The 106,328-nt window shown below is 39.3% G+C and overlaps 1 protein-coding gene across 1 annotated transcript; it reads right to left on the bottom strand.

The window, feature by feature from the left end:
- Window positions 1-26,514: 26,514 nt before the first annotated feature.
- Window positions 26,515-95,780, bottom strand: LOC136876464 (ribosome biogenesis regulatory protein homolog). The gene is made up of 5 exons (XM_067150453.2): window positions 95,531-95,780; window positions 62,592-62,844; window positions 62,271-62,507; window positions 40,166-40,419; window positions 26,515-26,750 (listed from the first exon to the last, which is right to left on the bottom strand). The coding sequence occupies exons 1-5, from the start codon at window positions 95,668-95,670 to the stop codon at window positions 26,570-26,572; spliced, it is 1,065 nt and encodes a 354-aa protein (XP_067006554.1). The 5' UTR covers window positions 95,671-95,780; the 3' UTR covers window positions 26,515-26,569.
- Between the last annotated feature and the right edge of the window lie 10,548 nt (window positions 95,781-106,328).

The raw sequence follows: 106,328 nt of genomic DNA, 5'->3' as shown, positions 1-106,328 counted from the left end.
TCCGGATCAAAAATAATTTAAAAATCATTTTTACTTGAACAGTATTTCTTTAACGGGGTCGATTCTTCTTGAATGTCTTGTCCGCCAAGGATATTCAAGGACAGGAATTGGAAGTAAGTCAGCCGCTGTCTATCAAAGCTACCGTCCCGATATTCGCCTGGAATTGAGAATGGGAAACCGTGGACTCTTCTGAGTTCCTTGACAGATTTGCATGCATTCCCAGATGCTCGGACATAGATCTGAATGACGTAAATGACTGGTTGAAAAATGATTGTAATTCAGGCTACGGCATAATGACAGATGAATAAATGATTGCCTCTTTTTCCTCAGCAGGTAATGACAAGAGTGATGGTGAATTCAAAAATGAAACTGGCGCTCCATCAAAAGAAACTATGACTCATGGAGATGCAACAATGCAGCTGGACAAACTGATGGCCTATTTAGAATCCCAGACTGAAACCACATCGGAAGAACTGATGTTAGTAAAACATCTTCGAATTGCACGCAAACGCTATATAAATGTAAAACAGAAAAGGCTCACACATTATTTTAGTGCATGAAACAGAGCCGTAAATGTATATATATTTTTTTGTACAATTGAAAAAGGTATTACTGTACAGCATATGTTAATATATTACTGTATATAAACATGTACTGTATTTGTTTTTTAGTTTTTCCAGATTATCTGGATTTTCGATAATCCGGATCAGTTCTGGTCCCACTTAATCCGGATAAATGAAGTTCTTGTGTAATTAAAACTAAGAGGACTTTTTCTCTTGGTGAAACTCACAACCTGACTTTTCACCCCATTTACTATCATACCATTGCCCACTGTTCATCTCAGAACGTTGTCAATGTCTTTTTGCAGTTGCTCACAAGTTTGTAACTTACTTATACAGTATAACATCGTCTGCAAAAAGCCAGTTTTTAATTTATTTATTTTTATTATTTTTTTATTTTTACAATTTGCTGTATGATGCACCAACACAGATAGGTATTATGGCAACAATGGGACACAAAAGGGCTAGGAGTGGGAAGGAATCGACCATGGCCTTGTTTAAGTTACGGCCTCAGCATTTGCCTGGTGTGAAAATGCAGGAACCATGGAAAACCATCTTCAGGGCTGCCAAGAGGGGTGTTCGAACCCACTATCTCCCAAATGGAAGCTGACAGGTGCGTAACCCACACCATGCAGCCACTCGCTCATGATTCCAGTTTGTTACTTGTATCATTTATATACATAAGAAAACATAAAAGTCCATACACACAATTCTTTATTAAGGAAACTGACCCTCAACGGGTATGCCATAAGACATAATACTGTAATGTTGTTATACACCATATTTAAGGAGTATAAATGGTTCCTTAAAAGAAGCACGGACCCACGCACAGCCCTGCAGGACTTCCCATATATATCGTTACAAGATCAGATAATGTTTCACCAATTCTTTTCTTCTTAGTTGTATTTTCTAGAAATTTAGCCACCTCTTCAACCACTTTTTTGTCTAGTCTAATAGCCCTGACTTTTGTTAGTAGTCTCCCTTATCAAAAGCCATGGATGTGTCAACAGTGATACAGTCCACTTGATCTGAAACTAAAATATCTGTTATACCTTGCTGGAATACTATAAGTTTACAAGTTGAGCCATTCTTCACCTTGTGGGCTTAACCTTCCAGGGACTTATTTGCCTCTCCAGTCATTAACCTCCTACGCCAGTTATTCTTAATAAATTATTCAGGAAATTAATTTTTGTTTCGATCCTCATCAAGTGTACATAAGACACAGCATAAAAACAACTTCTGAATGTATATTTGTGAAGATTTGCATTAATTTTCCCTAATTTACAGACAAGTCACAAATACAGGATTGTGAACACAATTTATAGATCATTTTTACCCAGTCCCACTGGGTTGCCAACATTCATTCTAAGTATTCATGGTGTTATTATGTACTACCTGTCAAAACACTATTAAGGAACCAAAAAGTTTCTTGTACAAGAAAGCTATGATAACTTTGAGTATTACGGAAGGTGCTTTATAATTTTCTATAAACTTCTGTAAAAATGGATACTTAGCTGACATAATACATTAACCCCACTAACTCAGGTGGCCAGGCTCTGCCTGTCAAAATGCAGAAAAAGGATGTGTTATAGAGGAGAAGCATGTTGTGTTTCAGTCATCAGTCCATAGATTGGTCTGATGCAGCTTTCCACGCCATGCTATCCTGTGTTAACCTTTTCATTTCTACGTAATTACTGCATCCTACATCTGCTCTAATCTGCTTGTCATTTTCATACTTTGGTCTACCCCTATTGTTCTTACTGCCTACAATTCCCTCAAGAACCAAGTGAACTGAACAAGTGTCTTCAGGTGTGTCCTATCATTCTATCTCGTCTTCTCGTCAAATTTAGCTAAATGATTTACTCTCACCAATTCGATTCAGAATCTCTTCATTTGTGATTCAATCTATCCATCTCACATTAAGCATTCTTCTGTAACACCACATTTCCAAAGCTTCTATTCTCTTTCTTTCTGAGCTAGTTATTCATGATTCACCTCCTTACATTGCCACACTCCAGACAAAAGTCTTCAGAAACATGTTCCTAATTCTTATATCAATGTTTGAAGTAAGCAAATTCCTTTTTCTTAAGAAAGTACTTCCTTGCTTGTGCTAGTCTGCATCTTATGTCTTCCTTACTTCTGCCATCGTTAGTTACTTTACTACCCAAGTAACAATATTCACCTACTTGCTCTAAGACCATTTCCTAATCTACTACAGTATTATGTGCATCACCTTTGTTCAACTGCACTCCATTACTTTTGTTTTAGACTTATTTATTTTCATCTTGTAATCCTTTCCCAAGACTCCATCCATAGCATTCAGCAACTTCGAGATCTTCTTGCTTCTTCCATTTTTGGTAATTTTGCTACCAAGATATTTAAATTCTTTAACATTTTCCAGTGTTTTGTTGCCCACCATTATTTTCATACTTGAGTCTGCTTTTTTATCACAGACCATAACTTTCGTCTTTGTCTTACTTATTTTCATGTTGTATTCATTACCTATGACTTCCTCCATTTTTACTATTATTTGTTTGAGATGTTCACTGTCTGCAACTATGGCAATGTCATCTGCAAATCTAATCATATTTATTTGTTCACCCTGTATCCTTATTCCTATATTCGAATCCTCTCAAACCTTATTCATTGCACTCTGGATGTAGGCATTAAAAAGCACAACCTTGTCTTAACTCCTCTCCTTATTTTTGCTTTCTCTTGTTCATTTCCAATTGTAATTACTGCAATTTCATTTTTGTACAAATTTCAAATTATTCTTCTATCTCAATATGGGACTCCTATGTTTTTAAGAATTTCAAACATTTTTATCCAATGTACATTATCAAAAGCCCTTTCAATATCCACAAAGTATAAATCAGTTCTTTTGTCTTTTTTCTAATCTTTTTCCTCAATGCCAGTACAGCTTCTCTTGTACTCTTACCTTTAACAAACCCAAATTGGTCCTCAGTCAGATACTCTTCAATTTCCTTTTCAATTTGTCTTAATATTACGTTGGTGACAATTTTTGAAGCACGAACGACTAAACTGATAGTACAATAATGTTCACAATGTTTTGCTGCCATTTTCTGTGGTATAGGTATCATGACACTTTTTTCAAAGTCAGCAGGTAGTTTTTCTTCCTATACCGAGCTTGACGGCTGCAGTTGCTTAAATGTGGCCAGTATCCAGTATTCGGGAGATTGTGGGTTCAAACCCTACTGTCGGCAGTCCTGAAGATGGTTTTCCGTGGTTTCCCATTTTCACACCAGGCAAATGCTGGGGCTGGACCTTAACTAAAGCCACGGATGCTTCCTTCCCATTCCTAGGCCTTTCCTGTCCCATCATCACCATAAGACATATCTGTGTCAGTGTAACGTAAAACAAATGGCAAAGTTTTCCTTCCGTGTAGATGTTTTGTATAAGTTTAACCAATCTTTCCTTCATATGAGGTGCGCTTTTCTTTAGGATTTCAGCTTTGAGATAATCAATGCTTGGCACCTCATCGTCCTTCAGTCTTTGTAGAGCCAATTCGAATTCCTCTCTCAGTACTCTGAAGCCTAAATTATCTTTCGTTACTTCATCTTCTTCCTCAAGAACTTAATTTTCTTGTAGATTTACATCCTCGTACAGGGTTTCAATGTAGTTTTTCCACCTCTTTGCAATCTTGCTATGATCATCGACAATTACTCCCTCTACATTACTTTTCTTTCCAAAGAAAATCTTTACCATCTGATACGCAGAATCTACATGTCCTTTAATAGTTTTTTCTTCTGCTTTCCTGTTTATAGCATTTTGCAATCTTCTATATTCTTCTTTGTCTTCCTATCGTGTTGAGCTCTTGAGAAACCGTCTTTTATCTATCATATCTAAAATTTCTTTAGTGATCCATTCCTTCCTAGGTGGTATTTCTGTTTTCCCCAAAATTTCATCAGCTGCCTCCGTCAGATCTTTTTTAATTTGAGTCCATGAATCTTCTATAGCATTCTCTATTTCTGCTTTTGTTACCTCATCAGTTTTCTGCTGGTATGCCTCAGCAATATTCTCATCTTTCAATTTACTTATTTGCCAAGATTTGGTATTTTGTTCTTTTAAATTTCAGCCTGCTTTTCATCATAATGAGATTATGATCTGTTTCCACATCAGCACCCGGATAGCTTCTGCTATCTTTTACTTGATTCATAAATCTCTTTTTAACCATTATGTAATCAATATCTATTGATATCACCTGGTGCTTTCCAAGTGTGCCTTCTTCTTTTATGGTGTTTAAACCACGTATTAGTGATTACAAGTTCTTTTTTAGCACAAAATTCTAATCATTTTTCACCTCTTCCATTCCTCCTCCCCAGTTCATATTTTCCTACTATGGTATCTTCCACTTCTTCTCCGACTACAGCATTCATGTCTCCTAGTATGGTAAGGTTTTCTTCACCTTTTACTCTACTAATAGCTTTCCCGATTTCTTCATACACATGTTCTATTTCCTGATCGTCGTGACCAGTTGTTTGCATGTAAACTTGTACTATCATTGTACCTCTTGGTTCTGTTTCTAGTCTAACCAGTATTAATCTTTCACTGAATTGGACATATTCTTTCACTCTTATGCCCATTTCTTTATTTAGGACTATTCCTACTCCTGTTTGACCTGGTTTGTCAGAAGGTCTTCCTGAATGAATTATTCTGATATTGCCACTTCAAGTCTCCTGCATCTGACCACTCTACTTCTGATGCTCCTAAAATGTCAATCTTGAATAGTTTGGGAGATTTCCATGTATTTATTTCTGTTTCTTTTATGTATGCTCTTAACCAGCTTATATTTTTATTTCTCTAACTAAACAGTTAGCATGCAAATAATAGGTTGTCAGAAGTGATGAGCAGTCTGAGATGGGGTCTTGAGATTAGCGCAAGCACCTGTTTCTCACGAGAAGTGTTGAGAGATCTCGAGAGCGTTGTCCCCCATTGTATGGCCATCAGCGTGTCTATAGGTAGACGGAGCTGAATGTTTTTTGTACCGAATATGCGAATAGTCAACCACGGGCCTTCTCCATTCCGTAAATACATGTCAACAAGCGACTAGGCCGTTCATTTCTACCGAGGTCAATTACTGACTCAGCATAACAATTATAAAGGATCCACATTCTGGCATTGTATGCAGCAGTGAGTATACGAATCAGTAGGCTAAGTACAGAAACTGGTGACTACTGTAGGTGTACATCGTTATCACTCATAATTTATCAGATCCCAAATTCAATATCCGTATGACCAATGCTTGTGTTTACAGACATTATGGTGATGAAGGAAATAATTCCTTAAAATGTTATAGAGTATTTGTATCATAATTCGGTACTTTGGTACATGATGCTGCAATGTGTAATTGTGTCTAATTGTACATGATAACTTTAAGGCGATGTCCAAAACGCAACCTAAGTCATCGACATGGGATTATTTTGAAGAAATGTCACATAGTACAGACAGCTGTGTTGTTTGTTCAAAACAAGTAAAATACGTCAGCAGAAATACTTCTGGGATGACCTGGCACTCACAAATGCATATCACTGAAGGAGAATCATCACAGAGAACACCTCTGGCCCGGTCTGCATCACAAGAAGCTACCCTGTCAACCACAATTGCGAAGTATATCCAGGTAGGTGTACATCGTATCTACAGTAATGTACAAATTATACAGTGTTATTCAGCTAAGATGTCCACGTTAAATAACTCTTGAACCATTTAAGATAATGACATTCTGCTTTCACTTTTATTAATGGTATTAAGGGGCTGGTGGCTGATGGGAGTGTACAAAAATAAAGTCTTAAGAGGAAAAAAAAAAAAAAAAAGAAAATCTATGCATTTTATGCAATACACATATTATGGAAGTGGTATATCTGCTAAAAGACAGTATAGAAACTAGATTTGTTTTGCTATTTGTTTAACGTCACACATCAAAGGTTTTTGGCGATGGAAAGATGGGAAAGGGCTAGGACTGGGAAGGTAGTGGCCAGGCTTAATTAAGGTACAACCCCAGCATTTGCCTGGTGTGAAAGTGGGAAAGTGTGGAAAACCTTCAGGGCTGCTGACAGTGGGAGAGAATTATACACATCGAAAAGAGATAGGTAAAATTGAAAACGAACCCGAACTTTACATACTTGCTTAGCTACCAAATAGAAAATGGAAGAAATCAGGCAGAACAGGAAAATTATGTAACACTAGCTGATGAACCCGTGCTTCGCTATGGAATTCTACATTTTATACAGAATTCTAGGTGAATTAGTGTACACGTAAAATTTTTATTAAATTGTATAGGTCCCAGCGTTACCCCAGAAACACGACAGGGAGGTCGCCATAGGTCGTTTCTCATATGAAGACCAGGTTAGGGTGTTTTCATTGTAATGGCACGCCTTCTTGCCTACTGCCAGTCACAATCTAGATTTATTACGGCTGCCATCTTTTCCTTCAATCAAAGTTCTCACAGGAACTCTTTGATATTCCGGATGACACATAGTCTATGTTACCTGGAATAATACTGTATTATCTTCCAAATGGTGAAACAAATGCCAAAATCAGTCCAGTAATTTCTGAGATTACCTGTTACATACAAACAAACTTACAGTCTCTCTCTTTATATATTACCATAGATTTTTGGAGTTACGAAGAATATTTATTTAAACTTTTTTCTGGTAAATCGAATTTAAAGTTTGATGGGACTAACCATTCAGGCAGCTCATTCACTTTTATAGGTCCCAGGCATACGCTTTACTCTGACTTGCTTCACATGTTCTTTCGCTACAGGATCTGCTTAAGAGTGTGATAGTAAAGCACTGAAAAGCATCCTTTTCTGGAATACTGATGAAATTACAATGGAAATGTTTACAAATATTTTTCTAGTAAATCGAATTGCAATTACACTTGCTGACTCCATTATTTAATACCACTAACCATTTAGGCAGGGTATTTACTTTTATGGGTCTCAGGCATACATTTTCCTATGATTTGCTTCACATTGTATTACCCTGCACCACCCCTCAAGATACACTGTATTAGTAAGTTAACCAAAGGTTTCCAGTTGTATGCTTCCAAAAGTGAGCACGGTCCATCGAGTAGTTTTTGCATGAAAGAAACCGAGGATGAAGAATGCACTAACACACAGTGAAACATTTTTGTCTCGAAAACTATTAGAGATACAAAGAAAATTCATACAAACTTTTTTCTGGGAAATCAAATTTCAAGCACACCTGATGCAATCCATTGTCCAATAGGACTAATTGCTTAGGCAGCATATTCAATTTTAAGGATTCCAAGCACGTTTTCCTCTGACTTGCTTCACATTTTCTTTCGTTACATAGCCCACTTAAAAGTTAGCAATGTGATAGTAAGTAGCCTATATGTTAACCAAATGTATGAACTATATGCTTGTCAAATTTGAGCTCCATCGACCATGTCATGTAAATTTTACGTGAAAAACAGACAACATACAAACTTTAAAATTGATTACTGCTGCCATTTTTTCCTTCAATCAAGGTTCTCGCAGGAACTCTTTGATATTCCGGGATGATACATAGTCTATGTTACCCAGAATAATGTCGTCTTTCAAATGGTGAAACAAATGTAGAAGTTCAGGAAATACCTCAGAAGGCTAAGATTGTCCAACTTTTAAAGATACGTTCAAATAACATTTTAACTACTTGTGACATTTTATTGGTTGGGATGTGTTTGAGATCTTCTAATAATTACAAGAGCAGACGAGTAAATTTAGTGCTGCTGCAGTTTGTGTGGTAATAATCAAAGTTATTGCACTTTACAGTTTTCTGTACGATTCTATTTGAGTTAAAGAATCAGTGTGAGCAAGTGAAAAAGTGATTTCTCCTTTTATTTGGCTACTAGCAGAGAGAAACTACTACATTCTGGCATACTCTTCAACTGGATGCGTCATTTTCCAGACTTATAAGCGTCTCCCTACTTGCTCTGAACCGAACAAGCGTAGGCCTGGGCGCTCAATGTGAGGGGCTTGCTCTGCCTCCTACTACTGGTGGGAGATATCCATTTAAACCCCAGACCCACCACATGTGAAATGAAAACAGATCTAAACATCTATTGTCAGAACATGCAAAGCCTAAATAATAAGCTGTCTGAACTTAAGAGAAATTGATGTGATCGGACTTACTGAAACGTGGCTCTCGTGGGCTAGTGACAGTGGACTACCACTCAGCGCTAATTACAGCATATTTTGCTGAGATCATGCTACTCTGGGTGGTGGAATGATGCTAGCAGTAAATAGTGCGTTACCGTGTAAATGAAGGACAGACCTTGAATGGAACTGTGAGTTAGTGTAGGTGGAGTAACTCTTTCTTCGATGCCCTGTACTTTTGGGATGTTATTATAGCCCATAAAACAGCCCATTCTATAACCTTTAACAATGCTTGGACTCAGTCATCACAGCTCTCCCTCACAGTGAAGTAATTTTAATGGGTGACATTAAATTGTCTATAAAGTGGTCTTCTCTATCTACACGACTGTCAACTAACAACTGCAACACATACTTTATAGACAGCCCTATTAATGGCGATTGTTCGCGATGCAGGTCCATCAGTTTGTTGGTGGTCAGTTCCTGGCTATGTTCTTCTACCAACTCTTGAATGTCCACGTCATTCACCTCCAGCCCCATAGTCTTCCCTAAGGATACAATTTCATCAATAATCGGCGGTTCATTGTCACCAACAATCCCCTCAAAATCACGTCCAAGAACACAATCAGGCCACAGCTTTCCACAAGCAGAAGTGAGAGTTCTCTTGGTGATTCCATCCCAGGCTTTATCGATGACCTTCAGGCAGTTCACGCAAACTCTCGGGGGGTAAGGTTTATTTCTTCGGTCACTTCAAAGCATCGCTGAAATAGTTCTTTGGTGTATAGCTCCTTGAAGTTCGAAATGACTTGCTGAACCATAGGCTGGAGTAGTGGAGTAGTGTTGGGAGGAAGGAACTTAACCTTAACGAACTTGAATTCCTCCAGTAGGTCGTCCTCAAGGCCTCAAGGCGTGGAGGATGAGCAGGATGCAAATTTATTGCTGAGCCTTGTGGTGATTTTTCTACCTGGCACACTAGCAAAGTCAACAGTAACTTAGAAGACAAAATACTGTGTAGTCGACATACTCTGTCTTTGTGGCAGCCTCCGCATGGGGGAAGTTGTAATAATAATAATAATAATAATAATAATAATAATATGTCCATAACCAGCAAGACTTTGAGATGCAGATTATTTTCTGAAAGGTATTTCTTCACTACAGGACCAAAGACCTCGTTCATCCATTCAACAAATGAACAGTGGAGGGGAAACCTAGGCACACCCGACGCTCGTATTGCGGAACCTCATTCGCTTATCAAGTTATAATTTATTTTAAATGTTTGCTCGTCTTGCAAAACACTCGTAGACCAAGTTACTCGCATTCCGAGGTTTCACTCTGCTGCACTAACAAATGCCTTTTTAAAATTGGCCCACTCCTCTTCTATATTTTCCACTTCAGTAACTACAATTTGTCGCTTCACTCTCTCCTGAAAATCTTCCTGTACATTTTTCTCTTTCAATTTCCACACTTTTATTTTGCTTTCTCTTATCTCTTTTAGTTTTCCACTTTTCCCAACCATAATTTTGCCACCACAACACTATGGTCCCCATCAAATGCTGCTCCTGGTAAAGCTGTCACATCCACCAACTTCCTGTGATTTGTCCTTTCCACCCGAAAGTAGTCAATTACTGATTTTTTTCCTTCTATCACCCCACCCATATCATGTAATTTTCCAGCTGTTTTTTGTTTGAAACCATGTATTCCCCACTATAAGTCCATTCCTTTTACAGAAGTCCACTAGTTCCTATCCTTCGTGATTCTTTTTCCCATATCCATAGGGTCCAATGACTTCTTCCTTTCCTGGTCTCTCGTTTCTGATGTGTGCATTCAGATCTCCCATAATAACTTCCACACCTGAAATTTATTTTTCTACTTTCTTCAAGAATCCTTCAATATCTTCTTCCCTGTTTCCCGTCTGTGGTGCATACACTTGTATGAAGTGCATCACTTCATTCTCCATCTTTAGTCTAATCTTCATTATTCTGTCAATCACACATTCTACCACTTCAACATACTCCTCCAATTGCTTCAAAATGATAGCCCCACTCCAGTATAATGAGTATCCTTTCCTCAATTTCTTCCTTCCATTTCACTTCACTCAGCCCCATCATTTCCACCTTCTCTTTTTCCATGAAATCTACTAATTCCCCCACCTTTCCTGTCAGGGTCATAAGATTAACTATTGCTATCTTAATGTTGGTTACTGGTTACCCATTTCACACAGTTCCCCCCGTACCCTCAGAATTGCACGTCGATTTAAGCCTTTTCCAGGGGTGATTTCCTAGTACCATACCATATATAGGCTATTATTACGATGGGGTTGCCACTCCCATAGGCATTGTATACCTACTGCCAGGTGTTATTCTAGACCGCTCTACTGGAGTACAGATGCTACAAGTTTCCCTCTTCCACCACCAATGCTGTACTGAAGTCCACCCTTCTCCGCCACTAATGTCGTTTTTCACCCATACCCCAAGCATGGGCCCACCATATTTGTGACCCCTGGAGAGAGGGTGTCCCAGTATTTTAAAGCCCCCAGGAACTGGGCTGCCTGTTGGTCTGCACGTTTTATTGGATATTTCAACCAGCCCTACTGAATTGTGGGGTCCCACTATCCGCCACCTGGGGACGCGCCCTCTAGGGGTTAACAGGCTCCCCCAAGGGTCATGAACGTTTATATTTGTTAATTAGTTTGCTGATATTACAAGTGAAATTTGCTCAGTGTAGTTGTATCTTGTGCTTTATGAATAAATAAATAAACTAACTGCATATAACTGTTATGATTACAATAAAAGAATACTCTCTCCCTATTTGGTGGTCATCCGTGACTGGGAGAGAAGAGTATTCTAGTCATTCATCCGTACATACATAAGTTTGGTAGCTGCTTCTTTTCAATTTTATAACCACATAGGATCGCTTTAGTCAGTCCATTAAAAACGTCTTCGAAGGAATGGTCCGGGCCTTGCGGTCCTCCCAGTAATTTTTCATATGTTCTGATTTTCATGCCCTTCCTGGTGTTGAAAATATTCGTGTTGTCAGTTTCTTTCTCGTGAGTGTGAAGTAGATGTTTGTCCTGGATTTGTGTGTTTAATTTTCTTTTATCTGTGGTGTCTTCTGGTGCAAGGCTCTTTACCTTCAGATCCTCTCTTATTTCTCTGATACATGTGCAGCCTGTTGTGGTATTTTTTGAGTTGAGATTATACTGTACCAGTTCTTTCTGAAGTGTCAAATCCTGCATTCACATTATGTGTCACAGAATTCCAGTCTCCTCCTATGCATAGCATCAGTAATGGATTCCAACTCTTTGTTCAAGACTTTAATGGATACTGTCCGCCGATGTCAATCTTTCTGGAATTTTTTGTTGATGCAGGTTCTGCCAATTCTTCCTTTGATCTTCTGGAGTCTGCTATAGCCAGCTTGTTTGTTCTTATATGGATCGAGATTTTTTGTTCAGGTTATTACTTATCCTATATATCTGAATTGAGTGACAATTTTTACTTATTTCTTTTAACTTATTTCTTTAACTTATTTCTTCAAACATAATTTCTGTCTTTTCAAATTATTATATTAAGGTTAATTTTAGTTGTAAAGTTTTGAAGTCCTAATATCTGTGTTTTAGCTCCATGCTTTAGGTTGTCAGCGAAACCAAGGCAGTTTGTTTTGATTTTCCTGACTATTTTTATTTTTGGGGGGCATTTATTAACTTTTATAGTGCCAGGCGGCCAATATATCGGCCACGTGAACTGTTGCTAAAAATGCTAGGGTCCGATCTGTGGGCCAAGTATTTTTCGCTTGTATCTTCAATTCCTGCTGCCCGATTGCAACAAAAGTAATACCACCAGAAAGATTGAAGCTTACTCCCTGGAAATATTGGTAACATGCAATATCGATATCAATGAAGTTTTATAAAAGCTTTCTTTCTACGCATTGCAAGTTTCGCGCATGGTAGCCCTGCACTCTACCACAGCTTCGTGTCACTTGCTTGTTTTTAACTTTGTTTATTTACCTCCAATAGTGTAAAGATGATTAAAATACTCGATTCATTATAGAGAGTGATTTATTGGTTGACAAGTGTTCATAGTAAATAAGAAGTGCATTTAACCTGCACGTGCATAATTATATAAAAATTTATAATTCTTATTAAGTACCACCAAGGACTGAATAAAAATTAAGTTTTTAAAATTCAAAATAAGCTGAATATTCTCACAAAGGTATCATATTCATGATAAAATACTCTATAAAATTAAAAATTAGGTCAAATTTTGAAATTTAAGTTCTTCAAAAATTTATAAAAAATTTGTACACTTTATTGCAACTATAGTCACATTCACATAATTATTTTCTATTCACCTGTAAGCTATGGAAAAAATAACAGGGATTTACATCCAAAAATGTAAGTAGGAGAGCGTTTTACCTTAGTGTGCGCATTTTCATTAAAATTGTCTTGGCATTCTTAGCGAAACCAATACATCACGGACAGCATTAAAAAATGTTTAAACCATTCCCTCATTACTATTTCTTTTTACAATTTACAATTGGGTTTACGTCGCACCAACAAAGATAGGTCTTACGGCGACGATGGGATAGGAAAGATCTAGGAGTGAGAAGGAAGCAGCCGTGGCCTTAATTAAGGTACAGCATTTGCCTGGTGTGAAAATGGGAAACCACGGAAAACCATCTTCAGGGCTGCCGACAGTGGAGTTCGAACCCACTATCTCCTGGATACAAGCTCACAGCTACGCGGCCCTAACCGCACGGCCATTACTATTTCTAGAGCGCAGCTGAACAGCATGGGTGAGAGTAGTGACGGGCAGTCTGAGACAAGGTCTTGAGATTTCTCGAGACTAATGCAGGCACTATTTCTTGTGAGAAATTTTGAGAGATCTCGAGAGCAGCAGCTTCGGATTGTGTGGTGAGCAGCATGTCGTAGGTGTACAGGTAGACGGAGCTGAATGTTGTTTGTGCTGAATATGCGAATAGCCAACCACAGGCCTTCTCCATTTTGTAAATACGTGTCAATAAGCGAATAGGGCATTCATTTCTACCGAGATCTATTTTGACACAGTATAACATAATTATAAAGGATACGCATTCTGGCATTGTAAGCAGCGGTAAGTACATGAATTAGTAGGCTAAGTACATAAACTGACGACTACTCTAGATACACCTACCTGGATACTAGAGGCATGCATTATTCGAACTCGAGACGAGGCAAGATGCACCTTGCTGCATATGCAACCACCATTACGCACGACTGGAACGTGTAATCTAAAATAACTGAGTTTGCTCCAATGCTTCCAACAGGCAGGTGTACACCGTCATCAGACCCCACATTAAAATCATATGACCACCGCTTGTGTTTACCAATATTTTGGTGACAAAGGAAATAATTCCTTACAATGATGATAAACGGGGTTAAAAGTCAGGTTACGAGTTTCACAAATAGGAAAAGTCCTCTCAGTCTTAATTATTGTGTTGATAGGGTGAAAGTTACTTATGGTGTTCATTGTAAGTACCTTAATATAAGGAGAGATCTTCATTGGGGTAATCACATAAATGTGATTGTAAAAGGGTACACATCTCTGCACATTTATGAAGGTGTTTAGGGGTTGTACTAAAGATGTAAAGGAGAAGGTAGATAAGTCACTGGTAAGACCCCCAACTAGAGTATGGTTCCAGTGTATGAGACCCTCACCAGGATTATTTGATTCAAAAACTGGAAAAAAATCCAAAGAAAAGCAGCTCAATTTGTTCTGGGTGATTTCCGACAAAAGAGTAGCATCACAAAAATGTTGCAAATTTTGGGCTGGGAAGACCTGGGAGAAAGGAGAAGCTGCTCGACTAAGTGGTATGTGAAAGTTTATTTGTTCCACCTTTTCAATACATAAAAAGAATTTAAAAAAGAATTAAAACTGTAGGGACATGTTTCGCTCGTTAATTAAGAGCATCATCAGCCTCTATCTCAAACTGAAAGGTAAATAATTAGGTACCTGATTGTAATTAAATTAAAAATAAATGTGAAGATGATGTTACAAATGGTGAGCGAAATGGTTGACAATAGTTTAAAGATTAAAATATGGATAGTCGTAAAATTTATACACCCTCCTGAAAGTCTTTGTTTAAATATAGCAAATAGGTGTTCTGTGGAGGTTGAGGGTGTAATAGAAAACTAATAGATCCTAAACAGATTGTTTAACACATTAATGAATAAAATGTAGCTGACAATTCCAAATGGTGCATTAATACATTGCTCACTTCAAGTGAGGTCTGTGGAAAATTGCTAAGTTGAAACAAGAAGAGTAGTAGAGAAAATTTATCAGTGTTAAATATTTTAGGATTGAAGTCTGAAACAAAAGGAGAATTGTGTGTTAAAGAAAGGAGAATTTAAAGAGAAAATGAAGTGTGTAGATCGCTTACCTTTTTAGTAATGTTGAAATAGGTTGACTTAAAGAAGAGTTGAAGAGAAAATGTTGTTTGTAATTTCATTTATTTTCAATTGTAATAGTATTAAATGCTTGCTATGGTAGCGATGAAATGACTGATATTTAAGTTGCTAGTGTTGCAGAATGAAGTGAGATTAAACGAGGAGAGGGTTGAAGCAGTGTTAAGTTTATGTGCTGTTGGCTGTGGCGGGTAGTGGGAAAATGAGTTAAAATCTTAGAATAAATTAAAGAGAAACGATAATCAGTATCAAGAGGAATTCATATACAAATGATCTAGTTCAATAGGAAGACTAATTTATCTCCACACTAAAGATCGACTTTAAACTAATCGTTTCTCTTTATTTTATTCTAAGATTTAAACTCATTTTCCTGCTACCTCCCGCAGCCAACAGCACATAAACTTAGCACTGCTTCAACCCTCTCCTCGTTTAATCTCACTTCATTCTGCAACACTAGCAACTTAAATATCAGTCATTTCATCGCTACCATAGCAAGCATTTAATACTATTACAATTGAAAATAAATGAAATTACAAACAACATTTTCTCTTCAACTCTTCTTTAAGTCAACCTATTTCAACATTACTAAAAAGGTAAGCGATCTACACACTTCATTTTCTCTTTAAATTCTCCTTTCTTTAACACACAATTCTCCTTTTGTTTCAGACTTCAATCCTAAAATATTTAACACTGATAAATTTTCTCTACTACTCTTCTTGCTTCAACTTAGCAATTTTCCACAGACCTCACTTGAAGTGAGCAATGTATTAATGCACCATTTGGAATTGTCAGCTACATTTTATTCATTAATGTGTTAAACAATCTGTTTAGGATCTATTAGTTTTCTATTACACCCTCAACCTCCACAGAACACCTATTTGCTATATTTAAACAAAGACTTTCAGGAGGGTGTATAAATTTTACGACTATCCATATTTTAATCTTTAAACTATTGTCAACCATTTCGCTCACCATTTGTAACATCATCTTCACATTTATTTTTAATTTAATTACAATCAGGTACCTAATTATTTACCTTTCAGTTTGAGATAGAGGCTGATGATGCTCTTAATTAACGAGCGAAACATGTCCCTACAGTTTAAATTCTTTTTTAAATTCTTTTTATGTATTGTAAAGGTGGAACAAATAAACTTTCACATACCACTTAGTCGAGCAGCTTCTCCTTTCTCCAAGGTCTTCCCAGCCCAAAATTTGCAACATTTTTGTGATGCTACTCTTTTGTCAGAAATCACCCAGTACAAATTGAGCTGCTTTTCTTTGGATTTTTTTCCAGTTTTTGAATCAAATAATCCTGGTGAGGGTCTCATACACTGGAACCATACTCTAGTTGGGGGTCTTACCAGTGACTTATCTGCCTTCTCCTTTACATCCTTAGTACAACCCCTAAACACTTTCATAAATGTGCAGAGATGTGTACCCTTTTACAATCACATTTATGTGATTACCCCAATGAAGATCTCTCCTTATATTAAGGTACTTAGAATGAACACCATAAGTAACTTTCACCCTATCAATGCAATAATTAAGGCTGAGAGGACTTTTCCTATTTGTGAAACTCGTAACCTGACTTTTAACCCCGTTTATCATCTTTGTAAGGAATTATTTTCTTTGTCACCAAAATATTGGTAAACACAAGCAGTGGTCGTATGATTTTAATGTGGGGTCTGATAACGGTGTACATTGTCTTACAGTTATCACATACTATTAAACACAATTACACATTGCACCGTCATATACCAAAGTACCTAATTATGATGCAATCAGTCACTACTGATCTGCATTTAGAGCAGTCGCCCAGATTCCCTATCTGTTGTTTTCCTAGCCTTTTCTTAAATGTTTGCAAAGAAATTGGAAATTTATTGAATATCTCCCTTTGTAAGTTATTCCAATCCCTGACTCCCCTTCCTATAAACAAATATTTGCCCCAGTTTGTCCTCTTGAATTCTAACTTTATCTTCATATTGTAATCTTTCCTACTTTTAAAGACACCACTCAAACTTATTCGTCTACTAATGTCATTCCATGCCATCTCTCCGCTGACAGCTCGAAACATACCACTTATTGCAGGTTATAAATTTCATTTTTTGTCCATATTGAAGATCTACTTGTGATACAAATTCTTATAATTTTGTTAATTACCACCTATTTAACACAATAAAAACGTAATAAAAACTTACATATTTATTAAGTTGATATGGTACATGTTTCGCTCCTTTTTCGTGAGCATCATCAGCAAATTATTATTTACTTAAGGTTGTATAAGATCATGAATCTATTCTATTGGATCAAGGTTATGCTTGTAAACCTGATTGACAAATCTTATAATATTTTATAAGTCATATAACAATAAAATTATGTCTTAAGTTAAAACATATTTGTCTAAAATCTATCTAAGTCTAACATTTTATTGACAAAACTCATCTGGTGAACATCCTTTAAAATTATTTTTAAAAACTTTTTGATATTTAGCTAATTTGTATTGATTCAATGTTGCTTGGCTTGTATGATTGTCGTTGAAACTTCGTTAACTATATTAACAATTTTCTACAGTTCATAATTGCCTATGTTATGAAGATTTTACTTGTTCTCGATGTTGCTGGAGTAACATTTGCACAAAATGTATTTGCATTAATTTTAAGTTGCCAATACGAGAATAGTGTTCATGAACAAACTTGATGGTGAATAAACACTTTCTAATGTGATGTAGAATTTGAATTGTTCTCGTATGTTCCAAACTGGGCTTGTTTTTTCTTTCTGCTGCATAATTGTCTAGACAATTTCTACATCACATTAGAAAGTGTTTATTCACCAACAAGTTTGTTCATGAACAATATTCTTGTACTGACAACTTAAAATTAATGCAAATACATTTTGTGCAAATGTTACTCCAGCAACATCAAGAACAAGTAAAATCTTCATAACATAGGCAATTATCAACTGTAGAAAATTGTTAATTTAGTTAACGAAGTTTCAACGACAATCATACAAGCCAAGCAACATGGAATCAATACAAATTAGCCAGGTCTCAAAAGGTTTTTAAAACTAATTTTAATGGATGTTCACCAGATGGGTTTTGTCAATAAAATGTTAGACTTAGATAGATTTTAGACAAGTATGTTTTAACTTGTCAATCAGGTTTACAAGCATAACCTTAATCCAATAGAATAGATTCATGATCTTATACAACCGTAAGTAAATAATAATTGGCTGATGATGCTCACAAAAAAGGAGTGAAACATGCACCATATCAAGAACTTACTTAATAAATATGTAAGTTTTTATTACGTTTTTATTGTATTAAATAGGTGGTAATTAACAAAATTATAAGAATTTGTATCACAAGTAGATCTTCAATACGGACAAAAAATGAAATTTATAACCTGCAATAAGTGGTATGTTTCGAGCTGTCAGCGGAGAGATGGCATGGAATGACATTAGTAGACGAATAAGTTTGAGTGGTGTCTTTAAAAGTAGGAAAGATTACAATATGAAGATAAAGTTAGAATTCAAGAGGACAAATTGGGGCAAATATCTGTTTATAGGAAGGGGAGTTAGGGATTGGTATAACTTACAAAGGAAGATATTCAATAAATTTCCAATTTCTTTGCAAACATTTAAGAAAAGGCTAGGAAAACAACAGATAGGGAATCTGGGCGACTGCTCTAAATCCAGATCAGTAGTGACTGATTGCATCATAATTAGGTACTTTGGTATATGACGGTGCAATGTGTAATTGTGTTTAATAGTATGCGCCAACTTTAAGACAATGTCCGAAACGCAACTTACAGTAAGTCGTGGATGTCTGGTTTTTTAAGAAATGCCGCAAAACGCAGCCCCCAGTGTTGTTTGTTCAAAAGAAGTAAAATATGTCGGCAGGAACACTTCTGGGATGATTCATAACTTAAAAACACATAATATCAATGAAGGGGAATCGTCACTGAACACTCCCAGCCCGGCCTGAATCACAAGAAGCTGCCCTGTCGATAACAACTGCAAGGTATCCAGGTAGGTGTACATCCTATCTACAGTTATTAACAAATTATAAGGGTTATTCTGTTAAGGTGTCCACCTGAAATAACTCTTGAACCATTTATGATACCGACATTCTGTTTTCACTTTCATAAATGGTATTAAGGGACTCGCAGTTCCACATGCTGTACTTTCCCAGGCTTTTGGGAAAATTTATCGGCACATACAGTATGTTTCCATACGAGAACTGCTGATGATATACTATCAAACTTACGCTCGCAGTTACTGGGACGTTGCACAGCTCGCAACACAGGAGAATCGGTCTCAAGAGCGATGTCCATCACCCCTGTCAAAAGAACTGGGAGCTAACTTTTGCATTTTAGATTACACGTTCCACTCGTGCATAATGATGGTTGCATAAGCAGAAAAGCACACCTTTTCCCGTCTCAAGTTCGAATAATGCACGCCTCTAGTAACCATGTAGGTGTACATCCTGTCTACAATTGTTTACAAATTATGCAGGGTTAGTCAGTTAAAAAGTCCACCTCAAATACAGTAAGTCGTGAACAATTTAAAATACTGATATTCTGTTTTCACTTTCGTTAGTGGTATTAAGGTGTTCATAGTTGAACATGTAGTACTTTTCTAGGCTTTTGACAAAATTCATTGGCTCAAACATTTCCATATGAGAACGTTATTTAATTGAATAACTGCTTATGATGTACTAACAAGCTTACACTCGTAGTTACTTGAACGTCGCACAGATCACAGCACAAGAGAATCAGTCTCGAGATACTCGCAAAAGTCCCAAGATCTGTGATGAGAGTCTCGAGCGAGAGTGTTGCTCATCACCAGGTGAGAATCCATCACTTTGGAGTAGTCCTGTTCTGATCACTCCCAAACTTCACTTTTGACTTGGAGGTAGTGAGGGTCAATTTTATCACGTTTATTATCTTGGGACGTATTCAGAGGTGTCTTAGAACTTTTTCCTTTAATAAAGGGATATACATATTGTACCGGGATTGACTGTACATCAATTATTTCGTAAATAAAATACGCTATAAAGAATTTATGAAGTATTGGCGTGTGTATTCTTCAAGCGCTCACACGAACAAAGTCTCGCAGAAGCAAGTAGTCAGCCCACACAACACTAGTCATCACCTAGCCAGCGCCGTGTCAAAGACAGGTTGCATCATATGGTCTCGAAACATCCATCCAGAAATTTTTCCATATCCTCAACCAATTGAGGTATTGATTCAGAAACACCGGCATCTTATAGTGCACATTTCAGACGTCTCATGTTAATTTCTCCAAAATCAATCCAGGGATTACAGAGATATTCAAGATTTTATAAAACATTACGTCACAGCTAGATCTATATAAAAGCCCTCCACTCAGGGTACTGTCACAGCAGTTCACACCGGGAAGACGACGATGCTGGTTCACCGCACGATAAGAAGTCAGCTTGCCTAAGTGACATGCCAGTGTGGAACGTAGAATAATTCTGGCGTTATGGAACTTATAGATTTTCTGTAAGTTGAACCTCATCAAGGGATTTATAAATATTGTAGAAGGTGATTCTAAGACTTTTATAACTAACATTTACGTGTGTGTTAGAAGCCATAATAGTGATTTTTTTAAAAGTGAACTTGACTTAAACTTTAACATTACGATGTGAATAACAGAATGTTTAAAGACTTACTTTTCGTACAACAAGTGTTAACCATTCACTTAGACATTATATCAAATGCGATAGTGAAAGTGATATGTTGCTTTTCTTTGAACAGATTTTTCACAGTAATAATAATAATAATCATAATAATTGCTTCGCATAGAATGCAGTAGTTAGGAATGATAATGATTTTTCCTAGTGATTTACACGACACAAGTGCACTCATAGACATTCCTGAAATGAAAGTGAAATTTCAAATTGAACTGTGCTTCTGGTAGCTCGCTACAAACATTCAGTTTCTTTAGAATTATATTATCAGACGTTCTTTTTCTCAACGTGAATAGGAATAAACTGTGTTGTAATGAGTTCCAATGAACAGTGCTAATATTAATTTAGCAAGAAGACTATGCAAGTGATAGAAGTCAAACTTTATTTTTTTATTTTCTTGTGGAAAGCCACCACAAGTTTCACAAGTGCAACCTATTTTTCTAATTTTACGTTTGGGTTCTAAGTTAGAACTGAGTCAATTATCATTCACAAAGTGCTGATTGCTGCTCACAACAGATCGTGGTTCCAGGGTTTAATTGCTGCACACGAGGGATCGTGCGTGTTTCGATGGTTCGGCTGCTGCCTATAAGGGTTCGTGGTTCCATGGTTGGGTCACTGTTCATCAAGGAGGATCTATGGAGACAACTTCACTGTAACAAGCACAATTGTAAGGTGAACCTTATGTGAATAAATTCAGTTTAAAGAATTTGAGCCAGGCTGAGTGGCTCAGACGGTTGAGGCGCTTGCCTTCTGACCCCAACTTGGCAGGTTCGATCCTGGCTCAGTCCGGTGGTATTTGAAGGGGCTCCAATACGTTAGCCTCGTATCGATAGATTTACTGGCACGTAAAAGAACTTCCGCGGAACTAAATCCCGGCATCTCCAAAAACCGTAAAAGTAGTTAGTGGGACTTAAAGCAAATGACATTATTATTAAAGAATTTGTAACTCATAGTTAGGACCTCTGAGCCTCCGTGGCTCAGACGACAGCGCGTCAGCCTCTCACCGCTGGATACCGTGGTTCAAATCTCGGTCACTCCATGTGAGATTTGTGCTGGACAAAGCGGAGGCGGGACAGGTTTTTCTCCAGGTACTCCGGTTTTCCCTGTCATCTTTCATTCCAGCAACACACTCCATTAACATTTCATAGCATCTATCAGTCATTAATTAATCACTTTGGGAGTGGCGACCCCATCGTACTAATAGCCTATATATGATTCATTCATTACATTCCTGACCCGGTCAAAGACTGGAAAACAGGTTGTAGGTTTTCATTTTCATTTCAGTTAGGACTTCTCTCTGTAGCCAGTTCCAGGTCAACAACCAGTGTGCCCTGTGATTGAGATATCTTAACTCTCTGAAATATCTAGTCATGGCTTATTACTAAATAATTTCCTGGTACAATATACTGGGTGGTACAGCTGCCCCTACTTTTTCCAAAAAATATGCAACCAGCTAGGAATTAAATACCTCTCAGTCCTATCTTATGCAAAATCTTACAGAAATTTTGTGTAGTTAGCACGATATAGACTTCTCCTCAAAATGTAAAATCTGTACAAGAGGCAGCAAGTGAGGCCCATCTCAAAAACACTATACAATTTTATGTAGAGCGGAGTCCAATACTTTAGTCATTTTTATGAAATGTTACTGTATTGCACAAACCATAGCCACTCCTATAGGTATCGTTAGAGAACTGTGCACCTCATTGGTCCAAGAGGCCTACTTTTACTAGAAAAGGGCGGTCGTGGTATCGTAGAAAATGTGATAGGTTAGGCTCAATGACAGACGTCAATTCACCACCATTTTGTATAGTCTCATCACATCAAAACTGATGGAAATGAGCTTTTCACAGTATATTTTATAATCTATGGCACGCAAATGCTGTACAGCAAATGTGATAGCTTACGCCATGTAATTACTACTGTTACAGCGTTCAATAAAGGCATAAAACCGTGCCGTAAGGCTGTAACACATCAGTAACTTTTCGAAGCGAGAACTTTCGCTTTTCTCGAGAATACAGAGTTACAGGGGCTGAACTTTCATGCTGGAAGTAGCTGTGCAGAATTACGCATGGTAGCTCTACCTGGTTAGGCTTCTTGGAGCAGAGAGGGTTCAAATACGTCTTGAGTCATGCCTTTTTTTAATTTTAATTTTCTACTCGCCTAGGCATCCTCTACGAAGAATTGATTTTTCTGAAGTCTCACATATTCTTCTAAGGATGTTATAAAAAATATTGCCATGTAAGCACCGAATGTGGATAAATGCATTGTGAATACCACCTGAAATATTCAACGAAATAATAAGTACATACTCTATGCGTACGGGATGGTTGCAGCTATCTGGACTTAAGAGAGTCATGATTATTTAGCACACTGTGGTGTTTGCAGCAAGGTAAACCTGTCTGCACATTTGAGTTCAGAACTTGTAACATACTAGACGAGTTTCAAAGTGATACCCTAGATTGTTCCATTAGTATAGAGTTACGAGACCTATTGTTTGTCGCCTTGAGTGGCTGCATGGTAATAATCGCAGCCAGCGTGTGAAGTGTTCCAGGAATTCAGAGTTTGAATCTATTTACGAGATTTTCAATTTTATTTTCATATTATACTCGTAAAGGCATTCGTAATTCAAGTTTAAGTTCCTCGAGTCTCAAAAGGGTCCGTCTCTGTGGTGTAGTGGTTAGTGCGATTAGCGTGTAATGGGGTCATTTCATACAATCTCCACCATTCGGGCTGCTCCAGTGACATCTGGAAATAATGAAGAAGCTGTTCAAAAATGCAATAGGTACAACCCACATACAAGCTCACGGGCCATTGGAAATGAACTGAACATCAGTCATGTATGTGTACTAAGCGTATTGCGCTGCCATAAATTCCACCCCTACCATCAACAACTACACCAAAAACTTCATGAAGATGACATCCAAAAATGGATAGAATTTTTGCAATGGATATTGCTAAGAGATGAAGTTGATGGAGATTTCTTAACTGACATTCTCTTTAGTGGTGACTTCAGATTTCACAACAATGGAACTGTTAATCTTTACAACTTACATTACTGGAGCATTGAAAATCCTCACTGGATAAGAGGAGTTCGATTTCATGTCCAATGGGGCGTCAGCGTGTGGTGAGGTATAATAGGTGACATGATAATTGGACCATGTTTCTTCAAAAGAAACCTCATGGGACGACGCTATCTACAGTTTCTTTGTGAATACCTCCTGCTCTTACTGGAGGATGTGTCCCTTATGACGAGGTTAAGGACGTGGTTCCATCAGGATGGAGATCCTCACACTGGTCGCTGGCAGTACGGAACCACTTGCATAGGACATATCCTGGACAACGGATTGGACAAGTGGGATCCTATCACATTGCCAGCTAGATCACCTGACCCTACTCCACTAGATTCTTTCCTCTGGGTTATTTAAAGGAAATAGTCTATGAACAGGAGCCAGAGAGCCCGCATCATTTACGGCGGCTCATCACTGAAGCCTGCAGGCAGGTTCCTTCACATACGTTGCAGCAAGCAAGAATGTCTCTCCTCCACCGTGCTCAGATTTGCATTAACGAAGGAGGTGGTCATTTTGAACATTTGCTTCATTAATCGAATGACCATGCACAAGCCCACTGCACCTCTGTCGGTAATAGCTTACTTTACTGCAACAGCTCTTTTAAGAGCTATTTAAAAGCAAACATAGCAGACTACCTGCAATAAGAGAACTGATCATGATTACGATTTGTCTTCAACAACGCGACTCACATGAACATCAACAATGAAATTTAAAAAATTTGTTCTACATTGGACTCGAACCTCTGACTAACAAACACTGGTTTCCTCCTCTAACTTTCAGCACACTCGCCTATCACAAGTTGGCACTGGCCTCTGTCATCATGGCATGTCACATCCCGATAGGCCTGGTGCAGGTCTTTTGATTTGACGTCCGTAGGCGACCTGCGCATCGTGATGAGGATGAAATGATGATGAAGATGGCATATACACTCAGTCCTCGTGCCAAGGAAATTAACCAATTATGGTTAAATTTCCCGACCCTGCTGGGAATCAAACCCGGGACCCCTGTGACCAAAGGCCAGCACGCTAACCACTTAGCAATGGAACCGGACACTGGCCTCTACTACTCCATACTACTTCTAGTCATTCAGCCGTCCTATAAAGGTGGTTTGAAAAGTCCGTGCAAAGTCCGAGAGATGGCACCACCGGCGCATATCGAGGTCATGTTTAGTTAGTAGCATCTCTTGAATGAAAGTTTCAGCCATATTGGTCTATTTCTTCGTGTTTGGCATTCGTGTGAATCAAGGAAGTCGAGTGATTTTCAAGAAATGGACAAAAAAGAATTTCATGTGGTGATTACACATTACTTTATGAAAGACAAAACGCCTCAGGAGACTAAAGAGACGCTTGATAAACTTTATGGTGGCTCTGCACCATCAATTAGAACAGTCTATAAGTGGTTTCAAAATTTTCGAACTGGCCATATGGGCACAAGTGACGCTGAATGTTCTGGACGGCCCGTGGTGGTTATGAATCCAGAAATCATTGATCAAATCCATGAGATGGTGATGGATGACAGAAGAGTTAAGGTACGCGAGATTACTAGTGCTGTGGGCATCTCGACTGAACGGGTACATAATATTTTGCATAAACATTTGGACATGAGAAAGGTATCCGCAAGATGGGTGCCGCAATTGCTCATGCTTGACCAAAAAGGAATCGTGTGAAGTGTTGCAAGGATGGTTTGCAGCTGTTCTAGAAGAATCCGGAGGACTTTAAGCGTTATTTCGTCACTGTGGATGACACATGGATACATTACTACACTCCTGAAACCGAACAACAATCTAAATAATGGGTTACCAAGGGGGAATCTGCACCAAAAAAGGTTAAGACCGTTCCTTCGGCCGGAAAGGTTATGGCGACTGTCTTTCGGGATTCGCAAGGGATAATCCTCATTGACTATCTGGAAAAGGGTAAAAACTATTACAGGTGCATATTATTCATCGTTATTGGACCGTTTGAAAACAGATCTGCAAGAAAAACGCCCGCGATTGGCCCACAAGTCCTTTTCCATCACGACAACGCACCAGCACACACCTCAGCAGTTGTGGTCGCAAAATTAATGGAAAGAGGATACCAACTCGTTTCACATCCCCCCCTATTCTCCAGACTTGCCTCCCTCGGACTCCTATTTGTTCCCCAATTTGAAGAAATGGCTGGCGGGAGAAAGATTTTATTCGAACGAGGAGGTGATTGCAAACACTAACGGATATTTTGCAGACTTGGACAAATCCCATTATTCGGAAGGGATCAACAAAGTAGAACATTGTTGGATGAAATGTATAAGCCTAAAAGGAGACTATGTCGAAAAATAAAAAAGGTTTACCCCAAACACGTAAGTAGTTTTTATTTTGCACGGACTTTTCAAACGCCCCTCGTATTCTCTGTACATGACTTTGCTGCGACACAGAATTTTCATGATTCTTTTCCATTATTCGGTATATTACCATTAATAATTATTTGGTTGATAAGAATAAACTAATTATAGAAAGCATAGTAACAATAGACATTGGTGTGAGTAGCAAAGGTCAATATTTTTAGGTTAGACTATAATATGCGGGTTGCATAAAACCGAGTGAACAGGGGCAGCTGTACCATGCAGTATATAAGAAAGAACGCCTGTGAAATAATCAAACATTTAACCAGATTTATTATGTACAAATTGTAGTACAAAATATTATCTTCTCTTGCGACCACCAGCCTGACTCCGTTTACCCTTTCCGCCTTTAGGCTTTGCACCAGTCCTAATGGTTGTGCCCTTGCCTTTGCCTTTGCCCTTCTTATTAGGGCCACTACGTTTCTTCTTGCCACCACTTCTACTGCGCTGATGTGACTGTTGTTCCTTCTCAGCTGACCTCCTGTAGAAAAATAAATATATAAATTTTTTTTAAAGTCAAAATTATACACAAATTAATCTTGTTACAGAATGCTATTAAAAGCTAAAATGTGAGATTCATATAAGAAGTTAACCAGCTGTTAAATCATTTGAGCAACTCGATATTTCATTATTAGAGGTGTATATCTGAAAGTGTAACTAGTTCTACAGTGCTATTCGCCTAAGTTTTCTTGGGTACTGTGCTCTCTAAGCCTCACTTAAAGGTTTCAGTCAACATTGTACGCAGAGCTAGTGACACTGAAATGTGGAATGTGCTTCGAGTGCCCTGACATCTCCCGGTTTTATAACAAAGGTTTTCAGTTTTCAGTCTTGTCATGTTTGTCATGCTTGTTGAATTTGTAACATATTTGAAATTAAATTTAATATGATAGGGTTGGCAGTAGAGAGAGATGTCTGGGTTAGAGAGTGTGTGGTTGGGTGTTGAAAAAAAAAATGTGAATGGCTGACATAGAGAAGTGCTTGTTTTTTCTTCTGAATAAATAGTAAAAATATATGATTTTAGCGGGGTGTTTTCTGATTTTTAATTGGTGAACCTAACATTTACCGGCGACCGTGACAGGATATCATTAATAAACGAAGACCCCCGTGAAAAAAAAAGATGGAAAACCTCACGAAAGCAAGGACCGTAAAGCGGCGGATATTTACACGAGTATACAACGAGGTTATGTCATCGTTACAAGACGGTGAACCAGACACAGAAGAAATTCAGGTACAACTAGAATCCTTCAAGAAAGGTATGATACTATCGCTAATTTAGATGGCTTGGTATTTCAACAGATGATAGATGATAATTGTGAGGTTGATCAAATAGCAGATGAGGAAGAATCAACTGATGAATATAGACGTAAATTCTTGAGCTGTAGGGCTAAAGCAACAAGATTTTTGAATACCACTGTGCCGGCTTCCTCTACCCAAAGTGTAGTAAATGAAAATATAGCTGAAAGTAAGAAATACAGGCTTCCAAAAATAGAATTGAAGAAGTTTTCTGGGGAAATAATTGACTGGTTATATTTTTGGAGTCAGTTCCGTAAAATACACAAATATGAGGACATGGGGGAGGAAGATAAATTCCAGTACCTCATTCAAGCTATGATAGAAGGTTCTAGAGCGTACGAGTTAGTCACAAGTTTCCCCCTGACTGCCGACAATTATCATAAAGCGATAGACAGTCTTCAAGCTTGATTTGGTAGGGAGGACTTACAGGTAGAAGTTTACGTTCGTGAACTACTGAAGCTAGTTTTAACCAATGCAGTAAATTCTACAGAAAAACCAACACTTAGTAGCTTATATGATAAATTAGAATCACATCTCAGGTCTCTGGAAAGTTTAGGAGTTACTACAGGAAAGTGTACTGCAATGCTTTACCCCTGAATTGAATCATCCTTGCCAGAAGACTTACTAAAGACCTGGCAAAGGAATACTTCTTTCAGATGTGATTCTGTCTCCAAAGATCGTTTGAAACAGCTCATGGCTTTTCTCCAAAGTGAAGTTGTTAGTGAGGAAAGAATTTCATTAGCAATGAAAGGGTTCAACATTAATACATCCCAAGGGCTCAAGATTAAGGGAGGCAAAAAACCAAGGGAAGCTGCTGAACCAAATGTCCCCACCGCTTCTGCCTTGTTATCTACTGATATTTCTAAAAGACAGGAGTGTATATTTTGTCTTAAACCTCATTCAAGTTCAGAATGCATTAAAGCTCAACAAATGACTGTGGAAGAAAGAAGGAAAATCTTGAGTAACAAGCACTGTTGTTTTAATTGTTTAAAGAGAGGTCATCAAAGTAAAGCTTGTAAATCCATTATTAGATGTATTGTTCGTGGTGGGAAGCATGTGGTACTAATGTGTTATAAACTTGGTAACAAAGACAAAGAAAGTGTTTCAAAAAATAATTTTGAGGGAGAAAGAAAGTCGATTAGTGAGGATGCCACTCGTGTAGGTAAGACTATGGCTAACGTCTCTTTTTCTCCTGAGGTATATTTGCAAACTCTGACAGTTGTTGTTATGGGTAAGGGTACACAAAAAACAGTGCGAGCGATCATTGATACTGGGTCTACTAAGTCTTACATTGTGCGTGGCCTAGCTGAACAAATGGGGTACCAGTCAGTCGGAAAGGAAACTCTAATACACTCTTTGTTTGGTGGAGTACGTTCCCAAGAGGTAAAGCATGATTGTTGTAGTGTTGGCTACTGAATGCATGATTCGAAGCAGTGTATCGATTCATTCGAGTGTCCGAGTGAATCGATTCACAGGAACGGCGAGCTCACGGCACACGATTCAGCTTACTCCCAGCGGACAGTGCTGAGTGGCGCACTCACTGGACATTGACGAGGAGCCGAGCTTCCGCTGCAGCGAGACAGTGAATCATGGCACATCGAAAGAATCGTGAACGAGCGCGGCTCAGCGAGACACGATACACACGGCTCCTTATCGGCTCACTGGACACGCGGAGAGCCGAGCTTCCGCTGCAGCGAGACATACAGTGAGCCATGGCACACGGAAAGAATCGTGAACGAGCCGGCTCAGTGAGACACAAGATACGCACGGCTCCTTATCGGCTCACTGCAGCGAGATACAGTGAGCCATACTACACTGAAAGAATCGTATGCTATAATGGACTCTCGAGCTCAGCTCATTTGAAAATAATACCCATTTGCATTCACTGTCCTCTTCTTACAGGGAGGTTTAAATAATAGATGGATTTATTTGCAGTGTTAAAAAGGTAGTCAAAACATAATTCTGAAGTAACTAGTACGTAGGTAGGTTAGTTTATTAGTTTAATGAATCTTAGTATTATGAGTTAATTAACCACCGCTCTTTAAGTGCTAAAGTCTCGTGCGTCGGACGGTCCCGAAAACGGCAAATATATGTGTTAAAAGTGATAAAAGACTAGCTTACATACTTAGGAAGTGCCTGTTGACAACAGAGAAGAAAAGTGACGGAAGAAAAACAACCGAAAATCCCGTAAGTATGCGAAAATCGAGAAGATCAATACTCGTAAAACTGGCGAAATTCTAACCTCAAACATGTAAGTTGCACGCTGGAGCTACATGCCGGTGTGTTGAACAGCGAAACCACTAGATCGCAACGCTGCCAACGCAGGCTGCAGAGAAGACAAATTTCCATCTCTTGTTACAAGTGCGACAAGACTTTCTAGCGCAACACACACGGGAATCTCCCATCTCATGTAACAGATGCAGTTAGACAACCCAGAACGCATAGAGAGGAAACTCTCTCCACCGGCCACAAGTGCAACAAGACGTTCTACCATCGCACAGGGGTGAAGTATTAACTTCTTGCAACAAATGCGACTAGACATTTAGCAGCACACAGAAGAGATACTCCCATCTCATGCTACAAATGCGACAACGTGCAGAAGTCATGGCGGAAGAAATGGAAGTGCAAGCAAAAAGCGCTCTACAAAAACTAAGAAATATAGCTGAAACGGGAGGATATATGAAGAAGGACACCAAAGACAACATTCTGAACGCAGTGAGTACTCTAACAGAATATATCAAAGCAATAGAGGAAAATGTGAAGCCAGGAAATCGCGTGGATATTTTCGAAGCAAATACAACAGTAGAGGTTAGAAAACATCACATTGACTTGGAAGAAGAAGAAGGGGACGAAAACAGCAGCGCGAGACAGGTGGCACCATCTATAGACGCAACAACAGAAACACGAGGGGAAGACAACCAGGCAAAGGCGCCAACAACTGGAGAGAGCAGCAATCCGGATGGTAAAGATATAGAGGGCATAGATCGTTCCCAGAAAACATTCGGGGAAACAAATAACATGAGGACATCTCTCGGCCGCATAAATAAAGGTGCAACTGGGAGTCAGAATAGCACACCATCTGCCGATGACGAGGAAAACCACCAAGGAAGAATACAACACGCAGCAAATCCTACATTTCCAATAACACAAGGCAAGAAACGCAATAACGCTATAGTCAAGCAGACGACAATAAATGTCGAGACAGTAAATGAGAAATTAGAAAGCATAATGGAATTCCTGGAAAACAAGCTAGATCAAATAATTGAGCAAAAAGTTAACCAAAGTCTAAAAAGCAAAATTGCAACAGAAATAAACCACACGGTCAGGACAGCACAAAATGCATTCGATGAAACAAGCACTAGTACACGCGAAGAGAAGAATCAAAAACGCCAGAGAGAGACAATAAGGGAAACGAGAAACAAATGGAATAACATATCGCCCTTAACCAATCAAAGACAAAATGATGACGGTGAACTAGAAGCGGCAGAAAAAATGGCATGGCTGCACGTAGGTCGGCTTAAACAGAGCACCACGCCAACAAATATAAGAAAATTCTTGGAAAGGAATGGCATCATAGGACACACAGAATGTGAAGAACTTCATACACTGGGAGACAGAAAAGCTTTTAAGGTCGGTTTCCCATATATCTATTTGGAAGATGCACAGAGCGCGGATTTCTGGCCACCGGGAATAAAAGTCAGAAGATTTCGCTTTCGGAGATATGATAGGAGACCAGAGGAAGAACGAGGGGTGGAACTCCAGTAAACATCTCACCCAATTGCCAAAGAAGAAGGGACCTTGGTCGAGCACGGAAATAAGTGTATTATTATGGAATGTAGAGGGAATAAGAAACGCAATACCCCACATATCACAGAAGACAATAGATGACACAGATGTTATAATACAGACAGAGACATTCCTCACGGAACCAATGGACTTGCAAGGTTACTATGGTATACACACGCTAGCGACCCCGACGGAAGGAAGACCAGCAGGGGGAGTCACAATCTTCATAAAAGGGAAACTGGGAGATATCAAGCGAATCATCAAGGAGGAAAACATGGTCACAATAATCACATCAGAAATTACGATAATAGGAATTTATATTCAGCCAAATACACCTATAGAAAACATAATGGATAAAATATCTATAGCCATAGAACAAACGAAAGCAGAAAGGAACGTTATAATTGCCGGAGATTTTAACTGCAGGATAGACAAAGAAAATACCAAAACTCGCATCCTTCTTGAGACACTGGAAGAAGAAGGCTTCAAAATAGCGAACAAAAAAGAAACACCAACCTACTTTGCACATAACGGTCATAGTGCCATCGACCTACTATTTTTTAGAGGAGTACAACTACAATTGTGTAAACAAGAAGGCCTATGGAACTCATCGGCAGCACCAATAAGGAAACACATACCTATAATGACACGCCTACGCATGGAAATCCAACAAAAGAGGAAGGAAGCAAAAAGACCAAGTATATATACTAGAAACATCCAGCGGGAAACAGTAGAAGAAAGCGAGGAAAACATCGGGAAAGCTAGAAACCTAATAGAAGAAGAAAGACTAGAAGAAGCCCTAGAAACAGCCACCAAAGTAATAACGAAAGCTATTATAGTAAAGGAAAGAAGACACGCACAAGCTTGGTTTGACCAAGAGTGTTACAAGGAAAGAAAAGCAACTCTAAAGGCCCTGAATGCAGCAAAATTATACAGACGCCCAGAAGACTTAACAGCATATGCAGAGAAAAGGGAAAAATATAAAGAACTAATAAAAAAGAAAAAAGAAGAATATACAGAGAAACAAGGAAGGAAACAAGCCGAGGAAGCAAAATCAGACCCATACATAGCGCTGAAAAAGAAGACGTCAATTGCAACAGGAGAAATTCATATGGAGAAGTGGGAACATCATTTCTCGAACATACTGAATAAGGAAGGGCTGAAGCAAGCATATGACATAGAAACAGCAGAACCCGCGCATGCTGTGGAGCCAATAACAACGTATGAAATTAGGAAAGCAATACAAGGAGGGAGAAACAAGAAATCCGCAGGACCAGACAAAATTTACATGGAACACTTAAAAGATTCACTTGGCGAGATGGAAGAACTGTGGAAAGACCTAATGAACAAATGTATACAGACTGGGAACATACCAGAGGGATGGAACACAGCGACTCTAAAGATATTGTTCAAAGGAAAAGGGAGCAGAACATCACTAGACTCATTTAGAGGAGTAGCACTAGAAAATGCATCCTTTAAAGTTTTCACGAAGATACTAAATGAAAGATTACTGGAAGCCTTCAGTGGGTACATTCCAGAAAGTCAATTCGGTTTTATGAAAGGCAGGAGCACGGTCCAGGCAGTGAAATACCTAATAAATCAGGTAGAAGAAGCCTTAAGACACAAAGGAGGGAAATATCACGCAGTCTTTGTTGATTTCAAGAAGGCATTCGACTCAATCGACAGGCGAAAGCTAATCGAGAAAATGAAATTGACAATCGGCGAGAGAGACCCACTAGTGAGAATAGTTGAAGCATGTCTACGGAGGAACATAATCCGAATAAACAACAACGTAGAAATTTCTGAAGACATAATACAGACGAACGGAGTTATGCAAGGGGATCCCATGAGTCCCACACTTTTCAACATTTATACAGCAGATGTGAACCGCATAGTAGAGGAAGGATCAAAAGCAGAGCTGATCCTATACGCAGATGACATGCTGATCGGAGCGAAAGAAAAGGAGGATGTGCAAAGGGCAGTCCGCAGACTAGAGACCTGGGTGGAGGAAAACAGCCTACAGATAAATGAAGAAAAGACAGTACAAATGACCTTCAGAAAAGGTGGGAAATCAACGCCCAAAGACAACATAACATTACACCAAAAGCCATTACAAAAGGTACGAAATTACAAATATTTGGGAATAACACTACAGACAACGGCGGCGTCCTTTGGTATACATATTCAAGAAAGAACGGCAGCAGCAATCAGAGCCTCATACAGCATCCAAAACATTTCAAACCTTTCAATCAGCACGGCGATGAGACTTTTCAAGACGACAGTAGCGCCAGTGATAACATATGGAATTGAGATCGTGTGGGAAAAGCTGAAGATCGGAGACCTGATGAGAATAGAAAGAATAAAAGCAATGTTCATGAAGAGGATTACCCGAGTCGGAAAGACAGCGCCATCCCGGATGGTATACGAAATGCTGCGGGAGACGTATTTCACAGAAGACATACGATCACAGTTCTACCTACAATCAACGGAAGCAAGCAGGGCACTAGTAAACATCAGGGAAAGGAAGAAAAGTGAAATCGACCTCGACTTCTACGCCTCACCAGCGATGACGGACGATAGATGGACTAGAGAGTGCAACACACAGCGCCACGTGATAACACGACTCTCCATACATGGGTTTCACCACAAGGTATGCGTAAACCAGAAGTTCCATGAGCCAGACGAAGATTGTAAGTGCATTTTGTGTGGACAGAAGTGTAGAAGATATCACATCATAACATGCACGAAAAGAACCAGGACAATTACAGACTATAGCAAAGACTAAAATGTGAAATTTATTTAATGCTCAAACTTGAGTGTACATTTCTCTATTAATTAATTAAAAAAAAAACTTAATTGACATTTGACAATTTTTTTTTTTTTTTTTTTGCTACTTGCTTTACGTCACACCGACACAGATAGGTCTTATGGCGACGATGGGACAGGAAAGGGCTAGGAGTGGGAAGGAAGCGGCTGTGGCCTTAATTCATTTGACAATTAAACTCGACTCTAGCCTGCCCTATGACTGAGTCGTGCTCATGACTACTCAAAAGTACCTGTTTTATATTGGAAAGAACAGCTCAGTATTTTCTCAGTTCATATGTCACATCGTTGCACAAGACTTCAATCATATGTGGACAGACGCAATAACAGTACGTTGAATGAGAAAACCAGCGGGCTACTGTACATCTCGGGTAGCCTATACAAAATGACGATTTAAAAAATCCTCAGCTGATAGAAAAATACATATTTTCAAAAATGACTGAGCGAGTTGTCGTGCGGTTAATATTGCGTGGCTATGCGCTTGCATTCGGGGGATGGTGGGTTCGAATCCCACCGTCGGCAGCCGTTAAGATGGTTTTCCGTAGTTTCCCCATTTTCACACCAGGAAATGCTGGGACTGTACCTTAATTCAGGCCATGGCTGCTACCTTCCTAATCCTAACCTTTCCCACCCTGCGTCGCCGGAAACCTTCGATGTATTAGAGTAACTAGCATTTTTTCTAAGAAAAGAATTCATAGTATGAAGACCAGATGGCAGCTGCGAGCACTGAATGCTGTAGCTGCTGTCTTACCAGCACATACTACACAGATGCAGTAGGAGCGGTGACCAATGAGCCGTGAATCGGATCACTGTATCGATTCAGTAACGTGAACGGAATCAAATGAATGGATTCAATAAAATGAATCGAAAGTCCCATCACTAGATTGTTACAACATAAGTTTAAGAAGATTAGAGGGAAACTATTCCAAGGAACTGCAAGTTTTGAGCCAAGAAATAATTTGTGAAGATGTCCCATATGTTAGGCATGGTACTTGGAGTGATGAGATAAAGGATCTGAAGATTTGTTTAACAGACGTACAAGACCGAGGACCCATACATATTCTACTGGGGGCAGATGTCGCAGGTGAATTGCTTACTGGGAGGACACATCAACTAAAGTGTGGTCTAGTTCTAGTTGAGACTGTTCTAGGGTGGACACTAATGGGAAGAATTATTAATAAACCTAGAAGGGATGCAGCGTCACTGTTGGAGACATCATTGTTTTCAAAACAAACAAAAATTTGTGATCTCTGGGACTTAGAAATTCTTGGAATTACTGATCCTGCAGTAAAGGAATCTACGATCGAGAAGAATGAACGAGTTAGGAAGAATTTCCTTGAGACTGTGAGGCTGAATGAAGACAACAGATATGAAGTGTATCTACCTTGGAGCGAGCAACATCCACCTCTTCTGGACAATAGCGAAATAGCTCAGCGCAGATTGAAGACAGTCACAATGAAACTACAAGCTGAGCAACATTATCGAGGATACGATGGCGTCTTACGAGATTGGATGGAGCAAGGAATTATTGCAATGGTATCCGAAGAAGAGCTGGCGAATGGCGGACACTATTTACCACATCGACCTATCTTGAAAGAGAACAGCACCACCAAGATAAGACCTGTATTTGACGCCTCTGCGAAACAGAGGAACGCTCCTTCTCTAAATGATTGTATTGAAAAAGGACCTAACCTTATAGAGTTGATTCCTAGTTCATTACTGAAGTTCAGAGAAAATGATATTGGAGTCATCCCAGACATAGAAAAGGCATTTCTCCAAATAAGCGTCCATCCTAGAGACCGTGACTTTCTAAGATTTTTTTGGTGGGATAAGGAATGTACAGAAAAGATGAAAATGTTTCGTCATAATAGAGTTGTTTTTGGTCTTGCATGTTCTCCTTTCTTACTGTCGGCAACAATAGAATTCCATTTGAACGAGATGAAGAGAGAAGCAGTTGATAACAATCCCTATTTGGTTCCGACAATAGAAAGGCTGAGAGAATGTTTCTATGTAGATAATTGTACTACAAGTGTTAACAATGAAACTGAGCTCAATTCATTCATGAAAGAGGCAAAAATAATTATGGAGAAGGCATCTTTCAACCTGCGAGGGTGGGAGTATTCTCACAACAAAACAACTGAAAACCTGTCACAAGTGTTGGGACTAGTTTGGAATAAAGAAAACGATACTATTGAGTTGAATCTGGCACATGTCATTGATATCATACCTGATGTAATAACAAAGAGGACAATACTAAGAGCTGCTCATAGAGTATTTGATCCTATTGGTTTTTCATGTCCTGTATCTCTCTGCCCTAAATTAATTCTGCAGGAACTTTGGGCTTCTGAGCTGGACTGGGACACTGAGGTAAATGAATTGACAAAGAAAAGGTTTCTGAAATGGTTGGCAGAATTACCTCTCCTGGCTGAGATTAAGATTCACAGATGTCTGATTGGAAGGCTGCAATCGGTTGAAGACATATCTATACATATATTCTGCGATGCTAGTCAAACCGCATATGCAGCAGTTATATTCTTGCGAGTACAGAGGATTGATAACATGGATCTACGTCTTGTACAAGCAAAGGCACGAGTGGCACCCAAGAAGATCACCATACCACGTCTGGAATTATTAGCAGCTACTATAGGTGTTAGACTTGCCACATCAGTGTTACCATCATTAAGGTCAAAAGAAATTATTGTTTATTATTGGAGTGACTCATCGACAGTGTTATCTTGGATAAAATTAGACGAACCTTGGGGAACTTTCGTATGGAATAGAGTTCAAGAAATCCGAAGATTATCCAGAACTGAACAGTGGCGACATGTTCCTGGAACCATGAATCCAGCTGACCTGGCATCAAGAGGATGTGATCCAAAGCATTTACTGGAACAGAGATGGTGGGAGGGTCCGAAATGGCTGAAACAATCCCCTACTCAATGGCCCTGCTCCGAAGTTACAAGAAACGATGAAGAAGTGTTCGAAGAAAAAAGAAGAAAAGTCAACACTATGACCGCAATAGTAAGTCAAATACGCAAGAGTGGCACCTCGACTATTTCTCGAGTTTTCGGAAAACAGTTCGCATGCTGGGGTGGATCTTGAGATTTCTGCACAATTGTCGACAGCAAAAATTAACTAGGATATACGCAGAACTATCAGTTGAGGAGACGACCAGAGCGGAGAAAATTGTGATGAAGTTCATACAAAAAGAGTGTTTTGTAGATGTAAAGGACGAGAGATTTAGCACACACTGTGTTTTCACTGATGACGAGGGAGTGATGAGACTGAAATAGATAATAGCACGTCGGGATGATTACGCTTTTCGCTGTCCTATTATCCTTCCTGCAAAACATGCTTCAGTTCGTGCTCTCATTAGGGAAAAACACAAAGAGTTATGTCATGCTGGTACACAGATTCTGCTCAGCAGGCTCTGACAGAAATACTGGATCCTCGATGGAAGAAGAACTGTGAAGAGTGCAATCACATCATGTGTTGTCTGCCAAAGATACCATGGAAAACATCTTGAAGCGGAACGGGCTCATCTACCTGTTGACAGAGTGAGAGAGGCTCCGGTTTTTGAGATATCAAGGGTAGACTTTGCAGGACCTTTGATTTTGAGAGGAGGAGAGAAAGCCTAGGTCTGTTTGTTCACGTGTGCTGTTTTTCGTGCGGTCCATATGAGCTTGTGACATCTTTGGCTACCTCAACATTCCTAGAAGCTTTTCGACGCTTTGTATCCAGACGTGGAAGGCCAGTGATAGTCTACAGTGATAATGGGACAAATTTTCATGGCGTCTGTAATGCCTTGGAGACGATTCAGTGGGATAAAATTGTTGAATATAGTTCTGCAAATGAAATTGAATGGAAATTTAATCCTCGCGCTGCACCATGGTGGGGAGGTTGGTGGGAGAGGTTTATTGGTGTTCTCAAACAAATGCTCAGGAAAGTTCTGGGAAATTCGTGCTTGTCGTACCAAGAAATGATGACAGTCTTGTGTGACATCGAAGCTGTGATGAATTCTCGGCCGCTTACCTACCTGTCCAATGATGGGAGTGACCTGATGGCAATAACCCCTGCAATGTTTCTGCAAGAGGTCAAGGAGGTTGGAATGCCCGATATCGACATGATAGAAAATGTAAGATTCGACAAAAGATACAGATATAGACAGAAAATAAAAGAAACTTTAAGGTTGAGATTTAGGAATGAGTATCTTGGACAACTAATTCAGAAGAACCACCCTACAAAAAGTCAGTACAAACCCTTCGTGGATGAAGTAGTACTAGTAGACAATGACAACCCCAAGAGACTGAATTGGCCGTTGGCAAGAGTGATGGAAGTTATCCCTGGCAAAGGTGGTGTTATGAGACTTGTTCATCTGAAGACTGAAAGAGGGGTGCTTGTGAGACCGGTGCAGAAGGTATACCCACTCGAAGTGACATCTGCAGAAGACCACGTCTTCAGACAATTTAAGCTGTGTGAAAAGAAAGAAAGTGACCGAAGGACAATTAAATCATCAACCGATAGCTCCAAACTGAAAACTAGTAGTGGGAGACTGGTGATTAAACCCAAAAGATTTGAGGATTGAGTGATATTTTTTCACAAGTGTTCATTTATTCTATGTGATATTTATCTCAAGTGTTTGTTGTTTTTTTTTTCGTTCCAAAAGAGACAAGAAAGGGGAGAGGTGATCTTGCTGTTTTGATATGTGTATAGTAAATTCAGTTTTGTATTGTAATGTGGATAAATGATGTGTTGAGTTGTTCCCACAACTCAAGGTGGGAGGATGTTGACTTTGTAACATATTTGAAATTAAATTTAATATGATAGGGTTGGCAGTAGAGAGAGATGTCTGGGTTAGAGAGTGTGTGTGTGTGTGGGTGTTGAAAAAAAAATGTGAATGGCTGACATAGAGAAGTGCTTGTTTTTCCTTCTGAATAAATAGTAAAAATATATGATTTCAGTGGGGTGTTTTCTGATTTTTAATTGGTGAACCTAACAATGCTAGTGCGTTGTGTTCTGGTGATAACTGCTGGTTTTCAGTGGTTGAATGTATGGATGCAAGATATTATCAATGACTTACAAAATTTGTGTCAACACCTTAGATATTCAGTAAGAGGTACAAGAAGCCTGGTGGTCAGATTAAAAAAAAAAAAGTTTACAACAGAATGAAGTACAAATATTTCATTTTCAGAAACACGGAATCCAATATTCATCATGTAGCACAGGTTTCCTCATAATTAATTTGCCTTGTATATGTCTAAAATTTTAATTTGTTAGTATTTTTAGGGGCTCTATATTCAACATGAGAAATAAAACATTTTAATTCATAATTACAATACCCTGTGTATGTTTTCGTCACATTACTGCAAATGTTTCAAGAGACCGCAAGGTGCATGCAGGACTGATCCAAACATCTACAGCAATGCACTTCTTTACTTATGGCTCCATTTATTTTCATTTCTCTTTCTCTCCATTTATATATTTATAAAGTATACCTGTTTGTATGAAGGAAGTATTGTTTCGAATGAGCTTCACTTATTGCTTTAGCCACTTGTTCAACTCTTTTGGTTGGCAGAACTGTGGAAATGACTGCCAAAGAGGCACTATTCTTCCTAGATTGTCCCCATTTCCCCATAGAGCCTATGCTCAACAAACCTCACACATACAATATTGTGCTCTACTGCTTTACCCCCCGAGCAAACCTAACTTACAATTCCTAGTCCAAGCTCTTCATCATTCTATGAACCTTTCCATATCAGTTAGGGTTTAAATATTCAATCACTTGGGGAAAAAATCCGAGGAAAGGAGGGATAGTAGGAGAAGGAATATACAGGATTTTGTAATCCGGTCATTGGTTTATTGTTAAAATGTTTTGATTGATATGGTAAATGTTATGTGTGTTGAACACTAGTACAATAGATAAACTGAGGAATGTATAAATTATAAAATAAAGCTCTCATAGATCCTACAAGTAGCTGGAAAGAGAATACTTACGCCTGTTGTTCCTGATATATCTGCTTGTTGACTGCCTTCTCTACATCTATTTTTGGTTTCTTTTTTAAGATACCATCCAATATATCCAAATGAGATTTCTTTTCTTTTTCTGGTGCTAGCATTGGACGCTTCCTCTTCTTAGAATTCGGAAGAAGTGCTCCAATCTTCTTTGCTGGCTTTTCTTTGGGAAGCTGAGCTTGAAACTTTCCTAATGAAGCTGTGGATGCCTTTGAGACAGTAACAGCAGCACCTAACTAATGAAGAAGGGAAAAAAAAAGCCCATCAAAATTAACAATGTAAACAACATACTGTAGGAAGATACCACATACTTTATATTACATACTGGTACACCCCAGTGAACAAGAAGAATTTCAATGAGAGGTGAGCGACTCCTCAACTTTAGGAAGCAACACCATCTTTCAACAAGGTACAAGATGGAAGAAATTTCCAAAAAATATTCAAGAAAAAACTTCACAGTTTACATTTATCAGAAATAAAATGTCCAACCCTAGAACAGACAATGTTAAATCTTGTGGTGGCACCCATATTTGGCAGCTTATACCTGTCTAAATAAAAAAGATACAAAATAAATCTATGAAGTTTCATATATCTATGTAAAACGTATACACTGAGAATTGTCATGACACAAAATTGCATAAATGTTTTGACTTAAAAAATGTACAGTCTGTTCAAAAACTGTAAGTTCTAAATTCAAAACAAAACTTTCGATCATATATAAGACTGGAACATGTCACAAATAAACTGAGATATGGTGTGGATTACTGTACTCCCGTTCTAGTTCGTGAACCACGGACAACACCTGAGGTGGCCTAGTAGGTGGTCCTCAGAGTCGGGATACTAGCTGCAACGGAATGGGAGTGGGTATCTCAGACATATTCTGAATCATGACCCTCCTTGTGCTCAGTCGGCTAGGATTATACACAGTCCACCGGTGGTCTCTAACCTGTTAGAGGAGAGATCCTAACTTGGACTATGTGGGGAGGGAGTAATAATTTATTGAACTCCAGAATATGATTTGGTACATGCATATTACAATGTTAAACATTTACAATTACACTTATTCACTATTTCAATCCATTTCCAGATTGTATTTTGTTTTTCTTTTCAGATTATTTATTTATTTATTTTGTCCTAGATGTTAACCTCGTTATATAGTCTAGGACAAACATGTATCTTACCCTCCCTAAGTTGTATAAGTGCTTAAATTGTCTACCTTTTGACTGCAATGAATAGCTGAAAGAATGACCGAGTGCCTATATTTAATTCACATGCAGTTTAATAGTTAACTTGAGAAAAAATGAACAGCAACTCTACAATACAACACTTTATCTTTTGCTACATTTAAGCCATTAGGTGGGGAGGTCATACATGAGAAATTCCTACAAAGTGGGGAATCATTTTCAGTAAAATATTTCTTTAAAAAAGAAATAGTTTTCACCAACCTACACCTGCTTAAATATTGTATTATGTTAAACTTAGCATAAAATTATACGTGCAGTGTACATTGTTATTTACAATTTAAAATATTTTTCAATTCATCCAGTGTTGGTGCAAAAATTGCATATGTGCCATTTCATATTTACTCAGATTTGGAGTATTAATTTTTGCTTATATTTGTTATGGAGTTATCCGTGGAATGCGGAGGTGAAAGAAGGTGCGGGCTGGAATGGGTCTAACTACAAGTCTGAAAGATGAATTAAAAATTCAATAAAGGTTATATTTTCAACAGACAACAAGATTTAACAAATTTTCACTAGGTGAAATAACAATGAAAAATCAGGTACAATTATAACTTTACAAACGAAAGCACAAGTTAAGGGATCTTTACAAATTCTGGGCTTCGAGCCCCAAGTTTATAATTCCTGAGCCCTCAGCTCACAACCACAAATTACCAAAGGGCAGAAAACCCCTCATTACATGGAGCACTTGCTCCTACCTAGTAATGTCAAGCCTCTTCGAGGCACCTTTCAAAACACCATAAAGAGCTGACCCGCCCTCAATCTTTCAAGCCTATTAAAGGCAATACAATGCTTTACAATCATTTGCCATCGAGGTGCAACTTACAAGAATTAAACAGGGGTATCTCGTACCCAGTCTACAGGGCCTTAAAAGAAAAAGAAAAAGTTAATTAAATGGCCCAAAATACCACTATGAATGGAGGCGTAGCTTGCGCTCCTACATGAAACCTTATAAAACCTAAGGGGCACTAGGCCGATGACACAGGGGCTATTCCCAAACTAGGGAGGTGACTCGTATAAGAAAATTTTAATACATTAAGAGTAGAAAATCGGTTATGAAAATGTAGTCACCTAAACTCAAAATGAAGGGGAGCTCGAGAGGGTAAAGCACTCTCTATCCCCGATTTACAGTTAAAGTAATAAGGAACTTTTACATAAACCGGCACTAAGTTACATTTTTAGAAAGGTAGGTTACATTGAAACGGTTTCGGACCTTCCCCGAGGGCTAAACTGCTGAGCTAGCAAGAAATAAAGATGGTAAAAGGCCATTACCTTGTAGAAGAGCTGCTGGCGGATGAAAGAGGCGCTTCCCGCCTCCTGCTATACTTCCATACACTAAGCTAGATGTTGTACGAGTGGCGGAGAGCCAGGAAAATCAGCAGTTTTTATACTCTCGGGGAAGATTCGAGACCTTTCATGAATGATTAAGACACACCCACAGTCGTTTATTGGGTAGCTTACAGTTACACATCAACATTGGGGAAGAAAGACGCCATTGGCTGAAAATTAATGACAGAAATTTACGATGGGCTAATTTCAAAACTGGCGGAAAGAAAGATTAATACTGCCAACCCACAAATGAAAGAACAACATTTAGTAAAGAACAAACTTATGAATACAAAATATCTTCAAGAAAAGTTCCTTCACTTCGCACCAGGGCGCATGATCATAGTTTTTGGTAGAGACATCTGTGAGAGAATGTCCACACTTCTTGATAATTAGTAAACAAAAACAATTCAAAATTAACACAGTAACATCTTTTGATAAACAGTTGAATTAATTTTGTTTTAAAGTTCAGAGTTTCAGCTGTAGAGGAGTACTTTAAGGCGGAAAATTCAAATGTGCGGCGTATAGATGTACCAACCGGTACAATATTAATTGATCGTTGAAAGGCATAACACACAAAAATGAAAAAAATTATCAAATATTCCAAATAATAGAGGCACATTCACTCAAATATCATGTTTTCCTGAAATAAAATAGAAAAATGTACTCACCACATAGGCCTATAACTTGCCATTGTGGAGGGCAGCGAGTATCCACGAGTTTATTCATAACAATTTTGTCACCACATTATACAAAATTATACTACACTCTTCAACACTAATTATTTACACTCAATAGCTATCACAAATGACTGGAGAAAAAATTGAAAAAGCACTTTCACGATGGTCACTGATAGTCACCGGCACACAGATCGTGCAGCGGTCACTGAGTGTACACTACGAGCTTCTCGAATTCCCCGAGCATAGAATCTGAGACACACTGGCATATTTGCAATGCTCATACTTCAGCTGTACGGTAAAGCCTGAAGCAAGGAGAGGGGCACAAAGCGACATTGCATACTACACAACAATACTGAGTGTCCCGCCGCTGGCCTTTTACTACGCAAACAACGCATCTCTTATTTGCATGCAGTCTTGATTCTGAGGCCGGATTGAAATCTGGAAAATGCCTTCCCGAGAATCGAGTTGACAAGTCAACGGGTGCGGGTCTCACTGATTGAATTGGCAAGGCTGTGTTAGGGGTAGCGGTCACATACTTCTGAAATAGTTTCTGCACAATTTGAATACGAAACTCCAGCCGAGTGAATTTACCGCTGTGTTTCTTGTATATTACGAAAGAATTGACCATTGTTATGTCCAGTAGGTGTCTAAAAATCTTGCGGTAATATTTCTTCATTCTTTTTCTCGCTGTACTCTATGGCACGTTACATTGGTCCCATAAGTCCACCCCTCCCATTGAGTCATTGTACTCAATATGACCGGCTTCTCTTTGGTTTTACCTTTCTTGTTTAGAACAGTACGCATTTCCGCGTCGTGAATGCTACTCAGCATGCACACATCTCTCTTGTCTTCCTACTTCAAGGCCATGAGTTTGTTTTTATAGGCAAAAGCCACCTCCCCTTTTTTCAACTTTTTCCCCATGACGTCCTTGGGAAGTTTTTTTTCTGTTAGATTTGACAGTACTGACAGCGTCTGTCTGGAACTCATTGAACTGATCCAAGAGTTCAGGGCTACTGTACTTATCTAGAGCTACGAGTTATCCCTTATTTAGAAGAGGTTCGGCTAGAGCAAACACAACTTTCGAGGGCTTGGTATACTGACAAACATTTACCCCACAAACCACATTTACTAGCTCAGTTTCCTTGCCCGTGTACCACAGGATATTCCACATATATCCTGTTTTAGCCTCATATAATTTGAAGGATTCCATCCCGAAACAAGCTTTCTTCTTCTTTGGAATGTACATTTTCCACCCCAAGCGACATTTCCAAAGGAGTAAACTTTCGTCAATAGATAGACGATCATCAGGCAAATAGTAAATTATAAATTTTGATACAAGAATGTCTAAAACTGGCTTCACTTTGTAGAATTTTGGGGATACTTGCCGATCGTACGCCTCATTATCGGAGAAATGTAAAATTTCAGAAGAAAGAAGAAACGTTCTTCGGACATGGTCTCGTAAAACACAGGCATAACAAACAATCTATTATGTGAAAAATAACGAGATAGCTTCGGCTTTTGAATTATACCCTGAAGAAAAAAGATCCCAAATAATAGTTTTATTTCTTCCTTGTTAGTAAGAACCCTATCCCTCTCTCTGCTTCTTTTCATTTTAGCTGTTTCTATATTAGCTTGTATTGACTGCTGAGCGTAGAGATTAGTTTGCTCTGCAATAAATTTGCACAGTTCATCATCACTGAAATGTTCAAATATTTCGTCCAGTTCTTTTTTAACACCAATATAGTTGTTCCTTTTATTGGAAATTAAAAATTTTCCAGTTAACTCATTCCTGGTTGCCAGCGTTTTGCCCCAGTGTACTAAGTTGGGCCCATCAATTGGTAAATAGCATACCTACCCAGATGCATGGCTCGTGTATACCGTAGAGGCCACTGCATAGGCTACTTGGAGCCACCGGCAGTAGTGTTGGCTACTGAATGCATGATTCGAAGCAGTGTATCGATTCATTGAAGTGTCCGAGTGAATCGATTCACAGGAAAGGCGAGCTCACGGCACACGATTCAGCTTACTCCCAGCAGACAGTGCTGAGTGGCGCACTCACTGGACGTTGACGGGGAGCCGAGCTTCCGCTGCAGCGAGACAGTGTATCATGGCACATCGAAAGAATCGTGAACGAGCGCGGCTCAGTGAGACACATGATACACACGGCTCCTTCGGCTCACTGGACACGCGGAGAGCCGAGCTTCCGCTGCAGCGAGGCATACAGTGAATCATGGCACATCGAAAGAATCGTGAACGAGCGCGGCTCAGTGAGACACATGATACACACGGCTCCTTATCGGCTCACTGGACACGCGGAGAGCCGAGCTTCCGCTGCAGCGAGACATACAGTGAGACATGCTAGACTGAAAGAATCGTATGCTATAATGGACTCTCGAGCTCAGCTCATTTGAAAAAAATACCCATTTGCATTCACTGTCCTCTTCTTACAGGGAGGTTTAAATAATAGACTGATTTATTTGCAGTGTTAAAAAGGTAGTCACAACATAATTCTGAAGTAGCTAGTAAGTAGGTAGGCTATTAGGTTATACTATTTATTAGTTTAATGAATCTTAGTATTATAACTTAGTTGACATTTGACAATTAAACTCGACTCTAGCCTGCCCTATGACTATGAGCCATGCTCATGACCACTCAAAAGTACCTGTTTTATATTGGGAAGAACGGCTCAGTATTCTCTCAGTTCATATGTCACATCGTTGCACAAGACTTCAATCATATGTGGACAGACGCAATAACAGTATGTTGAATCAGAAAACCAGCGGGCTACTGTACATCTCGAGTAGCCTATACAAAATATGACGATTTAAAAAATCCTCAGCTGATAGAAAAATACTTTAAAAAAAAGGACTGAGCGAGTTGTCGTGCGGTTAATATCGCGTGGCTATGCGTTTGCATTCGGGGGATGGTGGGTTCGAATCCCACCGTCGGCAGCCGTTAAGATGGTTTTCCGTAGTTTCCCCATTTTCACACCAGGAAATGCTGGGACTGTACCTTAATTCAGGTCATGGCTGCTACCTTCCTAATCCTAACCTTTCCCACCCTGCGTCGCCGGAAACCTTCGATGTATTAGAGTAACTAGCATTTTTTCTAAGAAAGGAGTTCATAGTATGAAGACCAGATGGCAGCTGCGAGCACTGAATGCTGTTGCTGCTGTCTTACCAGCACATACTACACAGATGCAGTAGGAGCGGTGACCAATGAGCCGTGAATCGGATCACTGTATCGATTCAGTAACGTAAACGGAATCAAATGAATCGATTCAGTAAAATGAATCGAATGTCCCATCACTAACCGGCAGTACTAATGCACTATGACAGACTTTCGTCTCATTTCCAAAAATTAATGCCTGCCTGGCCATCAGATGATATAGAGGTTGATTCCCATAGGGAACCTGAAATGTTTGTTCCCAATGAGTAAATTTATATTTACGAGTATATACTCTAGTAAATTTAGATATTATATTTATATATAAATATAAATTTACATTTATACATACTCATCCGGAACAAATATTTCAGGTTCCCTATGGGAATCAACCTCTACATCAGATCTTTTTTATTTAAAAGTTCGCCCTGAATTCCACGTTGGTATGTAGCTGGAAATCTGGCTCTCCTACATCCCCTTACATCCCAGTCACTACGCAGAATAGGAGGCAAATCCCTCTCGCTTTCTGACTCGCTACTCTCATCGGAGCTCGAATTCAGCACCTGCCCACGGCATCTAGGCAGCAGGCCTACTCAGACGGAAGCACTCAGGTTTGAAGCATCTAATAGCGGGATAGTTTCACCATTACTATCTAAACTAGAATCACTACAACTACCTTCCTCACCGAGTTCGAGAATATCCAACATCTCGTTAAAATTTGCCTCCTCTGAATCAGCCAGTCCATATATAATATCTTCCCTTTCCCACGTCGATTCCGCTATCTCAAACTTCCTTACCCTCATTCTTAATTTCCTCCAAGTCAAAGTTATTTTGCACCATACACTCCTTGATCTCCCTTAGTTCCGTTTTTACATCAGTCTTCATGTCTTGCAGTTCCTTGTTCTGGTCCATCTATAGATACTTCACAACTTCCTTCAGCTTCTTAATATCCTTCCAAGACAATTCAGGGCCCGGATTCAACTCCACACCACCGATCACCAATAAATGCTGTTAACACAAACTGTATAAAGTTACAATGACTGTTGACATTGTGAATGGATATCACTTTAATCCTACAATGCTACCTCCCCTTAGCACATCTGTATTCGGTCGACACTCCCATTCTTCTGTGTACGCACTCTTGTCACACACTCAGCACTACACGTCCGTTCACCTCGCTGGTTGGATTACAACTGATTGGGCTTATGGAAGAAAGTAGAACTAGCTGAGTCAGCGAAATGATACTTTGGGTAAGGGGAGATAACAAGGAAGAGATAGGAGACTATAAAGTGTACTGATGGCTGTTAAAAAGGGAAGGGCTGAGAGTGGGGTACGGCTGTTCATCAGGAATATTATTGCTCTCAATATAACTTCTGTTAGGCACATAAATGAGCTAATGATGTGGGTAGATTTGGCAGTTGGAGAAATTAGGATGAGTGTATTCACCATGTGAGGGTATAGATGAGGATGAAGTTGATAAGTTTTATGAAGCATTGAGAGACATCGTAGTCTGAGCCAACAGCAGGGATAAGACAGTGCTAATGGGCGATTTCAATGAGAGAGTTGGAAATCGAACTGAAGGATACAAAAGGGTATATGTAAATGTGGGGAAGATATGGAAGCTAATAGGAATGTGAAGCGTTTGCTGGACTTCTGTGCTAGTATGTGTTCAGCAGTTACGAATACATTCTTCAAGCAAAAGGCTATTCACTGCTATACATGGGAGGGTAGGGGTACCATATCCATAATGGAGCATATCTTAACCGACTTCGAATTCAGGAAATCTATTAGGAATGTACGGGTTTTCTGGGGATTTTTCGATGATACAGACCACTATCTGATTGTCGTAAACTAAGTATCTCTAGCCCTAGGACAGAGAAAGTGAAATCTGTCTGCAAACGAATAAGGATAGCAAATCTCCAGGATGAGGAAATTAGACAGAAGTACATGGATATAATTAGCGAGTTTAGAACAGAAGACAGTAAGCAGGATCAGGATATAGAACGAGAATGGGTGGCATACAGGGATGCTGTAGTAGAAACAGCAAGGGAATGCCTAGGAACAACTGTGTGTAAAGATGGGAAAAAGCTAACATCTTGGTGAAATGATGAAGTAAGAGCAGCTTGTAAACATAAAAAGAAGGCTCTTAACAAGAGCTGATGCAGACAAGGAACTGTACGTACATGAAACAGAGTGAAACAAATTGCTGTTGAATCCAGAAAGAAGTCTTCGGAAAATTTTGGTAATAAGCTGGAAAGGCTAGGTCAAGCAGTAAGGAAACCTTTCTGGACAGTAATGAAGAATCTTAGGAAGGGATGGAAAAAGGAAATTAACTGTGTTTTGGGTAATTCAGGTGAACTCATAATAGATCCCAGGGAAACACTGGAGAGGTGGAGGGAATATTTTGAATATCTTCTCAATGTAAAAGGAAATCATCATGGTGGTGTTGCAAACAGTCAAGCTCATGGGGAGGAAGAAAATGATGTTGGTGAAATTATGCTTGAGGAAGTGGAAAGGATAGTAAATAAACTCCATTGTCATAAGGCAGCAGGAATAGATGAAATTAGACCTGAAATGGTGAAGTATAGTGGGAAGGCAGGGATGAAATGGTTTCATAGAGTAATAAGATTAGCATTGGACAGTACCTTCAGATTGGACAAAACCAGTAATTCCACCTATCTATAAGCAAGGGAACGGGAAGGATTGCACTAACTATCGAGGTATCTCATTGATTAGTATACCAGGCAAGGTATTCACTGGCATCTTGGAAGGGAGGGTGCAATAAGTAATTGAGTGGAAGTTGGATGAAAACCAGTGTGGTTTCAGACCACAGAGGAGCTGACAGGATCAAATTTTCAGTATGCGCCAGGTAACTGAAAAATGCTACAAGAGGAATAGCCAGTTGTGTTTACGTTTCATAGATCTAGAGAAAGCATATGACAGGGTACTGAGGAAAAAGATGTTCGCCATACTGGGGGACTATGAAATTAAAGGTAGATTATTAAAATCAATCAAAAGGCATTTATGTTGACAATTGGGCTGCAGTGAGAATTGATGGTAAAATGAATTCTTGGTTCAGGGTACTTACAGGGGTTAGTCAAGGCTGTAATCTTTCACCTTTGTTGTTCATGGTTTACATGGATCATCTGCCGAAAGCTATAAAGTGGCAGGGAGGGATTCAGTTAGGTGGAAATGTAGTAAGCAGTCTGGCCTATGCTGACAACTTGGTTTTAATTGCAGATTGTGCCAAAAGCCTACAGTCTAATATCTTGGGACTTCAAAATAGGTGCAGAGTGTATAGTATGAAAATTAGCCTTTCGAAGACTAAATTGATGTCAATAGGTAAGAAATCCAAGAGAATTGAATGTCAGGTTGGTGATACAAAGCTGAAACAGGCAGATATTTTCAAGTATTTAGGATGTGTGTTCTCTCAGGATGGTAATATAGTGAGTGAGATTGAATCAAGGTGCAGTAAAGCTAGTGAGCTTGCAGCTGTGATAAACAGTATTCTGTAAGAAGGAAGTCAGTTCCCGGATGAAACTATCTTTACTTCGGTATGTTTTCAGACCAACTTTACTTTAGGAAAGCGAAAGCTGGGTGCACTCAAGATATCTTATTCATAAGTTAGATGTTTTTGCAAGTTGCTTTACGTCGCACTGACACAGATAGGTCTTATGGCGATGATGGGACAGGAAAGGGCTAAGAATGGGAAGGAAGCGTCCGTGGCCTTAATTAAGGTACAGCCCCAGCATTTGCTTGGTGTGAAAATGAGAAACCACGGAAAACAATCTTCAGGGCTGCCGACAGTGGTGTTCGAACCCACTATCTCCCGAATACTGGATACTGGCCGCACTTAAGCGACTAAGTTAGAAGGAACAGACATGAAAGTAGCAAGAATGATTGCTGGTACAAAGAGGTGATAACAATGGCAGAAGGGTACTCTGAATGAGGAGATTTAAGGCTAATTTAGGAATGAACTCAATGTAATGTTATTGTTGATCAATTTTATGATCTTTCGATATTGTAGGCCTTCACATTTTTTCTTTTGACTTGGAAATACCACTCTCATGATAGTACAGTAAAATGGAATAAAACATAAATGATCGAAAACTGTATTCTCTGTAACTTTTGTGATGTAGTACTTTCCAATAGGACCAATATCATAGGTATTTAAAAATTAAATTTTAGGCGCATTCCCGTAACTACCATTTCACTCAGAATGAATAAATTAGTTTATAGTTTAGACTGTAGTTTCTTATTCCCCGACTCTACTGTATATACCGATTTTCATTAAATTCTGTTTACCCATTTTCTCATGTCTCAGCATTGATATGGACTTAGCAACAAAAATACAAATTCATGAATGCAGGCGAAATGAAGTTCTTGAGGAGTATGATACAGAAGAGTAGAAGAGAGAAAATAAGGAATGAGAAAATCTGGGAAGAAACTGGAGTGGAAAAACTGAATGACAGAATAGAGAAGAGCTGAATAAGATGGTTTGGGCACATAAAGCGAATGAGTGACGAAAGAATGCCAAGAAAGGTAATGGCAATGCAAATTCAAGGAAGGAGAGTTCGTGGACAACAACGATTGAGATGGAAGGATACAACCCCAATGCAGTATTATAGAAAGAAACCTGGACTGGGACACAGTGTTGGAGGAGGAGTGGTGGAAAGACCGAAGAAAGTGGAGAGGAACCATATTTGCCCCTACCCGGCTACAGCTGGATGAAGGGAAATGATGACGATGATGATGATGATGATGATGATGATAACTTTTGTTATGTAATACTTTTCGATTGTATCAATAACATACGTATTTACAAAATTAAATTTTAGCTACCTTCCTCTAAACTACCATTTTATACCCTAGACCAGGGATGGCGAACCTATGCCACGCGAGCTACTGAGTGACACGCTAACATGATTTTGGTGGCACGCCACATAGACATAATAATGTTTTTATATACGTCTTGTACTACAGACAATGCATATCTTATAGTGTTTCACGTGTAAGAAATAAATACAAAGTATGTTACAAGTGTTTATTTATATATCCACCTATTCAATACAAAGAGATCTTTTTAGAAATTAAATATTAATATAAAATGTTAAGGGACATGTTTCGCCCATATTAAGGGCATCATCAGCCTCAAATTCAAACCTGTATGGTGAAAAATCAGGATCCTGATTGCTCTTACAAGCCATAAAAAGAGGACATCATTATAGGTGTCAGTCTAAACATGCAAAATATTAGAATGTCCTTGGCTAAAATTGCATGTTTAGACTGACATCTATAATGATATCCTCTTTTTATGGCTTGTAAGAGCAATCAGGATCCTGATTTTTCACCATACAGGTTTGAATTTGAGGCTGATGATGCCCTTAATATGGGCGAAACATGTCCCTTAACATTTTATATTAATATTTAATTTCTAAAAAGATCTCTTTGTATTGAATAGGTGGATATATAAATAAACACTTGTAACATACTTTGTATTTACGTACATTTCAATACGGACCTAACATGAGAATTATAACATGTAATAAGAAATAAATATCGAAAATATAATACTTGTTCTATTCGAACGTGCAATATGGCAACACTGCTACACTGATAGGTATGAAATTCAAGTGAGATAAGTGTCGTTTTCTGGTGGTTTTGTATACGGACCTTGCAAACGTTTTCAGTGCCTAAAAAAAACCAGAAAGTTAACAAAGACGGATTTTCAAGAACAGTGGACAAGGGAATTCGGACGGATAGAAAGATGTATTGCCTGCGTTCGAAAACAATTGTATTCTTTACATTTAATGTAAAGCGCCATTTCGAGACTAATCATTCAAATGTTTGTTCGATGCCAAATGAAGAAAGAAAGTTCGTTTCACAAAATATCGAACTTTACACAAAATAAACAAATTATTTTATATCATATTTCCACCCGAGGAATAATATCAGTGTGGCTGTTTTAACTGTCTCACTGCATAGTACAGCATGCATGGGAAACCGCTTTCTGACGGCGAGTTCTTGAAATAAACTGTCTTATTGACGCCCGACACATTATTTGAGAACTTTCCTAACAAACAACAAATAATTAACAGAATTAAAGGAATGCCAGCCAGCTGAACTGCTGTCAAGGATAGAATAATAAGATTGAGTGAAGAAGTTTCGGAGCAACTGAAAAGTAATTTGAATAACTCCCAGATGTATGCAGTATGTTTTGATGAAAGCATGGACGTCACCTTACAAGCGAGGAGAGCTGTTTTTTCGATTTTCATGTGGAGATGTGATGAGGGAGATGTAAGTAAAATTGTTGAGCATACGAACTACGACATGGAAAGATAATGAAGCTAAATGAGGAAGTGAAGTCGATTGGAAATATTCGTATTTTTTATTTTTATATCTAATATTTATTTTCTTACAATTTGTTTTACGTCACACCGACACAGATAGGTCTTATGGTGACGATAGGAAAGGAAAGGCTTACGAGTAGGAAGGAAAGTGTGTTACGAAGTGTGTTACAATGGCAGATTATTATTTATATTTTTACAAATAATATTAGGTACCGGTAACTTAATCCAAAAACTTACATATTTAAAAATGTATTTTTGCAGTATTTGCAAAATACGACCATGGAACATGCAAACAAATGTATTTACAAGATATCTAAAAAGTAAATAAAATAAATCAGTAATAAATAAATGAATAAATAAATAAATATTATTAAATAATTAGAATTTGGAAACGAAATCGCGGATGGGAGGGGGTTGTAGGTTGTATCCATTTCTTAAAGGAAAATAACAAGTGGCACAGTCAAAAGTGGAGAATAATAAACCAGACTTAAAATGGCACACTAGTTGAAAAAGGTTCGCCATCCCTGCCCTAGACTGTAGTACCTTATTCCTAGACTTTATACTGATTCTCATTAAATTCTGTGCACCCATTTTCTCGTGGTTCGGCGTTGATATGGACTTAGCAACAAAAATCAAATTTCATGAATATCTCTTAACCAGTACGGTAAAGTGTACAAGACATAAATTATTGGAAATTTAATTCTATATAACTTTAGTTATGTGGTATTTATCGATAGAACCACTAATAACATACATATCTGAGAAATTTTAGGTCTTCCCCTAAAGTAACATTTCACACAGAGTGAATAAAATTATTTACAGCCTTATTTAATGACTCATTCCCCGACTTCACACACCGATTTTCATTAAATTTTCTTCAGCCATTTTCTCGTGATGCCCATACAACCAAACATACATACCGAGATGAAAGAAAATTAAAAAAGTACATTTCCTTGTTTCTGTGGACACGACCGAAACAAAAATACTACTCTTTTTAAATTCTGAGCAATGTACAGACAAAACTCTTTATTATATATATACAGATGCTGGTAAATTTGAAGAAATCAGTTTTTGATCAATGCATTCTTCCTGTTTTAACATGGTTGAGAGACTTGGACACTAAAGAAGTCCCCTTCTGGAACAAACTTGATCCTCGATATGTTCTCGTCTTTTCTCACCCAGTCTGTATAAAAGGACTGCTCCACCTGGAATTCAGTCTGCTTTCAATTCCGGTGTGGTGGAGGAACCTACACTCGTCACCTGCTTTACAAGCTCTTAACTCCAGACCATCTGGACTTTACCAATGAGATCTTGGGTAAGCAAAGTGTCTTTTTAAGCTGTTTATTTCCGGACTTAGTTCCCACAGCCCTTCAGGGTATATTGTGGAGCATTACTTTGGCTGTATTTATCAATCTCTGTGGCAATGAATTGTTTGCGAGTGTGCAATGTTCATTTACTAAATATTGTTTTTTATATCTAAACTTTGGCGGTGCCAGTCTGCAAGGAACTTTATCATTTGTGAACTAGTCTTCGTATTTTCTACAAACATTTCTAATAAAGTGTCATGCTGGACAATTCCTCCTGTCATGCACCAGGTTCCCGTCTTGTTTCCCTCTTTCAGTTAGGGTTCTGTCTTGTTAGATTATTTCAGTTCTCTGTGTCATAGCTTTATCTTCTTTGTAAGGCAATCTTGTAATTTAAACTTCAAATACTGTGTTTCTGGGTTATATCGGCTTTTTCCAATGTTGTAAATGTGGCTCAAATTCCTCATTGAGAACGCTTGTTGTTGTTGCTCCATTTGATAATTTAGTTGATCTTTTCTTACTCCCTGTTAATCTTTTCTCAAATGCTTGTTAATTCAGGTCCTCTCCCTTCTTTTGCATAATATTGTTACTTCAAGTTTTAAAATATACGTTCTAATATAATGTTGTACTTGAGACTATTTTTTAATTATTTAATATCCTGTACCTACTATGGAGACCTCTGAAATCCCCAGTTGTTTCCCTAATTCATGGTGTATATTATTATCATCAACATTTTATTACATAATCTAACTGCCACCCTGACAGACATATATGTGAACCACCTGAATCCACCAAAATAATATGATTAGATCTTTGGCTGAGGTTTTGGACGACTTTTTCGTTATTATCAAAGAACAGGTACTCAAGCCGGATGTTCTGTAAGACCAGTTAAATAATACAGATAAATATATAAAGTTTACAAATGAATCCAAGGGGAACAAAAGTTTGAATTATTTAGATGTAATAGTAACTAGAAAGAATGAAAACCTTGATTACCAAATCTATAGGAAACTCACACAGATTTAGTAATTAATAGCAATTCTAACCATCTGGAAAAATACAGCATGGTTAATAGGGCAATTAACATACCATTATACAAAAACTAATTCAATACCGGTAAAGTGATGAATATTATACACGGCATTACCAGAAGAAATGGTTACCCCAAAAATTATGTAAATAGGATAAAGAGTAAGATTATGAATAAACCTAAAACTCTCTTCATAAACAAGAAAGATATAACCGTATCAACTTATATCATATGGTCTGACTAAACTATTCACAAAACATAACATTAACGTGTCTATCAGGACTAATAAAAATAAATAAAATCCTGTTCAATTCCAACAGTGTGAATACAAACAGCCACTATAGTAAATCAGGGGGTGTGCCAGGAATGTGATAAACAGTTCGTAGAAAAATCAGGGAGAACGGTGATAGTGCGATTTAAAGAGCATGTCAATGCAAGAAGACATGCCAGATACTCTGCCTTGTGTGAACATATGTATGACAATAACCACCAGTTCACGAATATTGAACGTGACATGGTTCTGCTACACCTGTTACAAAAACATAAACAAATAAATATTCGAGAAATTTTGATATCACAAATTTTGAACAAGGTAAATAGTTTGAACGAATACACGGCAGAGGAAAACCCATTATTCAAATTAGCAATCCAATATCCCAGAAAGAGAAAGAAAGAAAAAAAGGAATATGAGGGGGATGAGGAAGGAGATCAATAGTGAACGGTAAAGAGGACTCCCCTCCAGTGCCACAGACTCCTCCCATTCCACCCCTCTTGACATTCAACCTGCTTGGTCGACAACCCTACAGTCTGCTGACTTAGTTTAAAGTGCAAACACAGTTCTCCAGGGCCTATGTATCCAACGTAAGTCACTTTTAATTTTATGTGTAAAGTTCTTATTTCGTTAAGTCTCAGCAGGACCATCAGATGTTAGCTTCTTTTTTTTCTTTCTCTCTTTTCTTATAAATAATGAGAGTTCAATTTAACCTGGCAGGCTAACCCTTTAACACGACAATATTTCTTTCCATTCAGAAGCGCTCAGCAATGATTACATCAAAAGCAGGCATATACTGTATAGACACTATTATGAACAACAACATGAGACCTATGAAGGAAGATTGGAATATGAAGGACACACAGTAGCCACACCATAACAGTACAGTAGAAGTCTGATATAGCGGGTACGGCATATAACGAGAACTCCGTTATAGCTATTTTCTGTCCCTTCAAAATTCGTATATTAAACTGAGTATCGTCCTTCGGTTACAGCGATAACCCTATCACTGGGGCATCCGTTATTACGAGATTAAGCGCGCGCGATTTTTTCCGTCACCGATATTTATGCACCCTAACGATGATATTGCATGCGATCGATTACCATTGGCATCGTTTCCTCGCTATGTGCACTAGCCTCTCATCGACATTTGAAGGTGATGTCGGAGTCGATTAGCAATATCCGTCGACAGCTGTTCCGTAAAGAAAATTCGAAATGAAAGAGAACATATTTTAGTAATAAATGCGTAAATAACGTGTCCGATAACGGTTGTTAACTCGTTAAAAATTAAGGCTGACTAAACGACCGCTTAATTTTGAGGCTAAATACTGCAATTAAGCAAGAATGGAATACACCTCGAGATATGGCAGAGTGCTTAATTGATTTCAGAGGTTAGTTTATATTTTGTCGCGTCTGGTTAAAGTGTGTTTTCGTCATACATATAGTACGGTTAAGTTAGGATACGTGACGCTGTTTGAATAAGAAAACTGAAACGTTTGCAACAAAATGCGATCGATCATCTTCGGTACAGTATAGTTTTCTCACTTTGTGCATTTGCGAGCTCTCTCGTTGACATTCAAAGGCGATGTTAGAATTGATTAGTAATACCCATCGACTGCTGTTCTCTAAAAAAAATTCGAAATGAAAGAGGATAACACGTTTTCGTAATAAATGCGTAAATAACGTGGCTGATAGCAGTTGTTAACTCGTTAAAAATAAAAACTGAAGTAAACGATATCTTAATTTTAATGTTATATACGGAAATTAAGTAAGAATGTGATACACCTCAAGATATGGCAGAGTACATCACTGATTTCAGAGGATATTTCATATCTTCTCGGGTCTTTTTCGCGAGGAGGTTATTTCACTACATGCATTTCAAATATGTTTTCATGATAGGCTTACATATACGGTTAGTTTAGGTGACGATGTTTGAAGAAGAAAGCTGAGGTGTTTGCCACAGAAATTTCTGGAGTGATATCATATTTCTCCGAATCCAAGACTTTTTCTCAGAATCTCATGCGAAAACTCAAGGGTTGTTTCATTCGCGGCCTAACACTAAGTTAATGGATACGAGTGGCAACTACCGTGGTAACCACGCCGCTTCTTTTCACACGCGCACAGAACTCGTTGACAATAAACGCCCGCCTCTTTACTACATGTCGCTAGCCGCACAACTGGTTGTAGAGAGCCTGTGTGTTTCTCAAATCTGCAGAATGGCATCAAAGCATGCGACCCTTCAAATTCTTAGAAAAGCCATGGCTACTCAGTGGCAGAGTCATAACGTGTCTATTGTACTGGACGCTTAGTAAAATTAAGGTTTATAGACAGCAGGAATATTTTCATGATGGATAGTCGTATTGTAAAGATACGTGGAAAAGGTATTGCCGGCAAATTTTCAACGGGTTCCAGTCGATATTATGATGCCAATTTTAAGTTAATGTTTATTAAACACTCGGAAATGTAGAATAATTGTGCAGCCGCAAGAAAATACGGCATAGGCCTAACCAAAGCCAATATTTGGCGTTAGCGTGAAGACAAAGAGCTAAAAAAATGCGTACTGTACAAAAAAATGCATTCAGTGGTCCGCAACAAGGATGCTTTAAAGAAGTCGAAGATGAAATTGTGAGGTATGTGCATGAAAAACGCAAGGGTGGAACGGCCATACCGTGGCTCAATAAACTCGTTCATTGACTTTCAACGTTCGCGATTAGGCCTATACATCGCTAGCCGCTGAATATGGCCAAACCTGACAAGCGAGACGTGCGTGTAGCGGTAGCCGGGTTTTATCTGACGCTGCGTAAAAGTAACAGTTTTATATACAGCAAGAATAATTTCCTGATGGATCGTTGTATTGTAGAGACGCATGGAATAGGTATTGCCGGAAAATTTTCAACGGGTTCTCTTTGGTATTATCATGCCAATGTTAAGCTAATGGTCCTTAAACCCGTGGAAATAAAGAATAATTGTGGAGCCGCAAAAAAAAAAAAAAAAAAAAAAAAGGCATGAAAGTCAATGTTCGCGTCTAAAAATAGTCTAAAAATGCGTAGGCCTACTGTACAACAAGGCATTCATATGATTTTACAAAGTTCTTTTTGAGCCTCATTTAAATTTTTTGAAGGAAAAAGTGGGGTTCATCTTGGATTCGGAGAAATACGGTACTATATTTTTTTCAGAATGAAATTAAACATACACTTTCACGCAGTATTGGATTACGAAAAATAACAAACAAGTAAGCCGTAGTGTGGATATCATCTGCGGAAACGCAAGTTTTGAAGAAACTGATTGCCGTTTCATACCGATTTTAAAGTGCATGAAGGGTTTTCCGACTTTTATACAAAAATCGGATACAACGACAATCCGTTATAGCGAGTAAATTTTTCGATATTATGAATTCTTGCTATAACGGACTTCTAGTGTATTTAAAAATTGCAAATCAGCATTAATATATATAAACTCTCACACAATATTTATATGATAAAGATATGGCATGAATAAACATTCATGTTAGAACTTTTAATGTATTTTATTGGAGATTGTTTGTGACTAGTTTTACTTTAGTGACCATTTTTAAAAAGGTCTTAAGATATTTTAAGTGATTTTAACGTTTAAGCTGAAGAAGAGAATACTCACATATTCTTGAAACATGTACTTATATATCTTTATGTGTTAGATGTGTTTGACAATAAACCAGGCAGTGTATTGTATTGACAAGGCAGATCCTTAACTAATAAGTGATTTAAGTCAATATGGACCATTATGGTCAAAATTATAGATGCCTAGGAATTCCCGTGCTGTATCTTCTACGGCATCCCTGTATGCCACCTATTCTCTATTTCCTGAACCTGCTTACTGTCCACTGTTTGGAACTTTTCATTAATCATATCCATATACTTCTGTCTACTTTCCTTGTCCTGGAAATTTTCTATTCTTATTCGTCTGCAGACAGATTTCACTTTCTCTATCCTAGGCCTAGAGATACTTAGTTCACTACAGACCAGATAGTAGTCTGTATCATCAAAAATCACAGGTATACTTGCAACATTCCTGACTTGAAAGTTTGTTACGATATAATCTATTATGGATCTAGTGCCCTTACCCTTATGCTTGAAGAATGTATTCTTAACTGCTAAATCCATACTAGCACAGAAGTCCAGTAAAATAATGCTTCCTATTCCTATTAGCTTCCACATTTATCCATCACCTTCTAATCCTCTTAGTTCTATTTCCAAATCTTGCACTAAAATCGCCCATTAGCACTATCTCATCCTTGCTGTTAGGTGACTATTACGTTGCTCAATGCTTCATAAAACTTATCAATTTGCTCCTTATCTGCACCCTCTCATGGTGAATAGACTGAGACAATTCTTGTCCTGATTCCTCCAACTGCCAAATCTACCCACATCATTTGCCCATTTACGTGCCTAAAAGAAACTATGATGCGTGCAATAGTACTCCTGATGAACAGTCGTACCCCAAACTCTGCCCTTCCCTTTTCAAGACCACTTTATACGGTAATCTCCTATCTCTTCCTCGTTATCTCCCCTGACCTAACTCTTCACACGTCAAGAAGCATCCTGTTTGCAGATTCAGTCGGCTCTACTTTCTTCCTTCCATAAGCCCCATTAATAGTGATAGCTCCCCCATCAAAATCCACTTTGTTCGCAAAGTTGTTTCCAAGGAGTTCCTCACCTGACAAATGGAAGGGGGACTCCAATACTCCCACAGGTCCAAGGCTTGCTTAAAATGTCTCCTGAGCTCGGTTAATTCTGTGAAACAGGATGGTACCTACTTACGCAGTCCCAGAGAGGATTTCTCCTCTAACGGGTTAACGGCCACCAGTGGACCACTGTGTAGTCCTATCTTCCGGGTCACCTTTTGAACAGACTAAAGAGGAAGTAATGTCATTGCCTCGTCACACTCACCTTGGTTGCCAAATGAACCGGCACACGATTGCAAGTTGTACTCCAACACTATAGCACAGCACAGCTCATCACGTGTAACTTGAGCACATATGAAAGAATTAATGTATTAACGCATTTGTATTAATGGACTCACATACTGCCACTACTGTTTTAAATGTAATACGAAAGTACCTGCACCCATGTGGTCAAGACATACACTGAATAAGTATGGCAGCTTCTCTTTGGATACACCATTGCCATAACTCTTGCTGACAAAGGTATGAAACACGTACTCCCTTGCCCCTATCCTATCATCCGACAACACTGTAGGCGCAGCCCCTCTCACCAGCGTCTTCTCCTGCCCTATAATCTCTCTTCCGCTTTAGTCTGCTTAAAAGGTGGCCCGGAGAGTTGCTGCCCGAGCACGAGGACGACAACTCAGAACAGGTCCCGGGTGCCCACTCCCATTCCATAACAACTGGCATCTTAATCCTCACCACCAATCACTACGCCACTGAGCCGTTTCCCATGGTTCACGAACTAGGATGTGACTTAAGTCACCCACACCACCCCAATCATCCATTTAAAAAATTCAGTGTCATTAGGAATTAGCAGCCCAAATCTTGAAAAAATGAAAGGGGCCAAGAGATTTTCTAAGTCATCTTGTACTAAAGCATGGATTGCCTAGTGATGTATTCTAGTTCTACTCACACGGAGTTCGTTTCACAAGTTGAGGTTTAAACAGGCAGACAGTTGACTCCTCCAGTTGCCTCTTTTTGTCAGACAGGGGATACGATGGGTGCACTCTATCCCACACAAGCAGAAAGATATACCACAATAAAATTTCAAATGCCAGTTATTGTCAACATACGAGGATCTGTCAATGGATGACCCCAAAAGAGGAACTCCCTCCTGGCCATGTCACAGATTGGGTGAATTGGAGAGTACTGAACAGACTGCGTTCTGGTGTTACGCGGTGCAGGGTAAACCAGAAGAAATGGGGTTTCGAAGTGGACAGTGCCTTGTGTGTATGTGGAGAAGAGCTGACCACAGCCCATTTGCTGCAATGCAGTTCATGCCCATTCAGCTGCACAACAGAAGACCTGGTTAAAGCGAAGCCAAATGCACTTGATGTTGCAAGGTTTTGGGCTCACATAGTTTATTGTGGCTCTTCGCCATTGGAGTATTTATATTATGTTTTATGTTTTTTCCTTATCTTTAATTTTAAACTTATGTATGCTTCTGACACGATATAAATAAATAAATCTGTTAATTGAAACAGTCATGCAGAAATGATACATATCTTGAATAGGAAGTACTTAAGCATTTTGCTTTCCTTTTACTAGCAGCTTGATTCTTTTAATGACAAGGATTAGGGACTTCCATAATATCTGTATAGTATTAGCAGAAATCAGGCCAAGAATGAAAATATAAGAACTGGACTGGCAAACTAGCAGGTTTAATAATAAATTTCAGTAAGGTTCTCAAGTCCGGCCCCGCGGTGTAGGGGGCATCGCGTCCATGTGTCACCCAGCGGCCCCGGGTTCAATTCCCGGCTGGGTCAGGGTTTTTTAATTGTATTCGATTAATATCCCTGGCCTGGGGACTGGATGTTTGTATCGTCCTTAACGGTCCTTTCCTCACATTCAACACTATACTTCCGCAATATCCAAATACACGCAGGTTCATAACGTATGGTGCAAGTAGGGGGCAAAAGATCTTTGTAGGTCAACGCCCCAAACAAATAGCTTCTTTTTTTTTTTTTTTTTTTTTTTTTTTAAGGTTTTCTCAAAGTTATGAAAGAATTAATACCCACCTGTGTAGCATTAAGAAATTCGGCAGAAGGTAGTCCAGCTCTTGGTACTTTAATATTCTTAGAAGATGCAATATTTCTCAACCTTTGGAACTCATTTTTAGCAACCTTTTCCCTTTTTGTATCAGCTTGCTTTTGAAATTGATCTTCCAATGGATCTGCAGTCTTTGGAACTTCTAACAACCAATCCTTCTCCTTTTCTGCCTTAGCACGCTTATAACCATATTTTGGCACCCATTTCTGAAACAATACGAAGATTTTAAATTTAACACGAATGACTTTAAAGGAAACCACATTCAAGCAATTAAACTTTATCCATACAACCTGAAGAATGTCATCCCAAGCCAATTTAGACTTCTTTGACTTTGTTATTCCTTTTTCCTGAGCATATTTTTGCCATTTAGTCAGCTGTTTGGGTCCTGGGACTGGTTGCTCCCTAGGGAGAATGTACTTGGGAGGAGGAATCTTACATACTATGACATCATCCACTCTCTCTGTAGGTAAGTCCCATATCTTATTTAATAAAATCTGGGTGTTATCTCTGGCAAGGCTTTTCAAGTATTCATTTGTAGATGTCCTAAAATAAAGAAAAGAAAATTGTATTAATGATATCATGCAAAGATAATTAAAACTTCCATGCCGGAGCTTTTACAGATGCTTGCATACTATACAGATTGCCTTTTTTTTTAATTTTTTTTATTTATTTAATTTATTACTTAAAATAGGATAAAGATAAAATCATGATTTTTCACATTTATAAAAATTTGCTTTCAGAATATATGGAGGAGTCTGAAGGAATATAAATAACAACAATTCTATAAACAAAGGAAGTATGAAATAATTATTACTACAAGAAATATTTGTATTACATCGTTCCATACAAAACTGTAATTCTGGCCATATTTTAGGTCTAATCTCAATGACATGCTTCCAATGACATTCAATGTCTTTGATTGTGCATATGTCAATGCTATACCACTGATTTATGTATTATACAGAGGAAGTGGATGTGGTGAATGCAGAAGAGGAAGAAGATTATCTGGAACCTGTTCCCACTAATGACCAGTTTCCCAATTCTTCTACATCTACATCACTTTCCGATCCAGAATCACCTAAAAACTCTTCCAGCGTAGCAATAATGTAACTTTCATTCTAGTTATCTTCCATTTTCTTAATACAAAAGTAGACCAATACAACACTAACATCGAACAAGCACCCAAAAACAAGAGAGGTCCAAGCCATTGCATTGTAGCTTCATTTGGTCATGTAGTGGGAAAACTCCTGCAAGAGGTGGTATACTCTAAGACAACTATTCAGAGATAATCTCCAGACTGGCAAAGCCTGAGGACAGCCAAGGTTTCTAGGCTTGGGATTTGGCCACATGACCAAATTACCCATCCCAAGTCTCACTTGAGCTTAGGCTGAATTGTGTTTACTGGACTGAACTTGGACATTGGCTTGCAGCAAGTTATCAACCTTTCAGTGATGACATATTATAAATTTACTTACCTTCTTAACACTCCAGTGGTCGCGCGGATCACAATAGTGATCCAGCCGTTTAGTTTTTTCCACTCCTATTTTTTTTTGTATGATTGTTGACCTTGAGCATCTGTATACCTTCCTTGCGCCCCATCCCCTCTCTGATAACGCAGTAGTCTGCTAACCTTGACTGATGGTTGTTGCGTTACAAAACAATTTATTCTTGTGGGTCACAACTGTGATCCGTGCGACCACTAGCCTGACTTCTTTTGACTTTTTTTTTTTCTTATTACGGTGTCTAATCTCAGTTCAAGTGCATATATCTACTCCGTTTTATGAGTTTATATTAATTATTGGAGTATAAGTACAAAATGGATGCCTTTGAGAATATAAATCGATGGCTGAATGAACCAGACAGTGAGGTACCACAAAAACATGATGGAGAGATTGAGACAAATCACAATGTCCGGTAATTTTTCATGTATTTCTTATAAAATGCAAGCATAATTATATTGTACAGAAAAAAAAGTTCTTTTCGCAATGCATAATCATATTCATTGAATAAATAGCACAGAATAGCCGTATGTCACAATTGTGATCCGCGCGACCACTTACATGACTTTTCCTCGCGCGACCACCGGAGTGTTAAAGACCAAGGATAGGACAGGTGGAAGAATATAAATATTGTGGGACTCTTGTCTCACGGAGTATTAGAGACTTCTAAAGAAAATAAGAGAAAAGATTGGAATGGCAAAAGAAGTTTCCGGAAGCAAATTAAGGTCACTGACTAAATGCAGAATGAGCAGAGGATTAAGGAAATATCTGTTATGTGTGTTGAATGGTTCAGAGGCGTGGACTATTAAGAAAAAAGAGAAATGCAGAGACTAAGCCTTCAAGATGTGGGTATAGAGAAGGATACTTAAAATAAAATGGAGCAAAATTGTTGCAAATAAGGTTCTAGCTCAAATAGGAGAAGAGAGGTGTTTAATAACAACAATGACCAAATGGAAGACGACCTGGATTGGACATAAATGAGGTCATCCAGGAAGGAATTATTGAGGGAAGAAAGAAAGAGGACGAAGGTGGACAGAATTTATAGATTATCTAAAAGAAAGGAGTTAAAAAACATGAAAAGGAAAGTACAGATAGGAAACAATGGAAGATATAGCACACTGGAGCTGCAATTGTGCAGGACACTGATGAAGACAATGACTTTTTAATAAATACAACATTATCAATTTCTCCTATTGGAACATTATTCAAGTATATTTATCATATGGTTGTCACCCACTACTCGTATCCAAGTGTATGTTTTTCACTTGCAATTCATATACAGTCCGTTTTGTGTAAATGACGTTGATGACTCATCAGGCCAATTCTTGCGTAAAACATGTGATCATAGTTGGCACACCTGAGAAGAGGGTGGATGTGGTTGAATTTCAGTTCTAAGACGAGCCTCTGTTTGCAGTCTTCGAGGCTCAGTTTCGACTGCAATACAGCAGTGGATGAGACTGCGCACCAGCAAAGGCGATCTTCAGCAAGTGTGTGCCAATTACTGGGGTCAATGTTTGTGCTCTTCAAGGTACTTTTAAGCTGATCCTTGTAGCGTTTCAGAAGTGCACCATGTGGCCTCCTGCCAGAACTGAGTTCACTGTATAGTATCTGTCGGGGTAGCCTATCGTCATCCATGCGTTGGACATGACCAATCCATCTAGCTGATGACCTATGATGGAAGCTTCTATACCGTTCGTCTGTGCCTTTTCAAGTACTACAACACTGGAGACATAATCATCCCATTTGATATTCATAATGACCCTAAGCTTCTGCTGGTGAAAATGTTCCAATTTCTTGATGTCACAGCAGTAGAGTCCATGTTTCACATCCATACAATAAAGTGGAGACAACGACAGCTTGGTACACCATCAGTTTAGTGGATATATTTAGGTCTTTATTAGAAAAGACTTTGCGGGATAGAAGTACAAAATCATAATTAGCAGCTTGTATTCTATTTTCTACATCCATCTCCGAGGTACGAGATGAGAGAATACTCCCAAGGTAGAGAAAGAAGTCTACTTGTTCCAGAGATGTATCTGAGATGGTAATGTTGAAATCTGGCAAACTAGTTGCTGGAGCAGGTTGTGCTACCTTAGTTTTATGAATGTTGATAGACAGGCCAGAATGCTCATAAGCAGCCTTAAAGCAATCGACTGACAATTGCAAGTCCTCTGGAGAATGAGCTGGAATAGCATTGTCATCTGCATATTGCAGTTCAGTAACCTTGGTGAAATGGGTAAGTCTTTTAGAGCGGAGTCTTGACTCATTAAAAATCCCTCCATCAAGCCTGTAACTAATTTCTACACCTGCACTGTTGCCAGATGTCTCAAAGCATAGCTGTCAAGTACAAGGCAAACACTGTAAGTGCAAGCACACAACCTTGCTTTAGTCCATTAATAATAGGAAATTCTTCTGACATGTTGTTTTGATAGAGAACCGGACAAGTCCAACCAAATTTTCGGGGCAGCCAAATTGCCGTAACACCATCCACATAGCATCTCTAGGCACAGCACTGAAGGCCTATTCCAGGTCATAAAACACCAAGAACAAGGGTTTCTGTCGTTCTCTGCATTTTTCCTGGAAATAACTTGTGCAGATCATGTCAGTGGTACTCCTGGATGTGCGAAACCCACACTGCGATTCAGAGAGTAACTTTTCAGATAGAGTTTGAAGCCGCCTCAACAGGCTCCTATAATACCTATATAAATGGTCCGTTATTGGACATTATACATTTTCCAGCTAACTCATTCCTGGTTGCCAGCGTTTCGCCCCAGTGTGCTAAATTCAGTTAAACAGTTGGTAAATAGCACACCCACCAAGACAAATGGCTAGTGCACACCGTGGAGGCCACTGTATAGCTATTTGGAGCCACCGGCAGTGCCAATGCACTATGAGAGACTTTGTCTCATTACCAAAAATTGATGCCTGCCTGGTCATCAGATGACGTAGATGTTGATTCCCATAGGGAACCTGAAATATTTGTCCCGAATGAGTAAATTTATAATACCAATATAAATGGTCCGTTATTGGACATTATAAATTTATACTCATTCGGGACAAATATTTCAGGTTTCCTATGGGAATCAACATCTATGTCATCTGATGGACAGGCAGGCATCAATTTTTGGCAATGAAACAAAGGGAGGTATGAATAAAAATGATAATATAGTATGTACTCAACTTTTCTGAGTATATGCTCCACTTCATAAGAATAAAGTTCTTGAGAATGTACTTACTAGCTGAGTATATACTCATGTTATGGAAATGGTGTAGTATATACTCACCTTCCTAACAGTCTGAGAGTACATTCTCATATGTGGTATGAATAAAAGGGAGTACCTTCTCAGACTGATGAGTATATACTCACTTTGTTTTGAGTATGGCTGATAGTTGTCACCAGCTTGAGTATATTGTACCATTCTGTTAATTATGAGAATGGATATTTAACGCTGGTAAAATAATGCGCAGCAGGACGCTAACTGCAAAGGCGTGATGCTATACCAAGCGCGGGAACTGAAGGGAATTCCTGAGGTAAGGCGTGGTCATGTGTGACGAAGAAAGAAAGAGAGATGGGATTTTGTCTGGGGAAGAGACCTGCCATCTTAACAGAGATTTTCAGCGGGAACAGACAGGCTCACCACATTACGGAAATTGAGTCGTAATTCCTATATTTTAAGGTTTTACAGGAAAGTAAAAGGATGGAAATCAGTGCCAGAATTTTACGAAGCCATGGGTACATCAAAGTCTATTAATATATAATCGAATAAATAACTACGTGGGAGGCCGACTACCGTGAGAAAATATTTCGAGGCCACATGCCAATCTCAAGTTGTTTCCCGGGACTTCCCAGCGCGTCGCGTGGGTTCCTGGATTCTATAAGAGCAGAGAAAGGTGGAAGGAGGTATGCAGTCCATGATAAGATCGTTGTCCGTGCGCATCGTGTCTCTGCTGATATTCACGCCAGAAACCTTTGTCTAAGACAAAGATTGTGCCTAGTAAGTGTTGTGGCGATAATTTGATTCAGTAGCTTCGAGATTTGTAAAATTCCCGGTAGCAATTTAAGTAAATGACAATATGTAGACTTGTGCAGTGAGACCGCGAGTGTTTAAGTATTTGACGCAAAGAGTGCTACCTGTGTAGACTTTCATTATGAGGCGATGAGAGAGGAGTGGCGATGGGCGAAAGAATACCAATAACAATAAGCTAGGATAGTTGGTATTATTCCGGTCAGATGTAGAAGACTAGATTAGTGGAGCAGGAATAGTAAAGTCAGTTTCGAGATTCCAGATATCCAGGACTGATTCCCATGTCAAAGGGAATAAATAGATCGGGAGGTGGTGTGCCGTGAATAAAATGAGTATTTCATTTTAGTGAAGAGCGGTGAGGTGTGCAGGAGACTGGTGTTACGAACTGCCGTCCACGACCTCAAGAAGACGACCAACGGGCCACCCAGACGGAAGAAGACATCATGAACGTGATACACTGGAAGACTGGACCTAAGGGATCGATCTGGGACAACGCTGCCGCCATGACTGCTTAAGCATTCGCAGTCAACCCGGACGGTGAGGAAGAGGTCTCCAAGATGATAGATAAGTGAACTATAATTAATATATATGTGTAGGGTCGGGGGGTTGTTATGCAGAAATACGGTGATTAATTTGTAAATATAGTAGGGAATATGATTATGGCCCATTAGGCCATTTATTGAGGTATTTTCTTTATATATTTTACGGTAACATCGATTATGCAGTGTTATTCATGCCCTATAGGGTACATTAAAATGGTTCCCAATGGCGTGTGCGAGAGTATCGTGAGGGAGGATAATAATATCGACGGTAACATAGTAAATTGCTTTTAATTGTGTGTGATGAGAGTATTAGATGCAGACGCTACGAATATCCAAGTTAGGATACAAAACGTGGCTGAATGAGAGTGGATTATTAATTACGAGTTTTCTTTGACAAATGAGGAACTAGGACAGAGAAGCTAGAGTTTGGCATTGAATCTGTCCGAATCTTAGCGCATATTTAGCAATGGCGAATATAGGTACAGGAAATTGTTGTCAAATATAATGATAGGTTTTATTGATCTTTGTGAGGATGATTTCTTTCAGATAAACCATTTTTACCAGATTACACCGTTATTTCGGTTAAATTAAACAACGTGTTATTTGCATTTGTTCAAAATTTGTCATTTTTGTGGTTCATATGTGAAGTGACAGAGCATAAGTTGATGGATAGAAATTTAATGAAACTTGGAGTTATGATGTCGTGCGGAGGAAGACCTCAGATTTCTCTCCAGAAGGGTTGGCGTATTCACAGTATAATAAAATGTCGTTGACATTAGAGGAGATAAGCGAGCTATTGAAGGCAGGATTAGAGACATAGATGTCCGAAATCAGGGCGCAGATAGCTGTTGTAAAGTCACAGGTTAATGATGTAAGTGAAAAACAGATGAGTAAAATTGAGGAGCAGAAAGTGGAGTTAGAAACTCAGATAGCTGCGATAAAATCACAGGTTATTGATGTAAGTGAAAAACAGATGATTAAAACTGACGAACAATTAGTAGGGTTAGAAGAACGTACTAACGGTAAATTAGATCGGTTAATGACAGACAATCAGAAGACGCAGACACGGCTCGGGGAATTCGATGAGAAAATAGAAAAGGTGCGCATTTGTTGCCTGGAGAACACAGAGGAAGTGAGGAGGCAGGTGTCAAACATGGAGAAGGAAACAGGAGAACAAATTACCACATTGAAAGAAGTAGTGGGGACGCTAGAGGAAAGGACGCTCAATAATGAAGTTCTGATAGAGAAATGGTTGAAAGCATACGCTGTGGACATAGATGAAATAAAGAGGGAGATAGATGAAACTAGTTCTGGTCTGGTATTGTTGGAAAAGAAGATGGATTCTAAGATAGGAGCAATAAATGAGGAGGCAGCTGACAGGATGGAACGAATTGAAGAAAAGACGAGGGCAAAAATGATTAGTCTTGAAACTCAAGTAGAACAAACCGAGACGCAAATGACCACCAGGATGTCAGGTTTAGAACTTCAAGTAGGTCAAATGAAACAGCAACTAGAACAGAAGAATTCTTACGTGTATGAGGGAGGAAAAGGAGAAAGGGTGCTGATGTCATCAAACGAAATAAAGAGGCCGGTAGAAATTAAGGTAGAGGGCAGGCCCTTAAGTGAGTCAGCGGCGGTTAACGACTCTTTGAATATACAGAAGCCACTGATACGGAGCTCAATGCCGGAGAATGGTAACATCGTTCCCGTGTATAATATAGTGAGGTCAAATGAAGACAAACCTAAGAAGTTTTTAGCGAATGGCGAATGCACTCCCCGCTCGTTTCTCAGGGAGATTGAAGAGTATATGGAAGATTGTCGAATACCTAAGGAGAAAAGACTCAGAACAGTAGAGAAGTTCTTAGGAGGGACTGTGTATCAGTGGATGACTGCCTTCAAAAACCCTTTCCAGTCTTATGAGGAGGCCTTTCTCAGGAGATATTGGAGCCTCTCGGTACAACAGAATTTAAGACTGGAGCTATATGCTAGACGATATGCTAGCACGCTGCCCACGCGCTTTAATGATTTTTTTTATTTCACAGCTAATTAAAATGCGGGAACTAGATCACCCACCTCCAGAGAAAGAAGTTATTACGACCATCATGAAACAGCTACTGGTCGAGGTGCAAAGAATTTTGATCGCCGCCAACGTCAATACGGCTAGTGAGGTTGAAACGACTTTAAGGCAATTGGATCAAACTTCGGTACAGAATCAGCCTCGTATTCGGCATACTGAAGCGATAAATACGCTGGAGGTGATGCCAGAAGAACACCCACAGGGAAGAAATAGCCGACAAGAAATTCAGGACTCGGGTACCCAGACATCAAGATGGATGGATGAGAGAGGAAGGGGATCGAATGGAGGACCCTGGTATAGGAATAACCAGCAAAGATATAGAAATTACAAAGAAAGGAGAGAGGTGTCGCCGGCAGGGCATAACCCCAGACCGCAAGGTAGACAATATCATCCACGGTACGAGGGGAGGAACGTGGCGAGAAAACCTTACTCCAACTGGAACCAAAATCGAAGGCGGGACTACCAACAGCACAGAAATGATTACAGACCTTGTGAGTCGGAACATGAGAGAGAACATAGGCAGTATGTGAACAAGTTAGAGCAAGAACGTAACAATTCAGAGAATTGGAGGAATGCCATCCAGCAGGCGAATCCGATACAGTGTGGTGCACAAAGTCTGGAACTGCAGCAACACATTAACGAGAACAGAGGGTGTAACTTGAACCCTCACGTGCCTGAATATAGCCGAGGGAGTGCGGGAGCTAAAAAAAAAACTACAAGATCCACAAATGGAGATAGCCTAAACCCTGAAGGGGAGAACAGTGAAGAGGGATGGACGACGGTGACAGTAGACAGTTGGGTAATAAGGCCTGAAGACTTATTCGACGACCATATTAAAATTGATGTCAAAACGGTTAAAGAATTACCAGTAATATATGAACGTATACATGGTTTAAAGACACGTATCCTGGTGGACACAGGTGCATCAATTAGCGTTATTTCTCAAGCATTGCTGTCAGAAATAAAGACTAGAGCACGAGTTCCTTCCATTCCTATTGCTAAACTGAAAGTCAGAGGGATCGTACCAGATAAGACGACTGTATGCAAGGAACAAGTCTTAGTGGACATTGCAATAGGCAGGTCGGTCATATCTCACCCATGCGTAGTGCTCACGAAAATGGAGTATAACCTGATCTTAGGAGCAGATTTTCTTCGTGAGCATCAGGCAAATATTGACATGGGTAACAATGTTATTAGATTACACTTAAGTCCGATACCCGAAGAAGTTAAGCTGAATCAGAATGAGGATTACCACCAGGAGGAAAGAATATGGCTAACTGCAGCAGAAGACGGGAACATGGGTGAATACGAGGACAGGCCAGCGTTCGAATTGGAGGATTATAAGGGGATTTTTCAGAAATGTGAGATTATGGTAGCCAACTTAGAGGACAAAGCAGAGAGAGAAAATTTCAAGGCGATAAAACCACAGAAAATCACGGAAGCTAAAATTGGGGAAGAAGACAAGAAGAGGTTACAAGATATCTTGGAGCGGCATGCAACAGTTTTTGGTTCGAAGCCAGGAAGAATCCCTAACTTTCAATACCGTCTGAACGTAACGAATTGGGAACCATATAAGCAGAAACCATATTCCATACAGGAAAAATTCTTTCCCAAGTCAAAAGTATAATAGAGGACATGGAGAGAAACGGCATAATATCAAAGGCGGCCACACCTTTCCTGAACCCCATCTGTACGGTTTGAATAGCCCATGAATACTTCAGCAAACTAACTTGTTTGGGTCTAAAATATAATCGTGCAACTTAGACATCTAGGTTGAATTACGACGTAATGAAACGCTTTCACATGAGCTTGTTATAAATCACATACAAACTTTCACATCTTGATGCTAATTCCATCAGACTACATCATGAACGTAATATTAAGATCAAATTTAAGTGAAATTAGCACGAATTTGGAATGCTTTTCCACATCATTTCACATGTAAAATACGTGTATAGTATTTGTAATTGTATATATTTCTGTATTCATTTCCAATATTTGCATATAAATTTTAAACTGTTTTCGAACTTTAGCATCGCATAAGATTTTAGACTATCACTATTGTCATGTACTACACATATGACAGCCTTGTTTATGTGAAAATTCACAAGCATGTGCAACACATTTTTAACCAATTTGATATTTTGTTAATGATAGGATACTGTAAAGTTTTTAAATGTATTCACTTATGCAACATGTTTTACAATTTTCTAACCAGAAGTCTGGTAGAACTTTGAGGTATTGATATGACTGATGATGCCCCACAAAAGGGGCAAAACATGTCTCAACTATTTCAATGATGTTTAACTATTGAATAGGTTGAAGTTAAAATAAATTTCTTACATTTATTATTTAGTAATCCTGAGTCGACTAAGAAGTAGCTTATGGTCTGTCCAACAGTCATCAATGTTTCTAGCAGTCTTTGTAATCAGAATACCTCTTCTGTTGCGTTGCCTGGTAATGACATAGTCAATGAGATGCCAGTGCTTGGATCGAGAGTCCATCCATGTAGTTTTGAAGCAGTTGGAAAGTCGAAATTGTGTATTTGCGATAAAAAGTTCATCTTCGGCACACAGGCCAAGTAGTAATAGACCATTTAAATTGCGATTCCCAACACCTTGATTTCCCATGACATCTTCCCATAGCCGGTTATCATTACCCACTCTAGCGTTGAAGTCACCAAGCAATAAGATCTTATCTGTTGCAGGTATCTGGGTGAGAATATTATATGGTATCATGAAGTGATGCTCAAGAAACCTGCACAATATATGTCAAATGCACCAAAGCAAACTATATAACTAGCCTAAAATACTGATGAATCAGAAATAAGATGTCTTCCAAATCTTAAAATACAGGCGTGGTTTTAGTAATTAAAAAAAAACTACATAAATGAAAGTACCTGTACATACTATTAAAAATAAACACATTGAGTTGTGTCATTAGTTCATCAAAGATAATGTCCACCTCTGTAGCATAATCTTAGCGCTATTAGCTGCCGTCCTTGGAGGCCTGGGTGTGATTTCTGATACTACCAGAGATTTAAGAATGAGCAGGAGGGCTGGTATGTGGTTAAAATGGTATATGCAGGTCACCTCCATTGGATGTGGTACCTGACAAGAGCTGCAACACCTCAGAACGAGGACACAAATTTACTTTATCAAAGATACTGAATGAGATTTTTCAATTGCTCTTGGTGGATCAGTGGTAGGATGTCCCACTCCTGAACCCAATTTCAATTCCAGCTAAGGTCGCTGATTTTTGAAAGGCGGCAAAAAATATTGGCACTGCACGTTCTTGGCATGTTAAAGATCTCTCTGGTGGGTGGACTCAGTGTCACCCCACAAAATTAGATTAACTCTGCTACTGTATTTGTCCAGTAGAATTCTGCTTTCATTGCTCTGGTAGGCAGGCTGCCTAGATAGCACCACTTGTGAAGGTCTGGAATAATAATTGTATGGTCTCAGCTAGTGCATGCAGGCACTTTAATGCCACTGAGCTTCAGTGCATCAATTTTGCCATTCCATTTTACTCTGCCAGATATGTAAACTGGATCTCAGTTGAGTTTTAATTAATTTGATCAGTTGAAAAACCAAATATGTCACCAAGAGATAATTTTTATGCAAACATCGTGAGACATGGAGTGTCAAATGGACTTTCTTCTACCCTTCAAAAATTTGACTACATGTGCTAGATTTGAACCCATGATCTTAGGATCCTGAGGCCTACAGACTACCATTGATCTGCAAAGGGAGATAAGGAAATAAAGATATTTGTATTCTGAAAATAATTTTGTCTATTTAGGGAGGTATTATTCAGAGATTACAATACAGTAATGTAAATTAAGGTAATTGATAGGAAAGTGTTCCATTGTTACTTTTTGAAACACTTTTAAGTTTGCATGTGAATCAAAATACTGAACACAAAGTATGATACAATTGTTGACCTAAACATGGCATCATGATAGTTAGGCATATAAAACAGAAAATATACATAGGATGAAACAAAGATTGCTTATAATAGTTACAGGTAAACCAAAATAATTTCACACCTTACACATCTACAGGTTTAGGCAACTCATAGTTTAGAAAATGCAACTTAACTATGATTAGCTGCACTAGCCCTGTAGTATATGGGCAGCAAATGTGTGTCTTACCCAGAGGCCTCAGATTTGATTCCTGACCAGGTCCGGGGATTTTTAACTAGATCTGAGGGCTGGTTCAAGGTCCACTTAGCCTAGGTGAGAATAATTGAGTCTGAGCTATTTAACAGTGAGATAGTGGCGCTGGTATAGAAAGCCAAGAGGATTCATTTCACTGTCCAAATCACGGTGTAGTCTGTAGGCTTTCGAGTTGAGCAGCAGTCGCATGATAAGGCTCATCAGATCTGAAACGCTATGGGGTTAGTAATGATTAGTTGTCCTCTGCAATTTCATTCTACATCTTGAACCTAACAGAACTTTCTCCATCAATCTCACCCGTGTTATAATGCACCAGATGTCTCCCAAGCCTCCAGGAAATGAAGCTGAGAGGGGTAATCATTCGCTACTCACCAAGATTTTATTTATTTACTTATCCGAGTACAAAAACACTGCAATACAACTAATAATATTACACTTTGTGAGTACAATATTCAACGGTCTGAATGGTCGTTTATTTTGAAAAGGTCCTGGATATCACATGGTTCATTCAACTTACTGCAAACCAACAGGTGTTTGGGATCCTTTCTCCACATTCACACATTGTACTCCCATTTCTTCACATTACTTTTGCACCGTGTCAAGTTCTCAGTCTATTGAGGATCTTCCAAATCCCATACTGAAGATGACAGCCTGCCAATCTCTTCTCTTTTACTGTCCGAAACCCTCCAGGGGACTTCGTTCTCCAGAGCTCAATTCGATGAGCTTCGGCTGAAGATAGAATTGGTGCCATTGTATGAGGGAAGCTTTACCTCGACTTCAACCTGGATGGGCAAGCGTGAAGCCCAAACATTGGGTGTCCTGAGTCTGTTTCTTCCTTTGTTTCAGCCTCTGCCTCTACCCCTCTTCTTCCATCTCATCTCAAGATGCTACTCCCATTAGTGGAAAGATCTTATTGAAGGAGGTGGTCCTTTTTTTTTTTTTTTTTGCTAGTTGTTTTACGTCGCACCAACACAGATAGGTCTTACGGCGACGATGGGACAGGAAAGGGCTGGGAGTGGGAAGGAAGCATCCGTTGCCTTAATTAAGGTACAGCCCCAGCATTTGCCTGGTGTGAAAATGGGAAACCACGGAAAACCATTTTCAGGGCTGCCGACAGTGGGGTTCGAACCTACTATCTCCCGAATACTAGATACTGGCCGCACTTATACTCCGTACGGCTCTACTTCTAAACTGACGTTTTGGCGGATTTTGGCTCTGTCTGGTGGTTATGCGCTGAAGCATAGACATTCAACCAATCCCAAGCTGTCATTCATATCGATTTATATCGGCAGAGCATGATCTCGAAACCTAGTTGCCAACTCTAATATTTACATTCACCACGTGGTTAACCTATCTCGCTCAGCGTGTGTACTATTCGGTACAGTTCACGATATTTTGCATTTCCCTTCAGTAATTAGTGTGTTTTTCATATTGTTGGAGGGTTCCAGTGACTCTGAGATCAATAGTGTGTTCCCTTTGTAGGCCATAACCTCCTTCCTGTACCAGCCATTAGCGGTGAGTGACGTGTTATTTCCTCATTCTCTTTTATTCTTAATAATAATATATTCCCTTTTAGTGTCAGATGTTGTTAGTGAGTGTAGTTTTTGTGAATTTGTTTTCTATCCATATTCGTTAGTTTTTCTGAGTGCGGTATTACATTTTACGAGGGCTATTTATCGCTGTTGTATTGCATCAGCTGTTCTCGCAGGCGTAGCGCGCTGGCAACAGAGGAAAGGTGATGCTCATTTGTTTTGCAAAACTTCAATTTAGAAGCAAGGCCATGCGGAGTATAAGCAACTGCAGCTATCGAGCTCGGTGGAGGTGGTCTCAGACACCATGTGGCTATGCAGTCTGTCTCATGAAGAGCCATATCAATTTGATTAGTGCGAGAAGAATTCCTTCAGACTGGAGTGGCATACCCTGCAGCAGAGAAACACAAGGCAAGGGCAGATGTTGGAAGGACACTAGGCTGTTCTTGTGAGTTTGCAGATGAGATTGTTCCTGGTGCATACCTTCTGTTTGGTGTCGATACAATGTTGTTTGTAGGTTAGGGAATGGTCCAATTTTAATCCCGGATATCTGGGGTTGTCACACCATTTTAATTTGTATCCTTCCCATGTGATGTTCAGCTTTATTCTTGCCTCCCGTCTGCGCACGTGAAACGCATTTATATATATTTTTAAGGATTAAGTTTCAGGCGGCTGTTGTCATTGTAAACAGGAAGTTCTTCGAGAGCAGATGTCAGCTTGTAATCTACTTCTTCGAACGTCGTTCCCTGAGCAGCAAAAGCCGTCATATCTGTATAGATGAAGGCACTGGTTCCGAGGTTTTGTAGCTGATCATTGGTTTATACTGGTTTATATACTATATATATATTGTGTAATATTGGAGCCTACAAACTACCTTGGCGAAGACCATTTTTTAGTTCTCTATTGGGTCTTTTTGTTCTTTAGGGTGACAAGAAGTCATCTATTCTGCAACAGACACTGAATGAAGTGTGTCAATCAGTAGTCCTTTGTTGTAGTATGCAGCTTCTATGGAAGTTGCATATGATTCACGGTCTTGAACCTCTACATCAGGGCCTCTCAAACGCCCAAAATATCAAGCATGCAAACGAGGCACAGAGACTCCGTGCACTGTGCATCGGTCCGACTCAGCTCAACTCGGATTGACTCGGATGGTGTAGTGTGCTGAATGCGACGAAACGTACGGTGATAGACGGCTTGTTTATCAGTGAAATAGATAAGTGCAAGACAGCAACGTAATAATGGAGCAACATGTTTTGAAAAAAGCAAAGACTTCCAAAAGTCCATTTCAATCGAACTGGGAACTTCAGTATTTTTTTCTCAGCCGTGACTATAAAGCCAAATACTTAATCGGTGGGGCAATAACTACGTTATCATCAAAAAGATATGTTTATTTCATATGCATATGTGAAAGTTATTTTTATATTTTGACCTGTACGAAAACTAGATTGCGTGTGAGTATTTCTGACTGTAATTTAAAGAACACTCTCAGAATTGCTGTCAGCCAATCCCTTGTTCCAGACATTACCAGTATAATTGCAAAGAAATAAGAAAAAGAAGAGCTAGAGAATATAAATTGTGTGCTCAAAACAAAATGAAAGAAGAGATTTTTAACACCGGTAACATTGTCCCATACAACAGAGTGTCTCCACTCACCGCACAAACATTTTGCAGTAAGGGGAGAATCAGCGGGGAACGTGAAGAAGGCGGAGATGGGCTGAACGGGTGAGACAGATGTAGGGGAAAAAGGAGTGGGGATTTGCACTCTGGTCAACCTAGTGAAGTCGTGTCCTCGTGCACTCGCGCATGCACCCTGCGGGGCCCTGCTCTACATGAACTAGTAACTAGATCCCTAAACACTGTGTATGGTTCAAGGTATTCTGACATTGAAAGTTCTTGTAGGATGGGAATTTGCTTTATTAGACGAGAGTAAACTTTCCTCTGTCAAACTCTATTAAGTGGTTCAGCTTTTTCAGGCTTGCTCTACCTACAGATTGAAACAAAGATGTTAACTGTGTCTGCATTCGTTTTAGTAGTTTGGAAAGTTTATCTGAGGTTGTCCATAAAAAAAAATTTTAAAAATTAAAAAAAAAAAGCGTCCTCTAGTAATTTGAAGCCCTTTGAAAGGTCGCTAAGCTTAGATTTAAGTACATGAAATAAAGGCATGTTGGAGCTCTCTAATGTGAGCAGCAAGTTACAACATTTTGAACAATGCTCAACAAGAAAAATAGCTAGATATTTTTTTTTTTACTTTATTTGGGGTCAAAGCTTTAAAATAGTTCACAGCAACACTCATCTTCAATAGTTTCAACAAAGTGTACTAGATCATGAAGATAGTCTCCAAGGTACTCAACACTTTTAAACCATGAGTTCCACCTGGTGATCACATGAATAGAGAAGAGTTACCTTTAGTAGGTTCATTTTCATATTTCTGATTCAAGAATAGAATGTATGCATGCTTTCTCTTCTGTATATTAAGGAAGATGTGTTTTGCCTGTACAACACATTGGTTCAAAGCACTAGGTTCCACAGCCCCACACACTGCCCACCAAATTCAGTTTATGAGCCCAGCACTGCTTGTGTACTAACCCTTCTGAAACTAAAACCCTAATTGCTTTTATATACTTGCCCATGTAACGTGCTGAATCTGAAGTTATAGAAACTACATCTGGTACTGAATTTCAAGTTTGTGAATTACACTCATAATTGTCTGGTAACTTTCACTCCACCTAGAAATAACTTCTGAACTGTACTATTGCCACAACTAAGCACTTATCAGAACCATAAACACACATTGCCCTTTTTAATCAGTCGTTTCATCACAAAGAATTGAAACTCTCATCTTTCACAGCTTCTTTTAATCTTTACTCCTCTTCTTTGATGATTCGACGTACAGAACCTTCCCACAGTCTTCCAGCTGTGGGCAAGTCTTCAGCACCTTAAAAAAATCAATAGGCCTAATATTAGAGGGCTATTTATCATAATTTGAATTAATTAAATGATTTATAATATTAAGTAAATGAGGGATCCAGCATGCATTATCTAGGCCTAAATGTCATTAAACGAGAAAACTAGCATAACCGCACAAAGTTATTAGAAAAATATAACCTCAAATTTCTTCCTCAGAAAAATTGTACAGTATTGCACAAACCTGGTATATATTTCTCCATCCACTCACTCAGCTTTGGATGATCAAATTTTTCCAGTCAAATATTTGCCTCTATAAAAGCTCGAGTTGTAGATAAAATGAATGCGTCTATCGTATTTCGCTCGTTTTGCTGCTAAACTAGTGTCTGCGAGAGCAGCTTACCTTCTGATGCCTGTCGTCGTTAAGCGCCTTTTCCTTGTTCTTATGTGAAACTGTTATTAATGTGTGTAAGGTACGTGTCCTTTCTCTGCCACTCAATTCGCACATTACAGTATTTGCACATCAGTATCATTCTAGTTTTGTCAAACACGTAAAATCCTTCCGATGCAAATAATTTTCCTTGATCAAAAACTGCCAACCATTTTAATAAACTGAGCACAAAATAGGGCATTACACGCACCGATCAGCAGCGATTTTCAACAGGCAAGAGGAAATACACCGTCACGCAATTATGAATACGATAAATTTCTCGCTTCACAGGAAACTGGCAGTTGATTTACGTCGCACCGACACGGATAGGTCTTATGGCAATGATGGGACAGGAAGGGGTTAGGAATGGGAAGGAAGCAGCCGTGGCCTTAATTAAGGTATAGCCCCAGCATTTGCCTGGTGCAAAAAGGGAAACCTCAGAAAACCATCTCCAGGGCTGCCGACAGTGGGGTTCGAACCCACTATCTCCCGAATACTGGATACTGGCCGCACTTAAGCGACAGCAGCTATCGAGCTGAGTTCACAGGAAACCAATTTAGTGATAATCGATGATAATCGATATATCGAAAGGGTATAAAGTCGACTGTGGCATCGATTATCTTTTTCTATTGCCACAACTCGCCTCGAATCTCCATCGTTAACTTCAAATGATGCAATTCCAAATAATTTTGTAAATTATTTCACGATTTTGCTTAAACATAAATAGTTTCGTGTTTTTGAGCCAAATGTGCAAAATTTTGCAAAAGTGTCGAGATTTTGCGCTTTGCAAAAAACAGGTGCCTCTAGCATTAACTCTCGCTATTGGTGTGCAGAAAATCCTAACGGAGTTTATGAAGCTCCTTATTATGTTAGAAAGATTGGTGTTTGGTGTGCTGTTAGTGCAAGACAAATAATTGGGCTTTTTTTTTTTTTTTTTTTTTTTTGAGACAACAGTAAATGCAGAGAGGTACCAAGATGACATTTTGACAGAAGAAAAATCATGTGGGTGGTTTCAACAAGATTCAGCCCCTGCTCATATAGCAGAAGATGACCTTCTTACAATCTCTGAAGTGCTTGCAAACAGAGTGATCAGTGCTGTATTTCCCTCTCGTCCTCCAGATTTAACAGTGTGTAATGTTTACTTGTGGGGAAAACAAAGAAAAAGTGTATCGAAAAAATCCTCACACATTGGAGGAACTGAAAGAAACAATTATGAATGAAATCAGAAACATTACAGTGGCAAAACTCACTCGCGTCAGCCAGAATGTGGTTACCAGATACAATGCCTGTACAACCGAGGAAGGATGACACTTCCAGCATCTTTTATAAGGTTAAGTTTTCATATAAGTTTGTACACACGCTTAAAGCAGGGCGGCCGCGCACAACATAAGTTTGGCTGAGGCAGCAGAGTATCAACTCGTGTGTTCGGTCTGAGTTTAAATGAGATACCCTGTACAGTAATTACCACCATACAGAACGAGATCGGTTGTGTTTTTAGACTCATCAGATACATATATCCAGCAACTAACCATCTATGCATTATTTAAGTCATCACTTAACCACACAGCATATTCTTGTTTCCAGCGTACTTCCATTGTTTCAGTCAATCTCAAAAGCTGATGAAACACATGAAATATGACTGCCAACAGTCATTGGATAGAACAGATTTATAATGTGGTTTACAATATGATACACTGTTACTACAAAACTTACCAAAGATTCTTAGGATTGAGAGGTACAGATATAAGAAAATAATCAGATATGCATTTAGGTCTATCTTGTAGGTGGCAGATTCCCTATTAATTGTTTACCTAGCATTTCCTTAAATTTTTTCGAAGAACTTGGAAATATATCGGACATTTCTTTTGATAAATAATGCCAATCCTTTCCTCGTCTTATAAATGAATACCTGCCCCAATTTTTCCTCTTGAATTCAAACATTACTTCATATTATAACCTTTCCTTTTTTTATAAGCTCTACCCAAGCTCACTCGTCTACTAATGTCATTCCATGCAATCTCTCCACTGACAGATCGTAACATACCACTTATAATTCCAATTTAAATAACTAAACCCAAACCCCATGGTGCAACAGCCCTGAAGGGCCATGGACTACCAAGTGACCGCTGCTCAGCCCGAACGCCTGCAGATTACGAGGTGTCATCTGGTCAGTACGACAAATTCTCCCAACTGATATTCTTGGCTTTCTATACCGGGGCCGCCATCTCACCGTCAGATAGCTCCTCAATTGTAATCACGAACACTAAGTGACCTCAAACCTGCTCACATATCCAGGTAAAATCCCTGACGTGGTCAGGAATCGAACCCGGGGCCTCAGAATAAGAGGCAGACACGCTACCCTTATAACATGGGGCCAGCAATTCCAATTTAAATAAAATTATAAAATTTCCAGCCAGCTCATTCTTGGTTGCCAGCGTTTCAGCCCAGTGTGCTAATTTGAGGTCGTCAGTTAATAACTAGCACACCTACCAAGACGCGTGGCTAGTGCATATAGTAAAGGCCACTGCATAGGCTACTTGGAACCACAAGCATTGCCAATGCACTATGAGAGACTTTGTCTCCATTCTAAAACTGATGCTTTCTAGTATTTCCTTTTTTTTCTTGTTAGTGGCTTTATGTCGCACCGACACAGATAGGTCTTATGGCAACGAGGGTAGTATTTCCTTATATTAACACCTAGGTATTTAAAGTGTTCCCCATGGGGTACTATCGTCCCATCAGCACAGTAGTTAAAACTAAGAGGACTTCTCCTCTTGGCGAAATTTTTAACTTGAGATTTCATCCTGTTTACTATCATACTATTGTCCGCAGTCCATCTCACAACATTGTCTAGGTTCCCCAGCAGTCGCTCACAATCCTGAAACTCATTTACTACTCAATAAAGTATAACATCATCTGTAATTAGCCTTATCTGTGATTCCAGTACTTTACTCATAATTTATATATATGAAAAAATAAAGGTTCAATAATACTACTATGGCCGGACCGCCCTCTTAACCATTACAGGATCAAATAACGTTTCACCCACTCTAATTCCCAGAGTTCTGTTTTCTAGAAATCTAGCCGCCCATTGTTGTGCCTAGCCCAACAGCCCTCATTTTCGTCCGTAGTCTCACGTCATCTAACCCATCAAAAGCCTTGGATAGATCAATAACTAAACAGTCCATTTGACCTCCTGAATCAAAAATATCTGCTATGTCTTTGCTTGAATCATATAAGTAGAGCCTCACTGGAATAACATTTCCTACATGTGAATGTGTCTAATATTATCATCAGATAAAATGCTTTTTCACAGCTCAAAAACAACATAAATCAAGCTGACTGGCCAGTAATAAATTATCTGTCTATCTTTATACCCTTTCCATATTACACTCACATACTGCAACTCTCCATTCATTTGGCATCGCTCCTTCATGCAAGTATTTCAGATATGGCATTATATTCCAACCCATAGCCTTTAATATATCCCCATAAATCTTATCAATCCCAGCTGCTTTTCAACTTTCAACTACTGCATATTTTTTTAATGTCTTTGTTATTATAATATGCAAATTTCAGTAAAAAGACAAACTCGTCTCCTCATCCCGAGGTGGTGCAGCTCTTTTCAGACACACCCCCAATGGAGGTGAAATGCATGTACCATTCCAACCACATACCAGCCCTCCTGCCATTCTTAAATTTCCGGCAGTACTGGGAATCGAACCCGGGCCCCAAGGACGGCAGCTAATAACACTAACTGCTACGCTACGGAGGCGGACGTAAATTTCAGTAATTTGCCAGTATTAGTTGCCTCATCTACCTGGAGTATGTTCAGCAATTCACCACTGAAAACCATTGAGAAGACACTGATGATGAGCTGATTGCTGTGCTGATGCTCTGGGGCCTAACGCTGGAGTACAGACAATTTTTGATGGTGGTAAAGAACACCATCACTGGAGCCATCAAATCGGATCTGGTCAAGCAGAAGTTAGTGAAGAAACAAGCGGACAGAGGAGTCCAAGGGAGAGCAAGTTGCTTTCTACACCAATCAGAATAAGAGGCATCAAGGAGAGCAGCAGAACGAGTACTCATCATCTTCAACACTGAGGTCAGCCAAGGGCAAAGGTAAACGGAAGAAGAAATCAAACTTCCAAGGAAAGCCAGGTGCCACAATTGCGCACCCATCAGTCACATCAAGAGTGATTGCATCAAAGGTGGGATGAAACTGTCAGGTAAAAGTGATCAAGGAAACAGTAGTGCCAGCCAAAGGTCTGTTGTTTGGTAAACAACTCTTCGTTGTGAGGTTGGGAGTGATAAATAGTATATTGATTCTAGGGGGCGACTGCTCATGACTACAAATAGGGACTGTTTCACTGATATTAGATCTGATGTTGTTAGTGATGATATGGTCATTGCTAATAATGAAAAAATGAGTAACAGAGGTTCATAGAGTAGAAATGGGCTTGATACAGGGTAATATGGCTATTGTTTCAAATGTGTGATATGTAGCAGGTCAATCAATAAATTTGCTCTCAGTGAGTAGGTTAGTACAAAGGACTCGTCTGGATGCACGTTGTTTGATGCCAAGACTTTGCAAGTTAAGGGAGCCATTCAAGCCATGGCAAAAGAGGATAATGGAATCTACAGTCTAGATTTAAACCAAAGCAGGTTGGATGACAGTTTCAGCAACAAGGGTGCTGTAGGATTCAGCACAAGGGTTGAAGGGGATAATGCAGAATTGTTAAGGCATAGAAACATGCAAGTATTAAAGGGGCTTGCCAGTGGTCTGGATTACTCCATCAATAAGTTTTTTCAACATCGTGTTCCACATGTCACAGGGAAGTGCTAGGAAGCCATTCCCAATGGCACCAAGAACTGAAAGAGAGAGCAAAAAGCTCAGCTTGGTGCATTCCAATTTTTGTGGGCTGGTAATAGCGGAGAATTGTATATACGCACATTCACTGATGACAGTACTAGAAAGGTCTTTGTGGTCTTTCTCAAAAACAAGGAATCTGAAGTAATCCTGGAATGTTTCAGAATCTTTAAAGTTAGTATAGAGAATAAAACAGAGAATAGGATTCAATGTTTGCGGACAGACAATGGCTGGGCACTGCAAGAGCAGTTCAGATTTTGTGGGATTAAACATGAATTCACAGTGCCATACAATCCCAAGCAAAATGGGCTCGCGGAAAGGGCCAATCGTGTTATCGTAGAAAGGGCCAGGGTTTTGCGATCAGAGTCTAACTTGCCCAAATGCTACTTGGTTGAGGCATGTAGAGCTACTGTGTATCTGAAAAATAGAGCACCAGCTAGAGGAACTGGAAATTCATCATCAGAGGAGAGATGGGCAGGTCATAAGATTGATCTTAGTCATCTGAAAGTGTTTGGTTGTATTGCCTATGCTTACATACCTAAGCAGTGGCGAAACTGGATGCCGCTTCGAAGAGTTAGTAGTTTGTGTTGCGACGAGTCCAAAGGGTATCTGTAATAAACGCAAGGGATGAAGTATTCTTAAAGGACAGGTTAAGGGAAAATGAATCAATAGGAAAAGGTTCAAGAAATGTGGTCATTCTATCTGACTTCTTGTGGGGGAGTGGAAAATTTACCCCTTAGCCCCAGCTGGAAGTCGGGGTGAATGCTGACGTTACAAGTATTGAAATAAGTAGGGCTAACTCAAGCCAGTGGGAGTGAAAGTAGTGATGAAGATTTAGGTTGTAATAGCCAGGAAGCAGAGAGAATAAAACTTGGAGTTGAAAGAAGGTATGTGGCCAAGCAAAAAGTACCAAAGGAATTCTATTCTATTCTCAGCCAAGCTGATCTATTCTTGGCCTCAGTAAATTCAGCCTGCGATCAGTCAGTATCTTTATACAGTGATTCTCAAATAGTTCAAGAAGCTTTGTCTATGAGTGGAGATGACATGTCAGTAGAGTTAGATTTAAATATTACACATTTAGATGTCACTGGAGCCTTCTTGAATGGTTACCTTAACACGTTCAATGCTGAGGGACTGGATCCAGCCCCTAGCGTGCTTCCCGCCAGTGCGCGTAACCTGGATCTGGCCCGCGTTGCCATGCCATTTCTAAGTAGTCAGTATGAGCTCACCTCTTGACAAAGACAGACCATATGTTGTACGCACCTTGAGTAATAGTGGCGTGATATATTTTTGCTCATCATTCGTCACTCACATCTTTTGGTGATTTTTTACAATTGTGGCAGTAGTGGGCCTATATGTTATAACTCTGAATTATATTTAAATTGCTTTTATCGTGAGTGAGTAATGGTTCACAGTCGTGTTGATGTGTCTGATAGTGATGATGAGTTTACGAATGAAGGAAGTGCTGATTCTGAAACGGAAAGTGAGGATGAACCTGAACTCAACCCAACCTGGTCAAATCGAACATTCGGCTTGAAGAATATACGATTTAGGAAAGAAAACATACTACTAGTGCCGATACCGGCAGAAAACAAGCCAATTGACTGGTTTCTATTGTTGCTTGATAACAATATTTTGGAATTTGTTTGCCGTGAGACATACATTTATGCGTTAGAGTTGTTTCGTGGGCCAGGCACAAAGGCGAAATCGCGCATTACTAGATGGAAGGATTACATAAAATCAGCTTCATGGTCCGTATCGCACTTCAATAGATTCACAATTAAGTATTTATTTATTTTCCACCTAGTCGATACAATGATTGCTTAAGGCAATTTTTAATGGTCAAAAGTGGTACATGTTTCGTATATTATCAACATCTTCAGCCACATAACACTGTTTAGATGAAAAATATATAAAATTGACAAAGTAATGCTTTAGAGGACACTTCCTCTGAAGATGTTGATAATATATGAAACATGTACCACTTTTGACCATTAAAAATTGCCTTAAGCAATCATTGTATCGACTAGGTGGAAAATAAATAAATACTTAACTGTGAATCTAGATGGAAGGATGTCGATGTCAATGAACTTACGACATTTTTAGGTTCTGATTCGTACAGGAATATTGTGAATGAACAAACTCCAAGATTATTGGAAAACTCACAGGCTTTTCAACGTTCCTGCATTTCGACAGTATATGAACTGGAATTGTTTTCTACTTATATTACGATGCCTACACTTTTCCCCGGCTAGAACTATCAATGATGCCAAACCCCAGTCATCAGACAGACTGGAAAAGGCGAGACAGATTATTGACATTTTCAACAATAAAATGCCTAGCATTTATTATTCTTCATGAGAACTGTCCACTAATGAAGCTATGATACTTTGGCGGGGTCACTTGATTTTCAAGCAGTATATAAAGGGGAAACGGCCTAAGTATGGCATAAAACTTAATGCTCTAAATGAACCTGAGGGCCTCACTTTCAAATTTATTGTATATGTCGGAGCCAATGACCAGTTGTCTGGGAAAGGACACTCTACAAAAGTGGTCATGTATCTTTTGGAGCAACTTCTGAATAATGGCCATGCCATGTTCATAGACAATTATTATAATAGTTTTGCCCTAGTGTCTAAGCTGCTGTCAGAAAACACATACAGTACAGGAACACTCCGAGCTGACCAGCAGTATATCCCTCCAATTGTGAAGATGGCAATATAACCTAAAGGTGGAACCATCGCTCAGTACGCTGAGGGAATTATGGTGGGCAAATGGAGGAACAAGCAAGTGGTACAATACATTTCCTCGCAATTTGAAAACACAATGGTCACTGTCACAAATAAACGGGGCCAAGAAAAAGAAAAACCTTTGCCAATAGTGCAATATAATGCATACATGAAAGGGACTGATCGGTGTGACCAACTCAAGGTGTACTATCCTTTAGAAAGGAAAACCCTTTGCTGGTACAAAAAGAATTTTGTCCACATCATTCAACTGATGATCATCAATGCTTTCCACTTATACAACATGCACAATACCAGGCTTCGAAATCCAAAAAATGGTTTTATACGACTTTTGCCTACAAATAGTGGAATCACTTCTGCCACCCTGTCAAGCAGAGCTAGTCCGCACTCCTCTAAGAAAGAACTTACACTGGTTGGTGAAAAATGATGAGTGAGGCTCCAAAGGAAGAACCAAACAGAAAAGGAGCAGGGTCTGCTTTAAAGCAGGAAGTAAAAAAACAATCAACATTCGTCTGTTCTGGCTGTCCAGATTTGCTGGGGCTTTGTCCGGTTGGTTGCTTTGACAAGTACCAAAAAGACATAAGTGGACCAAACAGAGGATGGTGGGCAGAGCTGTAAATTATTGTACATAGTGAAAAAACAACATTAATAAAGCTAAATGTGGTTATTACAGTTTTCCAATTTATAACATGTCTTAAACAGTAATTATCGTAATATCTTTCATTATAACATAAGATTTTCAGTGTAGCGCACGGTGCCAAGGTGTGAACTTGTTCCTGACTTGCTGACTACTTTTACAAACATTTTATGAATATAAAGCTGCATTTATCTTGAAAAATTTGAAATAACTGCATTTAAAATGGAAATTAAAAAAATTAATATTCATTAAATAAAATACACACTCGTCGGACCTTGTACTCACACTTACTTGTTACCTGCTTACTTACACATACGTTATTTGAAGGGCGCCAGCTGTCACTCAGTACAGCAATAATAGAATGAGACTCTTGACCATCTCTAGGGTGTGGGGTAATAAGCTTACTTTTGACAACATACCATATCAGTTCTGGGAAAAGGAGATTGGCGTTCGGTTTCCCCATTAATTTTGAGGTTAAGATATTTTACTGTCAATGAAATGAAACTCTGAATTCGTTTGATAGAACAATATATATTCTTTAAATAATATATCAAAAAATAGTGAGTCTTGTTGCGATAAAACAGATGAGAATATGAAATTATGACATTGCAACTGAAAGAAACTAGGCATGAATTTGAATTCTTCTTGACCGGACATTTAACAATTTATACGAAATATTTCCCTCACTGATTCACTTGACTGTACCTTTAACACTTTGAGTGTAATTACGACGTAATCCATTGCTCTGGTGTTTACTGTAGATGTGTCACGCCTAACGTGGTGATACATCCTTGAGACTGCTTCTTCTCCATATCATCTGACTTCTTTGTAAGTCAATATGGTATGACCTCTTGGCAGGTCCAGGGTTGCCCTCTCTGACTCCTTGGTAAGCCTTGCGTCCGCGTCTTCCACTAAGTGACGGACCAACCATTTGGTCTCACTCTCTCAATGACCAATAATGGCTCACTGAGTCTTCACCATCTCTCGTTCACACTGGTTGACTGACCAACTAAGGCCTCTTGATCTAGTAGACTACTTCACTGTACTGCATCCGTATAAGTAATGACTGACGCTACAATGTGCACCCACCTTATATAGACGTTGGTTGACACAACTACGTAATCTCCAGAAATAACAATGACATGCTCCCACCTACGCGACAGATATTACATACAGTGGTGAAATAGCCCCGCGGTGACTGAGTCCGTGCGCGCATTGCTAAATAAATACGATGACGTAGCCATGGCGCGGCGATGACTTGGCAGAATCGCCAACAATATTGCACAATGCACCAACGTCATACCCAATCTCTGATATATACAACAATTCTCACTGTACAGGTATTGAGTGTTATTCTACACATACGTATATATGCATACATCTAAGTACAATCTTGCAAGCAACAGGCAATTGCAAAATCGAATTAAATAAGACTGATAATTACAATAATAGTAACAATATCACAGATAAAATAATAATAATAATAATAATAATAATAATAATAATAATAAAAAAAATACAGATAAAATCATACAATAATAAAAATACAGATATCATCTTGTAACGGGATTTGAACCGTTACAAAGGGGCCGAATCCGACCCACAGACTTAAGACGTATTCAGAAATTTTAATTTAGGCATGTATCATCTTTATAGGCACGTTTGGATTTTTGACAACATTTGGTAAGTTTTATATCATTTTTTCATTTCCACTTTTTGGGGGAGGGAATGTATAATTTACATAGCAGCGAACATGTTAAGGAGACAATTTACATGGAGCATCCTGAGGATTTTATTATTAAAGTCTCTGAAGGTAAAGTATATCATCTACTCAAGGCAATATATGGCTTAAAACAAGCGTCTACATCTTGGTATGATTAGTGCTGCCCCGTATTAAAAGATATAGGCCTCAAGAATCTAAAAACAGAATCATGCATACAGTATGTGTTAAGGGGTCCTACTCTGTGTGTCATAGCTGTTTATGTGGATGATTTTTTGGTGTTCTGAAAAAATGATATAATTGTTAAACAATTAGTTTCATCCTTGGAAAAGCATTTTGAAGTGAAAAATATTGGTGAGGCTAAAAGTGTTTAAAGAAAATATGCTGGAAAACTCAAAGGTAACAGAACGATCAAACAAACAGAGCTAAACGATGGTTCAATGCTGCTTGCTACGAGGGAAGGGTTGCATTAACAAAATACTACTCTCCAACTCCGAGTAAACTCAAGAGTTCACTCTATCTGTTCACAAAAGTAAAGAGTTAACTCTACAAGGTATTCAGAAAATGCATTCAAGTTAACTAAGAGTATAATCTTTTTACTCCGCGAAAACAGGTGGGTAGATTTAACTCAATGTGCGAAGTAATGCATTCATTGGTGGCATCGAAAAATATTAAAATGTGAGTATATTGACATGGCAATGAATTCAAATTATTTTCTAATTGTTGACAAAGAAGGGCGTTATGTATTGAATAAAGGAGATATTTTCGTTTAAAACAGGAAAAAATAGGTACCAATTTCAATAATCGGAGGAAATAACATGATTGAATTTTTATAAGAATACTCATGTTTTGAATGATCAGCTGATTTATTAACCTCAACTTCCTGAATAATACAAAACTTTTTTATTTTTGATGACGTTCTGAATGAGACCATTTAATTATGTGATCAGAAATACCACACAGTGAATTTATAACTCTCACGAAATGGATATGTACGAATCGGGCGCTAAGAGCCAATTACAACCAGAAGTTGCTTTCGTGGGTCTTGCAATGGTCTTCCACGTTCCCCAATTTTGGATTTAGAAAGTTTAGGGCCAATGACTCTGAGTAGATGTTCGAATGCTGATCCCGGGCAATCAGAAATATTGTTTAAATTCAGTTTTGCCGTAGTTGTTAACAACATAATCTACATAGCCAGTTGTCCTAAATGGCTTATTGTACACCAGTGCGGAGCCGATGTATTGATATTCATCATCAGTGTAATCAGATTGTTCCTACCAAGATAAAGAATAACGGATACTGTTTTAAGGCACAACTTGGTGAGTAAAGTAGTAAGAACTCATACAGCATGCTGCTATGAAGAAACTCACTTGGAAATTAGACATTAAATTCCTCGCAAATGAGGAATGCATTAGATGCTCTACATAAAGTGGCCAGATTTCAGACAGAAACAAACGTACAAACATATTCAACACTCAGGATGCTTTACAAGAAAGTGATTAAAGAAGCCAAGGAGGCTTTCCAGGGTTTAACTGAAATTAAATTGATAGAAAGAGCGGAACAAAATCCCTAAGGGTTCTGCAACCAAGGCAACCAAAATTTTCAAGGCACATGACAATGGAAACTTGGACAACACATTTCAGTAAGGTACTACAGGCCAAGGACTGCAGACCATCCAAGAAGAACGACAATAACAATATTGCCAGTACTTGGCTGTTCACAGAAGATGAGGTAGAGGAGGCAATCCAGGAGAGTAAAGTCCACAAGGCTTGTGGTCCAGATAACATATTCAATGAAGACTAGAAACAGAGCATTACAGAGCTCAAAGCAGCTTGGACATCCGTCATGAATCAATGCCTTATAAGAGGATCCATTCCGGACATATGGAGATACACCACACTAAAGGTACTATACAAGGGGAAAGGAAATCACACGGATTCACACGCATACAGAGGCATTGCATCAGAATGCATTCCATTTAAAATACTGTCTAAGCTCCATACAAAAAGACTAACAGAACTTGTGGATCATGTGGTACCGGAAGAGCAATTTGAGTTTCAAAGGGGCAGATCTACTCTACAGGCTGTTCAGTGCTTCCAAAATGACAAACTAGAAACAACAGGGAGACAGAAAGGGAAACTACGTATTGCTTTCATCGATTTCTCAAAGGCCTTTGACTCAGTCAACAGAGCATTACTGACAAACTGGAGCATCTTATCGGAAGTGATAACGCCCTATTTGTTCTGATATAAAATATATTTAGAGAACTACATAGAAATTGACAATTTGACAAGGTCTTTTCCGATAGAACAAACAACAGGACAGCTTCAAGGTAATCCGCTGAGCCCAATCCTGTTCAACGTAGCGACCGGGGATGCAATCAGGAAAGTAAGTGCGGAGAATGTAAAAATTTATGTCACCGACCTCGATAGCTGCAGTCGCTTAAGTGCGGCCAGTATCCAGTATTCGGGAGATAGTAGGTTCGAACCCCACTGTCGGCAGCCCTGAAAATGGTTTTCCGTGGTTTCCCATTTTCACACCCAGGCAAATGCTGGGGCTGTACCTTAATTAAGGCCACGGCCACTTCCTTCCCAGTCCTAGCCCTTCCCTGTCCCATCGTCACCATAAAGCAACTAAAGCAACTAGCAAAAAAATAAATTAAAAAAATATAAAAAATTTATGTCTATGCGGACGATATGGCAATTGCATCTTCGTCAAGTGAAGATCTAAACAGCAGCTTTTGATAGATTAGTGGACTGGGCAGGTAGAAATGATTTACATCTGAACGCAAGTAAAACAATAGTTTTGACATTCAGACGAGGGGGGGAAAAATTGCATCAAAAGAGACAATTTATTATGAGAGTGAGAGATTATTGACGTCTGCTTCTTTTAGGTACCCGAGAATGACCCTACAGGTCATGGGTACCATTTTCATGGCACATATAAAAGACAAGGTCGCTGCTTCAGTAATAAATGCCATGAATGAAATCAAGCATATGAGAAGTCTTTCAGTGGATACAACGATGAAGTTCTTAAAAGTGAAGATCTCACCAATAGTGAGATAGGCCTACAGACTACAGCTAATATGGGACCATCCTACTAAGAATAATTTAAGAGAATCAGAGATGACCAAAGCTGTTTATCTAATGAAAGTTCTAAGCCAATCTAAATTTATACCTTCACGTCTGGTATATGAACTAGTAAGAGAAAGGTTCTCCATAGAGGACCTATAACAGTGGATGCTACTACATTCTACACCTGCCTATGACAGTGTTCTACAAGAACTTTATTCAAAGAAGGAAATATGGAGCACGTTTTATACCACAGATGCCATCATGACTCAAGATTGCAAACATCCATATTATGAGCTATGACATGTCATGGACACGATTTGCAGTACATGGTTTTCATCACAGAATATGTGACAATACAAAATATCATGATCCACAGGAGAATTGTGTGCGCCGGTTGTGCAAATCGTTGTGATCACTATCGCCTTCGGAATGTGGAAAAAGAGTGGTGTGTCTGACTAAATTTTGTAGCAATTGACACAGAGAACTACATATTATATGTTTAAGAATTTTTTTTATTTATCTATTTATGTATGTATGTATGTATGTATGTATGTATGTATTTCATGGCCCTTGGATGCATTAAATTATTAAAAGTGTTTTAGGGATTAGGTTAACCAAGACAAGTCGTGAAATTGAACTCTTTCAGGAAGAGTATATTAAAAACTGCTGATTAAGTTTAATATGCCAGATGTTGACGCAGTCTCCACACCCACAGAAGTTGGACTCTATATAAACCTGGAGATTGAGACAACTATCCAAATGTCCCCTCACCAAGTTCTAATTAGTTGCCTCATGTATGCATGTATGCAATGACCTCTACTAGGCCAGACATTTATTTTGCTGTCTCAAAATTGAGTAGATTTAATAGTAATTTCACCATGGAACACTGGGCATATGCCAAGAGAGTTCCAGGATATTTGAAAGAGACTAAGTTATCGTCTCCCTTATTCCAAGTCTGGAAAATTTCTTGAAGGAGACATTGATAATGAATTTGCCAGTGATAAGACTGACATAGTGTCCTGCACTGGGTGCCGCTTCCGTACCCAGTGTGCAGACTTTGGGATGATAAAAGTCATATAAAAATGAAGCGCAACAATTCCTGACGTAGCAAAAAGGAGAGATCCTTCCTTTATGCTTGCCAGAAACCCACCATTCCGCCCAAAAATGTATTCTTACTTATATAGAAGAAATAAAACCGAGGCTGTGTAAACCAGCTGATTGTGACCATGTGCTATGTTCCTATTGGCCAGCCAATGATCACGATGTGTTCCTATTCGCCGCCAAGCTTCCTAATGTATCTGGCGGAGCTCGCATCGTGTGCAAGTACAGGGCTGCCATATTTGCTAAAAGTAATAAAACCACGAATTTCAAAGTTCACTGCCAATTTCAAAGTTCGGTAAAAGTACGAAAACCGCCACTCGCTAAAAATACTGTCCAGGCCAATGTAGCTGTCACACGGAATACTAGAAGCCTAAGAGCCGCTCCGCGGCTTCTAACCTGGGAGCTTACGCCCCCACACCTCCTTTGATTGCTCCCAGGCCAATGGTCTAACCAATCCAGTCCAATGGTCTTGTCACTAAGAATGCATAAGTTGGAAAGCCTGCAGAGTGTTACGTGACGTTGCCAAAGTCGCGCCATGTTGGATGTCTAACCTCACTTTCGCACACCGGGTACGGAAGCTTTAACTCGTCTACGACAGAGGCTGAATATGATGATGCTTGTTGTTTAAAGGGGCCTAATATCAAGGTCATCGGCCCAGGCTGAATATGAATCACACACCTTGTGCAAAGAAGGGAATTGTTTTAAGTAGAATTTTAAAGGAGAATTTAGAAAAAGACTGCAAGAAGAGATTTGGTTGAGAATTAGTTTGTCTTTACAATGATATTAATCAGTCAGTTATTAAGAACGCAAACTGTGTTGAGATTAAAGAAAGAAAAGCAAATAGATGTAAGGAATCATTTTATTAAAACAGCATAGCAGAAGTGAAGTTGATGGTAGAGTTTAAGTCAATAAAAGAAATTATTACAGATGGGCTAACAAAGAGTTTGTCTAGAAGTAACCACCTACAATAAATAAACTTTATATGTTCACCTATTCAATACAATAATAATGTTGTTATATAGATGTAATTACAACATATTAATTATATACAATACTAGTTTTGATGCATTTTTGCATCATCTTCAGCTCTACAAAGAAAATAGGCAAAATTGTATTGAACTGAATAGAATTCTCAGTTTCTTCCGTTAACAGTAACCACTTAAATAGTGTGAAAGGTATGAACCTCTTGAGCAACTACATTAACGGATGGTGTTATGTACTATACACAACACTGCATGCCAACGACTCCATGATAGTTGTTTAAAGGGGCCTAAAATTAAGAATGGTAAGGGGATACCAAGGTATGAATATGGCAAGCAAATTAAAGCACATGTAGGATGCAGCAGTTGGTGTAGAAATGAAAAGGTCAGCACAGAGTAGGATGGCGACGACGGCTGCATCAAACCAGTCTTTGGACTGATGACTCAAAACATCATTTAGGTCATCGGCCCTTCCAGTGATTCATCGGATCAATCGGTCACAAATCGATGACATCACTGATATTTAGCGAACAATGTGCGCCCATCATACCTGAATGAACAGGCTCAAACACCACACGAATTGCTCAGACAAACTTGACCAAGTACGGTTCAGGAAATAACTACAACACATCCGAAACTCCAGTCCATGATAATATAAATTCATAACGTACTTAAAGAGTTCAAATAGTCCCAATTACCAATGAATGAACTTAAAGCTCGACATACTAAAGCAAGAAGGGGAGAAATGGTGCTCATAGTAAATACAGCCAGAAACCAACCGAACAATCACACAGAATGCAATACAGAAACTCTACTTTTACAACCATTCTTATTGTTCGGCCTGACAAATAAAAATGTGAACAGAAATTCTTATCATGAGCTGTCACTAATAGATACATAACCTAAAAACACACCTCAAGGCCTTAAGGTCCAGTTCATTTGTGTCTACAGCCAGCAATGTTCCGAGGTCGATTTCCAATTCCAAATGCTTCTGTACTTCCGTCGATCTGTGCTTATCTCCGTCATTATCAATTTTTTCCAATATTTCATTCATCGTGAGTACAGAAAATTCACGTGCTTTTATATCTATATTTCACATTAACACCAAATCTAACCAAAGAGAATATCCACCAAAATCTGAACGTCGACCACAGACATAGTAAATAGACCAAAGAGAATATGAAATAGACGGGCAGCTTCGTACCTCGTAGCATTTAAGTACTGCAAGTGAAGCCCGGAACTTGCGGCCGCCGCCATCTTACGCCTCTACCAGACATAACAAAACTTAAAAAAGCCTTTAAGGCCGGTCTCCACTGATTAACATTTAACAACAACATGTTAAATGTTAAAAGTGTTGAATGTTAACTTGTGACAACATCAACATGTTAAATGTTAAATGTTGAATACAATTTCATTTAACATTGTGTCCACACTTAATAAAGATGTTCAAATTGACTTTCTTTGTTTATATATAGGTACCGGTAGTTCATCATATCAATTTGCGGTAATACATTTGGATGGTGTCTAGTATTTACAAACAAGGAAAATGGACTCAGATGAAGAGGATTTGGCCTTTGTTATTACCACTGTTGCTTCTTGTTATGATTTAGAAATGCAGTTATTAGATACATTTTCTCCCCTCATCCTGCTCATTGCATCAAAAGCAAACCTCTTTGAAGTATAAACTTCGTCCGCACCCGACTTCCCACTTTTTCTGATATATATATATATATATATATATATATATATATTGGGCAATACTCCACTGTACTGGGAGCGGAGGGACACTAGTTTTTTTATGCACTCGCAGGAATAATTATAGATAATTTAGAGTTCCTGGAAAGTGCTCGCTCTATCTCTGTATTCCCTTGATGAGACATTCTACAAACAAGGCCTTTCTATTATGTCATTAAGTCCAGAATAATCTTGCTCCACTCCATTTCTGACTATACATTTTACTATAGTGCAGAGAGAACGACACACGTGCGCGTACCGGTACCAGTACTGTATTTGTAGCTTATAACAAAGAGAATGAGTGTTGCGGAGTGTTGTAACTATAATCCTGCTTCACGAGAAACACGTTGTTTGCGTCGTCTGGCTATATGTTTACATGGAAACGGCAAGGAAGTTGCCGACGCTGTGCCAACATCTCACGAACAACGAATTGACTTGACATGTTTTCCACTTGGAGCGGAAAACACGCCAACATGTTAAAAGTGTTAACCTCAACATTCTGAGTTAACATGCAAAGTCACTTGGAAGACACAATCACAATATACATGTCAATTGTAACATGTTAAATTTAACATGTTGGTGTTAAATGTTAATCAGTGGAGACCGGCCTTTAAACAACTGGTTAAGTGGGCCACCAGAAATAAATTGCAACTTAATGAAAATAAAACCGTGATGATGACGTTCAGAAAAGGAGGCAGATCAGTAGCCAATGACAAGTTCACATCCAAGAATGAGAAACTAGAATTTTATTCTGTGGGGGGGGCAAGGCCCGCTCCCCCGCGTGACCAACGACTCAACCAACATTGCCTCCGACATGTTATTAATTCTAAGAAGAAAGTGATAGCAGGGAAGAGTGCGAAAGGTACTACAGGAGTACCAGCTTGTTTGTACGTTAGACGCATTACCAGGCAAGGTTTGTGTTGGTAAGGTGGTGTTAAGGCGTGGTATTGAAGGGTCAGGTGAAAACGACACAGAAAGAAAAAGAAAGAGCCTACATGTAAAACCTGACAAATTTTGATAGCACATGCAAAGATGCGGGTTCTGGATAAGTCCAGGTGTTTGTGTTAGTTGAGAACAGATATCATGCACCAGCCTTGAACCGTAGTCTCGCCATATCAGTCATCAAGGGATCAGTCCGTCTGGGCACTGCCGTGACTAACGCGGGCCTTGCCGGTAGCGGAGCCATGCGTCAAAAACCACTAGAGCCTGCCGCTAAGCGCCGCCTCCTACAGGTCCCTCGTACTCAGTCTCCAATCCCGGAGAATGAGGCCAAGGCCGCCTGGGCGGGGGCCTCCTGAATGGGGGTGGGTCATGACGTCGGACTTCCTTCCTCTTTGCCCGCGCCATGGCCCGGAACACAGGGCAACTGCGATGTGAGGCCGGGTGGTTCCCCTCGCAGTTGGCGCACGCCAGCGCCAATTTACGTGCTGCGTAGGCCGTGTAGTGGGGATCAATCCTACAACGGTTGCACCTCACTAAGAGCCCGCAACTCTCCTGCCAGTGGCCCCAACTCAAACAGCGGAAACACTGCAAGAGCTGTTGAGGGCGACGTTTCGATCTCAACTGGCTGCCGCTACCCGTTGAGGTCCTCTCCTGATTGACCTTTCGGTCGACTGCTGTCCTGGGACCAGTCGTGGGTTGCGGCTGGGCGGTCCGCTCCTGGTGGGCCAGCGTCCTCTTCTTTCTCCTGGTCTGGTCTTGCTCTTCCCGGGGATCTCTTCTCTGCAGGGGAAGAGGACTCGTCCTGGTGGCCCTCCTCCCACCCTGGTGACCGCGGAGTAGCTGGGGACCCCGCTGCATCGCCGTCTTCTCCCTCCTCCTGGATGGCGGAGGTGGCGTCGGCCAGTGTTGACACCCGACAGCGGTCCCTGTCCGAGGGGCGCACATCGATGTCTGCAGCTCAACATACACGCTGGCAGGCTGGGCCTGGATAGCAGCCTCCGAACACCAGGGGGCGAGCTCCTCCACACCTAGACTGCCGTCCGCCGTCAGGGGCGTCTTTCTGGAATGGGCCCGGGTAACAGGCCCTTCCTGGTGGGTCTGGGTATGCGTCCACTTCGCCTTGGTAGGTGGTCGACGATCCTGGTTGGCGGCCTTGTTGGTTTGCATGTACTTCGTGAAATACAGCAATCAAACTGAGATCAAGCCGTCGCGGCGCTCGGGAGAGCCGCCGTTGCACTCGGTCCTTGGCTCCGTCTATGTGGCTGCCTCCTGGCTGCCTGTGTCGTCCGGCTTCTCCCTGAGTCCTGGTAGCTGGAGAACCTGGTGTTGTTGGGACACCAGCTTCTTGTAAACCATGAAGTAATTTGCGTCCTTAGGGCAGATGATGACCGCCAAGTCAGGGATCACCTCGCCGATAAGTTCGGTGATTGTCTCCACTCCGATGAACTCCGCGATCGCAGCAAGGAGATCGAGTAAGCAGATCGTCTCCCGGTAGGTGTGCTCCCCCACCGGTTGTACACCAACAGCGTCGGGAGTCTAAGTTCGGGGGCGACCACCGAGCTGAGCATCGCTTCTAGATTCGCTAAGGCTTCCTTGCAGTCGTAGTCGGCTGTTCTCTCTGGGATGGTTAGCGTATCAATCCTAGTCCTCCTGAAAAAAAAACCTGAAATAGAAATAGCACTAAAAAGTACTATCTGAGAATGCACACTGCGTACTTAAAAGTACACACAGTAGACAATGCTCTTTCGGAGATGTACCAGTAAGTACAGTTGCCTGACTAGTACAGGGAAAGTACAAATCGCTTGACGAGGTGAGTCAGCGGGAAGCACATACGTCTTATCGCTACGCCAGTCAAGCTCGTCCTCGAGCCACTGGCAATCGTCCCACACTTTAAACACCTAGGGATCACCTTGCAGGCATATGGAACTGTTTTCACGATGCATGCGAAAGAAAGAATAACAGCCGCCAGCTTAACCATGACTAGTGAAAAAATCTACCAAAGATCTCGCTGTCAACCGCAATGGAAATATTTAAATTGAAAATTACCCCCGTAAAAACATATGGCATGGCATCAATTTGGGAGCACATTACCAAAAGCAATCTAGCAGATATAGAAAAAGTGAATGTCAGATTCTTTAAGAAAATCTCTATGTGTATCAAAGTACACACGATCGCGCCGGGTATATGTGCTGGCAAGAGAAACTTCTTTCATAGAAGACTTCCGCTTACAACTGCAACTACCCTCAACACAGGAAGATCAGAATTTGCTCATAGAACTTCAGAGAAAAATGAAAGAAATACGACGGGAGTTCTACTCTACAGACGCTATGTTAAACAGCGGATGGAAAAATCGTGGATATGAACTTAGACACATAATGATGCGATTTGCTGTTCACGGATTTCACCACCGGATATATAGCAGAGCCAACTACCATGAACCAAACGAATTACAGTGCTTATGGAAATTGTGCGGGAAAAGTTGTGAGAGGTACCACGCAATGTCATTCTGGAAAAAATTAGTGTCACTGACTACATGTTTTCTCTGATATTATTAAATACACAGTAGACAATACTGGACACTTCCGCATTCTCTCGTACTAAACTGCGAAACTTGTTGACAGTGGCGCACTTGGTGGCCCGGCCTTAAACAAAAGGCGGTAAGATTCAAACTACACAAGTTGCATGTTAAAATTGATAGAAATAATGAAACCAAATGATTATTTTTGCGTTGTTTTACTACAAAAGCTAAATTTTAATACTGACAGAAATAATGAAACTCAGTAATGATTTATTTTTGTCCGAATTCATGGCTGAATAGTAGGTGTTGAGGCCTTCTGTTCAGAAGATCACGGATTCGGTTCCCGGCAGGGGATTTTAATCGCGTCTAATTAATTCTTCTGGTTCGGGGACTGCGTGTTTGTTCCAACACTTTATCTTCATATTCAGACAACACACTACGGTTTGAAAAGTTCTCGGAATCACCGCTAGATGTCAGTGCTAGAGCAACGAGGTTCCCGCGCAATAATCACACATCCTTTGTGAGTGAACACGTGGCGCGTCAGTGCTCTAGTTGCAGGAAGGTGGTAGTGACGACTCTTTGTTGTTGTTCCCGCGTAGTGATTTGTGACAATGGAAAAAACTGAGATTCGAGCAGTGATTAAATACTTTGTAAAGAAAGGTATGAAAGCAAAGGAAATTCATGCCGACTTTCAGAACACACTGGGGGACTTTTCTCCTTCATTTTCAACGGTTGCCAAGTGGACCAGCGAGTTTAAATTTGGTCGGGAGTGCTTGGGTGACGATCCGCGTAGTGGACGGCCAAAAAGTGTTACGACCCCAGAATTTATAGCAAAAGTGCATAAAATGTTCATGGAGGATCGTCGACTGAAAGTGCGGGAGATTGCTGAAGCTGTAGGGATGTCTTCTGAACGGGTATGTTATATTTTAACCTAAGAATTGGGTATGAAAAAATTATCCACAAGATGGGTGCCGCGGCTCTTGACAATGGACAATAAACGCACCAGATTGGAAATGTCCGAACAAAGTCTGGCCCATTTTCAGTTTAACCAACAAGATTTTTTCGCCGGTTTGTGACTACAGATGAAACTTGGCTCCACTACTATAACCCAGAGACAAAACAGCAGTCAAAGCAGTGGAAACATGCCGATTCACCACCACCAAAGAAAGCAAAGGCAGTGCGTTCGGCCGGAAGGTCATGGCCTCAGTTTTCTGCGATGCAAAAGGCATTCTGCTGATGGATTATCTTCCTACTGGCCAAACAATTACGGGGTAATACCATGCAAACCTCCTAGACCAAGTACAGGAAAAGATACGCGAAACAAGGCCTGGTTTGGCAAGGAAAAATGCCATCTTCCATCAGGACAACGCTCCGCCGTACACAAGTGTTATTGGCATGGCAAAATTTCATGAACCTGGGTACGAATTGTTACCACAACCACCTTATTCACCTGATTTGGCACCATGAGACTTTCATCTATTCCCCAAGCTGAAAATTTTCCTCGGTGGACGGAGATTTTCTATAAGGGAAGAACTGACAGCCGAACTGGAAAGGTATTTTGCAGGCCTGGAGGAATCTCATTTTCGAGATGGGATCAAGGCATTGGAACATCGCTGCACCAAATGCATTAGTCCACAGGGAGACTATGTTGAAAAATAAAAGGTGATCCACCGAGGTAAGATACTTAATTCTAGTACATCCCGAGAACTTTTCAAGGCACCTACGTACACTTCCTACCATCACAGAAACATGCAATTTTGATTAATAGACCTCGGATTTTTAGATGCTAAAATGATATTTAACTGCTTAAAATACGCTCTTAAATAGGTTCAAAAACCCTATTTTTAGGCAGATTTAATTTTATGCATTTTAATGTGCATCAATTAAAATAACATGTTTATTTGGATAAATTGATAATAACTTGTTAAGAAGAAATATAAAACAAGTTTCACTCACCGCTTTACTGCAAACGTCACAGAATATAATTTTCTTATCGATGTGAAATGGAGAAACTCATGTAAGATTTTGATTAAAGGCGACTTGGCACCTGACAATTTCGGCGTCATTCACACACACACATTGAACAAACGGGAATACGAAATGTTCTCACAGAATGAAATGGAGATTTTATTCCAGAAGGTCAGTGGATACTGTCTTCAGCGTCGTGACAGACTACAGAAGTATGCGCTTCGGGTGTTTCTTACGGCTTTCCGGGGTGTGTGGTTCACAGCTTTCCGATTTGAAGATTATGTATAAAATAATGAAATCGAGTCAACAAATATTGTATTTTCTCGGAATATATCAAAAGCATTTTATCTGATTACGGGAAAAATAGGACTTATAGGAATGTCTGCAAGTAAATTCAATTCAGTCATTTTAGGCACTATGGAACCATCATTTCTAACCTTAAAAATACATTAAACCTGTACACAAATCTTTATTTTAAGTTCTGTATTCAAGAACAGAAATACTTTTCCCCAAAATCCAAAGTCTAGTGATCACGTCTCTCCATATAGGATTGGTGCGAGGAAGGGCATCCGGCCGGAAAATAGGGCCAAATCCACATGTGCGACACAGATCGCACTCGCGAGCCGACAGATCCAGGAAAAGCAGTAGAAAAAGAAGGCTTTTTGTTTTATGAATTTTGTTTTAATTTTCTACGTGTAATTAAACTGAGATAAGAATACTTGTTGACAACTAAAGGTTAAAACTAATGTGATTTGTACACTAATATTTTACAACTTTGAAATTTATTTACAGAGTTTTGTCTTTAGAAAAGCGGAATAAATATCTCGATAACTGAACAAGTTCAAAGTTATTGCAGCTAAAAATAGCATAAACTTACCAAACATGGTTCAGTGCTTGTATGATTGTAGTTCCAAAACTTTTGTCATCGGACAAATTAAATTTTCACAAAAATCTACTTCTTAACGCAAATCCGAGATCAAAATTTCACACTGCATAAGTTGATCGGTATTACTACTATACTCAGTTTTGAGGTTGTACCGTTAGGTGCGCTGGCAATCAATGTCTTGCGATATCTCGCAAAGTGTCACGTAATCTTTATAGAGTATTTGGTTACGTGCAGTTTCGTTTTATGTTGTTTATATGTACATTTCACCTTAATTTTTCGTAAAACTACTGTGTGGCAAAACAATGAATACCCGTGTAGTGTTTGGGTGTGGTTTTTCCTATTCACAAAGAAAGAGTAAGGAAGGAACAGGAGTTTGAATACACCAGTAAGTGGCGTACTAGTGCTTATGTAAACCTGTTGCCTACTTATTAATGCAATTAAATTTAAGATTAAAGATGCGTAATTCACTTCCTTTCCGTGTATATTTGTTGGCGTTAGCCTCCTTGAAATGGAGTGCGGGCATGGGGCTAATAATAATAGTAGTCTACAATAAACTTATAATGATACTACAAGATTTGGTTATAAGTTAAGTTTTTGTTTTGCTGGTGTTAGTAACTGAATAGCAGCGGTCTCGATTTCTCCTAATCTTTAATGATAAAGATGTCAAAATTACTGTTAAAATTAGAGTGGAAGGATTGGTAAGCTTGCATCAATTGAAATTGAATATATCTCAGGATTTGTGGTAAAGAAGTTAGTCAGTTCTCTACAATGTGATACGTGTAAGGAAACTGTTGTGCAAAAAGAAAATCCTTAGCTGAGCTGAGTGGCTCAGATGGTTGAGGCGCTGGCATTCGGATCCCATCTTGGCAGCTCTGATCCTGGCTCAGTCCCATGATATTTAAAGGTACCGGTAATCAAATATGTCAGCCTCGTGTCGGTACATTTACTAACACATAAAACTCCTGCAAGACAAAATTCTGGCAACTCGGCGTCTCCAAAAACCGAAAAAGTAGATAGTAGGAAGTAAAATAAATAACATTTAACATTATTATTATTATTATTATTATTATTATTATTATTATTATTATTATTATTATTATTATTATTATTATTATTATTATTAGAAAACCCTTATCTATTCATTTCTTTCCAGAATAGAGGTAATCTGTATGGTCCTACGAAAGATGTTCATGTGTGCAAATTTACTGAGATGTATTTCGGCGAGAATACATTGTAATGGTTTAAGCTCATTCTGAAAGGGAACATAAAAAATGAAATCACAGCTCAGTTGTATGTAACATTGTTTTTCAAGTTAAAGCTCACATACATTGTAATGGTTTAAGCTCATTCTAGAAAGGGAAGATACCAAATGAAGTCACAGCTCAGTTGTATGTAACATTGTTTTTCAAGTTAAAGTTCACATACTTTAGACCTAAACTCAAGACCAAGCACATTTATCTCCTTATTAGTGTAATTTCATCATTTACCTGAAAATACTTGGGAGAGCCCATCTGGAGGCCATGATTGTTAAGGCGTTGAAGTCTAAACGGTCTGACACCGTAGTTAGCCGGTTCGAGTGTCGTTGGCGGAAAAATATTCACCATTAGAATGTTGGCCGGCAGGGTAGGAGAGGTGGCGGTATACGATTTATAATCACTAAATTTCGTGACAAAAGCCTGGATTGAATTTCAAATCTGTTCGCAATACTCGTATGGAGTGATGGCATATGACGTTCTTGATAGTGATTCGTCCGTCGGATGGAGACGTTAACGCTTGAGCAGACCCATTTGTGATATTCGATAGGAGTAGGTTATGTTCCGGAATCGAGTTTCACCCTCTCAGTTCCCAGAATCATATATCACTTGATTCATTTTATCTCATTAACTCCTTTGGTGAGGTTGACGTCAATAAGGGCACCAGGTCATAAAAAATCGCCACGGCAGATTCATCTCACCTCATACCCGACCCCTATTGAAACGGGACAAGGATTGAACAAACAAACAAACAAACAAACAAACAAACAAACAAACAAACAAACAAACAAACAAACAAACAAACAAACAAACAAAACAAACAAACCTGAAAATACGTGTGAATCATGCTGTAAGAGTAGTATATGGGCCCATCCAGGACAATCCCAGCATTCACCGGCATGCCGATTTACAACACATAATTTTTTTCCTATTGTCCTCAATAAGCCCACAAGAAAATATAAAATAACACTATTTTTATAATTTTTTATTTTTGCCCCAAACGCCCCCCACGAAAAAAATTGTGTAAATAATTAAAATGGTGAAAAAAATGTTTAAATACTTATAATTTTTCCTAAGTGTACCCCTCAAAAAATATAAAATAACAATAATTTAAGACTATTATTATTATTATTTGTCCTAGATGGGGTTTCGAAAATAAAAAAGGTGCTACATACGCAATAATTTAGGACTATAATCATCATCATCAACATCTGTTTACCCTCCAGGTTCGGCTTTTCCCTCGGACTCAGCGAGGGATCCCACCCCTACCGCCTCAAGGGCAGTGTCCCGGAGCTTCAGACTCTTGGTCGGGGGATACAACTGGGGAGAATGACCAGTACCTCGCCCAGGCGGCCTCACCTGCTAAGCCGAACAGGGGCCTTGTGGAGGGATAGGAAGATTGGAAGGGATAGGCAAGGAGGAGGGAAGGAAGCGGCCGTGGCCTTAACTTAGGTACCATCCCGGCATTCGCCTGGAGGAGAAGTGGGAAACCACGGAAAACCACTTCCAGGATGGCTGAGGTGGGAATCGAACCCACCTCTACTCAGTTGTCTTCACGAGGCTGAGTGAACCCCGTTCCAGCCCTCGTACCACTTTTCAAATTTCGTGGCAGAGCCGGGAATCGAACCCGGACCTCCGGGGGTGGCAGCTAATCACGCTAACCACTACACCACAGAGGCGGACTAGGACTATAATACTATATCCTTAATGTCCCTGCAAATGAAAATATAAGATACCTTCCTACCATTATAATTTTTTTAATTTTTATTATTATGTTTCCTAATTAAAAGTACTCATTCATACTCGTTCTCTGTTGAAACGACCTTCCCGGAGCAACGTTCTATCTTGTTGAAGCTAACAAGGTCATTTCATTAATGTAATTACTGCTCGCGGTATTAATCATTCTTCAATGTCATCTACACTGTTTCCGGTGACGTAAGCGCACAGCGGTGTGTAATCTTGTTTTTCCGCATGTGCTGTCATCTTTTAGCTACTCACAAGTACTATTTGCTAATGCTTTCGTACTACACTCTAGCGGCAAACGATAATAACACTTAGACAAAGTCTATCAAAGGTCACTCTTACGAGTACAAATTGAACTTTCAGAAATATACTGGTATTAATATTAACATCATTTACCCAGCTAATCTATCCTTCACTCAATAAGTCAACGTAGCGCAGTGAGTAACGTGCTAGTCTGGTGATATTAAGATCGTCGGATCGAGCCCAAGTATTGGAAAGCATTTTTAAGATTGATTCAACATTAAGTTCATAATTATATCCCTAATAGAACGAGAATCTTTGTCTGCCACGTTAGCTCAGATGGTTAGATGTCGTATAAATGGCTCCTCGACTGACTGGTTCGAATCCTAGTTTCGTTTGTACTTCTAAAAAAACTGAGCTATATAGGA

This window comes from Anabrus simplex, chromosome 6, assembly GCF_040414725.1.
Source record: "Anabrus simplex isolate iqAnaSimp1 chromosome 6, ASM4041472v1, whole genome shotgun sequence".
Lineage (NCBI taxonomy): Eukaryota > Metazoa > Arthropoda > Insecta > Orthoptera > Tettigoniidae > Anabrus > Anabrus simplex.
Note: the sequence above shows the minus strand (reverse complement) of the source record. Positions and strands in the feature narration are given on the sequence as shown.

What these genes read in the sequence shown, in the direction of transcription:
- LOC136876464 (XM_067150453.2), bottom strand. Translation starts at nt 95,670, where the DNA reads ATGAATGAAATATTGGAAAAAATTGATAATGACGGAGATAAGCACAGA. An exon ending in CTGGACCTTAAGGCCTTGAG is followed by an intron (nt 62,845 to 95,530) that starts GTGTGTTTTTAG and finishes TCTTTATTTTAG; the next exon opens with GACATCTACAAATGAATACT. An exon ending in AATTTCTTAATGCTACACAG is followed by an intron (nt 40,420 to 62,270) that starts GTGGGTATTAAT and finishes CTTCTTCATTAG; the next exon opens with TTAGGTGCTGCTGTTACTGT.